Source organism: Nothobranchius furzeri, chromosome 10 (genome assembly GCF_043380555.1).
Source record: "Nothobranchius furzeri strain GRZ-AD chromosome 10, NfurGRZ-RIMD1, whole genome shotgun sequence".
Classification (NCBI taxonomy): domain Eukaryota; kingdom Metazoa; phylum Chordata; class Actinopteri; order Cyprinodontiformes; family Nothobranchiidae; genus Nothobranchius; species Nothobranchius furzeri.
The window spans coordinates 41,909,589-42,044,588 of NC_091750.1; the positions used below are offsets into that span (position 1 = coordinate 41,909,589).

The window sequence follows — 135,000 nt, forward strand, 5'->3', positions numbered from 1 at the left end:
GATATTTACGAGTTTTACTAGTTTCATGCTCGTATTCGTCAAAAATGCTTTATCCGTACCGGATACTCGTCTGAAACGAGTGACGGGGGCGATTTCCGATTATGCGAGCTAATACTGCAGCGCCCACTATTGGAATATGATGACTGCGAAAAGCTCCAGAGTTGTTTAAAGTGGTTGCAGTAATCACATTTTACCACAGGATGTAATGCTTACTTCATTTCTACATAATGCACCTTTAACGTTTTAGGTTTGTATTAAAATCACTCATCCTAATCAAAATGACATATCTGATATAGCCACATATGATCAGTAGAATGTAATTATTTCATTAACATGTTAAGTAGTGAGCTGCTGGACATGCCAATAACATTTCATTTCTACTGGTAGCAATGTATTTAATGTATATTTAATCATGTACAGATTGGCAACATAATCCAGTCTATTCTATTTGAAGTTGGAAGTGTTTGTAAATTAAATTCTACAAGGCTTGCCATAGCCCTGCTGCAGTGTAGAGCAGACTCGTAGCAACAACCAGACTCCAGGTAGCTGCTACGGGTCTGCTCCATAGCTGCATCTGCAGACCTCCACAAACAGGATGGTGGAGATGTTTCTTCCATTTGTGGAGTTTAGTTATTCACAACCTTTTCTGAACCTCACTTGATCGGGGAGTGTGCTAACCGCTAGCATTAGCATGATCCAATCTGCCCATAGGTTAACTCTTGATCCCAAACTTGGGACAGTTTTTGCCTTGTACAGTGGTTTGTGTGTTTAATGGTTTCCAGTGGTGGCTGGTGAATTATTTTTATTTTTTTGTAGGGCGCATTTGTGCCCTCTGTTAGATGTGCTTACCACATATCACCACTAGGCTACGCTAAATTACCATTCCTATTGTAGAATCCATGCTTTCTACCTCAACAATGACGCAAAATAAAAGGCTGAAATAAAGCTAAATACACATATTGAGATAAACACACAGCAGCCGTTTAAATTAAAGCCCAGACTCTCCTCTTTACAACATTATTAGTACCATCACTCTACCTGCTAAGCTCATGGAGCTCAGCAGCAAAACAAAGCCAGTGTCATGAAGCCAAAGTGTTAATTCAGTCTTACCTTTGCTGATTTTTGGTCGTAATAATCCGTGTTATGGTAAGAAAACACTTTGTGTAATCCTATGTCCCAACGTCACATTAAGCTGAATCCTGACTGTCTTGGGCTTTGTGAACCTGCTGGAGTGTCTCTGCTGCCACATTCCATCATTGTCCGATTCTTTATGATATAAAAACTCCACGAGGTGTACTCAGCTGCTCTAAAACTAAGAACGGTAGCTAAAACATAAAAAAAGAACAGTGAAACTTGAAATGCGTCGCAAGACGATTCGGTCGTAGTAAAAGTGTGAAATAACATATTTAAAGTACACCTAAAAGCAGATTTTACACAGCACTTATAGTCTGTCTGATGTAGAGACAGTCTAGTGTAGTTTTCATGTATTTTTTAAAAATATTTTGAGATTCCCATCTTCTTCTTCCTGGGAGACTGGTGGGGCGGTGCCCTAGTGCCCCCTACGGACGAGCCGCCGTTGTTGGTTTTTCTGTTTTCATCCACAGCAGCTAGATAACCTCGTTGTGCCCGTAAAACGGGTTCAGACGGTGGTGCGTAGATTTAACGAAGCCTCAAATCGGTAGAAAATATTTCGGTAATTTGATTAATCGAACCGTTTGATGGTTGGTTTCAGCCCTAGACCTCTAAAGGAGTGATACACATGTTGGTCATTTATCTGCCTCTGCCCTCTTGCCTAGGCTGCATTCTGGGAACAAGCCGAGTTACAGATATGTGATCTGAGGTCACGCATGACTTAAACAGTTCTACTAGCTGTCTGTCAGCAGGGTCAGTGGGTGGATTGGGCGTGTGTGTGTGTGTGTGTGTGTGTGGGGGGGGGGGGGGGGGGTCGGTCATGTTCCTCAGGCTTTAGTAGAATTAGAGGAAAACATGTGACTCTCATACCTGGATAGAGAAGTTAGGAAACCTTTGCATGAAGAAGGATGCAAAGGTTTCTGAAGCAACATAGTCTAAATACTACAGATTGCTGGGTGCAGCTCCAGAGCCAAGGGTTAATGTTCTACGAGGGCAGCTTGTACACATAACTCTGCAGCGTTGTGAACAGGAAGGCCTTTGTTGAACCATGCCTTCATTTGAGCTACTTGGTATCTAAGAGTCTTGGTTTCTTTAACAAAGGGACCGCTCTGAGTTGCTTGAGGAGGCTAAGAAGATGGAAGCTGGCAAATTCCGATACATCCTTCCTGTGTATGGGATCTGTGAGGACCCTCAGGGCCTGGTCATGGAGTACATGGAGACCGGTTCTCTGGAAAACCTGCTGGTCTCTGAGCCGCTGCCCTGGGAGCTTCGTTTCCGCATCATCCATGAGACGGCGGTGGGAATGAACTTCCTGCACTGCATGAACCCACCGCTGCTCCACCTGGATCTAAAGCCTGCCAACATCTTGCTGGATGCCCACTATCACGTAAAGGTAAAGACGCTCACTGAGCTTCACTTGTGATGGTTGAACATCCTTTTGTATATTTGGTGAATATGAATGAACCAGATGTAATGTCCAGAAAGGGTCAGTTTTGACCTATATATTGACCTACATAGTGACCGGTCATCTACAGAACTAAATCCACCATCTAGGTGGATTTTTTATTCTATCTTCTAACACCCAGAAGATTCTGCAGGGCTTGTTGACAGTCCATGAGGACAAGATTGTCAAACCTATCTCAGACTGCTGGATTCCACACTCTGAATATGTGAACCTTTACAACTCATACACTAAATAGTCATTTATAACCATTTGGCTGAATGAACCAGATGTTATATGAAATGTTTGAATAATCTGTGCCTAATTCAGTGAAGTTGAAATGAATATTGTCTTAGAATGACCCATTTATATCGTATGATCAGGACTGTTTGATTTAACAAGGTAATCATTATCTACACTCCTACACAATGTTCATTAGATGCAAAGTCAGGTTAAGGACATCTCACGTCAAGTTTAAAGATTCTTTATCCACAGAACTAGAACATCTTGTATCTGGAAGGCGTGATTTTCTGAGGGATGTTTGGTAACGCCTACAACATGTCAAATTCTGATTCGCAGAAATCCTAACAAGTGGATTATTAAAACTAGACTGACTTCCCGAGTTATTCAGTTTGGAGCGGAACTCCGAAGGCCAACTCGGAACCAGCCTCCTTGAGACACTTCTCTCTTTGACACTCAAGCAAACCTATTGGCACACTGCCAGCTGACACATCCATACGGCTCCTTAACTCACTAGAGGTCATTTTAAATCCAACCGTTCACTGCCAATGATGACTAAAGCGTTTGTAGACACAACAGATTACGTCTGATGTTGTTTTATTAATAATCAACTCTCTAGTTTAAAGCAGACAACAAATTCTTTTACACACAGAATTCACAATTTCTTTCAGATACAAAAGTTCTGATAAACATCTACTTTACACCACACCACCCACACATCACATTGCATCACCGCATATACACTCCCTCACATATCATTATTCATAGCTTGTCATGTATTATCATTAGTTTAGAAAATAATAAAATTCCTTTTAACTATATACTGACTCTGCCTGGGTTAATACGAAGTGTGTTTATGGTCCCTGAACAAGCAAAGAACCCTAAACTTCTGGTTAAACACTCGAAGATCAGTCAGGTTGATATTTCATATTTATATGGAATCATCACATCTGATTGGTCATAATTAAATATGCAGTCGTTAAGCTATGAAGTGTGACACCACACTGGGAATGTGGTAATTTCTCATCACTTTAGAATAAATCACTGGTTTTAATTTTCACAGATTTTATTCCAAGGAAAGTGCAAAGTAAACTCAAAACAGTCACAGTTGTGTGTAAACACACCTGTCTCACCCTCTCTGAGTAACCTCTAGCTCAACCGATCAGTGCGACGGGTAGAAGCCTCCGTTCTTGTAAACACCTGAGCAAGGCCTGTCCTGACAGGATCTATTTAGATCCATAGCTCCTATTAAACGTGTGTGTGTGTGTGTGTGTGTGTGTGCGTGCGTGCGATGGGTGTGCACTCCTCCACTGCCGTGTAGGGCCTCTCCTCTCCGGCAGGTTGAGACTTGGCTATGTTGCCCTCATTATTCCACTGACAGGCATCCTGGGTTAGGCATCAGCGCCGCTGATCTGATCCTTTATCTTTCAGATATCGGATTTTGGTCTGGCTCGGTGGAACGGACTGTCTCGGGCTGATGACATCAGCAGAGATGGCTTCTGTGGTACCATCGCCTACTTGCCCCCTGAGAGCATCATAGAGAAGGATCGGGTGTCAGACACCAAGCATGACGTCTACAGGTTGGTTTTATTAAGACTAAGTCGGTCGGTTGTTCCTTCTAATCTGAGTCATTACTGAAATTTTTTTTTCCCGTGTCCTGTCTGGCTGTGAAGCAAACAGAATTAATGTCTGAATGCTGGTGACAAGCCTTACAGATTTACTCTCAGGTGGAGCATCAAAGCGTCTGCTTGTAATGTCACGCCTGCTACTTAAAACTTTATTGTTATTTGAATGCTTTATAATTCTGACCAGACACGTAGACAGAGGTGAAAGAGAAAGGAAGAAACTAAAGGAGGGGGGGGGGGGGGGGGGGTGTATTAGGAGTGTTTACAAAAGTAAACAGTCAATGATGAACAAGAGTTTGCTTCTAGACCTGCAGAAAGAGAAAAACAAACAAAAAAAGGACACGACAATATCACTGGGTCAACCTAATGAGGAAATATAAAATCAACAAATAAAAAACAAATGTACGTCTGGTCAGGCTTAAATGTAAAGACTGGAGCCTTTTTATTGTCTGAATTGTTATAAATACCATCTTTCACTTTTGTCTTATTGTCTTTTGCAGTTTTGCTATAGTGATCTGGGGAGTGCTCACTCAGAAGAAACCCTACCAAGGTGAGCGGTGTTGCCACAGTTACCTTCAAATAGTAATTTGATTACTAACTACTAGGGGTGTAACAATATCCACATCTCACGATACGATATTTATTGTGATATTGTGGGGAGGCTCACAACATAAAATACTTTGACTGGTCATTAGTACATTTGTCATTAACTTTATTATCATTATGACATTTTGAACAGCCTGTAAAGTCATTAAGTGCAAAATTCAAGTAACGACTCCGTATAAATTTATAAAAGAAATGGCAACACGGGTACGGAATTAACAGCCAAAATAAAGGCATTATAAAACAGCCCATTCAATAAACAAAAATAGCAGACTGTGTGGGCTGCACGCACTCCCATTGGGGAAGTGGCCGATGATGCGGAAGCAAAGGATCATGGCCTATGTAGTTTACTTTGCTATGCTCCTGTGGAGCAGACTGAAAAATGTTATTCTTACCTTAAGACGTACTGCCCAATATCGTGACTAGACCACGACGATATTGTGGCCATTTTACTACGGCGATATTGTTACAGCCCTACAAACTACTGATAACTCCTTCCACAAGTAACTTGGTTACATTATGTTAATGGTGACTAAATTAGACTAGAAGTTACTTTGTTAATTATTTTCACCGATAACTAAACCCATTGCCTCTACATAAAAACCAGCAGTCAGTTTTGCTATGCTAATGCAACGCAGGGCAGCATGCTACAAGCAAGCATCCAGCATGACCAAACATACTGAAACCCAAGATTACTGATAACCACATGAACGGCACTGGAATCCCGCTTCTTGGAATAGAACCGCTACTCGCGGTGCAAAACCAGCTCCATCAGAAACCTGAACAGGAGACGAGCATCAGCCAGCACAAACCTGGCAACAAAGCTCCAACTAAACACCTGAAAACTCACAAAAATAAGACAAACCAGCTACCCCCAATACACCCCGCCCACTGTGTGCTCCGCAGTGGGCGGGGTCACTAGTGACTGCGGAACATGAAATTGGACATCTATTTGTACCACATACCCGTAAACACACACACGCTGCACTTGTTGAAGGTGTGTACAGGAGCTGGGGGCGTGTTTACTCTCTCGGAGAGGAGCACGGCAGCATCAGGCAGCTTCCTGTAGGCCGGTGCTGGTTCCGCCTCTCAGGATCCAGGCTAAATTAAAAAGTTAGAATATCCCCCCCCATGTTTTCCATTTGCATCGAGTATTAGAGCATCAGTAGCAGCTGTGAGCCTTTGCGAGCTTGTGGTGAATCACTGACTTAGCCGATCCACGGTCTGATGGAGCGAGGCCACGCCACGGCTGCTTCCCATGGCGATAAAAAAACATGGTGACGTCACGCCCGGACTCCGGAAGTTTAAGCTTCTCATTTAAGCCACCAGATATAGGACCTTATCAGTTCGACGTGCCTCAAAATGAACCGAACATGATGTGTGTGATGTTCCCCCCAGGAGAAAACAACATCCTGCAGCTCATGGTCAAAGTGGTGAAAGGGGTTCGTCCCGACCTGAGCACGCTGCCTCGGAGTCGACCCTCGGCTTGTGCCGGTTATCTGAGCCTTATGCAGCGCTGCTGGGCTACAAACCCAAACGACAGGCCGCCCTTCCACGGTGAGTAGCTCTAAGCAGCTGTTAACCTCTTGTATGCAGATGACGGATGGAGGTGTCACGTCTCTGGTTTACCAATCTTCTATGGATCTTCAATCCCAGTCCTGAATCGGATTCATTCTTTCATTGCAGAAATTACATCAGAAGCTGAGGAGCTCTGCTCTAAACCTCAAGAAGAGACCAGAACCTCAAGGTTATCATCAGAACCAGTACCCACATCTGCGAACCCACTCACCAATGACCAGGTAAGACGTGGTGACGGGACCTTTGATGGTGTATTTTTCACACATCTGACCTTCTGAGTCCCATTCTGTCCCGCTCTGGACTTGAGACGGTTCTCCACACCTTCATCTCCTCACGCTTAGACTACTGTAACTCTCTTTTCACGTGTCTGAGCAGAACCTCCCTGAACGTCTACAGGTGGTTCAGAATGCCTGTGCTCGGCTTCTGACCAAGTCCTCCAAACACACCCACATCACCCCGCTTCTCCTCCAGCTTCACTGGCTGCCAGTCAACTTCAGGGTTCATTTCTAGATCCTGGTTCTGGTCTATAGGGCCTTACATGGACAAGCACCATCTTACATCGGTGATCTTCTCAGTCCCTACACCCCCAACAGGTCCCTGAGGTCCAGTGACGGTGTTTGCTATAACTTTTGAGCTAGGACTGTCTCATGCAGGACATTTTTGAACCACGTAGGAGAATGTCCTAGCAGGCTGTTTGGCAGTGGGCATTGTAGTGACCTCTGACCTTTACATATTATAAATGTATTAAATTGGACAATAATCTGGTGATTTCTGCAAAATTCAGAAAATGAGGATGAGACGGTCCCTCTGCTTAGACAATAAACCTACAGAATTTATCAGGAAATTATGAGAGATCATCTTATAATTATCATAAATAATAATGCAACAGCAGAAACATCAGAATACTCATGAAAACATTTCTAAATGTTGTAATGGTTCATAATGTGAGTGATGTATTGTGATGTTACTGTTCCTTTAAGAGACGCAGTGATGAAGAGGGAAACTGAAAGTTGGAGATGCGGGTTTATCTCAGCTGTTTGTTAAACTACTCTAATAAACCACTGTTAGGGCACAATGTCATTCTGTCTCCGCACAAATATCACAATGATAAGTCACCTCGCCTTTGTAAGACAGCTGCTCAAAGCTTCTGGTGCAACGATCTATTAAAAGGGTGCGCAGAAGCGCTCCTCCAGGCAGCTGCTGCACACCAGAGACGATCTCTGATGGGTTATTGATAAGAGCGTCTGTGTCACGGAGTCGGAGCAAATCATCAACAGTCGATGTGTGGTTTTCAGGAGATTGGTTTTATTTAGGTGAGATCAGAGAAGAGGCACGTCGGTCATTTAGTTCAACAAAGGTGACAGATCATCTGCTGCTGTGGCTCCCAGACTCTGGACCTCTCTCCCGCTGAGCCAGTGGACTCAGTGGTCTCCTTTAAAAAGCAGCTGAAGACTCACCTGTTCAGGCTTTTGTGTGACCTCTTCTTGATTCTTCCTCACTAGTTTCTTCTGTTTCTGTCGATTCTGTCTTCTTCTGGATCCTGTTTTCTTTTATATGTTCTCAGCTCTTTTTTTTTTTCATTTTATTATTATTGTTGTTGTTGTTATTATTAATAAACAATATTAACAGATCTGGTTCCTCCAGTCTGAAGAACTTTCCCTCCTGGAGTCTCCATCTGAGTTCTGGCTTGTTGCAGGACTGTATGATCTACTATGTAGGCTGTGAGGGGCTGTGTAAGACATAATTCATTCTGTTACTCTCACATGAGCACATTCCACACTCTTACACACATATTTTCTCTACACACACACACACACACACACACACACACACACACACACACACACACACACACACATATATATATAGTCCACTTACAGTTTACATTCACATACATTCTTCTCGTACACACCCATACTCTTTACACACACACACACACACACACACACACACACACACACACACACACACACACACACACACACACACACACACACACACACACACACACACACACACACACACACACACACACACACACACTGTGTCCAAGCACATTGACAGGGAGAAGAAGGGACGAACAAGATGTGGTAGAGAAAACTACAAGCAACAGTGATGACCACATTCTGGAGAGGATTGTGAAACAAAACCCTTTCAAGAATTTGGGGGAGATTCGTAAAGAGTGGCCTGCAGCTAGAGTTGATGCTTCAAGAACCACCACACACAGCCGAATGCAAGACATGGGTTTCAACAAGGGATGTTCCAATCACGTTTTTTTGCTCCAGAGAATCTGCTTAGTCACAAGCGGATACTTTAGAAATGTATTAATGGTGTGGATTACTTGTTTAATCAATATATTTGCAGCGGTCTCTAGTAGGACGCCTTGCAGGCAGAACTCGGGGCACAAAAAAGCCCCCAAAACCCCAAAAATCTGCAACATCAGAGCTGTGCTTGTTTCTTTCTGTATTCATGTCTTTTTTTGTAGTTTATTTGCCATAAAACATCGTGTGTGTGTGTGTGTGTGTGTGTGTGTGTGTGTGTGTGTGTGTGTGTGTGTGTGTGTGTGTGTGTGTGTGTGTGTGTGTGTGTGTGTGTGTGTGTGTGTGTGTGTGTGTGTGTGTGTGTGTGTGTGTCAATGTTTACAAACTGTTATGGGAATTTGGGGTCATTTTAATTCTGTAAAGCACTTTGCTTGAAAAGCGCTTTATGAATAAATTCTGAGTGTGTGTGAATGTGTGTGTGTGTGGGTGAATTATACACCGTAGTATAAAGCGCTTTGGAGTCCTCTGATTCTGAAAGGCACTCTACAAATGTGGGTAATTTATGATGATGCATTAGTCTGAGCTGAGTCTGTCCTTGAACCTGTGCACCAGGTCCAGTTAGGACAACTGGTTAATGAGTAACTAACGAGCAGTTTATTGTCCCAGATCGGGTCACTGGGTGAGTTTATGTGCTGTGTAACTAGTCCAAAGCAGCCGCTGCATGACAGGAGAGGAATGTTGAGTGATGGGAGGCGTGTGGTGCTTTATCACTTCGGCTCGTGTTTGTGAATAATAAACAAGCCTGCTTATGGGAACTAAACTGTTATGCAGAAAAGCCCATCGGTAGGAACGAAAGTCCTCAGTTTGGCTCCACAGCTTTTCTTTTCTAACTCAAGCATCTTTTAATGTGAAGCTGTTTTTCTATCGTAGGAGTTGCTTCCATGTAATAACCGTGTGAACGTGAAGGAATGTGCAGAATGCTGGTGAACCGTTTGAAATGCTAACCACAGATGTTTCCACAGGGTAATGTCACCAAACCGGTGCGTCCAAAGTCGGCCATGTTGCCAGAAAAAGACTGCAGCCTGTCGGAGCTGCTGAGCCAGGTGGATTCTGGGATCTCTAGGAGCTTTGATCGAGTGAAGGAAGACGGCTGCCACAGCAAGGAGAATACCTGTAAGAGACTGTCGGGCATCTCTTCTGCAGACTCCGCCTTCTCCTCCCAGGACTCCATCACCCTGTCCTTCGAGAAGGAAAACACTGTTGGTAAGAACATATGAAAGACAGCACCTGGAAGTTTTTATTGTTTTATGAATGGATGGATGTTGAGGGTTCAGGTGAGCTGTTGCTTTCATCAGCTTTTTAAAAACCCGTTCTGTTCTTCCTGACCAGATTCAGCTGAAGTCCAGAAGAAGAAGCTTTGTGAGGCAATCAGAACCAAAGATACTACCAAGTTGATGAAGATCCTGCAGCCTCAGGATGTTGACCTTCTCTTGGACGAAGGAGGGAGCCTGCTCCACCTCGCCATCAGTTTGGGGAATGAAGAGGCAGTTAAGTTCCTCCTCCTGAACCACGCGGATCCTAACCTTGCCAATGACCGTGGCTCCACCCCCCTTCACCTGGCCACAGAGAAGCACCAGAAGTCTCTAGCCGAGCTTCTGCTAAACCGGCGCAGCGTCAGCATCAACGCGAAAGACGAGGACCAGTACACAGCTCTTCACTGGGCAGCTCAGAATGGGGATGAGGCCATGACACGGATGCTTCTGGACCGGGGGGCGGCCATCAATGAGACCGACGGACAGGGACGCACACCGGCCCATGTAGCATGTCAGCATGGTCAGGAGAACGTCATCAGGGTACTGCTGAGTCGTGGGGCTGATGTTCAGATTAAAGGCAAGAACAACTGGACTCCACTGCACTTCGCTGCCTGGCAGGGGCATCTGAGTATCGTCAAGCTGCTGGTGAAGCAGGCCGGGTCCGACATTGACGGCCAAACCACCGACGGTCGTACACCTTTGCACCTAGCTTCCCAGAGGGGTCAGTATCGAGTGTCTCGGATCCTGATTGAGCTAGGAGCAGATGTCCATGTGATGTCAGCTGGGCTAAACACGGCGCTGCACGTGGCAGCAGAAACGGGCCATACCAGCACCTCTCGTCTGTTGATCAAACACCAGGCAGACATAAACGCTCAGAATGCCCATGGACTCACACCTCTCCATCTGGCCTCGCAGCGAGGACACCTGGCCACAGTCAAGATGTTGGTCACAGAGGGTGCAGACCTCTACATATCCAACCAATCCCAGCGCACGGCCTGCCACCTGGCAGCTGAGAGCGGACACAGCGAGGTTCTGAAAGAGCTGCTTCTTCACTGTCCAGATGGTGGCACACTTTCAGATCAACAGGGGCTCAGCCCACTGCACCTGGCAGTGCAGGGCGGACATTCTGACGTCACCAAGCTGCTGCTGCCATACAACTGTCGGGGCTTAGTTAAAGAAAGCACAGTGCAGCCAGCAGCGCAGGGGGGGACCATGGCGCAGCGGGAGGACATGGTGCAGGAGGAAGCTACGGCTCAGCGAGAGGCCACGGCTCAGGGGGTGACCACGGTGCGGCGGGAAGCCACGGCTCAGGGGGTGACCACGGTGCGGCGGGAAGCCACGGCTCAGGGGGTGACCACGGTGCGGCGGGAAGCCACGACTCAGAGGGTGACCACGGCACAGCAGGAGGCCAGGTTGCTCCAGAGGAAAGTTGTTATTCTCAAACTGACAGAGCACAAGGACCGGGAACCCCCACTCCGAACAGTGCCTCAGCTCTGACCTAACAGAGTCAGTCTGCTGGGTTTGTATAGAACCGTTTCCAAACATTTGATTCCAGCTCATCTGTTCCCTCACACTTTGAGATGGGGGGGCTTTAAGTTCTTCTGTAAATATGTAAACAGGTGACACCCTCACCCCAGGTTACAGCAGGCCCTTGTTTTTGAGCTGACTGGGCCCTGATCTTACTGCATGTGTTCAGAATCAGGACCTTTAAGCCTTGATGTTGACTGCTTCTGCAGCCCCACCTGGAGACTTATTACCTGTTTGGCTCTACTTGGGACCATGCTTGGGTTGGCACAGACCATGGGAACTGCCCCTGAGGGGGATCACAAGCTGGAAGATGATGGATGGCTGAGAAGGGATGCTGACGTACTGCCGGCAATTCCAGCCTGTTGGCTAATTCCTGAGACCACTTTTAACTTTTCATCACTCTGTAAAACCAACACGCCTCCAGGGCACAGCTTTTTGCAACGTGAGAAAGTTTGTGCTGCTGGCTGGTGTTTGTGATGTTTTTTTTAATAGCTGGAGCTAGTTTAGACCCAGAAAAGCTGTGTAACTCGATGCGTATGTTGTGTACAAAGCTCTATTCTGCCTGTTGCCAGATGAAACTCTTCTTCTCCAGCTGAGGGAGGATAATGGAAGCTTGTTCTAGCTTGGCTTCCATCATCTGTCCAGCTTGCTGCTTAGTTGGAAATAAACGAAGGTTGGTTTTATGACACGCGTTTAGTTATTTCTTTAATTTAGTCTCACATTCCGCTTGGTTTGATAAAGGTTTCTACTCCAGAGTAGCAGTGAACCATACATTTACAATGAACAGGATGCTGTGTTTGTACAGACTTTAAGGTGCGTTTTGCAGGAGGAATGAGTGAAAAATTCACCACCTGGAGTCCTTGTTCTGATAAGAAATTAGTACAATACTACATTTATTTTAATAAAAACTGGGCTTTAAACGCAGAAACACAAGATAGGAAAAATAACACATTGGGTTGATTTTGTCTAGCATGCACTGATTCTTTGTGAAGGTCAGCACCAGGTACCGGTTCCTGTACAGCTCTGACCTGCCGGTGCCGATTTGGACTCATTCTGGTCTGTCAAAGACCCGTAGTTCACAGAGGAAACGTTTCAATGATTTTTTCTGATTATGGAGTGACTCTGGTGGTAAAATGTTCCACATCTGCGTACCTGTTATTGCTAACTAGAGCTCAGGGATGGTAACTTTTACTGCTGCTTTGCAACAGCGTGTTCACCGACCCAAGCAACGTTCTCATCCAGCCTCGGATGAGCCCGATCCTGCCCGAGAGCTGTCTGTACTGCTGCCCGCTGACCCTCTGGGTTGTGGATGAATGACCTTTATGGTGAATATCGTTGATGAGTGAATGACTGAAAAGCTTTTTTTGGCAGATGGTCTGCTTTCACTGTTGGACATTACCAGCAAGTTTTACATTTTGATGAGTCACACCTCGCCCTCCACCAGTCTGACAGAAGCCTCCATAATTAATGGATCATTCACTGGTCCACCTCGGAAGGTAAACATGGAATGTTGTAGTCTTCAGCAATGAAGCTCTTCAAACAGCTGCTTTGAGACTTTCAGAGAGCATGGGTTAAATCCTCTTTTTTTCCTCCCTATTTTAACCCCACAGAACTTGTTTAACAAGGTCTAAAATCCCGCCTCTGAGCAGCAACAAGCTGCAACATGTGGCTGTGACCTCAGGGGCGTGACCCTACTGCTCACTGAAATATGGGGTTAATGGCTAATCTAGCTAAGGATGAACGCACCACTAAAATGTGAGTTTAACTTCACTCCAGAGTCACGTAAGTGGAGTGTTCTGTTGTTTAGACCTTGTTTGTTTATTACCAGTAAAGTTGTTTCTTGGAACATTAGAGGTGGAGAGCTTGATTACCGATCACGATGAGCTTAAATTCCAATCCCTAGAGAGACCGTAAGTGTGAACCATAAAATGTGAGTATCCCCAGACTAGCATGCTGTCACTGAGTCGACGTGTGTCCTGTTTGCGAAGGGACGTGTCAGGATTTGTCTCCATGACATCAGTCTTGGCAAATGTGACTCAGCTTTGAGATGTGATCACAGAGTGAGTTATGGACAAAGTGAGCGGGCTTACAGCTTTAGAGATTAGATCGAGGGTCAGCGCAGTGACACGGGCGTAGCATTTTACAGGCTGCTAATGCATTTACAGTCCTGCTAAAAAAACAACAGCATAGACCAGCATGTGTTGTGTTTTGGTGCTGATCCAGCTTGGGCTGCTGATGATTGGGTGCTAGACCAGCCTCCCATCCAGCAAAACCAGCATCACAACACAACACATGCTGGTGACCACCAAAGCTGGCATATGCTGTTTTTTTCAGCAGGTACATCAGACTTGTGGAATTTTCTCATTAAGCTTGAGATAAACAATTCTTTAACCCCTTAGCATTCCAGCATCCCACCCATGGGATGCAACCCCATAACGATTATTAAACCTGGAAATTTACAGGGTTAAACAGTACCACCACAAATGGGCTACTTGGTGGAGCGGGTTGTAGCATGGGTACAAATCCACATTCTTGTGCATGTGTGGAGTAGGCATGTTCTCGTGCATGTGTGGAGTAGGCATGTTCTCGTGCATGCGTGGAGTAGGCATGTTCTCATGCATGTGTGGAGTAGGCACATTCTCCTCGTGTATGTGTGGAGTAGGCACGTTCTCGTGCATGTGTGGAGTAGGCACGTTCTCCTCGTGCATGTGTGGAGTAGGCATGTTCTCCTTGTGCATGTGTGGAGTAGGCATGTTCTCCTTGTGCATGTGTGGAGTAGGCATGTTCTCCTCGTGCATGTGTGGAGTAGGCACGTTCTTGTGCATGTGTGGAGTAGGCACGTTCTCCTCATGCATGTGTGGAGTAGGCATGTTCTCCTGCATGTGTGGAGTAGGCATGTTCTCCTCATGCATGTGTGGAGTAGGCATGTTCTCCTCGTGCATGTGTGGAGTGGGCATGTTCTCCTCATGCATGTGTGGAGTAGGCATGTTCTCCTCGTGCATGTGTGGAGTAGGCATGTTCTCCTCATGCATGTGTGGAGTAGGCACGTTCTCCTCGTGCATGTGTGGAGTAGGCATGTTCTCCTTGTGCATGTGTGGAGTAGGCATGTTCTCCTTGTGCATGTGTGGAGTAGGCATGTTCTCCTCGTGCATGTGTGGAGTAGGCACGTTCTTGTGCATGTGTGGAGTAGGCACGTTCTCCTCATGCATGTGTGGAGTAGGCATGTTCTCCTGCATGTGTGGAGTAGGCATGTTCTCCTCATGCATGTGTGGAGTAGGCATGTTCTCCTCGTGCATGTGTGGAGTGGGCATGTTCTCCTCATGCATGTGTGGAGTAGGCATGTTCTCCTCGTGCATGCGTGGAGTAGGCATGTTCTCCTCGTGCATGTGTGGAGTAGGCATGTTCTCCTCGTGCATGTGTGGAGTAGGCACGTTCTCATCCATGTGTGGAGTAGGCATGTTCTCGTGCATGCGTGGAGTAGGCATGTTCTCCTCGTGCATGCGTGGAGTAGGCATGTTCTCCTCGTGCATGCGTGGAGTAGGCATGTTCTCCTCGTGCATGCGTGGAGTAGGCATGTTCTCGTGCATGTGTGGAGTAGGCACATTTAGCATGGTTTTAAATTATGTTTTGTAACAGTGACAGCCCTGGTGAAAGTTGTGATTAATATTCAGAAGTGGAAATTAACTACACAACCAACTGGCCAGCCGGGCCAGTAAGTCAGAAAAGTTACCGGCCCCGCAGGTCATCTGCTAAAATGAGTAGAAATCACAACTGAAAAAAAAAAAAAGAATAAAAACGTAATAAAACAGGGAAGGTGAGTTTTTTTCAAACAGACATTTTAGGAAAATTGAAAATAAAAGAAAATAACAAAAGAAGCAAAAAAATGGAAGCTAAAAAAGTTTTTTTTTTTAAGATTTAAAAAATGCAAAGATGACTTATACAAATCTCTTTGCAAATGGCTGCTTCCTACAGGGCGTGGTAGTGGTGTGACGGATCAAAATTTTCACAGTTCGTATCATATCATGGTTTTCAGTCACGGATCGGATCGTTTTTCAGATCAGCAGAAAGAAAAAGAAAAGAAAAAAATAAATACCGGTAGCTTTGCTCTTTCAACATTTTCTCATGCTCATTTTGAAACTTGCTGTAAAAGCAGGAGCTACAGAGGGGTCCGATGCTCATTAAATGTTAAAGTGGCCTACATAAACACATGTTCAGCTTTCACTCATCTCTTAACCTTTCTAATACACTGTTTATTTTTCTAACATCCTCTTGTCCCCAACAATAGTTACAGGTCCCACCTTGTTTATGAGTTTTCCAAGGCATGTTTCACGGGACATACCACCCGCTCCCTCCTTTCACAGCCATACGAGGTATGAGTGTGTGGCCCTACATCGCGCCGTCAGACTGGAGGCGTCTGCGTGTGTACATTTGTGTTGTTTGTATCATTGTGTTTTACAGGGCAGCCAAAATGCTCTCATACATGCGACCTAAACAATGCAGAAGCAGAGGATCCTAGCTCAGTATAAGCAGCCATCTGCCACGACTAACTGGGGATCAAGAAGACAGAGCAGACACACACACACACACCAAGTAATGTTTCTATGGTTACATTGGGATTTCTTGGTAAATATTCTATTTGGTGAGAGATAAACTTTATTCTATTTATCCTAGTGAATCTATAATTAAACGGATAAACTAGTAGTAGCACATTCAATGTCAAAGAAAGTAAAGTGTTATCAGGAGAGGGAGAATGTTGCTAAGTGGTGTAACGTGATGGAGGTGCTATTCCACCGAAGGTTATTTACCCTCTCTGCACAGATGCCTCTGACACAGAACTAATCTGCATGAGACTGCCTCAAGGTCATGCATTTGCTTTTAAACTGCTTCCTTTCCAGCCCAAGAGAAGAATGAAGAAAAGGACTCTCTCCTTTTAATAAATCAAAGAACTCTATTTTTAATAAGCTAATCAAACAAACTGTTAGTCAATAATAAGATGTGACCAATCTGTGAAATAAAAATATTGATTACGTTATTATAATCCTATAGAATATTATAAGTAATATGACTTTAAATGTTTCCACTAGGTCTGATCTCACGTAGTGTTAAGACATGACACATTTGCTTTTACTGATCCAATCAGAATCTGCCAGATCTGACGGAGGCGTGGTTTAGGTGGTGCTTGGTAAACCTGTCATCTTTTCATTAGACCATAAGCCAAAACATCCGATGTATAAAACTATGCCCACGTCATCTTTAACGCTAGTTCAAAGCGTTCGAGAGATGTTGACGGAGTGGCCAATCCGTAACTTTCATGTTCAGCCGAAAGAACCAACGACAAGCTGGATAAAATCTGTTGCTGTTCCACCTGCTGCAACGGTTCCTTTCAGAATAACAGCTGAACCAACACGACCCCGTTTTGGGTCTTGTTAGATGCCGATAAACTGTCGTGACCCGGAAGTATCTCAAGACTGGTGGTCGGCTGCCGCGGCTGTTTCTACAGGCTTCAGCTCCACAAAGGTCCAAGCTGGACCCCTACACCTCCTGATCTAGACGGGGACTTCCACAAGGGTGCGTAGACCGATAGAATGGCGTCTTATGTGTTTATGAATCTCCTAACCAAAGCTTAGCGCGAAGACATCACCTTCATTTCCCACCAGAACTAATAGTTTCTTCAGATCTGCTGGTTCTGAGCAACATTCCACACTACACCATTCTCCGTCTCACTCACCTTAGTTACACCATACATTTAGTGTTAAAGTTAGTCTAGTTTTAATTTGTTTAGTAATAAATCTTTAAACTTTTAAAACCTGACTCTCTCTTCTGTTGTCTCTGAGTTAATACGAAGTGGTTACATAATCCCTGCAATAAAAAGGTCCAAACTTCAGGTTAAAAGGTACCCACAGATCCATAAGGTTGATTTCATATTTACTATGGAATCTTATGTCTTATGGCTCATTAAATAACATGTAAATTATCTCATTACAGTGGTTAGCAACAGTGTGCTAGCCGATGGCCCCCTCCATGAGGCTACCGCTGCTCAGCAAAACATCATTGTAGCTTCTTCTGGGGAGAAAAACACTTAGAGAAAAAATAAAGTTAACAGCTGAAATAGCAGGAAATAATACCGTTAAAGAGCAGATTGTAGTAGAATGTAATAGAGCGTGGAAAGTGGTCAGTGTTTCCTTCAGCAGTCTAAGCCTATAGCAGCATAACTACAGAGATAACTCTGGATATCCTAGCCTTTTAGATGGAGGCATGTTGGAGGCAGGGCAAGGAAGAGCCGTCTTTACCGACTGTACACTCCACCTCCCTCTACTCCCCCACTTGTCCAGATCTGGGCTAACATCAGATTTTAACCATAGACCCTATCAAATAAAAATGTTTTAAGCCTAGTCTTAAAAGTAGACAAGGTGTCTACCTCACGGACTAAAGCTGGGAGCTGGTTCCACAAGAGAGGAGCCTGATACCTAAATTATCTGCCTCCCATCCTATTTTTAGATATTCTGGGAACCACCAGTAAACCAGCAGTCTGAGAGTGAAGTGCTCGGTTAGGAACATATGGAACAATCAGGTCACTCAATTTAACAGGCAGCCAATGTAGGGAAGCCAAGACAGGAGAAATATGATCTCTCTTTTTAATTCTCATCAGAACTCTAGCTGCAGCATTTTGGACAAGCTGAAGACTTTTAACTACATTCTGTGGACTTCCTGAGAGTAATGAGTTACAGTAATCCAATCTTGATGTAATGAATGCATGAACTAGTTTTTCAGCATCACTCCTGGAAACGATGCATCTAATCTCAGCATAATTCCAAAGGTGGAAAAAGGAAATCCTACAAACCTGTTTAACGTGGAATTTGAATGACATGTCCTGGTCAATGATAACACCAAGGTTCCTTACTTTGTTCTCTGAGACTAATTTAATGCTATTCAGGTCAGGTGATTGACTAAGCAATATTTTGGGTCCAAAGATGAGAACTTCAGTCTTGTCTTGATTTAAAAGCAGAAAGTTTTGAGTCATCCAATTTTTTATGTCTTCAAGACAAGCCTGTAATCTACCTAACCGATCAGGTTCATCAGGGTTAATGGGTAAATATAACTGAGTATCGTCAGCATAACAGTGGAAGTTTATCCCATGCTTTCTAATGATTTTACCAATTGCAAGCATATATATAGTAAAAAGAATTGTCCAAGCACTGAACCCTGTGGTACTCCACAAGTAACCCTGGAGTATGAAGAAGACTTGTCATGCACATTTTCAAAATAAAATCTATTAGACAGGTATGATGTAAACCAGCCTAGCGCCGTTCCTTTGATCCCTACAACATGGTCAAGCCTTTCTAAAAGAACATTGTGATCAACTGTGTCAAGGCAGCCATGAGATCTAACAAGACTAGAACAGACACAAGACTCATCTGAGGCCATAAGAATATTATTTGTAACTTTCACTAGTGCAGTTTCAGTGCTGTGATGCTCTCTAAAACCAGACTGAAATTCCTCAAACAGATCATTAGTGTTTAAATGCCCACATAGTTGATTCATCGAGAGGAGCCAGTTGAGGTGGCTCGAGCATCTGGTCAGGATGCCTCCTGGACACCTCCTTGGTGAGGTTATCCGGGCACGTCCAATCGGGAGGAGGCCTAAAGGTAGACCCAGGGCACGTTGGAGGGACTATGTCTCTCACCTGGCCAGGGAACGCCTTGAGATTTCCCCGTTGGAGCTGGCCCAAATGGCTTGGGAGAGGGAAGTCTGGGCCTCTCGACTTAAGCTACTGGCCCCGCGACCCGACTCTGGATAAGCAGATGAAGATGGATGGATGGATGGATGGAAGGATGGTGTTACGTGCAGTGCCCCTTTTTGGCCACAAGGTGGCCTCAGTGGCTTCTGCCTCGCCTGTCTCTCCTGTGGGTGATTGAGCAATCACTTGTCAGTGATGAGTGATTGCTCACTCTTTCAGCAGAGTGAAGAGCCAAACGAGCCGGTTCATTTTAGTGAGCCGAGCCGCAAGAACCAGTTCTCTTAAAAGACCCGGAGTTCCCATCACAAGTCTCCATTCGACTCCATTGCATTTATTTCTACTGAGTAAGGTGCTTACCCAACTAAAAACACATTTTATCAAGCTTGTTCACAAAATCAGACACAAGGTATGGCATGATAATTAAAAATCAAATATAATTAAACTAAATAAAAATTAAATTAAATATAAAATCCTATCAGGTAGGCTAGAAACTTCACTAGTAATCCCACGTGATCTATTTTCAGTAGTACACCGGTTGTTGTAACCGTAGGCCGCAAAAAAACGGGCATAGTTGCTCACTCTGCATTGACTTTGGAGAGTGAGGACACCCATCCAATATGGCGGCGACGCTGTTGCGCTCTCTAGCGCCCGTCTACATGTTATGGTCGTTACGTCAAGGGAAAATACACTTGTTAGAATCGTAGGGGTGTACTCTTAACGGCTTGTTTACTTTTCCACCCTGTGAAAAACCATGTCTTTAAAAAGTTATTATCATCCTTATGTTTAGTTGTTATAATACAGAGATAATGTCTAAAATGTGCACCGTTAGGTTTTCTGTCATTCCGCTGGCGGAGAAGTGGTTCATTCGCTCAGAGGCTAAATAAAGACTTCCTGTAGGTCCTCAGTGAGCATTCTGGGGAGACCGCTATAATCGAGACCGAACTTTAAGTGTCTACACCCAGAAACAGAACCTTTCAGGACACACCGGCTGGAGCTAAGGTGAGTACCTAAGGACTATTCCTAATCACTGTAGGAAGCGTGTTTTCCGCAATTCGTTGCCGTTTCGCGACGCAGAATAACGGTCACGAAGCAGCCCGAACAGAGAGGGGCTCGGAGGATGCGAGTTCCTGCTAGCTTAACTTCTGATTAGCTGTGTTTCTATCGTCCCACCATAAACTCCCTGTGTAACGCATTACTGTAAAACACCGACTGTAGAGAGGTCATTTCGTTTGTTTATTTGAAGCTTCGACGAGAACAAACATAATCATCACCGAAGGTCACGCTTCCGCCTTTGACTGTGGAAAGTTTAATGCTAATCGAACCTCGATAATCAGACTCTCAGGGATTAGATCAGCAATTTAAACCTGAGTTATTGTCTGTAAACCGACAGACAAAGCCCACGGGCAGCAGGGTCAGCTCTGACTTGGCGTTATTAAAGGGCTAAATGCAGCCTTGACTTTTTTATTTCTAGCACAAGACTGGTGTAGTTTTGCATTTCATTTTGTGGTAGTTTGGGAGCCTACGTCTCCTCTTTTTCCGGTCGGCTCATGGGTCCTCGGTGTGATGGGTTCGCTACCTTATTTTAGGAGTAAAATTAAGAGTTTATTCGAACCAGCTCGAGCTCTTTATTGAAACACTTCCAACATACGCAGCCGCTAGTTGACTGTCGTAAAACCCCCGTCTCTGCCTACTGTCGTAAAACCTTGCAACACACATCCATAACATCTCCCCCTTTTACTTTTCTTTTAATCACCTTCCCCTTATCCAAACTCACCGTTTTTACCACCTGTACCAACCCGTTGTAACGTTTTGTAAGTGGTTACTTTTAATACATTGTAAATACAGTATAAAGATGTTCAATAAAATGTAATATTCCATAAAAATATGGATTATCAATATTATTGAGTCTGAGATCGGAAGATGGCTCACACAGAACTTGTCTAGTAGCTTCAAATGCACTTTATTCTAATGTTTATTTTATTTGTGCACACACACACACACACACACACACACACACACACCCACACCCACCCCTTAAAGGTTGTTTCATATTTCTTCTCCATCACTGTGGTGAAATGGGATCAGCCTGGTAGGTAGTTGTCATGGTAACCTGGGCTGAGCTGCTTGATCATCTCTATTGGGCCATTCCCATCTGTACCGGATTGGCCCGGGCCGGGTGGCCCCAGTCGGCCCCAGCCTGGCCCGGTTGATTCCACACATCCTTGTCTTAAGCCCATGTGGGCTGATTCTACCCACCAATCAGAGGCTTGCTCTAATGGAAGGTGTGGATTTGCTGTCAGCAGTGGGTGTGTTGGCCCTGGTCGGCCTGAAGCAGACCCCCTCGAGAAGAGGGCTGAGAATGAGCCTTGGTTGGCCCCGAAAAATACCAGGCCACCCAGATATGTAAACAACCTACGCTGCCCGGGCCGACCCGGTACAGATGGGAATGGCCCATATGAAACCTTGACACCGACCATGGACAGGAGTCTGGTGACCAACACTATTTGGTCGGACTACGCCGAGAGTCCATAAATATTGTAATATAGGCAGAAACTAGATCATTCCCTCAAAGATATCTAGCCGCCATAACTCAATCCCTGCTCCTGGATGAAAAACGGAACCCCCCCCCCGGACGCCCCGGACAGGGAGTGAAAAGTGGACATGTCCGGGGGAAAGAGGACATATGGTCGCCCTACAATAGCGCCAACCATAGAAATGTACCAACTAGTGAGAAAAGCAGTTTTTGATCTTTTTCTGCAGCGGTTTTAGCGCTTTTCGGCGCAATGCTGCTGATGCAGCGGCGCTGTAGTGGCGCAACGCTGCAACTGCAGTTAAAATAACATCCATATAGCTGGGGGGAGAGTGAAATCAGGCTTGGGCAGCACAAAAATAGCTTGAGGCGGCAGCCACGCAAATTTAAACACAGGAAAACCCCTGACGTGTGTCTGTGTGTTTTTATATTCAGCAGAAGTGCAATGGATGAAGAGGAGCAGTTTGTCAACATTGATCTGACTGATGATAATATCTGCAGTGTCTGCAAGCTGGAGACAGAAACAGGGACCATGTCTTTCTGCCACGTCTGCTTTGAACTCAACATTGAGGGTAAGGACTGGGACCAGGGGCTGGGTTAACCTACCAGTTTGAGTGATCTGAGCTTGGAAAGTCCAAAGAATTTAGAGAAAAAAGTAACTAAGGAGCTCTGTTATTTCAGGTTATCAGCGGGGTCTAGAACAGGGTATCCGCGGGTCCTTTGAAAGTCTTAATAAGTCTTAAATTTGCTTTTCCAAATTTAAGGCCTCAAAAATCCTTAAAAATGACAAATAATCCTTAAATAGAGTTTCCAAAGGTCTTAAATGACCAAAGACCCAATAAACAAGATTGTTTTATTTCTATAAAATGTTTGTGAATTTCTCTTTAGCGTTCAGCATATTTCGTGTACGATATTGGCGTAAGCGGAACTGTACACATTCAGCTGGTTGTGAAAGGGGGCTATTTTTTGATGAGCACATTAGCTGGTTAAGCTAGTGGGAGCTTGCTCCATGGGGAAGTGCAAGTTTAATGGTAACTGGATGGCTAATCCCACGTTCCAGGCAATAGCTGGAAATTATAGCTTAAATTCTATTTTTAAAAATTGCTTAAATTTGGTCCAAGTGGCCTTAAAAAATGTCTTAAAATGTCTTAAATATGGCTCCCTTAAACCTGCAGATGCCATGTAGAAAAGGCTTAAAAGTCTTGGGGCGACGGTGGCACAGGAGTTAAGTGCTCGCCCCGTAATCTGAAGGTTGCTGGTTCGAGTCCCGCTCAGTCTGTCGCTGTCGTTGTGCCCATGGGCAAGACACTTAACCCACGTTGCCTGCTGGTGGTGGTCGGAGGGACCGGTGGCGCCAGTGCTCGGCAGCCTCGCCTCTGTCAGTGCGCCCCAGGGCAGCTGTGGCTACATTGTAGCTCATCCCCACCAGTGTGTGAATGTGTGTGTGAATGGGTGAATGACTGATTGTGTTGTAAAGCGCCTTGGGGGGTTCTAGGACTCTAGAAGGCGCTATATCAAATACAGGCCATTTTACAATTTTTTAAAAAACGGATTAAAGGGAAATTTAAGACCCTTAAAAAGTCTTCTATTGTTTAGTATTGACGTGAATTTGAAATATGTTCGTTTCATACTTACAGTGTTGTTGCTTTTGGGCGAAAATTGCTGTTTATGAAGCCAAATATGACGTTTACGTGAATCAAAGAGATTTTGTTTTTAAGAAAGGTGACTCTTTGGTCAGGTTTCAGTTGCTTTTTATAAGAATCGCTTTCAGAAAAAAGAGGAGCGTTCATCTTGTTCACAAACCATCTTTGTTAGTGGGTCACGAGTCGACCAATCACAGTCACGGAGACAGCTTGTCAAAAACATGCTGCGGTAGCCGGTGTCGCAGCGCTACAACATGTGTGACTCTGTGTTGCCAACTCAGCGATATTCCTAATGAATTTTCAACCCCCCTTCAACAACTTTTTTTCTAAAAAGTGCCTAGTGACATTTTTGATGACCCCTTATTTCTGACTAACTTTCTTGTAGATGGAACTCGTCACCCGAGAGCTCCCAATTAAAGCACTAAAAGCACAAAATATTCAACAAAGTAAACTAACTACCAAGTTTGTTTCTGAGGACGAACAGAATCCTCCCCATCTGAGTCGAACAGTCTCAGACATGTTCACCTCCATCTGTCCAGCTAGTGGGTGGTCTGAGTTTGGCTGAACTTCTCCAGCAATCCAATGTCTGTTGTCGTATCCCAGAAAAACAAATCTGACCAACTAGCAGAGGTTTCAGAAGCTACATCTAGCTGATGACACGTTGTCTTTTGCCATAATGCTAACACAGAAACACCATAGCTCTGTCACTGTTTAAGCCTAATTTATACTTCATCAGCTCCCCGAGGGAGAGACGCACACACACACACCTGGGCACAAAGACACCCCCTCCCCTCACTTTGTCTGGGTCTGGCAAAGCGCTGCAGGCCCCCCACCCACCCCACACCCCACCCAGAGCGCTACAGCACCACCGCACCTTTGGCCCAGAGGCTAAATGGACCTAGATGGGCCAGGAAAGGTGGATCAGAGCAGGAGATATTGAAAAAGTAGGAAGCTCTGGCCACTGATGCATGTCCAGGCTGGCCCGTATGTGATCATGTTGGGAGAACCGGTTTAAGGTGGAGTTTTGGGCCAGTTTACTTATCGCACAGCGTGCAGTGCTGGGCACATGGGGTGGGGTAGGGAGGGAGAAACGGCAGCTGTCAGGTTCTGATGATCAGACTCATATCCTTAGGGATGGAGAGCAGAGCTTTGGGCTGGTACCGGTACTGCTGCCACTTCTAAATACAACCTTTCAGCATACCAGCACTTTTCTGGGGTACAGTGTGTACTGGTAAATTTTCCGGGTATTCATCAGTTGAAATGTCAGAGATTTCTGAAAAGATATCAGTGTGTCCTCAAACACCAGTCATCCACAGTCTGGCACGCGCTCCATGAAGGGCCGCATTTTGTGCAAAAGGCGCATCGCTCCCGCGCGTCACCATCAGCTCAGGCAGGGGAGAAAACAAAGCTGTTTTCCCACAGCGTACACATTCCTGCAATGAGTAGCAGCATCAGCTGGCCAGCCACTGGTTAGACACTCTGACCGGCAAATAGATCCATGGAGGAGAGATGGTTTCTAAACTTTTTGCTTTCCTTGATGTTGGATGGCCTGCATGGTGGCGCAGTTGTTAGCACTGATGCCTCGCAGCACAAAGGTCGCAGGTTCGAAACTCGGCTGCGGCCTTTCTGTGTGGAGTTGCGTGTTCTCCCCATGCATGCGTGGGTTTCCTCCGGGTACTCCGGTTTCTCCCACAGATCACAACATACCCGATAGGCTATAAATTGTAAGTCGCTTTGGATAAAAGCGTCTGCTAAATAAACAAACAAACATAAACATACTACTAGTTTACCCGTTTAATTATAGATTCACTAGGATAAATACAATAAAGTTTATCTCTCGCCAAACAGAATATTTACTAAGAAATCACAATGTAACCATAGAAACATTACTTGGTGTGTGTGTGTGTGTGTGTGTGTGTGTGTGTGTGTGTGTGTGTGTGCGTGTGCGTGTGCGTGTGTGTGTGTGTGTGTGTGTGTGTGTGTGCGTGTGCGTGTGCGTGTGCGCGTGCGCGTGTGCGTGTGCGTGCATGTGTGCTCTGTCTTCTCGATCCCCAGTGAGTCGTGGTGGATGGCTGCTTATACTGAGTCAGGATCCTCTGGAGCTTTCTTCCTGTTAAAAGGGAGTTTTCCTCTCCACTGTCGCTGCATGCTTGCTTAGTATGAGGATTGCTGTATAGTCACTGACACTAGTCAGTGACTTGATGCAATTTGCTGGGTTCCTTATATAGGAAACATTATTTCTGATTGGCTTAATGAACTGACCTGTACTGGAATGTTTATTATGTGAAGTGCCTCGAGACGACTCTTGTCGTGATTTGGCGCTATATAAATAAACTTGAATTGAGTTTAATTGAATTGAATTAAACGGAAATATTTACACGTCATACAGTCATAAAATAAGAATTTGTCTTTGAAAAATAGTTAAATGTTAAAAAAAATGTATTTACTTACAGATATAGTGTTAGAGGAACTGAATTAATTGATAGGTTATTTATTTACAAATGTAGATAAAGAAGAAGACAATCTTGTACGAAAAAAGCATTAAAAATGTCAATAATTGAAGAATCGTGGCACCAGTAATCGAATCGAATCGTGAAGTACCCTTTTTGGAACACCCCTAATATATACTGGTCTGTCTAGTGAAAGTGAGAGGTTCACACACACACACACACACACACACACACACACACACACACACACACACACACACACACACACACACACACACACACACACACACACACACACACACACACACACATTATATACATAAAAAATATAAAAACATAAAAAATATGTATATTTAATGTTATGTTTACAAACAGACCTGGTTGGCTTTGATGAAAACATTACACCATGTCTGACCATTGAATGTGTGTTTGTCCGAATCAGTCTGTTATTGTGTGTTACCTTTTGCTGGTTGAGCGTGCACTTATGGGTTTTGTGTGTTTAAATGCAGGTGTCTCCTCTGTTGCCCTCTTACACTCAAAGTCTCTGCGAGGCCACAGAGACTGCTTTGAGAAGTGCCATCTGATTGCCAACCAGAAGCTGTCCCATTCCAAGGTCTCCCGGAGTTCCTACGAGGGCATGAAGCTGGCCCTCAGCCAGAAACTCAGCCAGATCATCCATTTTGCCCAGAACAAAGATTCATCCAATGGCTGCAGCAGACGAGGACCAAAGCTTCTTTGTTACAGCCAGCAGAACGACCTGAAGCTGCTGCCACAGACTGATGCCCAGGTGCCCCGATATGCACCCTCCTGGGACGGGGGCAAAGCAGCAAGGCTGCCTGAGTACACCATGGGCATGCTGGGAAGTCAAACTGAGGAGGTAGAGCTGCTGAATGAGTCTCAGTCTGATACTTGGAGCAGTCTACACAGCCAGAGGCCGTCACCTGGAGGACCGGGTCAACTCGGACACGAAGGCCACAGCAGGGAGGAACGTAGGTGTAACCTTCCTCAGAAGCTGCTGTGTGGTTCTTTACTCTTATTTAATCCTGGGACGACATATTTAGGGCCTCATTGGGCTGCAACTAGTTACAGACCCCAAAGTGCAGGAAAATATTTGAACCATCTGCTGGAGATGCACTTTTCAGAAATGCAGATATGATGTCATAAAAAACAAACGGCAACCCTCAAACATCTTGTCTTATTTCTGTCCGCCGTTTTTAATTTTTATTTTTTTATATACAATTTACCCATTTTAGTCGCTAGGATGTCTCAAGAGTTTCTCACGTGTTCTGATTCAGAAAGCAGACACTCGCAGAGACTCTGATGGCTTTGTTAGGAGGAAAGATGTTCGCAAAACAGAACCTTAGAGGAGAAATGTTAGAAACTCTCCTCAGCTTTGCAATGACAGATTTTTGTTTAATGCTGCAGGCATGCATCAGACATGCATAGTGCATGCCCCTCTCTGCTTCTTCTCTTCTTAACTTAGTTTCCCAAAAGACGCTTTGTTCTCTGTCACTCCTTTAAAGAGCAAGTCACCCTCAAATCACATTTTTTTTGCTGATAAACTATATAAAGGAGTGTCTAATCATGCTACAGACACGTGTAGTCAATAATTTGGCACTTAAGTGCATCTTGGTTAAAATTCAAATATTCTGCCTAAAACTGTCAGTGTTGCGCCGTCGTCAGATAAAAACTCAGCACTGCATTTGAATTTAAATCTGCCACCGCTATTGGCTAAGAGGTATGCTATGATGTCATCTGGTACATTATGATGTCATAATGCCATTGTGAGCCTGTGTGTGTGTGTATTTGTTAGCAGCTCTGCCCTCTCCGTCTGCCAGGCAACAGCATTTGTTGCATTTTTCAAACATGAAGTGGGAGTGAAGTAAGTTTCTTGTAGGGGGTGACTTGCTCTTTAAATCATTCATGAGATTGATTGGCCTTGTTTTTGTTGTATTTCTCTCATTTTCATGAAATGAGAAGCTTTCTGAAAACCTTTTCTGTAAACCTAAATGTCGACTGAAAGAGTTTCACTTTAGTGGTCGTACTGGTGTGTGTTGATGCTGCACACGTCGGTGCACTGGTTCCACATAAGACCAGACACCAAACTCACTGTCGGCTTTTCTTCTAGTGAGTGGCATGAGTGTGGAGGAACTCCGTCAGCTAAACGGACAGCTGCTGAAGCAGATCCAAAGTAAGTGGCTTCTTGTGCACACACACACACACGCACACGCACACGCACACGCGCGCACACACACACACACACACACACAGCATCTTTAGGGGAAACGTGTTACAGCTTGTTGATAAACCTGCAGAGGTAGCAGCTACTTGTTGAACTTGTTTTTCTCTTTTATCTGATTATCAGAAAAACGATGTAAACAAAGTGAAATCAAGATGGCACTTCCTGTAAATGGCCTGTATGGCCTGTATTTGATATAGCGCCTTCTAGAGTCCTAGAACCCCCCAAGGCGCTTTACAACACAATCAGTCATTCACCCATTCACACACACATTCACACACTGGTGGGGATGAGCTACAATGTAGCCACAGCTGCCCTGGGGCGCACTGACAGAGGCGAGGCTGCCGAGCACTGGCGCCACCGGTCCCTCCGACCACCACCAGCAGGCAACGTGGGTTAAGTGTCTTGCCCAAGGACACAACGACAGCGACAGACTGAGCGGGACTCGAACCAGCAACCTTCCGATTCTGTGCTACGCTGCTGGACGTTTGTTGTGTTTTATAGTCTAATTTGTTGCTAACTTTTATTTCAGTCAACATTTTATTTTAAATGCATTCATTTCCATCCGGCAGCAAATGAGTGGGAAGAATAACGACATTTAAAATATAAAACCAGATGTTATAGAAGGGCGATTGTTAGAGAAGAAGGAAAGAGAAAGAATGTTGTTACAAAACATTTATCCATGTGCTGCGTAACCACTAGCGCTGGGGTAAACGATTATTTTAAAGCGATTATTCAGGTGAATATTTGATCGAATAGGCGACTCTTCTAATGACTAATTACACAATTAATCTAATGATTATTTTTTGTTGCACGATTATTAAAAACCAGAAAATCACAAATAAATACCCTAAAAATGTAATAAAGGAGTACTGTAAAAGAGTAAACACTACAGGCCTTCCATTTTGTACGCCACTGCTTTTACTTTGTTGCGGCGGGTTGTGCTCTGGTGTCATGTAGAGCTTGGGAGTGCAGGCTGCTGAGCCGGGGAGGTGGTTGGAGACAGTTTTGTTCTCCGTGCTGCTTTGTTTTGGTCACTCACGTGTGTGTGGCGTAACGACCCTCCACTCCTGGGGACTTTGGCTTGTGTGCAAAAAGGAAGGGACAATAACACAAGATTTAAAAGTTAAAATGATGATCAGGTTTATTTACAAAAACACCTAAATAAAGATGTCCCACAAAAACATGGCAAATATTACTAGGTTCAAAATAAACCTCTCAACAGGTACAAACTCAAAACTGGGTGGTTAAACCAGACTAAAGGTGATATTTTAAACAAAAACCACTTTTTTTCCGGAACTGCGCTGCTCTGGGTGGCTGCATGTTGGAGTAGCTCTGTTGACTATATGTAAGTTTTGCCTTTTCTTGGGCATTTTTTCTTCTGGTTTCTCAAGAAAAACTGTATTTTTTGGACACTTTACTTTTCTGTTTCTGGTGCTGTGAAGCTTGGAGGATTTTTACTGCTATTGTTTTAGCTTTTTTCACTTTTTGAGCATTTGTTATGATGCGTAACCATGGCAACAAGCTGGTTTACAATCGGGAGCAGCTGATTAACATTAGAAAGGCTGAAATAATACCTCAACTGAAGCCACAAATCCCAAATGAGCTAAAACGCAGGAAGCGTGGGTGCAGAGCGGGAGCAAAACGGAGACAGAGAAAGAGGAAATTCAAACCATCTCTTCCATCAATCATAATGGGCAATGTGAGATCACTGGCCAACAAGGTGGAGGAACTCCAAGCCCTTTCAAGGACTCAGCCAGAGTATCGGCAGTTTCGGAACCGCTGGAGGAGATCATGCAAAGAAGGATTCTCCAGAGAATCAAGAAAATGATGGACAACCCTGAGCATTCTCTTCACAAGACTGTCCGACAACGGAAGAGTGTCTCCAGTCAGAGGCTTCTTCAGTTTGGCTGCAACACTGACCGCTACTGGAGATCCTTCCTGCCAACAGCCGTTGTAATATACAACAACTCTTTGATGACTTGATTATCATTATTACTCTGAGCTACTACAGCAATCAATTTCCCTCTGGGATTAATAAAGTATTTTTGAATTGAATTGAAAAAAAAAACCCCACAGTGCTCTAAATGTAACCAAAAGTGAGATCTACTCCACACAAAAGATCAACTCTAAACCAAAGCTTATCCAAACTAGGGTTGCAACGATTATAGTCTGAGAAATAATCACGGTTTCACAATTACCTATGGTTGTTGCTTGGTCCTCACTTTTTTAAATTCTTAACCCAATTCACAATAGGAACAAAACAGAGTAACGCGTTGATGATGCAACATGTTTTAATTTAGACTGAAAACAATAAGTACAACAGGTACATATTGCCAGCTTAACTTAAACCTTCTAATTTTCAAATAACATGACTGAATTGTCTGAATGTAGAACATAATTCAAATTAACACACAGCAGAGGACAGCTTTCTGATGTTGTCTGCTGTTAGCATGTTTATCAAACGCTGGATGATTGAAGTTTTTAGTGCCTATGTAAAAGGCGCAGTTTGTGTCTGCGAGGGTGGGATTTTCACAGCATAATCTGCACCACATCTGTGCGTTCTTCTGCGCAAATACCCTTTTCTTCTGCGGTTCCGACTCAGTCTGTCGTGTTTTTGGAGGCGGCGGAACACCAAAATCATGACTTAATGGAGCTTGCTCCTTGGACATCTTTAAAATGCTCCAGAAATGTCTTTCTTCCTCCACAAAATCTTAGGTGCACAAATGCGTGCTGCAGCTTTTTTTCAGCTGCGCATTGTTTATTTTGACAGCGCACGCGCACCTGCGGACCGCTTATGTGCACACCTGTTTATAAGTAATAAGTGAATGCAGTAAATCCACAGGTGATAGAAAATACGATTAAATAAGCCTGAATATTTCCTCCCACCGCTCAGCTCTGTTAGAAATGCTTCAGCTGGATGATGTCACATAAAAATGTGTTCACAGGTCTTTAATGAAGAAACAATTTTAATCATTTTTTATTTTAATATTGATTTTATTTCGTTTATAAGGTTTGGATGTCTGAACATTACAGGATATTCCGCCCCTCGGCAGCCTGGGAATCGAAATAAAAAATGTGAACGATTCCAGGAAAAGCTGACGGTTTGTCCCGGTTCCAGTCGATGCTCGATGCCGAAGCTTAGTGGGGATGTTGTTCACGTGGGCGCACCTTGTGTTACTTCAGGGTATTTCAGCATCTCCTCCAGTGAAACTAAAACATTAAACTTTTACAATCTCCTGTCTAAAGTGTGCAGCAGACCTGAAATTAGGCTGTTTGTGCAATTTTAGTTCTTCCTTTTTAAAAATTCACTACAGATTTATACAAACTCTCCAAAATAAAAATCCACACAAATCTCTGAATTTGCACATTTAGTTGATTTGTTGACATTTAGAGAAACGCGTTCTTCAGATGGAGCCTGGTTGTTTTCTTTTGCTATTTAAGAACAAATCTGACTCATGGATACTACATCTGTAGCTGGAGTACTACATCTGTAGCTGGAGTACTATCTCAGTAGTTTCAGCTGATTCCTCTGAGCTCACCCTGTTTCTGCTGCCGTCCTTCCCACAGCGGTGTTTGAGGAGCTGACGGCTGCTGTGCAGGAGAAGGATGCCTTAGCGTCAGAGCTGCACGTCCGTCACGTAGCCATCGAGCAGCTCTTTAAGAACTGTGCCAAGCTGCCCTGGCTGCACATCAGCAGGGCGGGGGTGAAGGCCAGCAGCAGTGGAGGAGCTGTGGAGTAAATGAGGAGGCTTTCTGGATCTGCTGTGGGAGACGAGAGCTGGTGAAGACCTGGATCCTGGTCCACTTTAGGACACTATCAAGCCTCCTGGTTGTGAGTTCTGCTTCAACGCAGAATAAAGGGCTTTTGCTGCAGAGCTGACGCAAGGATTAAAGAGTTTCTGCTCTGGAGGATCTCCTGGGTCCTACCAAGTACCCAGGACGGGGGGTTAAAGTGTTGATGGCAGGTTTGTGTCATTTCCTTTTGTGTAAATGTGTTTTATTCTTACATTTCTACTTTGTTTCATGAGATTGGGTTATCCATGGGTTTTGAAGCTGCTGTATAGTAGACCAGCCTGAATCTGGGGTGATGCACTGCAGGAACAAAACTACGAGGAAACAGGCAAACTCTGGTGGTTGATACTGGGTTGTGTACATGTTTCTGTGTCAGTTTAGTCTTTGGTTATGCTTTTATGTGTTTGCAGTTTATCTTTATTTTATCTGCATTTGGGTCACCAGCCTGTCTCCAAGTTCTCCCACTTCTCCAGTCGAGGCAGTAACTCAGGCTCCCAGGTTCCTGTGACCGGTGTGGAGACCCCTCGGTAATGATTTGTTTTTATGTTTTCGTTTGTTTAGAAACAGACTCCGCCCACTTCCCACGGGTCATAGTTTGGATTTAAAACCCAGATTCTGCTTTTAAATGCCTATTTCTTTACGTGAAGCCCTTTTATGTTTGTTGTTTAGCTATGAAGCACAAGTACTTGTAGGTTTGCTCTGTTAGAGCAGGAGAACTGCACCAAAGTCTGCATTTGTTCAGTACTTTAGAATCGAACCACCGACGTTTGAAGGCTTCTCTAAACCGTAGATTACAGCAGGAACATATTCAGTGTTAATCCCCTCCTGCTCGGTGAGACATGGGTGGATTTGAGCAATAAGCCGTTCCTGTGTCTACAGGAGCCCCTGGCTTTTGAACAAAGGGAGACAGATGAACGAACTCTATGCAAGTTACTAATAGATCTGACGCCTTATTGTGTGACGACACAAGATCAGAGTTTATCAGCTTTAGACTGGACGGGAAAGGTCAGCATTGTTGGTGTGCTCGCTCTCTTTATAAGAGATTTCATATATTTGACCATTTTAGGGTCTAAATAAAAGTTTTAGCTGCATTTTAAAAGTTATCGTGGTTCCTTTGAGTGATTGTGAATACCAGTGTGGTTTTCCTCTTCCCTGTTTGGAACGCTGTGTCTGCTGTAGCAGCACGCCTGATGGAAGCATGTCTGTTACACTTCCACATCCAGCATCCAACTCTCCATTTGGCTGCAGTTGACGTTTTACTTTCTATTTATTGTGTGTTGATGGACCTTTTGGGTTGTGTGATTTGTGCTCAACTAAACTTTTTCAATAAAATCATGTGAAATGGAAATACTCTGGTGTTAAAATGAACAAATACAGTGTTGGACTCCTCTGTTGTTGTTTTTGGTTTATTTTTATTACCTCAACGTGTTTCCGACAAACCCAGGCAGCTTTAATTGAGTTAAAAATGCTATTGGTTCCTGAGGGGAATTAAATAAATGGGGATTAATTAAAATGATCCCTGAAATCCCTCCGAACCAACACCAGTCTGACCAAGGTAAGACCCACAGTCGTGTAGGACAGACAGATGCAGGCACGCCGGGGCAGCTGTACAGGGCACTCCTGAGTTCAACTAGCTGTCACACACCGGGAGAGTCTGGACGCGGCGCAGCTTTCTCGCTGTGCTCTTAGCTGGACTCGTTAGATTACGAGATCCCTCGATCTGCCATTAAACCGAACAAAATGAAATTACGTTTGATATCGCTGTTTGATGTCATAAATGCTGTTGTTCCTCTCCGCTGCCTGGATGAAAGCCTTGAAAACACACCGCTGCACTTCTGGAACGATGCTGGGAGTAAATAAGCTGTTGGGTCACACGTAAGCTTCATGTATGAAATTGTGTCGCCGCAGTGCTTTTATTTTGAAATTTAGCTGTGATTTTGCACTGAAACCGAGTGTGGTTTCCTGTCTAGCCTTATGTTAACTGTAAAATTTGACACACCCCAGAAGCGGAGTGTGGCAGAAATTGAACCTGATCCTATCTTTAGCGGTGCGACGTTCCACTTCTGAGACGCGCCTGGAAACAGCCGCGTCGCTGCTGGTGTGAAACGGTCCATAGACTAGAATGGATTCTATTTGAAGCAGCGCTGTTCCGCGCCGCTGATGCTTTCAGTGTGAAACCGGAGTTACGCAGCGCGGACTTTAATCAGCAATTTGTCGACTTTGAAGCCAGAAAAAGATTTTGATTGCTCAGTGTTACGAACGCCGACCAGACCTCTGCCTTCAACTCCAGTCCTGAAGCTTCCGGCCTCCAGATTGGTCCAGAGCGGCGCTCCTGTGGACAGCGGATGAGCGCAGTTGGGCGACATTACCGTTAACTAGTTACACAAGAAACAAAAAAAAAAGTGATCTCAACTCAGGTGGTGCCTCCAGAAAATGTTTATGGGGTGGCCAGATGGGGCCAAAGAAACTAAGTTGGTCCTAACTCTGGGAGAGTTTAGCCTGTGGCGATGTAATACATTGCTCCTGTATTTGTTTTTATTAAAAAACATTTATCCAAAACCTTTAACTTACATTTTCACACACAAACATTTCATAAAAATACATCTCAGGTATTTAAAATTTTATTCCAAATTTATTTGAAAATGCATGTTTTTAGGTAAATTCACCAGTTGCTGTGTTCACAAAAAACTATGGAAATAAAAAGGTTAAAAAATGGTGAGCGGCAGAAACTTATTTTTTTAAATTCTGATTATTTCTTTACTCAATGTATTTTTTAATTTAGTTTTACAATTATTTATTGAATAAACAATATCAATATATGGTTTAACTGAACATTAATATGATTTATCAGTAATATTGGAATGTAATCAATTACTTTAAAATGAGGGTAACAAGTATTGAATAATGCATTACACTATTGAAGTAACTGGTTGTAAAGCTCACTTTTGGGTTATTCTTCGTTTTTCCTCTTCGGACGAGTTTTGAGTCATTAGTAGATAACGAAACTATTTCCGTTTAGATTACATCCTTATCATTTCGTTTACATTTAAATTCCTTATTTAATAGTTGTTTGTGTGCCTTTTTTCCAATCACCTCTGTTTAATAATTATCCATTTCGTTAAAATAATAGGCGTTTCTTTTTGTTAAACGCCCTCCCTGTGTTTTTCCTTTTGTGCCCTTTAATTTCAGATAAAATAATTACTGATTTTACTCCTGTCAAGTTTTATGTCAGTTCTCCACTCCACACACGATCCACCAGTGCCGGGGTAACACTCAGTAATCTGCTGCTGACATAGAAGGCTCTCCATCCAACTCCAGAAGAGATGATTTAACTCCAGTTTAGAGAGACCCTCCAGTACATCTGACTCTGTGGCTGCTGCACTCTCCTCCCCGACACTGACCAACAGCGTGGTCCAGATGCTCTCCATGTCCAGCAGCACAAACCTGTGTGAGCACCTGTTGTCTGTGATGAAGATGAACAACACAGCTCTTCCTCAGCTCAGAGCCAACCCACAGGTGCAGGTCTGGCTGGAACAGGTGAGCATCCCAGTGAATCAGAGTGGAGCAAACTGGGATTGACTTATTGTGGTTTTATGCACTTTTTCTGCTCTAAATTATGAAAGGTAACAGGTGAGATATTGCATTTTCATGTAAGAGAATTGCTTTTTTATTTTTGTTAGTCTGAGAAAAAAATATTTAAGATTACAGATAGAAGAATAGAATAGAAATAGAATAGAAAATCCCCTTTATTGTCCCTCAGTGGGGAAAGCTTGGAGTCACAGCAGCAATAACGTTCAGATTTTTAAACATATCTATAACAGGAGCAGAAAAGGAGAGTAAAACAAAAGAGTAAACAAGGAAACAGAAATACTTAAAAGAGTCAAAATATTAAAACGATGTGTATATACAGGTCCTTTCTCAAAAAATTTGCATGTTGCAATAAAGTTCATTATTGTCTGTAATGTACTGATAAACATTAGACTTTCATATATATTAGATTCATTACACACAACTGAAGTAGTTCAAGCCTTTTATTGTTTCTAATATTGATGATTGTGGCATACAGCTCATGAAAACCCAAAATTCCTATCTAAAAAAAATAGCATATTTCAATAAAAGAAAAGTGTTTTTAATACAAAAAAGGTCAACCTTCAAATAATTATGCTCAGTTATGCACTCAATACTCGGTCGGGAATTCTTTTGCAGAAATAACTGCTTCAATGCGGCGTGGCATGGAGGCTCTCAGCCTGTGGCACTGCTGAGGTGCTTTGGAGGCCCAGGATGCTTCGATAGAGGCCTTAAACTCATCCAGAGTGCTGCAGCCATGATGTTTGTACAATGTTTTTGTTCATTGTACAGACTTCTATTCTATTGAGGCAGCAGAGGGCGCTAAAGCCCAACAGATATCAAATCTACCGCGTGTCACGTGACGTCGCGCGCTCCGTTGTGCACCTGCACACAACGCGGCGAAGCGGCGCAGGAGGCGGAGCGGAGTTTGGATGCTTGAGCGGAGCTGCTTGCTGCTTTGTTTTCGATACCGACACAAGTTCCTCGGTGAAGTTTCTGTGGACCACTGGTGGAATAACTGGAGCAGAAATGGAGCTTTCGGCAGCCCGACCCGGACTCAGTCTGGTGCTTTTCAGCCTGTTCGCAGGTGAGTTTCTGTGGCGGTGCGTAAACGGACTGGAACGGTAGCCGCCGGTTATGAATCCGTCCTTCCTCGTTGGGTTTAAAGGAAATAAGTTTGGGGTTTTCTCACTTTCAGCTCGTTATTTACCGCCAGCGACCGAGCAAGCCGCAGTAAGTTTAGATAGTGGTACGGAAACGAACTCTGACCTAAAGTCCGCTCGGCTCGGTTAGCTAGCGGCAGCGAGCTGCCCCGCGGGTTCGTGTCCGAATCACGTTTAAAAGAGACGTTCGTTTCATCCGAGTCTCGTCTGAGAGCAGACGACACACACACACGCACACACACCGGGGGAACCCGTTTCTAAACCTGCTGGACTTAAGAGTGCCGCCTGCGTTTTGTGTCCCACCTGTTACCAGTTCAGATGGTGCTCGTCTTTGAACAACCTCAGTTCGGAGAAACAGAGTTGAGTTCTAACAAGCCAACAGGAGGCCACAGTTAACATGTTCAAAAAGAGCCTAAAACCATCTCAGCCTGGAGAAGGTGTTACAGATACATCCAGAAACATGCAGCTGCTGATGATCCATTCAGAAACGGGGTCTGCAACATGAGGGGAAACATCAGAGCGAGTTCACAGAGAAAAGCTTTTTACGTGTTATTTTGTAAACATGTTGGTTGGGACCGTTTTGGTGCGGTGTTATAATTAGGGTTGTCACGGTATGAAAATTTAACCTCACGGTTATTGTGACCAAAATTATCACGGTTTTCGGTATTATCGCGGTATTTTTTAAACGGTGTTGCATATGTTCAGAAAGCATTGATAGTCCTGTTCTACACAAACTGAAATAGTTTTGAAAAGGTTTAACAGTGTTTATTAAACCTAAAATAACACAAAGCCTTAGCAAAAGTGCAATTTTTCACAAGTAAAGGAACAAATAGCTTATTTTTCTGGAACATGTTACAGTAGTCAGTGCAGGTTTAAATTATACAAATCCAAACATTCAAAACATAAACAATATGTAAACAAATCAAAGAAACACCACTTGTTTTCTTCATTATCAAAATGAAAATCTAAAACTCCAGTCCACACTTGACTTGAGCACTGTACAAGTCAACCTTAAAAAATATGTATTTAAAATAAATAGCCACTTTAAACAAATTACTAAAATAACTACTACACTGTGTAATCAAATCCAAATGTTCAAGTATAAATGACATTGAATAAGTAAACAAATCAATGACAAGGAACTAATTGTATATTTCTCTTCATCATCAACAAATAAGATGCTTCATCCAGCAACAGGGTGTCCGTGACACGGTTTAAATGCTGGCAGAGGGCACTGCGGCTGCAGTATGTAGTGACTCGTTGCATTCTCCCTCAACCAAAAGTCCTCGCGTCATGCATTTAAGCTAAAATGCTAATGTTAACTTACCTTGCACTGGCTGTAGAGACGTGGGTGATCGTCACGCAGATGTGCCATTAGATTCAAAGTGTTGCTGCCTTTTGCAGACACTTGTTTCCTGCACGTTCTGCAAACGGGATAGCCGTCTTCTATTAACTGTCCCTCAGCATTTTTCAGAAATCCAAAATATGCCCATACTTCCGATTTAGTCTTCTTTGAGGACTGATGGATGTCCTGGGCGCTGCCATCTCCTCCTTCGGCCATTATTTCAGCTTCAAAGTTTTGGTGCCGTTGCAAACTAAAAAGTGCGTGTGCGCGCCGCGGGAACTTCAGCTGAAGCGACGGTGGCTGGTAAGGGTCACCGCGCCGAAACCGCAGCCACGGTAAACCCACCGAGATAATTTAGTTTTTTAAAAACTGGACGGTTATTTTTATTGTCAACTTTTTTTACCGGGGTCTACCGCTATACCGGTTACCGTGACAACCCTAGTTATGATCACCACTTTCTACATGCTCCTGGTCCTGCTCCACTTCCCTGCAGAGGAGCAGCCCCTCCTCCGCTCCTGCTCCTCCTTCCCACCTTCCGGCTGCGCTCTATCCCTAATCACCTTCTGAGCTTTTAAAAGGGCACGGCCAGAAGAACCAGGGGGTAGAAAGAGTGGGGAAGATCTTGAGAGTGAATGAAATCCAGACACACCTAGTTTTGAACCTAGTGTAATTTCATTGAGTTTGGTTTTACTCTGAGTTCTGTGGAACTTTTGGAGATTGTGCTCAATAGAGGTAGGAAATTGGTTAGTTTGAACCTACTTCCTATGCTTGCTCAGTGGAGCATTTGTAGAGGTTAAGTTAACCTGTTGGTTGTGTGTGCTCAGTGGAGCATAAGTATTGCTTTTGGTGTGTTTGCTCAAAAGCTCTTTGATTTAGTAATTATTACTGTTTTGTTTCCATTACCTTAACAGCCCTGTGCTCGCCCTTAGTTGGTTTGGACTTAATCGGTTTACTTTCTATTTGAACCCAAAAAGGGGAATAGCTGAATTTGTGAGTTTACGTTGACTTATTGCTTTATTATATTAGTGGAGCTGAGCTCAAGCTTGCGTGTTCCCTCAAGTCCTTGTTTTTTCCCTCTTTAGGAGGTCACCTTTAGTTCTTGTATTTAACTGACCTAGTAACCTTGCTTGAGTTTGGTCATTTATTTGTTATAAAATTGTTTGCGTTTAAAATCCTGACACCGCGCCTTTTATGTTACGACGTCCTTCACCTATACCATCACCAGTCGTAACATTAATGGGGGCTCGTCCGGGATCTTTCTTTCTATGATCGTAGTTAACCCTGAAGGACCTTTTTTATAGGCGTGAGTTTTGCATTCTTGGCAACGTTTTCTGGGCTGTGTGTATAAAATGGCACAATTTGAATTAAGGGCCTTTGTGGAGGCCCCGTCTCGTGAGGCATTGGAGGGCTGTCGGAAAGCCGATATGCTGCAGATAGCCGCCCACTTCAGTTTGGAGCTTCCAACCCCGATACTGAAGAAAACTTTGATTATGGACTTCCTCACTGACCAGGGTCTACTGCAGTCCTCCTCACCAGTTGCTTCCAGTCCTGACCGTGCTGCTCCGGATCCAGATCCAGACCCTAACCTGACTGATGGAGGGGAGTCGTCAACGGACGGCAACATGGGCGAGGTAAAACCCCTTGTTTTCCCCTCAGGCGGATCTGCAGCTGAAGGTTTGATGTCGGGGGAGTTGCAACGGAAACTTGAACTGGCCTGTCTTGAAGCCGATGGAAGGAAACAACGGATGCAGAGGGAATTGGAAATGAAACGGCTTGATGCAGAAACTGCTGTACGCATCCGTGCGCTTGAGCTGGAGGCCCAATTAAAGCCGACACCACAGATGACGGCAGAGGCGCCATCAGAACCCACTGTGAAACCAGCACTTGATCTCAGTATCTCCCTTATGCCTGTGTTCAGATAAGCTGAAGTGGATGGTTATTTTGTCGTCTTTGAGCGGATCGCGACTGCTCTTCAGTGGCCGCGTGACGTGTGGTCTCTGCTTTTGTAGTGTAGGTTAAGTGGTAGAGCCATGCAGGCAATGTCTGCTTTGTCGGTTACCGACAGTTTGAGTTATGAGCGTGTAAAGACCGCTATTTTGCAAGCTTACGAATTGGTGCCTGAAGCATATCGACAGCATTTCAGACACCATAAAAAGGCAGCAGGGCAGACTCATGTCGAGTATGTGTTGACCGTGAGACTGTGTGTGCTTGGGACAAGGGGCCGTTATGAGTTAGAGTATAGAGTTCTATAAACTGTCTGACTTACTAGAGTGTCTGTCAGCTACAGTGGTGTGAAAAACTATTTGCCCCCTTCCAGATTTCTTATTCTTTTGCATGTTTGTCACAAAATGTTTCTGATCATCAAACACATTGAACCATTAGCAGGGTATCCGCGGGTCCTTAAAAAGTCTTAAATTTGCTTTTCCAAATTTAAGGCCTTAAAAATCCTTAAAAATGACAAATATTCCTTAAATGCAGTTTCCAAAGGTCTTAAATCACCAAAAACCCAATAAACAAAATTCTTTTATTACTATGAAATTTTCGTGAATTTCTAGTTGGTGTTCAGCATTTTTTGTGTACGATATTGGCGTAAGCGGAACCGTACACACTCAGCTGGTTGTGCAAGGGGGCTATTTTTAGATGAGCACATTAGCTGGTTAAGCTAGTGGGAGCTTGCACCATGGGGAAGTGCAAGTTTAATGGTAACTGGATGGCTAATCCCACGTTCGCGACATGGTTAGCACCGGTTCCAGGCAATAGCTGGAAATCATAGCTTAAATTTAATTTAAAAAAATGGCTTAAATTTGGTCAAAGTGGCCTTAAAAAGGGTCTTAAAAAGTCTTAAATTTGGCTCCCTTAAACCTGCAGATACCCTGCATTAGTCATAACACAAGTAAACACAAAATGCAGTTTTGAAATGATGGTTTTCATTATTTAGGGAGAGAACAAAATCCAAACCTACATTGCTCTGTGTGAAAAAGTAATTGCCCCCTGAACCTAATAACTGGTTGGGCCTCCCTTAGCAGCAATAACTGCAATCAAGCGTTGACGATAACTTGCTATGAGTCTTTTACAGCGCTCTGGAGGAATTTTGGCCCACTCATTTTTGCAGAATTGTTGTAATTCAGCATTATTTGAGGGTTTTCTAGCATGAACCGCCTTTTTAAGGTCATGCCATAGCATCTCAATAGGATTCAGGTCAGGACTTTGACTAGGCCACTCCAAAGTCTTCATTTTGTTGTTCTTCAGCCATTCAGAGGTGGATTTGCTGGTGTGTTTTGGGTCATTGTCCTGCTGCAGCACCCAAGATCGCTTCAGCTTTAGTTGACGAACAGATGGCCGGACATTCTCCTTCAGGATGTTTTGGTAGACAGTAGAATTCATGGTTCCATTTATCACAGCAAGCCTTCCAGTTCCTGAAGCAGCAAAACAACCCCAGACCATCAAACTACCACCACCATATTTTACTGTTGGTATGATGTTCTTTGTCTGAAATGCTGTTACTTCTACGCCAGATGTAACGGGACAGTTGCCTTCCAAAAAGTTCAACTTTTGTCTCATCAGTCCACAAGGTATTTTCCCAAAAGTCTAGGAAATCATTGAGATGATTCTTAGCAAAATTGAGACGAGCCCTAATGTTCTTTTTGCTTAACAGTGGTTTGCGTCTTGGAAATCTGCCATGCAGGCCATTTTTTCCTGTCTCTTATGGTGGAGTCGTGAACACTGACCTTAATTGAGGCAAGTGAGGCCTGCAGTTTTTTAGAAGTTGTCCTGGGGTCTTTTGTGACCTCTCGGATGAGTTGTCTCTGCGCTCTTGGGGTAATTTTGGTCGGCCGCCCACTCCTGGGAAGGTTCACCACTGTTCCATGTTGTTGCCATTTGTGGATAATGGCTCTCACTGTGATTCGCTGGAGTCCCAACGCTTTAGAAACTGCTTCATAACCTTTACCAGACCGATAGATCTCAATTACTTTTGCTCTCATTTGTTCTTGAATTTCTTTGGATCTTGGCATGATGTCTAGCTCTTGAGGTGCTTTTGGTCTACTTCTCTGTGTCAGGCAGCTCATATTTAAGTGATTTCTTGATTGAAACAGGTGTGGCAGTAATCAGGCTTGGGGGTGGCTACAGAAATTGAACTCAGATGTGAAACACTACAGTTGGGTTATTTTTTAACAAGGGGGGCAATTACTTTTTCACACAGGGCAATGTAGGTTTGGATTTTGTTCTCTCCCTAAGTAACAAAAACCATCATTTCAAAACTGCATTTTGTGTTTACTTGTGTTATATTTGACCAATGGTTCAATGTGTTTGATGATCAGAAACATTTTGTTTTTGTTTTCTTCCACAAGCTCTCAATTTTTCTGCATTGGTGCTTTAGGCTGAAGGCAGTCATTAAACCAGGGAGTAGGATTCACTGCAGGAACTGATCTGGTTCTGACAGGACAGATGATGTCCAGAATGGAGAGGCAGTTCTCGTTAGACTGAGAAGTTAAGGAATCTGGGTCGTTATCAGAAGAACAGGGTGGATCAAAAGCAGCAGAAAATGTGCTCGCTGTGTTCTCATTAAGAAAACGAGAACTAACCAGACGCGAGGGCTTCAATAGCTGGTTAAAGGTATTTTGGAGATTGTAAAGGTTTAAAAAAGAGCATTCACATAAGCTGATATGAGGGTTTTGAGAGGAGTTATTTATGGCAGCAGAAGCACTCTGGCCCCACTTAGACTAGCCGTTAGCACGTCTGTCAGAAATGGCTGTTGTTCTGTGACAGGTAAGATAATGATCACTCATAAAGTTTTTCACAGAACCTCAGCATGATGCCGTTAGCCAGTGCAGATGTGTAATGGAGCGTGACGTGGAGATGGTTGTTGTTGTTTGTGGATCAAATGAGTGGCTACATGTCCTGGGTGTGTCTTCTACAGTCAGGTCCATAAATATTGGGACATCGACACCATGCTAACATTTTTGGCTCTATACATCACCACGATGGATATCAATGAAACGAAGCAGGAACTGAAGACTGTTGCAGTAGAGGCCTGGCAGAGCATCACCAGGGATGAAACCCAACGTCTGGTGATGTCTGTGTTCCAGACTTCAGGCTGTAATTGACTGCAAAGGATTGAAATGTATAAGTTTGATTTCTGGTTCTTCTTCTGTCCCATTACTTTTGGTTCCTTAACAAGTGGGAGGCACATATGCAAACTGTTGTAATTCCTACACCGTTCACCTGATTTGGATGTAAATACCTCAAATAAAAGCCGACAGTCTGCAGTTAAAGCACATCTTGTTTGTTTCATTTGATATCCATTGTGGTGGTGTATAGAGCCAAACATGTTAGCATTGTGTCGATGTCCCAATATTTATGGACCTGACTGCATGTGCAGGAATCTACAGTGAAACTAGATCATTCCTCCTCACTGTGAGAAATGGTGAGACTTTAGCCTCACGGTTGTGTTGGCTGACACGTTCTGGGAGGATTTTGACACATTTTAGTAGGAAGCCACAGAGCCACGGTCAAAGCAGTGATGAGTGAGAGGCTGGATGTTTATGAGAGGAGGAATCTGTATCTCTGATTCACGGTAGTGAGTCCAACTAACAACACGCCGGCTGCAGCTCGGCTTCCTTTGTGCCGTCAGTCACGTCGGTTTGGGTTCATTAGCATCTTAATGGACCCGTGCTCTCGTTCTTCAAGAGCAACTGCTGGATTGGTGGCTTTCTGCTAAGTTTGCTCAGGCATTCACCATAATTAACCAACCCCCAGTGGAGGAAAAATACAGGGAATTTCTACTCCATGCTGTTTTTATCAGGCAGCGTGGCGTTGAGTTAAGCTGGTCAGTGTGGAAGAAAACACACAGCTGTTTTTGATCAGGTGTTCATCCTGTAGAGTCCTGCACTCAGCAGACACACCCAGGAAACGGAACCACACATTTTTTTCCACCAACAATTATCTCCACTTCAGATTTCGGATGAGCTGCACAGACTCCATTACCCATCTGTAGTGGCTAAAGGCATCATTGTGAGCTTCTCATGAGTGATTATTATCGTACTCGTCCCAGAACAACAGCCATTCCTGCCTTGAATAGGTGCGTACGTAATCATAACCTGTGTGTGTGTGTGTGTGTGTGTGTGTGTGTGTGTGTGTGTGTGTGTGTGTGTGTGTGTGTGTGTGTGTGTGTGTGTGTGTGTGTGTGTGTGTGTGTGTGTGTGTGTGTGTAGAGTCAGGGTTTCATCAATGTGACTTCTAGTTTAAAGTTTCGCTAAACTGGTTCATGCTCACTGGGGTGTATCGCCATGACAACTCCGTTCTGTAAACCTGCTCTGGAGGTCTGAAATAAGAGACAAACAGATAAAAGCAACACCACCCGACCTTCGTTGGTCCAGCTTTCTCACAGTCGGTCGATCTTGTCTGATGATCAACCGACACAATCTCCACAAATAAACACCAAGTTCAGTTCCAGGACACTGTTTGCTCTGATTTATGCCAAATGTTCTGTCTGCTTGAGACAAAGCCCACTGATCCCAACGCAGACTTGTACGTGTTTTTGCCTGATGAATATTAAAGTGAGCTCTCATTCTGGCGTGTGAACGAGTTTGTGAACGGCGCTCTACCATAGTGTGAGAGCTCCAGATCTCCACAGAGCTAAAGCCTTAGCTAAAACATCCTGTTAGCATACAGTTTATAAAAGTAGACCACAAAAACGCGAATATCATACACGGTAGCGATCGGCGTGGCATCTACTCTTCTATGTCTACGCCGTTGAGGACGGACCACTGTAAAGAACACATCTACACTAATTTGAATAAAAGAAAATGTTTTATTCTAAATGACACCGACATATAACGTCTGAAGATATTTCAGAATCAGCTTTATTGTAAAGAACGTGAGTTAGACTCACGCTACCAGGAATCTGCTCTGGTTGTTGTTATTGTGTCTTAATCATATGCACTACTGGTGTTTGTCAGTGTGTTCAAGTAATTATTAGAACTACTTTTGGTTTTTACAGTGTAACACATTTTTTATGCTGGTGCTACAAAACCTACGACCTTCGTAGCACCAGTGCTATGAGCTGAAACTGTTAACATACAACCCTGGTAATATACCAATATTGACGGTTCTGAGATGATTTCATTCACTGTTCACATGACTAAACAATCACACATCACCCCCTCACCCTCTGAAACAGGCAAACAAATGGAGACAAGAGGGAAAAATATTGGTTGTTAATACCTGCCCTGTTTTATTTATCAAACCGATACCGATTTGTTCAAAAATGACTAATAATGGCCGATTCCAATATTGATGCCGATATATTGTCCACCCCTAAAGGTAAGGGCTCTGCAGAGTCACAAATGAGTAGGGTTGTCACGGTATGAAAATTTAACCTCACGGTTATTGTGACCAAAATTATCACGGTTTTCGGTATTATCGCGGTATTTTTTAAACGGTGTTGCATATGTTCAGAAAGCATTGATAGTCCTGTTCTACACAAACTGAAATAGTTCTGAAAAGGTTTAACAGTGTTTATTAAACCTAAAATAACACAAAGCCTTAGCAAAAGTGCAACTTTTCACAAGTAAAGGAACAAATAGCTTATTTTTCTGGAACTTGTTACAGTAGTCAGTGCAGGTTTAAATTATACAAATCCAAACATTCAAAACATAAACAATATGTAAACAAATCAAAGAAACACCACTTGTCTTCTCATATACTTGTTTTCTTCATTATCAAAATGAAAATCTAAAACTCCAGTCCACACTTGACTTGAGCGCTGTACAAGTCAACCTTAAAAAATATGCATTTAAAATAAATATCCACTTTAAACAAATTACTAAAATAACTACTACACTATGTAATCAAATCCAAATGTTCAAGTATAAATGGCATTGAATAAGTAAACAAATCCATGACAAGGAACTAATTGTATATTTCTCTTCATCATCAACAAATAAGATGCTTCATCCAGCAACAGGGTGTCCGTGACACGGTTTAAATGCTGGCAGAGGGCGCTGCGGCTGCAGTATATAGTGACTCGTTGCATTCTCCCTCAGCCAAAAGTCCTCACGTCATGCATTTCAGCTAAAATGCTAATGTTATCTTACCTTGCACTGGCTGTGGAGACGTGGGTGATGGTCACGCAGATGTGCCATGAGATTTGAAGTGTTGCTGCCTTCTGCAGACACTTGTTTCCTGCACGTTCTGCAAACGGGATAGCCGTCTTCTATTAACTGTCCCTCAGCATTTTTCAGAAATCTCAAATATGCCCATACTTCCGATTTAGTCTTCTTTGAGGGCTGATGGATGTCCTGGGCGCTGCCGTCGCCTCCTTCGGCCATTATTTCAGCTTCAAAGTTTTGGTGCCGTTGCAAATTAAAAAGTGCGTGTGCGCGCCGCGGGAACTTCAGCTGAAGCGACGGTGGCTGGTAAGGGTCATCGCGCCGAAACCGCGGCCACGGTAAACCCACCGAGATAATATAGTTTTTTAAAAACTGGACGGTTATTTTTATTGTCAACTTTTTTACCGGGGTTTACCGCTATACCGGTTACCGTGACAACCCTACAAATGAGCATAAAATTATTTTATATTTTTTGTGTAGTGTCAGATATTCAGAAAATCTCACACCGAGTATGGTACCCACCCCTATTTGGGCTTATTTACAGTTTTATCCAAGAGCCACAATAAACAGAATATATTTTCTAATTTCTGATAAAATGAAAGAAGGGACTCATGTAGAGCAGTGGTTCTCAATCCTGGTCCTGGAGGACCGGTATCTAGCATGTTTTAGTTGTTTTTCTGCTCCAAGACACCTGATTGCCTGGTTGAAACACCTTTTCAGCAGCTCATCAGGCTCTGCAGGTGCCGGTTGATTACCTTCTGATCACACGTCCCTACAGGCTCAGTGCTCAGATGTGGGCCCTTTCTGTTAACTCCAAGAATAAAAGGCTCTTTCTCCACTTCTTCATCTTTGTAAATGGATGGTTCTCGTAAGTGACAAGCTCTCCTCTTCTTCTGTGGTTTTTTTAGGGGTAAATGGCCATGGGAATTTTACTTCCTGTTTCCCAGTGGGCATGTAGGTGTGGAGTCTCTGTTCTTGACCCAACTCATGAATGCTCCTGTCCATACTGACTCAACACGTTCAACTACTACCTTGTAACTCACCAGCAGTTGAATGACGTGAACAGCAGTTAACTCATTTGCTGCCAGCGTTTTTCAGCGTTTTTACTGTTTTTTAAGAGTGACAGAACGTTGCGTGCTAGCATGATGTTGACGCCAAAACAAAGAGGAGACTCACCTCCTACATCAGGAAGAATCCGTGCGTTTCAAGCGTTTTCCATTCTTTCATAATCCGTTGTTGAATTGTGATCGGCAGAAGCTTTTCCAGTTCGCGCCTCACTTTTTTTTTTACAGCAGCGGCCCTAAACGATCTCCTAACACGTGGATTTTCTGCTTCCTGATCACATGACGTGTGATGTACGTGGATGAAGATCGGCTTTAGAGCTGAGATGTTTGTTCTCACGGTGCGGGGGCTCGTCTGACGCCCACGCAGTTGTCATTGGTAGTGAACAGCTGGATTTAAAATGACGACTCTTGTTGTCAGCGGCAGTAAAGGACTTAACTGGGTAACATCATTGTAACCGGCTACAGTTAACCGGTTAACCCTAACACGGCGGGTTGTGTTCTGGTGACATGTTGAGCTTGGGAGTGCAGGTTTCTGAGCCTGGGAGGTGGGTGGAGACAGTTTCGTTCTCCATGCTGCTTCGTTTTGGTCATTCACGTACGTGTAGCGAGTGGTGCTACCTCCCCTCCTGGGAAGTTTGGCTTGTGTGCAAAAAGGAAGGCACAATAACACGAGATTAAAAATGATAATCAGGTTTATTTACAAAAACAAATCTTTCAGAAGTCAAAAGATGTCCCAGTAATACTGGGAAAAGATTACGAGGTTCTTGAAGACCAAAATAAGAATCTGAGAAAGTACAAACTCAATCGTGGTGTGAGATTTTGAATCGAATCATTGACACAATAACAGTAATCAAATGGTGAGACTAGTGCAGATTCACACCTCTGCCAATTACCACAAACGATTCACCCAGTGCTCCTGGCAGTGACCTGATACAGGTGACCTGGAGGGCATTGCTGCCCTGATGATCCACCAGCCTAGAGCTGCAGCTTTCCTCCTGCTGGCTGAAACCTGTTTCTGCCTCAGCTTCACCTCTCCACCCAGAACCCCGTGTCCTTGAGCGTGAAACGGGGACGTGCATGATCGGATTACCCTCCAGGGACAGAGCTCCGTCCTCTACAAGCTGCACATGACTATTCACCGCTTTGCACTTTAATATTTTAACACGTCAGACCTCTGTTAGCCCTGTGCTGAACCATCTTCATTTATATGGGAGTGTGGAGTGGCCGCATCACTTCTGAATTACTGGTTGGTGACCATGATTGATAACAGCAGCTGTTAAAGACGGTGGTTATGGGTTGTGCAGCTTGTTTGTATTCAGAGCTGGTTGCTTTTTCACAGGTAGGAGGAAACCTGCCGCTGGACCTCTGCCAAAGCCTTTCTCTGTTAGAGCTGCGCTGCTTTGCTGAAACAAAGGGTTTGACTCTTCTGGGCTCAAACAGGGATGGTAGTGGACTTGCACACATAATTATTTATGTTTCAAACCAGATTTTCAAACACATAGTTAAATACTGGAAGGATAGAAGGGACCCAATGTCCCTTAAAGGAGACATAACATCCTTTTTTAGTCCTTCCTTTTAGCATCTAAATCATTCAGTTGGGGTCTGATTTCCTCGTTATAGTTGCTCTACAGACCCCTCCAAGATCCCTGTTCTGAGGAGACTTGAGTATTTTATTTATTTTAACCTTTAATTTACCAGGTAAAATGTTTATAAACATATTCTCATTCACGAACATGACCTGGCCAAGAGGTCTTGGAAGGAAGTGCAAATAATAATAATAATAATAAATAACAACAATATATATATAAATGACAACAAAACAGATAAGCGCATAACAGGTTATCAGCAGGCATTAAATATGTTCATCTGGGTCTGAAAAATAAAAGAACGTCCACACGCATGCAGGAGAATCATTACATCATACAGGGAACGGAGTGTGTGTGAGTCAATGTAAATAAGTGTGATGTGGGTGATCAACAAGAGCAGCAGTCCGGTATAATCCGGAGAAGTTAAGATCTAAAGGTTGTAATAGGTGTCAACGTGTCAAGTTTAAGAGTGTTTTGTAAATAGTTCCAGTCATGCTGCGGCGGAGCGAAAGGATTTGCAGCCAAAGGCTGTAGAGGTGTTGCGATGATGAGCTGAATATATTCTCTAGACCTGGTGTTATATATATTATGGGCGAGGTGAAGCAGCGAGGACAGATAGAGGTGTTTTGCCTAGAATTGTCTTGTAGACAAAAAGAAGCCAGCTGGGAGCAAGAAAATGCGTTGTTTTGATACTGTCTCTTTAAATCTGGAGGGGGAGCTGCAAACCCCGCCCCCTCCACAGAGCAGTCTCTAAGGTGCGTTCCAGTTGTTCTAGAACTCGAAGGAAATGACGTAACGGGCTCGTTTTGCATTCCACCAGTGTTGTTGAGTACCGAACCAAAAGAATTATATAAGCAAGTATTCTCCACATCTAAATAAAAGTGACACACACACCCTCCTACAGTTGCCACATACAAAACCATGAACCCCGGTCAGTTTTGGCAGCAATGTTAAATTATTCAACAACCAGGGTTTCCCCCAGCGCTCTATAAGCCTGGTGGCTCGCCAGGCTTTGCTTGCCCGCCCACCAGGCTAAGCGTCATGCCCCGCCCCCCTCCCCCGACCCTTCCGTGTCCGCTGACACCAACAGCGCAGCAAAACTAGAGCCCTCCATCAGCTGATACTGGTGAGAAACAGCAGCGGAACGTGTGCAACCAACCCACCCCCGCTCTCACGGAGGAGCGCTGCGGGACGGAGCGTGCGAACCCCCTCCCCGACGGCCAAAGCCGCCAGGCTTAACTCATTTTCTGGGGCAAACCCCGATAACTATTGAAAACAATACTAAACAACTCACCGGTGCTGTTGCATATCAAAAAAATAATAAAAGAAAATGGAGCAAATAAATGCAAATAAAATAACTACTTCCTGGTTGCACTGGGTGCAGCCATCTTTAAATTTGGATATCGGGGGCCTCTGAAACTTACGAGCTCACAGCTTGGAATTCCAAGTTCATTGCGTCATTTCCGGCTAACTTGTCTCGGAAATGCGAATTCCAAGGACAACTGGAACGCATTTTAGTAGTTCCACAGAGAAATCATTATTTAGCATAGCAGAAACGTATTAGCATTTTAAAAACATGTGGGGAGAGTTGTCCATCCAGCTGTTTCAGGACTGCCAACTCTCATGCACGGAGCGTGAGACACGCATTTGTCTGTATTCACACGCTTTCACCCCTCCCACCTCCCGCCCCGTGCTGTCATGGCCGAGGGCAACAAGCAGTTAAAACAAACGAGGAGGAAAAAGGTTTGCCTTTTGGTCCTACTAAATTGACACTAGGGGGTGCTAAAAGCAAGCAAGACAGCCAAGTACGACACTGGATGGAAATGCGTCTTGCCTTTTATTTTTGCCGTGACATTGCAGAAGCTTATCAAAACAATGCCACAGCAAACGAGTGCCATAATCAAAGCTAAAGGCATCCAAATAAATATTAGTGTGTGACTTATTTTTTGCCGAGCAGTGTACATTTAAAGAGCGTCCCGTTTCCAGGTGGAGAATTTTCTGCCTGCAGCTGTGAAACTGTACATTTCCACCTCGTTCTGTTTGACTAAGAAATGAAGGAATTACGTTTTCATTTGGAACGGGAGTCAGATGTACAAAAACACATTTCTATTCATTGATGATGACAAATGACCCGAACTTGGGCATTGTTCACACTGCAGGCAAAGCGCATTAAATCCAAACTTTTTCGTACATACAACCCATATCTGATTTTTTTATGACCGTCTGAACGCACAGATCCCATTTTTCAAATGCGACCCTTATCACTTGAATATGTGGTACTGATTCTGATACATATCTGATGATTTTGAAGGTGACTGTAGTCTGAACGGTCAAGTTGCATTAAACCCGTCTCCTACGTCTCTTGAGTCAGCAGAGGTGAGTGTCGTGTGTGGATGTTCCTGTGGAGGAGCACTGACAGGAGGGTTCAGGAGTCTGTCTGGACTTCCTGTTAAGTTTAGGAATTAAAAACACAGGAGAGCCTGAGAACGGGAGCAGGAGGTGCTGCTGGAGCGAGCATCTCACCGGTCTCCGTCTCTGTGAAGGAAGGGGGTGGAGGGGGGTGTCTCCATGAGAGTGGGGGGTTCTCCGTAAGTGAACATAATACCAGAACGATTTCGGTCAATTATAATTTGGGAACACGGCAGGAATAAGGAGTAAAATAGAGTTTTTAAAACAGTTTCCAGCCCAAAACGGGAGAAGTAACAGGTGAGATCCTGGTCCTGTAGATGAACTCGATGAAAACTTTCACATCGCAACTCCGCCGCTCCTGGTTCCGACTCCACTGAGCCTGACTTCTTGTCTTCCTCTTGCGGGTCGCTTTGGGGCCGTGAAGCATTCACACTGGAGAGAGTCTGATGTCTCATTTTCCTAGTAAATGTCTGCTGTTCTGGCAGGTTTTACAAGCTAAGAACAGCTTTTTATATTGAAAGAGTTTCTGGAAACGGGGACACACAGAAGACAGGACCCTTCTAACATCTGAGGTTTGTGACAGAACAGGACAGGGACTGACCATCATTTAAAACAAGGTCAAAGCAGTGCTGATTTTCCTCACTCTCCTGAGTCCATCGGTCATAATCATGGCGTTGCACTGTGAGAGTGACCCCCCCCAAGCACATTCATCACTTAGCCACTTAGTGCCTGTCTCAGCAGCGCCCGCTACACCGCTGCTCCTGAGGAGAAATAATCGCCCTTTGACACGATAAACACTCTCACTTACTTCACATCTAAACATACATCATTTTTATATATGTGAAAAAAGTCAAACACGGTGAAGGTGTGGAGGATCTGGGAGAATGCAGGGATTTGTTAGAAGGGACCAGTTTTGTTTTGATGACAAACGGGACTATTTACAGTTTCCCCCAGAAAACCTGCCAAGCCCAGTGGTAGAGAAGCCCACGGGCGATCCACTGTGGTTTTTGTAGAAACAAATGGTCATAAAATTTAAAATTATGACTAGGGTTGTCACGGTAACCGGTGTAGCGGTAAACCGCGGTAAAAAAGTTGACAATAATAATAACCGTCTTGTTTAAAAAAAAAACCTATATTATCTTGGTGGATTACCGTGGCAGCGGTGTAGGCGCGGTGACCCTTACCAGCCACCGTATCGTCTGCTGAAGTTGCCGGTGGCACATGCGCACTTTGTTGTTTACAACCAAAACTTTCTTGAAGCTAAAGCTGAAATAATGGCCAAAGGAGGAGGTGGCAGCGCTCAGGACATTTCACATTTATTATCCCTCAAACAAGACAAATTGGGAAGTACGGCCATTTTTTGGATATGTGAAGAATGCTGAGGGACAGCTGATAGAAGACGGCTATCCTGTTTGCAGCACGTGCAGAAAAAGTGTCTGTGAAAGGCAGCAACGCTTCAAATCTCATGACACATCTGCGTGACCATCACTCACAACTCTACAGTCAAGTTAACGTTAGCGTTTTAGCTAAAATGTGTGATCCGAGGATTTGGGTTGAGGGAGAATGCAACGAGTCGCTATATAAAGCAGCCGCAGCGCCGCTACCTGCATATAAACCGTGTCGCGGACACCCCCGTGTTGAAATGACGCTATGCATTACGGGGCTCCCAGGGGCAGATAAGAGTTGGTCTCTCTCTGAGAATAATTATGAATTTAACAATGATTACTGCCTGATGACATTGTCCCATATCTGCAAAGCTCACTGGAACACAAACTGAGGACTATTTTCCTGATACAGGGTTTATTACTCAAGTAAGGGTAAAAAAAAAGTATTATTTGAAGGCTACTTGAGTACTGAGTATCATCTGATCTAATATTTTTTAAATGATGACATCAAACAGACAAAAAATAAGAAGTTATGGGCAAATATTGGTATTTTAAAGATTAAAGGGGAAAATATAAACAAATAAACAACAATTACAAAATATCAAATTGTAGGCAAAATTTAGACACAAACTGAGGACAATATTTTCCTGATTTACAGGGTTTATTTAGTTTCCTGAAAATTTAACATGTTTAAAAAAATAATACCGAAACCGTGATAATTTTGGTCACAATAACCGTGAGGTTAAATTTTCACACCATGACAACCCTAATTATGACTAGTATGTGGTGTTATAAGCCATTTATATACTTAATTTTGTAGACAACCTACAAGAGTCATATAACACTTACATATCATAAAATACACTAAAATAGTTTACCTGAAGCTTTGAGAAATGGTCACAGCCATGTAAATTGGCAAGATCAAGCAAGGCTGCGTAATTTGTTTGATGGGCCTTTCATGTTTTCGCAGCCAGGGTTTAGAGTCAGGCACTTTGCTCCTCTGCTACTCTTGCTTCAGCTCATCTCTAATAATTAGACAAATGAAAGTTTTTACCAAATAGTCATTTAAGATGACATACCACCCACCTTCATTAAATAAAATGCTAGGAGAGTCCAGTCTGCAGAGATGAATTCACCACAGGTCTTGGTTTGTTAAAATCAACCTACCAGTAATTGGATTGTCATTACACTAAACCATTACTGTCCCTCGCTGAGTTTAACGTTGTGTTTCTTTGGACCTGGTTGTGCAGTCACATGTAGAGTTACAGCTTGTCAAACAATATATACTGGTACTCCGTCAGGTCTGTGGTGGAGCTTCCTTTGTGCAGGATAACATTCCCAATGGCATGTGAACAAGCCTGGCTGTTTGGTGCCCACTTCATGTTAAGCCTGAGTGTGAGCTGGAGGCATGAATAACAGTCCGCATTATGCTGTAACAACAACTGACAGGTTGTGCCTACAGCTTCTTACAGCACTCTCCACTCAGGTGCATTTACTACATGTAGCTTCAAGAAGCTCTGGGCACAGAAGGGTCTCCAGCCTTAAAAGTATCTCCCTTGTTTAACAGTTGTGTGTAAAAAGAGGACAGAAGATAGGATTATTCATCTTATCTTCACAAGGCACCCTTATCTCGATGTCCTGCTGTAGGGTCTGCTTCACAGAGGGCAGGACGGCACCATTTGTATTCTCACACTTCCACAAAGACCTCATTCTGTCGGTTCTGGTTCTGGTGGACAGAGGAGGCTGGTTTCAAATGCGTCTGAAAGGGAATTGACATTTCAGCAGTTATTGCAAAGTGCTTTGTCAATGTGTCAGATCAACAGGAGCCCTCAGGCAGGTTTCACCAGCAGTCAGTTATATCGTTTGATAAAATGCACCATAATGGCCTTGCTGTTTATTGATGGCCCAGTGTGGGCAATACAACAGAGAGGATTCTGTCCTCAAGGAACGAGAGCTAAGTTTAGACTAGAACATAAAGAAAGTGGCAAAAGCCTCCTGGCCAGATCAGCCAGTAGTCATTCATACAGACAGACACACACTTACACACACATACACTCACCTTCTCAGTGGCCTTGGGGTAGAGTGTCCGCCCTGGGACTGGGAGAGCTGGGTTCAATTCCCGGTCGGGTTATACCAAAGACCTTAACAATGGGACCCAACACCTCCCGCTCGACAGCTTTAAAGGGTTGGACTGGGGGGTTAAACTAGTCCTGGACAATATAGAAAAAAGTATCTAACATTTTTTTATATTAATCAAAATCGATAATGATTTAAAATGTTTTAAAAATTGTAGAAAATATATTTCACGTGCAGCCTTGGCCACTTTATTTGTGGTATTTTTATTTTTTCTCTGCCTCTTCTCGCTGAGACATCTTGCTGCCTCATGCTCTGTTTTGGTTTGAGAGGGGAGGGCCTGGTGACGTAGCGTGCCGAGTATGTGGTTTTGATTGGTTAGGAGTAAGTAGTGAGTCTAGTATGCTGCTACCTGATAGGTTATAATGAAAAAAGGAAACTTTTTTTATCGACCCATTTTTTCCTATCGCACCATGTCTATTGATGGATATATTGAACTGTTGAGTTATCGTCCAGCCCTAGGTTAAACCACCAAATGGTACCTGAGTGCGACCACAGCTGCAGCTCACCGCTCCCCACAGGGGTGGGTCATATGTGTAGATGCATTAATGGGACTTTAACTTTACATGTCACAACAAAGAAAACAGGAAGGTAATATAGACCAAAACTAATCTCTCTGAATCTTTTAGCTGAAATCCGATATACCATAAATATCACAATAATTTCCTCCTGTAAAATATTTACACGCTGTCTTGAGAAATTGTAAACATAAATTCATCAGCAGATTAAAAGCATAAAATGTATTCATCCTTGTCCAATATTAAGCATCAGTCTGAGCTTTAGAATCACCGGTACAGCAGGCTGTTAACACACATGTAGGTTTATAACTGTCTGTCTATCACGGTTCTGAACTAGAGGTGTGTGCCACAGACACTTATTTTACATCATTATAAATATATAATAAATAACTACAATTCCATCCAGAGGTGGCTCATACTCTATCATCCACAATATAACCAGTAATTATTTCATGTTCATCTAGCAGGTTCATCTAAACTCTTGATGTATTTGCATCCTCTACCGTTGCTCTCTGTAGCTGTTTCCTGAGTACGTAGGGGCGGGGTTTAGCCCGTCTCGCTACACAAACAGGATAATCAAAACTCCGGTCAGCAGCCGCGGTGAAGCGGCTTGCTGAAACAGGAATGAATGTCCCCAAATAATGAAAAACCACAAAGCCAAATGCATAGTTTCGAGCAAATCACTAACCTGGAGGTTTCCCGGCCAAGCAGATGTGTGAGAATACAAGTAATAACAGGTTAGAGATGGAGCAAGCTAGAGACTTGTCTAGTTATAGCAATATAACGTCATCTTGTTTGAGATTATATCAATAGCCCAGCCCTAGTTGGTATGTAAACGTAGACAAATAATCTGTTTTCTTGAGGTTATTTCTTCATTCATACAACTGCTGGTCATAAAATTAGAATATCATGGCTAAGTTGATTAATTTCAGTAATTCCATTCAAAAACTGGTGGTCATTCATGTAAAAATGTAGGACAAAGCAGCAACCACAATCTTATGTCAATACTTAACACAAGTGCTTCATGTAGAAAATGATATGAAATAAAAGTAACTGCTGCTTTTTGACCTGTGTAGTGAGTACTCGCCATACTCTTGACTGTGTCTTCTCGCATGCTGGTCTAGATTTATAGTGCTGCCAGTATAAAGCCTGATTCATACCGCTACGCAAGGGAAAGACGCACATATTCACAGAGATGTTTTGCTCTCGCACTTCTTCGTCACCTGGGGAGTGTTTTGCAAATCTCCATAAAGTTAGTCAGCAACATGAAGCATGAATTGCTCTAAAAGTTCCTGGTAGACTGCTGTGTTAAACTTGGACCTCAGAAAACACAGTGGACCAACACCAGCAAATGGTAAATGGTAAATGGCCTGTATTTGATATAGCGCCTTCTAGAGTCCTGGAACCCCCCAAGGCGCTTTACAACACAAGTCAGTCATTCACCCATTCACACACACATTCACACCCTGGTGGGGATGAGCTACAATGTAGCCACAGCTGCCCTGAGGTGCACTGACAGAGGCGAGGCTGCTGAGCTCTGGCGCCACCGGTCCCTCCGACCACCACCAGCAGGCAACGTGGGTTAAGTGTCTTGCCCAAGGACACAACGACAGCGACAGACTGAGCGGTGCTCAAACCAGCAACCTTCCGATTACGGGGCGAGCACTTAACTCCTGTGCCACCGTCGCAGATGACATGGTGCCCCAAACATCACTGACTGTGGCAACTTTACTCTGGACCTCAAGCAATGTGGATTCTGTGCCCCTCCTCTCTTCCTCCAGACTCTGGGAGCTTGGTTTCTAATGGAAAGGCAAACTTTACTTTCACCAGAGAACATGACTTTGGACCACTCAGCAGAAGTCTTGCCCTTTTTGTCTTTAGTCCAGGTGAGATGCTTTTGACACCGTCAGCTAAAACCCATATTCTGTAAAAATGATGCATTCTAATATGGCAACCTGATGTCATAAAATGCTAATTAGATGAGTGAATTTGCTCCCAACACAAACTTTGGGTCCCTCTCAAGATTTTTCTCAGTTTACAGCTAACGTCTAGCAGTAATCTGAAATGAATTTCTCTAAATAGCATGCTGAACTTCAGCTCATCTGTCGAGCAGAAAACTGGTGACATAGGCGTCTGTGGGGAGCCCAGCCTTTGCTTTGCTCATGAAGTGAAGACTACCCAGCAACGAACACTTTCAACAACATCCTTGTCAAAAATGGTGCCTGGTGACAGAGCAATCATCTTTCTTTAGAAGAAAGGCTTTTAGGGCTTCTACTTGTTGTGGTTTTAAAGACACGTCCAAGTCATTTCGACCATAGGAAATGGCTGGCTGGTCAGGCTACCTGCTTTTAGCCTGATGAGACCCTAGCTTTAAGCTTTAGTTTTAGAGATAATTTAGATTTTAATAACTGTCTTTCTAGATTTTTAGTTATGCCCTTAATATTTTAAATTCCTTGAACTTTGTCTGAAATAACCAGTGAGGAACTCTGGGATCAGTTGGAGGTAATTCCTGTGAAATTCTGGATATTTTAAAGCCAACTCCTCAGTCCTTTTACTAATCCTGAGGTGATCCAGAGGAGTCTTTGGGTGATCATTGTGTTAACATCAGTGCCTTCTGATTCAAGGAAAGTGAGGTGCTCAGTTGGCAGTATCGACATGGGAGAGGTATCGTTGGTGTGAGATAGTAGCTCGGGCTGGAATGAGGAAGGATTTTTTTTTATCTATGAGAGAAGTGAGTCAGACTAAACTCTGTTCATTCTCACAACCTTCAGAGAACATAGAAACATCCAGTCCTTCCACTCAGAGGAGTTTACTGCTCTCTGGAAACTGCAGGAGTGTGTTATTTTCTTAGAGGAGGTCTGATTAATGAAACATTCCACTGAAAAAGTATGTTTGGAGCCTGAAAGCCTGTTTTCATCCCTTTTTTAATCTCTGTTTGAAGAGGAATGCTCTGAGTCCCAGCCTCTGTTGCTGTTAGCTAGCCTGTCGTCCCTAGTTTGCACTGGAGGTAGACCGATGATGTTTATTTTGCTGATATGAAGCCGTCACGGTCAGTCGATGGTGATAAGTGCTGCCGGTTAGTTGGGCCGGTTTAATGGCCAGGATCTAGATGTTTTGCACCTTATCTGAATGCTACACCTTCAACAACAGTGGGCACAACATTTCCGAATCTTACCCGATTTTAACCACTGAATTTAACCAACGGTTGAATCTTAATGTTGCACACTGCTCAGTGTTAAAATCAAACATTTACCAAAGGTAATAAAATACTAATAACCTGCCCAAGTATTAAGAACGGTCAAAAAAGAAGTGTCACTTAATGTTTCAGAGCATTTATTAAGCAGATATTATTCAGGAATGTAAATTTACATGTAAATAAAAATGAATACAACTTTAGAGTAAAAAGTATAATATAATGATTTTATAATCACTAATGCTAAAACACACTGGCAACTTCTAAAGTTCATTCAGTCTTTTTTAACTCACTGCTTCACAACATCTTCATGTAAAATGTGAAAGTGAAAGCCTTTAGAGCTCTTGACTCAGCAGCAGCAGCTTCTGTAGCCTGGAGGTGGGGTGGTGTTTCTCCTTTTACCCATTTCAGCTCCCAGCCACCTGCTTCGTATCACACCTTGCTTCTTTCGGTGTTGGCTCCATGAAATGCTGCCTTGCTGGATTTGACATCAGACAGAAACTAAACAGACTCTGGACCTCTCCCTCTGAACCTGAGATTAGTGGACTCGGTGGTCTCCTTCAAAAAGCAGCTGAATACTCATCTGTTCAGGCTTTTGTATGACTTTCTTCACCACCCTCTCCTTATTCTCTCCCTACCTACTTCACCTTCCTCAGGATCCACTGATTTCCCTCTTTCCTATTCACTCTCTCTCTTTCCTTACATTTTTTAATCACAATTGTCTGTTTTTGCTCATTTAAAATATAGTTTTAACCATTTTCTAAATTCATTTTTAAATTTTAAATGTTTTGTTTTTGTGAAGCGCCTCATGATTTTTACCTTGAGAGGTGCTATAGAAACGATCATTCTTCTTCTTCTAAACTATCAGTTAGAGCATCCATCTTCAGTTCAGTCTGTAGCAGGAAGAGCAGACTTCAGCAACGAAGAACTTCGCACATAACAGTCTATAATAAATTTAGTAGAATTAGAGAGACGATGTGAAAACAAACCCTATAATAGGGCTGTACGATGTGGCCTAAAATCAATATCACTATTTATTGACGATTCCACCTCGATAACAATAATATTAACTTGAGCTGTAGCGAAGCGTCTGACGTCGACGGCTCGATTCTAAAATTTCATCAACGTCAGATCCGGTAGTCGACACACCACGCCCACTTGTTGCATCCCCGGGAGTTTGTAAATAGAGGAGGAATCTGCCTGTTTTTCCTCTAGTTCGCCCTCTTCGCCTTCACTAACATCTCCGCCAAATACAGAAGACCCGGAACAACGTCCGTCCGCTACTAGATTACTTTCTTGCTTTGCCCGCCTTCGTCTCCCGGCAACGGACAACAACTTTCGGGGTCAGATGCGCTGCTTCGTCTCTATCACAGATGTAGAAAATCACCGGGAGTGTTTCTCCCTTCATAAAGGAGCTTCTTTCAGACATTAGGAGAGCTGTTTTGGTGGTAGCAGTCTCTCCTCCGTGCTGGTCTGTTTGCTGCTGGGTGTTTTTGGTTTATTTAAACTTGGTAACTTGAACTTATTGTTGGTAAAGCCACTGTGAGCATTTTCGCTAAAATCTTCATGTGTTTGGAAAAGCCGTTACGTTTTGGTTTAGAGTTCATCTTTTTTGTGGCGTAGATTTCCCTTTTATTACATTTAGAATGTTGTGGGTTTTCGGTTTAGTGTAAAATATCACCTTGAGTTTGGTTTAACCGCCCAGTTTAGAGTTTGGACCTTTGGAGATTCTTATTTTGGTCCAGAACCCAGTAATCTTTGCCCAGTGGGACATCCCTACTTGTTTGTACTTTTGTTTTAATTCCCCACAGGCAGAATTAGTTTTATTAATTCCCAACCTGTGGATGGAAAGATTTATGTTTTTTTGCTGTTGTAAATAAACCTGATCATCATTTTAACTTTTAAATCCCGCGTTATTGTCCCTTCCTTTTTGCACACGAGCCAAACTCCCCAGGAAGGGTCGTAACACCACTCGCCTCACTCACATAAGTGACCAAAACAAAGCAGCATGGAGACACTCCGTCTCCAACCACCTCTCAGGCAGCAGCCTGCACTCCCAAGTTCTACACGTCACCAGAACATAACCAACCGCAACACAATAAAAGCAGTGTTATACAAAATGGAAGGCCTGTAGTGTTTATTCTCTTACAGTAACAATTTACCCATTTTTTGAGGAATTTATTTGAGATTTTCCAGTTTTTATTAATTGTGCAATAGAAAAATAATCGTTAGATTAATCCTCCAAATAGTCATTAGAATAGTCGACTATTTGATAAAACAATCATCAGAATAATCATTTTAAAAATAATCGGTTACCCCCAGCTCTAATATGAACTCAAGTTTTGTTCAGGTGCTGCATCCCCTGCTCTTGTTTCTGTGGTTGATTAGAGCTTAGCCTCTGGTTCAGCCCCTAGGCCAAGACAAAAGCTCTGTTAGGAGATGGATGAGACATTTTATTTGTTTGTAAAGGTGTGTGTGTGTGTGGGGGGGGATCAGCTTCAGTATGGATTCCTACCCCCTCGATCTTTGTGAGGAAAGGAACACCCTGTTGCTGTACCTACTGAGACATCTGGTTTTCATTTTTCTTTGGCTTTTAGTCTGCTGCTGGCAATTTAGAAGACAAAGACCTACATTTAATGGACATTATGTCTAACAGCTACTATAAATGTTTAGTTTGTGTTTAATTTAGAAAAATATTAAATGTTTTTAGCAATAAGATCTTAAGACATGGTTGTCAACAATTCATATTATTAATTGTATTTATTCACATTTTACCAAAACAGCTAACATGTATGTTTGAAAGCTTTAATAATGGCTAATGGCTTTCTCTTTAGCATCATGTCTCATACTGTTAGAATGGATTAGGTTAGAATAGAAAATACTTTATTAAAGGTAAAGCGATCATCTGATCCACTGGTCACTCAGCATACACGTCTGTCAATCTGGTGAGCCATTCACACAAGGCCTTTGTGTACGTGCTCGTTGCTGGGTAGTTTTCACTTCATTCTGTGTATTTTGGCATTGTGAATGCATGTGAAATGAGCAGAGTAAATCAACTAAAACTGGCTAAATAATTACTGTTGACACTAAAGCTGAAATAAATAATTGAATGGTTTGATAGGAAAAAATCAGTTTAATCAAATTAAAATAAAATGGTTCTAGTATTTCATATTTCCTAGTTCCTACTGCATGAGTTCAGATGCATTAATTCCTGCACTTAAACATTAATGTTCTGATTTTACTGAAAAACTTGTTCTGTAATAGTTCCTTTACTATTGTGATCAAAATATTCTGAGGCTGCTCTGTAAATAGTTTTCAAATAAACAACAGTTTATAAATAAACAACACATAGCAACTTCTGATCAATCCATATCAATTTCAGATTTAAAATAATGAACTGATGTAAACCACACCCACTAATTTCCAAACAATAAATAAGAGGTGCATTCATCTGTGTATCTCCTTTGATCCGCATTAGTGATATTTTCAGCACCAGAAAAATGAAGCAAAGAAACAGATTCCTGAGTTTATGTTAGTAATTTTATTTATAAGATGCATCTGACCTGTTCTATTTTTCTCTGAAATGAGATCAAATCAGTGCTTCTATGGGTTGTCTCCTCTCTGCACTAGAAAAATTTACTTTATTATAATGTTCACTGTAATGCATCTTGATGTTCTTAACAAATAAATGAAATAAAAAATATTAGTCAATAATGCCAAATATGTAAATTTGTGTTTCAGTCATTTTTATACTGGCTTAAAAATACTTCATTAAGTCCACTAAGCAGGGGTGTAGAACGTGTTTAATAGGGCCTCTGCAACATAAATAAACACAGCCCAGCCCGCTCAGATGGTTCCTGTGGGAACACTGTGGCAGGCACACAGAACCTTCTCTTAGAACAGCAATCAAATTGAAGCCTTTGTTCTTCAGCATAGTCTTGGCTTGCTCATGCTTGGTTTCTGTGCTGTTCAATAGCTCATTCCAAAGGCTGCAGAGTTACTGTAATGAAAAACTAATATTATTGCAAATCCAGGAAGATCCATCCATCCATCTATCCATTTTCATCCGCTTATCCGGAGTCTGGTCGCTGGGGCAGTAGCCTAATGTGAGAGGCCCAGACTTCCCTCCACTCAGCCACTTGGGCCAGCTCCTCCGGGGGAATCCCAAGGCGTTCCCTGGCCAAGTGAGAGACATAGTCCCTCCACCATGTCCTGGGTCTACCGTTAGGTCTCCTCCCGGTTGGACGTGCCTGGAAAACCTCACCAGGGAGACGTCCAGGAGGCATCCTGACCAGGTGCCCGAGCCGCCTCAACTGGTTCCTCTCTATATGGAGGAGCAGCGGGTCTACTCCGAGCCCCTCCCGGATGACCAAGCTTCTCACCCTATCTCTAAGGGAGAGTCCAGCCACTCTTCGGAGAAAAGTCATTTCGGCCGCTTGTGTCCGCAATCTCGTTCTTTCGGTCACTACTAGAGCTGAAACAACTAATCGATTTAATCGATTATAATCGATTATTAAAATAGTTAACAACTTTTTTAGTCATCGATTAGTTGTTTAATAATCATATTTTACCGCATGAAGTCTATTTTTAGCACAATCTGACATTGGTTACAAGCTGTTAAATTTGCCGCCAGTGTGTGGCAGTAATGAGCCACTGATCTACCAGTGGAGCCGTAGAAGAAGAAATGAGCCAATGAGTGCCCTCGGTTTTCATGACGTATCACGTTACTGACGCTCATCTTGCTGTGAGAGATGGCGGAACAAGAGGAAATACGGAAGAAAAATAGAAGCGACAAAACTGAAGAGAAACCCCGGACAAAAACCTCACGAGTATGGGAGCACTTCACTCTAGATGCCTTGAAAAGACAGGTGACCTGCAAAATATACAAAAACCATCTAGCATGGCACGGAAGCACGACGTCCCTAAGTGAACATTTGAGACGAAAGCATGTGGGGGCAAATGCAGCAGAGGAAGAGCACCGCGGTCAAGTGAGCCGACATTTGGAAGAGCCAGCCCGGTAAGTAACAGAAAATAAACAAGCTGGACTTAGTGTTTTAGCTGAGTTTGTTATAGTGGATGTTAACCATGTTTTTTTGCTGCGTCAGTCTACGGTGTTCTACTTCTGATTGACTAGATGCAATCGTGAATCTCCTCCATGTTGTGAATCATGCGCTTGCCAAATTCAGCACGTCTGTTCATACGAATGTTCTCGTTAAGAGAAAAACGGCACAAACCCATAACTATGTTCCTCATTCAAAAAAGGACAACTCCGCGGTGAAAAATATACAGACGAGCTGTGTCCAGGTGAATATAACGCGACATAGTTGTACGCTTTCAATTTTTAAATATAGGAGAAATTCAGAAAGTCATTTTTTTACTATTAAAAGGCTGTTTTACTATCTAACGCTGTAAAACGCCTCACAACACATTTTTATCATGTTTCTTAAACAGTATTACACAAAATAAACATTTTTCACATTTTTCTAGCTAATTTAAACACTCCCGACTCAAAGTAAAAACCTCATGAGCTTCTTACTTAGAGCTTTTTAATAGTAAAAAAAATTAGACTTTTTTTCTGAATATCTCCTGTTGCGGGCTATTTTGTAGAACGTAACCCTCAAAATAAATGATCACTGTATATTGTTAATTAATTCAAATAATATATTGATTTAGTGTTGTAGTGTGTGTGCTGCTTTATTTTATATGTGTACTTATTTCAGTCTATTTGTGTTTCTTATGCAGAAAAAAAACAAGCAACGATGGACAACTACATGGGGAACAAGACACCCCCCAGCAATTCATACCACTTACAAACTCTATTCTAAACATGCTGGTAAAAGACATGAGGCCACTATCCATGGTGGAAGGAGCAGGCTTCCAGCTAATGCAAAAAAATTATTCTGGACTGATATTTTGCACTGTTTAGCTCATTTTATACTGTTGACTGTGTTCATGTGCAATAAAATAGATTGCAGTCAACTGCACAATTCTCTTATGTTTTTTTTTCTTAACTGAAATGCATCCATCACTTGTATAGGTTAAATAGCTAAACAATAACAAACCGATTAATCGATTAATCGAAAAAATAATCGACAGATTAATCAATTATGAAAATAATCGTTAGTTGCAGCCCTAGTCACTACCCAAAGCTCATGACCATAGGTGAGGGTAGGAACGTAGATCGACCGGTAAATCGAGAGCTTCGCCTTCTGACTCAGCTCTCTCTTCACCATGACAGACCGGTACAACGCCCGTATCACTGCAGATGCAGCACCAATCTGCCTATCGATCTCACGCTCCAGATTACCCTCACTTGTGGACAAGACCCCGAGATACTTAAACTCCTCCACTTGGGGCAGGACCTCATCTCTGATTTGACTCACTAATACATTTATATCTGAGATTTTCTGTTCCAGGTCTGATAAGTAAGATTAATATGAATTTAGTTTCCAGTTCTACTTTTAAAAGTATTGTTTGTTTAAAATGTCTTTTAAATCATTTTAACATAAAGAGTTACTAACGACGACAGGCCCAGCACTATCACAGGCTGTCATGCAGTTTAGTTTTTGACTGACATGAATTTAAATATAAAATTTTAAGCCCTAGAGTTGTCACTGAAGCATGCAGTGCAGCACAACAAACACGTAGTGGAACTGGATTAAGGATGTGTAAACCATGAAGAAGTAAGTCCCAACGCAGCGTCATTCATCTGTCACCTAACCGAGCTGCTTTAGTCAGTGCTGTTGCCTGATGAGCCTGAAATAGCTGCTGCCTCTATCTCCTTGTGGGAAGTGTTGGTGTTCCAGACTTGAGGAGAAGCTTACCATCCACTGTGGTCCCTGCAGTGTTTCATGAATTGATAGATGTTTTTGTTTTGACTATTTTCCAAAGAATCTCGCAACATCTTAATTTTATTAGTTAAAAACTGATTTCAGTAATTTGCTATTTACGTTTATCCCTATGCCTCCTATATTCCTTTAATTGTTCATCCAACCATGGAGCAGATACCCTTCTCCTCATAGTAACATGTCAGTCTAACACCTTTGTTAATAATTCATTGAAAACTGATGCTGCTTGACATGGATCATCTTCACTTAAAACTTATGTCCAACTTAATTTCCTCACATCTTCTATAAAGTCATCCTCGTTAAGGTATTTAAACATCCGTCTGCACACAAATAGTTGCCCTTTTTTAGGCATCTTTGTTTTCCTCGTTCCCGCAATTACGTTATGATCGCTACAACCTAATGGAATCAAGACGGCTTCAGAACATAAATTGTGTGGAATGTATGAAAGGCTTGATCAAGTGATTTTATTCAATCGGAGAACAAGAGCCGATAACACAAAGTTTGAAAAAAATTACAAAACTTTTTAACCATTGGTCGCAAAAATGTGAATCTTAACGGACTGCTTACATTGGAGATTTTTAATGCAGTCTGATATGATCAGATACAGTGTGTTGGGGCTGATATTGAAATACGCCTATGTAAGGGACACACTGGTAAAAATATGATTTGTAAATGTTTTACTGTGGTAGTTGACAACTATACCTACTGATGGCAGGCAGTTAACTGTTTCAACTGTTGGCGGCTACGCTGTTATGTCATTGTTATTCAATTCAATTCAAATTCAATTCAATTCAAAAATACTTTATTAATCCCAGAGGGAAATTGATTTTTTAGTTATTACTTATACTATTATTTATAGTTATTACTATTAACTATTTTATGTTTTATCAGAAAAGAAAATATGTATTGCTCTGAAATGCAAGTTGGTAAATTAATATATTGCTGTGGTTTTTAAATATCACTACACCATCACATGTAAGAAAATAAAAAGAAAAGCAGTAATGAAAGCTGGTGGAGACCGTTGTATGCAGTTGCAGCGCACACACACTGATAAACTATTATGTGCTTGTTTTTATATCAGATCCTGCCAGTAAAAAGCTTTGAAGAGAAGTCCTGTGTCTGTGGCCTGATTGTATATGTGCGGTGATTTGAGGCAACAAACAGAAAAACTCCAGTTACCCTGGACGGACAAGAAGAAACCGTTACACTGGAAAAAACTCTTGGCTGTAACAAAGAAAACCGCTCTGCAGACGCATCCTGTAGACTGTTTGTCTCTGTGCACATAGTTTGCATATTTCAAATGGATATCTGTCAGATGTGAAGCACGGCAGATGTGTTAGGTTTTGACACCCAGTAACAGTGCTGGTTTGACTGCTCCCAAATGTTGCTTTCTTTGCTGTTATGCATGTAGTAGAGCTGCACAATTCTGGTTAAAGTGAGAATCACGATTCTTTAAGTATTTATTGCACTTACTACTTGCACATCAACTTCGTGACAGCTGCCACTGAACATGAAAACAACAAATGTCTCTCGTTGTCTCTTAGTACACATCTATTGAATAATTTAAATGATAACAAATTTGAACAATATTCTCTCTGCTTGTAAGGTGATGAGAGAGGTTGGTAATACAGGTGCTGGCCAGTAAATTAGAATATCATCAAAAGGTTGAAAATATTTCAGTAATTCCATTCAAAACGTGAAACATGTACATTATATTCATGCAATGCACACAGACCAATGTATTTCCAATGTTCATTACATTTAAATTTGATATTCATAAGTGACAACTAATGAAAACTCCAAATTTGGTATCTCAAAAAATTAGAATATTCTGAAAAGGCTGAATATAGAAGACACCTGCTGCCACTCTAATCAGCTGATTTACTCAAAACACCTGCAAAGGCCTTTAAAAGGTCCCTCAGTCTTGTTTTGAAGGCACCACAATCATGGGGAAGACTTCTGACTTAACAGCTGTCCAAAAGACAATCATTGACACCTTGCACAAGGAGGGCAAGACACAAAAGGTGATTGCTAAAGAAGCTGGCTGTTCGCAGAGCTCTGTGTCCAAGCACATTAACAGACAGGCGAAGGGACGGAAAAAATGTGGTAGAAAAAAGTGTACAAGCTCTAGGGATAACCGCACCCTGCAGAGAATTGTGACGACAAACCCATTCAAAAATGTGGGGGAGATCCACAAAGAGTGGACTGCAGCTGGAGTCAGCGCTTCAAGAACCACCACGAGGAGACTCATGAAAGACATGGGATTCAGGTGTCGCATTCCGTGTGTCAAGCCACTCTTGAACAAGAAACAGCGCAAGAAGCGTCTCGCCTGGGCCAAGGACAAAAAGGACTGGACTGATGCTGAGTGGTCCAAAGTTATGTTTTCTGATGAAAGCAAGTTCTGCATTTCCTTTGGAAATCAAGGACCCAGAGTCTGGAGGAAGAGCGGAGAAGCACAGAATCCACATTGCATGAGGTCCAGTGTAAAGTTTCCACCGTCAGTGATGGTGTGGGGTGCCATGTCATCTGCCGGTGTTGGCCCACTCTGTTTCCTGAGGTCCAGGGTCAATGCAGCCGTCTACCAGGAAGTTTTAGAGCACTTCATGCTTCCTGCTGCTGACCAACTTTATGGGGATGCAGACTTCACCTTTCAACAGGACTTGGCACCTGCACACAGTGCCAAAACCACCAGCACCTGGTTCAAGGACCATGGTATCCCTGTCCTTGATTGGCCAGCAAACTCGCCTGACCTTAACCCCATAGAAAATCTATGGGGTATTGTGAAGCGGAGGATGCAATACGCTAGACCCAACAATGCAGAGGAGCTGAAGACGACTATCAGAGCAGCCTGGGCTCTCATAACACCTGAGCAGTGCCACAGACTGATCGAGTCCATGCCACGCCGCATTACTGCAGTTATTGAGGCAAAAGGAGCCCCGACTAAGTATTGAGTGCTATACATGCACATTCTTTTCATGTTCATTCTTTTCAGTTGGCCAACATTAGAGAAACAAACATTTTTTCATTGGCCTTTAGAATATTCTAATTTTCTGAGATACCAGATTTGATGTTTTCATTGGTTGTCACCTATAAATATCAAATTTAAATGTAATAAACATCGGAAATACATTGGTCTGTGTGCATTGCATGAATATAATGTACAAGTTTCACGTTTTGAATGGAATTACTGAAATATTTTCAACCTTTTGATGATATTCTAATTTACTGGCCAGCACCTGTATGTATTTTTAGTAAAATGTAAACCACAGTTATTAAGAAAATAGAACATTTAATATGACAACATGATTGCTGTTGACCATGGCAGGACCACAGCAGAGAACAGAGCCCTTTTCTATCTAGCCAGCTGCTTAAAATCGTTGTCATTTGGAAATGAGATTGCACACAAATAAATGTAGAGATCACGATTATTTTAGGATTAACTGTGCACTCTAGCATGTAGTGTCCCTGACTATTAAATGAACTAATAACTCTTTGCACCTCTCTGTCTAGACTTGGCCTTGGGGTTGGAGATCACGTCTACAGGAACAACGCCCATAGAGGTGGCCAGCGGTCAGACTGTGAAACTGGATTGTCAGTTTAACTTGGCTCAAGCAGATTCCGGACCACTGGATATTGAATGGAGCTTGCTGGCTGCTGATAACCAGAATGAGGACAAAGTGGTATGTGATGATGATCTCATCAACCAGTTTTTATCTTGGCACAACTCTTATTAGGCTTAGTAAGTAACTCCAAAAAGAATAGAATTCAACATACTAGATGACCAGCCTTTTTCAGTGGTCAGAGTCATCGGGCTCTGCCAACAGGTCTCTCTCTTATAGCCCCACACCACACAATGTTGAGATCTACATGACTTTCTGCACTAAGGTTGGATGATATATAAAATGTTTCCATTTCTTCACCTGTTGGATCGGGTCGGATGTCTATCAAAGGTCTAAAGCCAACATCAAGATGCTAAAAGAAGTTATGGTGAGAAAGAGACGAGTCTGAAAGAAATGTTTTACTTTCTAGATGACTATTATAGGTGCTGGTCATAAAAGTAGAATATTGTTACTTTAGTTGAGTTATTAGAGTAATTCCATTCAAAAAGTTAAACTTTTGTATTCGATTCATTCATTACACACAGTCTGATATATTTCAAATGCTTAGTTTGTTAATTTTGATGATTATAACTAACAACCAATGGAATTCCCATCCATCCATTTTCCGACGCTTATCCGGGGTCGGGTCACGCAGACTGCGTGTGTGGGTGAGCTTTTTGCTGATGTTAACGTTGTGGAACGAGTGGCCCATGTTAGCGGTGGGGTACAGGTATGGGCAGGCAACTTCTCATAGCTATTGAAGACGAGTGGACCACCATTCCACTGGCCACCTTCAACAACCTGTTCAACTCTGTGTGATGGAGATGTGTTGCCCTGCGTGCGACAAATGATGGCCACACCAGACATTGACTGTTAAATGCAAGTTTTGTGCATACAAATGCAAGGCATGTCTCGGGCGTTTTTCATGTAAAATTGCTGTTATGTTGAAAATGGAGTTCCACACTTTCTGTCTACCTCTGCTACTTGTCCAGCAGAAGACAGGATCTGTTTTAGCAAGCCCAAAAATTATATGCATTTATTTACAAAGAAGGTATCATGACCAAACACCGTAGTTTAAATGTGCCAAGCCTCAAAGAAACACACAGGGGAACATCAGAGGCTTTACAAATCCAGTGGGTGTCCTGTCTCACCTTGTCCACCTGACGGCAGCATCGAGCACACTCCCTGAAGCAGGTAGCTTTCTTTGCCTGCACCTAGCAACGATTTACGCATGATTTTGTGATTGGGTAAACTAATTGTGAGTGATTTTGTTATTGGGTAAACTGGTTTGTATCTCAGCCTATAGGATGAGCTTGGTCTTGTTTGTCTTCCTGGCTTCTGAGTCCGAAAATCAGCGAGAGAGCTGACTGAGAGATCCGTTGGAAGGATTTAGCTCTGCATCTGCCACAGATCGAATTCGCAAAAGCACCTTTATCTTGGCATGAATTATTTACCTTAAATGTCTTACTTTTACTTTAATAAACATGTAAAATCACAACTTTTATTCAGTTTTTAGCCCCGTTTGTCAAAACAAGCTGTAATCATGATGCTAAGTGGTTTCCTAATTGCATAATAACGGGAGTAATGCGACCAGGCGCCATCACACACCGGCGCCTGGATTGAGTCCAGGGGGTTAAAAGAAAGAAATGAGGAAGACATTTTCAAGTAGTTATAGATTCTAAACCCCAAAAGTCCACAGATTGCAATGATTTAGATATGGTAGTGGTAAAACGTGTCATAGATGATGGTATAGTGACCAGTAAAGTCAAGTCTGTAAGTTTTATCTTTAATGGTTCTCTTAGCACTGCAATATTCCCCAACGCAATGAAAATTGCAAAAGTGGTGTCATTACTCAAAGAGGGGGCTAAGTTCAACTTTACAAATTAGAAACCAATATCAATACTTTCACAGTTTGCTAAGATTTCCTCCCACATCAGAGCAAGTTCAGGCTGATTTCTAAAGCTTGGTTTACACTTCATCAATCAATCAGATTTTATTCATAAAGCGCTTTTCAAACAAAGTGCTACTCAAAGTGCTTTACAGAATTAAAATGACCCCAAATTCTCATAAGTTTGAAAACATTAACAGACATATGCACACACACACAAACACACACACACACACACACACCAGTAAAAATTTATATTCGGCTGTGTCCAGATGAGCCAAGTAAGGTAAGGCAAGGAAACGCCATCAGAGGAGCCGTCTGCCCTGGCAGCATCTGGTCTTCAACAGAAACTAAGTCAGGGTGCTCAGAGGAGGGGGAGCATAGACTCCCACCTCCACTTAAACACTACCTATAGAGCACCCAGGAAGCAACAGTCGACCACCGCCCCCAGGGCAGAGCGCCCCTACAGAGAAAACACTGGATTAAAATGAGTAAAGATGTGAAAATAAAAGAGCTAATATAAATGACAAAAGTAAGAAAATAAGTAATAAATAAATTCATATGCAGTAAAATTATAATATTATTAATAATGAAACTGTGCTGAAATATAATCATATAAAATATTAGGGCTGCACAATATATCGAAAAATTATCGTCATTGCGATAGGCCCATCGCAAAGCACGTCAAAACGGCGATAAATGTTTGGTTCAAACATTTCCATCCGTGTCATACATCAACTTTTTGTAAACCAGCTCTGTTTATTATGCGGAAGTATTATTTGACCAATCAAATGTAGACCTTCTGATATGCGGCCACTCAGATGGGTCCATTCACGTAATATGCCCGCCCCCTACGTAGACCCTTACCCCAAAATTCCACTATCTCTGCTGCCGCTTGCTTCCCTTGTTCGTCATGCTGGCTCAGATTAACGAACGCACTTTGTGCTGAGGTTTCTGGAATCAGCGCTGTTTTCAAACGTGAACGTGAGTCCGCTCGGTGTCGTTAAGCAGCTGATAATAACCGGGCTGTCTCCGACACGTGCCGGTGAACCAACCCACCTACCTCCATGTCGCTAGTGTTCCACCGGGTGGTGACGTTAGCCCCAGGCTCCGGTTAGCTTCCAGCTAAAAGGCTACAGCACTCTCCTCCCAGTCCCACCCTGCTAAAGAGGGCCTGGAAAAGTTCCCCCACACATCAAAGTGATTTTTCATTTATGAGCTTTTATAACCTTGTTAATCAGGATAGTTGATTTGCTGCTGCACATAAACTGTCAGTCAGAAGCTCTGCTAGCCGGTTGTCTTAAGAGGAGCTAGTTCAATTTGTTAGCTTGTTATCAGAATCATAGTTGCAGTTTCATCATCTGAGCTGCTTTTTAAGATCTAGGTTAACTTGTTCAATTTGGGGTTAAAAACAAACGTTTTCACATATTTTCCATGTAGTTTTTTGCCAGTTCCTCTTCTGAAAGGTAGACAAATGTTTTTCTCTTTTCCTCAAAAAATCTTAATATTCTCCTAGTTTGGCCCAGCACAGTTCACTTCCCAATTACAGCAACAGCCTTATATCATAACCACATAAGTGGAGAAAATGTTCAGTAGCAATGAGAGAATTTGCCGTTGCATTGAAGTGATGTTAACTATTATTTAACATTTAAACTTATTTTCTGATATTTTTTATTTATTCAAAAAACCCTGGTAAGGGATGTTTTTCTGTATTTGGAGCATCAGAAAAAGTTTTATGGTGGTGGTGATGTTTTAAAGTCACTGAGGAACTGCATGCACGCAGTTTGTTGTTTTGCTGCTAATACAGTAGCAGGTGCAGCTGCATATTTTTGCAATAAAAATGTTATGTTGTAATGGAATTCATGCATTAGTTTTTGTTTGCTTTGAACCCAGAGCAGACGTCACACGCCAGACGACATCAACACTGCATACTTTAGTATTTGTTCATTTATCGCAAGTAATATCGATATCGCAGTATTAAGCACTGTTATCAAATATCGCAGGTTTACCTAATATCGTGCAGCCCTATAAAATATGCAAAGCCAGTAATTAAATATAATCATGTAAAATGAGAAATAAAACTATAGTAAATATTTAGATAAAAGCTAGCCTTAATAGGTGGGTCTTGAGCCTGGTCTTAAAAACGTTCTCTGCGGCCCTGAGGTCCTCTGGCAGCTCGTTCCAGAGGCGAGGGTTGTAATACTGGAAGGACGCCTCGCCGTGAGTGTGGGTCCTGACTTTAGGGATGACCAGGAGACGCCTGCCAGAGGAGCGCAGGGCGCGAGTGTGAAGTTGCCTCCCTGGGGAGGTGTTTCGGGCATGTCCTGCCAGCAGGAGGCCCGCGGGTCGACCCAGGACACGTTGGAGAGGTTACATCCCCAATCTGGTCCGGGAACGCCTTGGGGTCCTACCGGAGGAGCTGGTGGAGGTGGCCGGGGAGAGGACGGTCTGGAGCTCCCTAGTTGGGATGCTGCCCCCGCGACCCGGACCCGGATAAGCGGAGGAAGACGACGATGACGATTTAAATTTGTTGTTGAGACTGGGGATGTGCATGTTACTAAAATAAGATGAATCAACTGAAAAAGTATACCGCAGTGTTATCCACCAGTGTGGGTCCTGAACTGAATTGGTGCTATTTAAACCATTCGCCATTAAACAGGATCTACAGGACCACCGCCTGCCCTCAGGGCTTTATCAGCTCTAGAGACTAGCTCTTTTTAAATTGCCACCTGTTTTTACTTCTCTATTAGTTTTTCCCATCCCATGTCTGCAGCTTTTGTATTTAGTAATTGTTCCATTTCTTTTTTGTCTTGCGTTGTTAGAAGTAGGTCAGTGCATTATCATTAGGCACCCGTCTTTGTCTGCTGACCCAACTAGTCCTGCTCATATTCACCACAGCTCTGTCCCATTGCTTCAGTTCCCTTTGTTTTGTTTTTTCCTCAGTTATCTTGGTGTAGCGTCTAAGTGTGTCCTCTCCTGTTTATAGCTACCTGAAGTATAAAAAGTATGCACAAATAGTGTTTGCTGTGTCTTTTTATTTTCTGTATTGCTTGTCTTTTACTGTGGGCTACACTTCAAGCTGTGTACACTCAAACATTTAGAACTTAAACCACCAAGACATTTTGAGTGAACACATTTGTTCTCCTTGACCGATTAGATTCTGCTCATTATATTCACATACTCACATTCCTGTAGCCCTGTAACCAACATTTAGTCATGCACACACTAAATTCTTTGCAATTAGTAGCATATCAGTTCCAATTGGCTGTTTTTAATGTATGTGATGGGGTGCAATAGAATTAGGTAATTCGGCTAGGACCAGTGCTAACATGGCATGGCAAGCCTACGCTCACAGGCTCAGGCTGTACAGTGCAACGAACCAAACTCTCTGTGCGGTAAACTAATTTTAGACGTACCACTCGTGCGACATCTTTTCAAGTAACTTTTTTTCTCCAGACGTTATTGAACAAATGTAAGTCGCCTGTTGTTGTGTAAAAAATGCCTTTTACAGACTCACAATGTGCTAATCTGTGGAGGAAAACAGAGAAACCAGCAAAGACACAAAGGCAGAGACGGTCCAAAGTTTGGGATGAAAAGTGAAAAATGTTAATGTACAGCCCTAAGGCTGGACTCACAGGAAGAGCCACGGTAGAGACAAACTAATGCCACTCTCCAGTGACATGCGGCGAGTGCTACGCTGTGGGCTCTTGCTGAAGGAAGCTAGGACAGCCACTGATGTTTCTTCATTCTTCATTTGCCCCCTCACATATACTAATGTGCCACAAACAGGACATTAATATCACCAACCATTCCCAATTTATTAAGGTGTATCCTTATAAATGGCCCACCCTGTGGAACTTCTGAATGTAAATGTTAATTAGCTTCTTATAAGATACATTTTTAATGTCCTTTTGAAATGGATCTAAATACACAAAGCTTGCTTCTAACATTTTACTATGTTTACTAGGGATGTAAGAAAATATCGATATGGCAATATATCATGATATTTTTTCTAGCAATATTATATCGATATTCAAAAGCCGTGTATTGGAAATATCGATATGGCAATATATCGTGATATTTTTTCCTGCGATTTTTACATCAATATTCAAAAGCCGTGTATCTAATTCTTGAAAGAATTTACATGCAAACTTTTGTGTATTTTCTTTTCATTTTGTGCAATTCAATCGCCACCCGCTAGTTGGCAGCAGTGTGCAACGGGTTTTGTTTCCACCATTGAAATGTAAATCCCTCCATCATGGTTCAGATACCTCATGTCAAACATGTTACGTATCAGTTTGGACTGTTTATTGAACATTCTTACAATAAATTCAGTTAAAAAATAGCTTGTAACGTCTGAATGAATGTATCGCAATGTATCGTGATATATCGTATCGTCTCCCCTGTATCGTGATATGTATCGTATCGCCAGAATTTCAAAAATACACATCCCTGATGTTTACTCTGTGTTGGTGCTCTTGTATTTATTACTGGGGTTGGTGTGGCACATTACTCCTATCAAGAGGAGAACCATGCCCCCTCATGAATCCCACATATCATCAGTATCTGTTGGTGCTTGACAAAGCGTAACTAATTTGTGATGCTTTATTGGTTTTGAATCGAGATGCCAGGCATTCCTACATGGAAACATTTGCATTTTGCTCTCACTGTTTCCCACAAAAACGAGAACCATGACATCAACCTCTAATCACCTAGATCTGACAAATATGAATAGGAGATGGGAACATATTTAACATATCCTATGTCACACAGACAACCTGTTTTGTCTTTTGCTGTGACAGCAGTGTTATTGTTTGCACATGTTGTGGCAGCAGGAATGATTTCCATGTAATGCCTCAAAAACGATTGGTAAAAATTGAATTATATGTTAGCACTTGCTTGTGGCCTTGTTTTCCAGGTGAATATTTAGTGTTAACCCTGAATTAAAATGTTTGTGTTGGCTTAACATCAGCTCGACTCAATCCAGTTAAGTACCTCAGCCTGAGAGCCCAATCTCTGTTCGTCTCACCAAAGTCTGCAGGCCGTTTGGAGCATGCAGGTATGCTGTGCTTTGCCTTTCAAATAAACATGACCTTCCCCTCTGAGTCAAAGCATCACATGACAGTGATGTCATCCAGGAAGTTTTCAGTTAAACCAAGGCTGGGCAGTAGATGAGTCTGTTCACCATGCTGAGTTCCCGTGTGACTGAGCGTACTAAACCCTGTGGTGCTCTTGTCCCAGCTTAGATGTATTTTCCTAATCATGCTCTTTTCTCAGGATATTTATAGCATTCCTTTCCCCTAGTGGATGATGATTTTAGAGGTAATTTTGCAGTGTTGTTAGTTTTAGGGCATGCCTGTGTGTAAATGTTCCCATCTGTGTGCTTGTGGCATGGCTGAGCTCCAGTGAGGCTTCTTGTTAAGCTCACCTTGGTCAAATTTCATTTCCTTTCTTTTGCGTTCTTTCATAACTATCATTCCTGCTGGTGTAATGATGCCCAGTGAAGTTACCAGGATTGACTACCCTCTCCTAAGGGCAATGGGAGACTTAACAGAACTACCTGTTTAAATGTTATAGTTTACATATCTAGACACTTCTCTCTCTTGCCCTGCAGCTTTAGAACTATACTCATTAGAGACAAATAAAGCAGAACAATTTATTCAATCTAGTTTATTTTTATATTGCTCCAAATCACAAGGCATCTCAAGGCACTTAACAAAATTCTAATTGAGCCTACTTATCAGTGTGTTTAGTTCAGTTCACTATGCCCATTAGTTAAAAGTTTCCTATGTAAGGAACCCAGCAGGTTGCATCGAGTCACTGACTAGTGTCAGAGTCTTTACAGCAATCCTCATACTAAGCAAGCATGCAGCGACAGTGGAGAGGAAAACTCCCTTTTAACAGAAGAAACCTCCAGAGGATCCTGGCTCAGTATAAGCAGCCATCCACCATGACTCACTGGGGATGGAGAAGATAGGGCATACACACACACACACACACACACACAGCAATTTCCTAATATGAATTTTATTTCTTAACAAAATAAACATCTTTATCTGAGTGAATGTATAATTAATTCAACTGAACTAGTAGTAGCACTTTCTGGCAGCAATGTGCCAGCTGATGGCCCCCTCCAGGAGACTATCACAGCCCAGCAGAACATCATTGTAGCTTCTTCTGGGGAGAAAAACACTTGGATCATAGATAAAATTAACAAGAAATAATACAATTAGAAAGAAGTGGTAGAAGAAGGTGTTTGCTGGCGGCTCTTCACACAAACCTACAATATGGTAGAACACCAATGCCCACCTGTGCTTTCCCTACCCCTCCAGCTCGTCTGAGTAGCCCCTCTCCAGCTGCCTCTTGGTGTAAGGCAGGCTCTTTCTCGTTCTTGTTTAAAGACATTTCTATGGATTGGCTTTTAGTTTATGGTTTGTTTTTATTGCTTTTGCTCTATTGTTTTATTTGATTTTATGATTATTACTTTTCTCTATTTGCATGTGAAGCACTTTGGCCGTCTCTCATGCCGGATTTTAACTGTGCTCTAAATAAAATGATGATGATTTAATCTGTTCGGATGATGAGAGCAGATGCGGTGTTTAATGACCAAAAACAGCTCAGTTCTTTTATGCCACTCTGTGAGACAACAAAGCCCTGTGAATTATATCATTGTGGGGAATTCCGCCATGTGCAGATTTTTAAAGAATTTTGTTGCCGATGGCCAATAACTAAAGCCAGTTATTAAGGCTGATATATATACGTTTTAGCAGCACATTGATACTGTCAAATAATCTGAACTTGATTTTTAATTCTATGTACAATAACATCACCTTAATTTAGACTAAAACTTTTTCAAAAGAGAAGCTAAAGAAAGACTTGGCACAATCAGTGTGTTTACTTCTGACCATAACTCACAGCCTTCTACTGACAACCAAAGTGAAGAATCCTCTAGGATGAGAAGGAAAATGTCTTCAAGATAACCAGAAATGTCCGACAGTTTTTTCTATTAAAGCTCAGGATGATCATGTATAGGATGACAGAGGACCTATTCCTAATAGTTGCTGCAGCAACCAGGTCAAACATAAATGTATGGAACTAGGATTGGGAAAATATTACATGTAACTTGTACCAAGCTTTGTAACCTGTAACATATTTTGTAACTGTAACTTTCATTTTGTAGCATGTAATTCTTGTTTTGTAACACGCAACATTTGATATGTAACATGACACTTTCGTTTTGTAACTTGCAGAAAACAAATAATGTACAAGTTTCAAATCACAACTCTCAAAACACACATCGCAGTCAACAGTTACAAAACTCAAGTGTACAAGTATAAAACATTTTGTCCCAATTCTACCTTCCTTCCCAAAGAACCAATAACAGGCCATGTCTGACCAGCCAATCATGAGTCTTGGATTCCTGTTGGAAGCAAGCTAGAATTGGGACAAAATGCTTTGTACTTGTAGACTTGAGTTTTGTAACTGTAGACTATTTGTGTTTTGAAAGTTGTGATTTGAGACTTGTACAGTGATATTTTTTTTCTACAAGTTACAAAATAGAAGTTTCATGTTACGTTCCAAAGTTAAATGTTACAATATGTGAATTACATGCTAAAAAAATAGTTACTTGTTACAACACAAAAGTTAAGCATTACAAAAGGAAAGTTACGTGTTACTAAATTTGAATAACATGCTACAAAACTAAAGTCACAATTACAAAACATGTTACAGGTTACAAAGGTCACAACTGCACCGAGTTTTGCTATGTGTCATCACACAACGGCACTCAACACAGTCCTGTGGTCATTGGTTGATATCGCTTTAGCTCCGGCCCCTGACAGATATTAGGCTCTGAATAACTCATGCATAATGCTATTCACAACAAACTACACGCAAATGTTTGTTGTCAACCTACAACCTGCTCCATGGGATATTTTCCTAAATTTGGGACAGTGCTCCCTAGATACAATAAAACCTTTGCAACTTCTACAAAAAAACTCCAAACTATATCAAACATGGGTGGAATCATCACTCAACTGCAATCAACAGATGTATGTGCTCACTTGTTCAAATCACTTTAGCTTCACCCACTTACAGCCTTTTGGCTGTAGAATACCCATGCAACGTTTGATTGATGCCAAATAAACAGAAAACCATCTTTGATGACCAAAGATGACCTCTATGGGATTTAGTTGTAAATGGTCACAGAAAATGTGATATTTTGTCACATTCTTGACATACCCGAGGCTGACTTAAAACAAATATTTCAGTCACTCAAAATTAGTTTTATGTAAAATATATCTTCTTTTTTCATGAAAACATGAGCATCACATAATCAAACTGGCATTTAAAGGGTTAAATTTTAGATAAATATTCAGTAGTTGATTGTTTTGATCAGAACTGAAGTTGATCACAATATTTAGACCCGAAAAGCAGAAAAAATATTAATCTGGACTAGGTCTGGATGATATAGAAAAAAAGTATATTGATCAATATCTGTAGTAATTGAAAGATATTTTAAAATTTATAGAAAATGTATTTCACGTGCAGCCCTGGCCATTTTATTTTTGATATTTTTATTTTTTCTCCACCTGTTCTCGCTGAGACATCTGGCTGCCTCATGCTCTGTTTTGGCTTGAACAGGGAGGGCCTGGTGAAGTAGCGTGACGAGTCTGTGGTTTTGATTGGGCAGGAGTAAGTAGTGAGTCTAATAAGCTGCTACCTGATAGGTTATAATGAAAAAAGGAAACTTTCTTATCGAAGTTTGATCAACCCATTTTTTTTCCTATTGCACCACATGTCTATCTATAGATATATTGAACTATTGAATTATCGTCCGGCCCTAATCTGGGCCATTTTTAAAGCAGTTTTAAAAGTGGACGTTTTTGTCCTCTGATGGCTCGAGTGTATAGTAAATTGTAAATTTGTTGCTATGTAAAAAGTATAAATGCAAAAAACTTCAAAATTTTAGATATTTCATAAAATAATCAAAACTGATTTGTAATAAATGCCCCATGCAAAAAATACATGTTTTTTAGACAGTAACTCAGTTCTTGTGTTTTTTTTTCTTTCATAAATTACAGCAATGACTTTGAGTATTCAAACTGGCATTTCAAGGGTTAAAAGCATCTTAATGAATAAAAATGTATATGTTTGAGCAGGGTTGATGTTGTTTAACAGATCTATGGGGAAAAAAAGCCCAAAAAAATATACGAATGTATACATTTTTATAGCCACTTCTTAGGGATGCATATTTTCCAAAATGTCTTCATATATTGCACCCAGCGCCCCAGAAGGACTTGAAGCAGTTGACCGGGAAGACTAGTTTACCCAGTTGAAATAATAATAATAATAATACTAATAATAATAATAATAATACATTTTATTTGACAGCGCCTTTCAAGACACCCAAGGACACTTTTCAACAATGGGGAAAAAAATAATAAAACAAGATAAACAGTACAGAAATATGTAAAAATACTAGGATGCTAAAATTTAAAACAATGTATTAAAACTATGTGGTAAAAGCTTGTTTGAAGAGGTGGGTTTTGAGTTTTGATTTAAAAAGTGCGAGAAAGTGAGTGGTGCGTAGATCAGGGGGCAGAGAATTCCAGAGGCGGGGAGCAGAGTGGCTGAGCCGAAAGTTGAGGAGCAGTAGAGGAACGAAGAGTGCGAACAGGAGTGGTGATGTGAATGAGATCATAAATGTAGGATGGAGCCAGGTTATGAGCAGAATTTTGAAACTAATTCTTTGTTCAATGGGCAGCCAATGAAGTTGTTGCAGGATGGGGGTGATGTGATGAGATGAAGACCTAGTGATGACACGTGCTGCAGCATTCTGGAGAAGCTGCAGTTTATGGAGGGATTTGCTTGGGAGGCCAAAGAGAAGTGAGTTGCAATAATCAATCCCAGATGTGACGAGGCCGTGGACAAGGATGGCAGTAGTGGAGGGAGTAAGTGATGGACGGAGACGGGAGAAGTTACACAACTGAAAATAAGCAGACCGGGTAATATTGTTGATGTGAGATTGAAAAGAAAGAGTGCTGTCGAGGATGACACCCAGACTCTAAACACGAGGGGAGGGGGTAACTGCTGAGTTATCAATAGAGGTGAGGAAACTGTTAGATTTGGAGAGAATATGAGGTGTGCCTACCAGGAGGACTTCAGTTTTTGAACTGTTCAGTTTGAGGAAGTTGGATGAAAACCAAGATTGGATTTCTTGGAGACAGAGGGTAAGGGAGGAGGGTGGAAGTGAAGTTGAGGGTTTGGTTGAGAGGTACAGCTGGGCGTCATCCTCGTAACAATGAAAATGAATGTTGTGTTTACAGAAAATGTGACCTAGTGGGAGAAGGTAAATGATGAAAAGAAGGGGCTCCAGGACAGAGCCCTGGGGCACACCAGCAGAAACAGGAAAGAGATTGGATTTATATGACTTCAGATGAACGAACTGTGTACGGCCAGAGAAGTAGGAGGTGAACCAGGCAAGGGGAGTGTGAGTGATACCTATGGGTGACAGTCTGCTGACGAGAGTGCTATGGGCGATGGTGTCAAATGCTGCTGTGAGATCGAGAAGAATGAGAATGGACAATAAACCAGAGTCAGAAGCAGTGAGAAGGTCGTTGGTGATTTTGAGAAGTGCTGTTTCAGTGCTGTAAAGAGGACGGAAGCCAGATTGAAATTGTTCATAGATGTTATTGGTGATGAGGTGGTCCTGAAGTTGAGAGGCAACAGATTTTTCAAGAATTTTGGAGATGAAGGGTAGATTGGAAATAGGGCATAGGTTATTGAAGTTTGTGGGGTCTAGGCCAGGTTTCTTCAGAAGAGGAGTAACTATTGCAGTTTTGAAGGTTGAAGGAACAATGCCAGAGCTTAAAGAACAATGAATAATGTTGGTTATGAGTGGAGCAAGAGAAGAGAGGCAGGTTTTAACAAGAACTGTAGGGAGTGGATCGAGCTGACAGGTGGAGGGTTTGGATTTGGGGATACGTTTTGTGATGTCATGGACTGAGTGAAGGAAGAAGGTGGAAAATGTAGTTGAGTGATGTGGGGAGGGGATAGTGATGTCCACTTTGGAGACAGAAGCACTGTGAGAAGCTAGATGTTGATGGATGTCGGTGACCTTTGAAACAAAGGACATGAGGGAGTTACAGAAGTCAGTGGATTGCATATGTTGGGGGAGGGAGTTGGGAGGTTTTGTGACATTGTTCAAGAGAGAAAAAAGAGCTTTTGAGTTATCTTGATTAGAGTAAATTAAACCAGAATAATAGGCAGATTTAGCTGATGAGAGATGGTCCTTGTAGAGCATTATATGATTGGAGTACATTTCTTTGTGTATGGTAAGTCCAGTTCTATTGTGAAGTCTTTCCAGTTCACATCCTTTAGCTGTGAGCTGACGGAGAGCAGGGGTGAACCATGGTGACGAGCGGGTGAATGAAACAGATCTGGTTTTCAGAGGGGCATGGTTATTCCAAAGGGTGGAGAGGTTGCTGTTGTAGTGGTAGACCAGGCCATCAGCTGAACAGTTAAACAGCAGTTATTGGTTAACTATATATCCTTACCACGTTTCCAAGCGGATGTTTTTATCCTCTAAAGACTCGTGTGTATAGTAAATAAAAGTGAAGCCTGAGGGTTAAAATTTCAGCAGTGCAAATCCAAAAACCTTTTTGATCTGAGGTTTTGCAATGAAATGTGCAAGACAGGGTTTGTACGGGTGCTTGAAATCCTTGGAAATACTCTTAACGTGTTTTCAAGGTATGGAAAGCTAGTGGGAGGAACAATCACCGGCTTCTTCTCTTTATCTGACCTGGGACGGAAACGTGTAAGGTGCTGTTGCATGTCGTTAGTGTTACTGTTGCATTTTATTTTAGTTTACACAACTTTCCTTTAATCCTCCTGACGAGTAAATCTCAAGCTTAGTGGCTGAAGCATAAATAAAAACCTCCGCCATTGCGGTTTTGTTTTTTCCGCTGGTCCACCCCACAAAAGTGTCTATGCAGCATGCGTAGCTTGTGTTCCAACCATATTTTGCAGCAGTTTTTCAGCATTTATTTATACTATATTATGAGCGTTTGTGAATTGATTTAGAGTCTGCATGTGTCACATTGCGATGCATTGATTAAATGGTGAATCGGCACTCCCCTAATAGTGACCTTACCTTTTTATGGATAATGCTTAATTTAGCTCATTTTTCATGACCAGGTGATCCTGTACTCTGGTGACAGAGTATACGAGAACTACTACCCCCCCATGAAGGATCGGGTTCACTTCAGCACACCCGACCCCAAGAACGGTGATGCCTCCATCAACCTCAGCATGCTGAAGTCGTCAGACTCGGGCACCTACCAGTGTAAGGTGAAGAAGGCTCCTGGCATCAGCAGCAGGAAAATGCAGCTGATTGTTATGGGTGAGTGGACCTGACACTAGAATAATCAACCACTGAACATTCGCACACAATGATCAAGTGACTACAGTGACACACTAGGGTGTGGCACCCCCTCCAGCCTGAATATGAGCGATGATTGTGTGAAACAATCATACAACTGCTGTGTTGTCAAAAGTTCTCAAGATCTCCAACTTTGACCCAAGTCTTAGGGTCTGAGATGTTTCCATTCATGTTTCCTATTTAGTTTAATTGAAAGACAAACAGGGTGGTTTCTTGGGAGGGATAAGATGTATTTTGATATATCAATTTACAATATTCAGGTAAGAAATATGGAACTTTTTTCACACTTTTTTTTACAGTGCACAACAGGGAAATGGGTGTTTCACTGTGAATCTGGGGAGGATTCCTCTAAGTACCACCTTCCCTTAAAGGCCTCACTGATGACTTTATGCTTGGATGTTCAGCTGTTATCCAACGTGGGGTCTCCAAATGGAAACATACCCAAGAGCTTTTTTTAATGAAACATAGTGTATAATCTTTACTTGATCTCAGCAAACAATATTTGCTTAGGCAAACGCTGGTCTGACCTATAAAACAGTGCTTACAGCCAGCAGCACACAGTTCCTGCTTTATTCACTCTTCGTAGAAATGTACTTGGGTGTTTGTGGTTCACATCCAACCTCCTGCCACGCCCACTTTCTTCCATAAATGGTCAACTGTCTCAATATTCTGCAAATAAATAAGCCAACTGATCTGTGGCATTTCACAGGTCATCGTGGCAACTAAGAGGTCTACAAAGCACATTTTTCTGAGACTGAAATAAATGTATTAGTGGGTGAGGTGCAGACACAGAAAAATGGGTACTGTATTGTTGCTGCTATAAGAGTGGCAGAGTGATTACAGCGAACATGAAAAGAGAAAAATTAAACATAAGAAGTGGTCGAAGGTGGAGGCACAGAGTAAGATGGTCATAAATGTTTATTGATGCTTCCAAAACGGCTGTATTATGGTGCTCAGGGATATTCCAGGTCTATGGGGAACATTAAATTCAACCCGACGGGGTTTAGGCAGGAAATGACTCTGGTGAGTGGTGTCCTCTGACTTTGCTATGAAATCTTCATGCCGGTTTTGGGTCTGCCATCCAGCAGGTCCATCTGTGATAATTAGTTATGAAATCAAGGCTGGAATAGAGGGGGTACAGAAAAAAACAAACTAAGCAATATCATTTCCTGTGCAAAATTTTGGTACTTGACCTGTAATAAACGGCAAAGCCCAGCTCCTCTCGCTGCTGCAGTTCAAGTCAGACATCGGCTGCTTTCTCAATCACAAACTTTGTTTACAAAACAGCTCAAAGTTTGTGAATTAATACCAAAAAATAAAAGTTTTGGCTGCATCTTGTGAAGGTAAACAGCCCCAGAGCTCAATGGAACACTTGTGTTCAGATTGTGCCAATAAACATAGAAACACCAGTAAGTTCATGAAGCACCTCGTCGTTCATGGCATCTGTCTGTGAGCTGAAGCATGGACCTGACCCCAATGGCAAGCCATTTTACCATTAAATCAACAACCAAACCTGCTATTAATTCCTATTTTACCATAGCAACAGTATAATTAATCTCAGTTCAGATCATATTCGTACTCGTCATAATTAAAAATAGATATAAACTGCAAATGTTTACTAGCAGAAATACAATGCCTGAAAATGTATTTGTTAATGAAGTATAAGTATTTATGTTTTATCATTTAATGGGTCTGCAGATGGAGGAAGTGTTTGAATCGATGATTTCAGTAATGAGTGGTAACTCTTCCCTGCACAGCACCTTTAGTGCTGGATGTGTAAAACAGTGATGGGGAAGCAGCTCATACCGCGGCTTCAGGAGACGCACCGTTTCACCCACAGAGTCATCCAGTGTGATTCATTTACTGCTATCTTGGCTGAGTTTTTGCTGTTCGTAGGCAGTTTGTCTTTGGTCTTTAGTGTCTCTGTGTCGACTGGTTGTGTGTTGTTGTCCGAGTTGTGGATGTGAAATGGGAGAGCGGGGTGTTTGGTTTTAGGTGACAGATTAGAAGTTAGACAGGATTAAACTATGTTTGAAAATGTCTGTTTAAGGATGAATTAAAAAGGTCATGCTAGTTGCTTTATAAGGTTATATCTGATCTTTTTCACCTGATTCCATTCATTTAAAGTCAGGTGATCACGCCAGGTTTTCGATTCTGTGATTGGATAGGATCATCAATATAAATGTGAGGTGAGGTGAAAATGTCCTCGAGTCCTTATCTATTGTTTTGTTTTTGCCGTATGGTGCTTGAAAAGTTTACCTTGAAAATGCTTGATGAGTGCTTGAATTTGTCTGTGGGAAACGTGTAAGAGCCCTGCCGTTAATGCCACCACAGACTGACCACTTAGGAACGGTCAAAGGCTCCCTGATGCTGCCTCGGCTTTGCAGCAAAGTGGTTATTAAAGAGGCTAGTGACTAGCTGTATTTTATTCAGTTTCCTGGTCCCAGTTGTTGTGAATGATGGTGTTCACAGCTGCAGCAAAACATCTGAGCCCTACATGCATTTCTAACTCATGTACAAACATGCGTGAGCATTGGCAGCGCTGCTAGCATTTTGTTTCATCTTTGTGGACAAACCAACAGGAAATGAAGGCCCCTAGCTTTTTCCCACAGGGGGACATGGGTGACACATCAGAGTTGTATAAGTCACATGATTCACTCCCTAGGCAAATGCACTCACACGCTTGCTGATCAGTCAACCACTTAAATCGTGTCTAAAGTGAATCACCTCCCGAAACCCGCCTGTCGTTTGCATATGAGGGAAGACAGCCGACATGTGAAGTACCAGTGTGTGTGCTGTCCTGGGATCCCTGTTTGGAACACCTCCTCCTGGGGAACGAGAACTCAGGCCTCTGAAAAGGGCTGCTTTCCTCTGTAGAAGTGGTACGTGCACTAAGAAGGGACTGGCATACCCCAAAACAGGTCTAAGTGAACATCAAGAAGTGATGTCATCGTTTATTTTTGCTGCAGCTGACTCAGCAACCAGTGAACCAACCTTTGGGTGACACACACACACACACATACATACACACACCACACACACACACACACACACACACACACACACACGTGTTTTTATGGGTTTGTGTGGACTACGTTTTCTGAGTTGTTTGTGTGGACCCTGACTTCCACTATAGTCAGAATGGTGCAAAAATTATGTTTAACTCTAGGTGGGACAAAGGAAGCTTCCTCTAGGATTTTGGTTGTGTGGACCGGGTAAATGTCCACACAATGGTGAATGTCCACACAATGTTGGTCTCCCATCAGGGGTTGGTCCACACAAACCCATAAAGACAAGTGCACACACACACACATCCACACACACACACACACACACACACACACACATACATACACAAAGCTGTGGAAGTCATGCCAGGTAAATACAAATTCGGTTGAAAGCTACATTTGGGTTTGGGAACATGGTGGATCTAGAGCAGCTAGCTCCAACGTTATCCAAGCCGGTGGATCAGTGTGGAGAGCTGCCCTGAGGTCAGCTATTGCTCTAGTTTCCACTTAGTAATCCTTACAAAATAAAACCAGGATGGCAGAAATCTAGTATCACCTTAAGGTTTTTTCTGACAGGTGTGTTGACCTGGAAAAGCAAACTACTGCAGCACAACCAACAGAGATGTTACCACCAGGTGCTGATGGGGAAAGGACTTTTTTGGTGCATTGATTATGTATTTGTATATTTTAGTAATTCAAGCTTAGAAAAACATCTCAGCCCAGTCTGAAATTCCTTTCTGAGAATTAGATGTTCCCCAGGGAGTCCTCATGGTCAGTACCAGCAGCAACAAATTATGATCACTGTTGTATTTTATTGTATTACATTTATTTTTATGACTATTTGAAAATATAGAATTTTATGATGATTTAGACTGTAACACTAAAAATGTCCTTTAGGGTTTAATGAGTTGAATTAAGTTGAAATGAGCTGAATAAATAAGTAGGAGCTCAGCAGACCTGCGGCCATGGGGTCTGATTTACATGTGTTGTTGTCTTTAGTCACAATGGTTATTTTTCTCTGTCATTAGTGTTAAGATAAAGAATGCTGTGGGTAGGACGTGTGTGAGTAATATCAACAGAATAATTTAACACTGGAATATTAATGCAGCTTGGAGTCCCTTGGTCTCCTCTTGTCTCCTCTGGCCCCTTCCCTTTTCCTCTCCCCTTCTCTCCTCTCCTCTCTCCTCCACGCTGAGTGAAATTCTCCGACTCCCACAGAGGAAAACAATTTAACTTATAAGCTAATGTGTTCATCACTAATATGTTAAGCAAACACACGGTTGAGTTTAAGACGGTCTGTAAAGTTTGCAAAGAGTTAGCATTCTGCTAGCATTAGCAGCATGCTGCCAGTTACCAGCGGTTCTTAAGGCTCATTTTTAATTTCACTCAGCTAAGTTTTATTTTAGATTTTACTTTTAATTCACACTGAATACAGCTGTCGGGTTTAGAAACACCAAAGAGAATCCTTCCAACCGTAGACATAGATGGACCCTGCGTGGCCGCTATTGCCTATGGGCGCTGACGAGCGGTGGCGCCACCATCTTGGATCGGTTGAGCGTCGTTGTCCTCCCCCCCCCCCCCCCCCCCCCGACAGGGGCATGGAAGTGTCAGTATGTTAAATGAACCATAACTCCTTGAATTCTGAACCGGTATTCTCTGCCAACTTGACGCATGTAGCTCTGATGCAGAACATGTTTTAGCATTTTTGATCACAGTGGGTTTGCTGTGGGTACACATGTTCCTCTTGTCCAGAGCTTAATGTCAAAACGTGTAGAAAAAAGGATCGATCACTAAAAATCAGTAAAACAATGAGAATCTAAATAATTTTAAAAAGTTTATACGGCAAGTGTGTGACATCTATAGCAGGTATTTAAAAAAAAACACTTAATATATGATAGAGAAGCAGAAAATACTGCTCAGCCAATTTAATAAACAATATATACAATATAAATCTTATAGATAACAACTGAAGTGTTTGTGTAATTCGTATATAGTGTCAATATAATTCAGCTAGAGGGTGAGAGAGAACAACTAGAACTAAGTCCGGATGACAAGAACAACAAACCATCCATCAGAACTGTTAGTGATGTTCTGGTTCTGTTGGATGTTTTTGTCTTTCTTTCTGCAGATATAAACGCAGGTTCTTGTTTGTCCTTTATTGTTTATTTTTGTGAACTCTCCCCCATCTCTCCCTTTCCTCTCCTCCATTCTCTTTCATCTCCGTCTCCGTGTTTGTTGGGATTAACAACAACCAAACGCATCTCTAATAAAGTTTAGATATCAGGTGGAGGTTAATGCTCTACCTGTGAGAGTTAAACTGAGGCTTGTCTTCGGTACTCAGACATCAGCTCTGGTTGCTTTACAGCCAGACAGGACACGGGGAGAGAGGAAAAAATAACTGACAGCTTAAAGGAGTTGATTTTATGAGTTTTGTCTTCATTTATCTGTTATTTGTGTTGAGAAAATTTAAAATAGTAATTGAAAGCTTTACATGACCTAAAACCCATGAAAGAGGACTGCTTTGTGGAACTTTTATCTGGAGCTCCTCTTCTGCAGTTAGAGAGGTGAGATCGGCCATGTGGGGCCGTCTTCTCTTCAGAACCACCGACTTAACCAACAACATCACGTCCGATGGCCGTGGCATCCAGCAGGAGTGCTGCTGCACATCTGTGTTTAGCCTGGTCCCCTTAGGCTAGGCACATCATCCAACAACCACAGCCTCTTGTAAAAGAATAGAAACACATTTAAAGATGCATTATGTAGAAAAGAAGTAAAAAATGGCATCATGTGGTAAAATGTGGTTACTGCAACCACTTTAAACAACTCTGGAGCTTTTTGCCGGCCATTGTCAAATTACAAAAGTGGGCGCTGCAGCATTAGCTCGCAGGAGACATGGCACCGCCCACCCACTCACTGGTGGAAACGATGCCTTTTCTGACTCAGAAACTAAAAAAGGGAACAAACTTCAGCTTCATCTATGTTTTGTTTACTGTTTGTTTTTATTATAATGTTTTTTTCTATATCTTGTTTTTCAGTAAAATACAGAAACAGGCTAAATATCTTTGACATCAAAAACAACCTCTGAGTTGATACACAACCATTGCTGGTGCACGTTTACACCCGATCTGGCTTCCTCGAGTACCAAGTGTTGGTTTGAAGTTTGATCTCATGGAGGCTGCAGCGCTGTGGGACGATGAGAGCGCGCGGTGTGCGAGCTTGTGATGAACGCGTGTGTTTTTGCTGCTCGTACGAAGTGGAGCATGTGTTGTGGAAACACACATCAACTACAGAACCGACGGCTAACCGAGGAGTCCATTGATGTAACACCGGTGTGCAAAGGTGCGGGTCTGAAAGGGAAAGGGACAAACGGCGCACGGGTGACAGAGGCCAGACTGATGGTGGCATTTAGGTGTGTGTGTTGGATCTCATCCTTAGAAATAGTGTGGGAAATAAAACGCTGTGGTGTCAGATTGTGTGTCTCATGCTCAGCGTATGAGCGTTGGCAGCCCTGCGTCCACCAGACTTAACAAAAGCGTGCAACGCCCCTGGCTGTCTGACATTTACTGTGTGATGCAGGACTCTGTGTGTGGGCGGAGCCTGTCTGGTGGAAACAGCAGGCCACAGAGTCAGGAGTCACACGGCCCCAGCCCCCATCACCATCTGTCTGATGCTGCTCACCTAACTTTTGCACCACTCTCTGTCCCTACCCGGTATTTGCTCTGATAAAAGCACTCAGCGCCGTCACCGTGCTGCGAATCCTTAGTCTGCTAATCCCCTGCTAATCCCCGTCTAGGCCCCTGGTTCAGACCTGGCTCACCCCGCTCCAGGCTGTTTTTGCTACAAAACTCATTACTCCACTAAGATGTCAGCCCGCTGCCGGTGGAGACGGCTCATGCTTCAGCCTCAAACGTTCGCCCTCGCAGGTCCTTCCTGCCCCTCCATGCCCAGCGTCTGCAGCTCTGTTGGTTCAGGAACATCCAGATCGTCTCATGGGGCCCAGCGCGTCTGACTGATGTGTGTTTGCTCAGGAAGCTTGAGCGCCGATGTGCTCAAACACACTGCTCCCTTGTTACTAGTGATTATGCTGAGTGACGGCTCCTGTGTTGACAGCAGCTGTATCAATTACTCTGATTAGTGCTTTGGTTTCACTGATGACTGCTGCTGGAGTGGCGGTAGGAAGACACACACATGCATGAGTGAACAGAACCACCGCTCCGTTCCTCCACTTGTTTAAGCTCTTCTCTCTCTCTCTCTCCACAGTGCGGCCGTCCAAACCCAGGTGCACCACAGAAGGTCAAGCAGAGGAAGGAAAGAACATCGTGCTTCGGTGCTCGACTCCTGAAGGAACCAAACCCATCCAGTACAAGTGGGACAAGATCACGGACAGCAAGCTGCTGCCCGCCTCCGCTGTGTTGGGTAAGCACGTCCTCACGTACCTGCAGGTGCATGTGGCTGTGCTTCAGCTAACCGGCTTTTGTTGTTGCTCCTCTAACAGATCCAGTAGAAGGGACCATCAATGTGAGAAATGTGTCTACTAGTGCGTCCGGCACCTACCGCTGCGTGGCCAGCAACCGTGTTGGCACGGACGAGTGTTTGCTGGTTCTCAAGGTGACGCCACGTGAGTTCCTGAACATCTTCCTCCCTCCACATGTGCTGTGTTGAGCTCTGTCATGTTTCTCCTGTTAGCAGGACTTAGGGCTGCAACAATGATGATGAAATGTGTTCTCAACGCATTTCATCATCGATTCGTTGTGTTGTGCAACTTTTTTCGTGTCGCGCAACCTTTATTAGACAGTCAATGTGTGCCGCTCGTGTAGGAGGAACAGAGCAGACCGAGGCAGATCAGAACGAGAGAAAGCTGGTGTTTTGATGAGGAACACCACACTTAGAACGGTAAGGTGCTTACTGACGCACCATGAGATGATCTAGGTGCTGTGGAGGAAAACAGAAACCAGCAAAGACACAAAGGCAGAAACTGTTTGGGATAAAAAGCACAACTACGGGCAGATTAACTAATGCTAGCGGGCAGCAGGCTCACGATCGAGTGGGGTTCCGAAACTAAAGAACAACTAAACTCTACAAGCGGTAGAAAAGTCCTCACCATCCTGTTTGTTTTTAGCTGGCCGCAGCGCTGTGCAGCAGAACTGTTATCAGGTTCAACACCGCTGCAGATGTATGGCAAGCCACTGTAGCATGCAATTCAAAAATGCGTCTATCTGTGAACATAATTTAAACTGGATTATTGCTAACTCGTACCTAATAAATATGTCACCATTACATTTTTAGCAGTGGAAATTAAATGTCATCTTCTCCAGTAGCTGCTACTGAACATGTTAATGAAATGCATGAAGTTTTACTGATCGTAGTTTAATTATGGACATATTTAGGTGATAGCATGTTGTTTTACATGCTGTTGAACAGATTTCTAATCATGTTTTTTTGTTCAAGTAAAGCAAAGAGAGAAGATGTTTCCCTGTGAAAACGCTTTATAAATAAAGTTAGATTTGATATAAATTTTCCCGTGTAACGATTAAATTTACATATTATTCAATGAACCATAAAATGTGAGATTCCGTAGGAAATATGAAATCAATCTTATGGATCTTTGGATAACTTAAACCAGAAGATTGGAACTTTTTATTGCAGGGATTATGTAACCACTTTGTGTTAACTCAGACAAAAGAGAGTCAAGTTTTAAAAGTTTAAAGATTTATTACTGAACAAATTAAAATTAGACTAGCTTTAAACACTATGTGTATGATGAACTAATGTGGAGTAAGACTGAGGATGGTGTAATGTGTGAATATGTTCAGAACCAGCAAATCCAGAGAAACCATTAGTTCTGATGGGAGTGAAGGTGATGTTTCACTCTAAGCTTTGGTTTGGAGGTTTATAACTTACATTAAGATGCCATTCTGTCGGTCTACGTACCGTTAGCGGACGTCCCCGTTAGATCAAGAATGTCGAGGTCCAGCTTGACCTTCTCTGGAACCGAAGCCGGTAGGAAAAGCAGCGGTTGCCGACCAGACCAGTCTTGAGATACTTCCAGGTCACGACAGTTTTATTGGCATATAGCAAGACCCAAAACGGGGTCGTGATGGTTCAGCTTTTATTCTGAAAGGAACCGTTGCAGCAGGTGGAACATGCAACAGATTTAATCCAGCTTGCCGTTGGTTCTTTTGGCTTTAAGAGGAAAGTTACGGATTGGCCGCTCTGACAACTTCTCTAGAATGCTTTAAACTGAAGTTAAGATGATGTGGGCATAGTTTTATAATTTGGATGTTTTGATTTACTGTCAAATCAAAAAGGGACAGATTTACCAAGCACCAACAAAGCCACGCCTCTGTCAGATCTGGAAGGTTCTGATTGGATCAGAAAAAGGAAATGTGTCATGTGACTTAGCATTACGTGGATGAGAATGTCTAGTGCAGCTAGTTTAAAGTTATATTACTTATTAAAAACAACTGATCATAAACATTGTCATTTCACAGATTGGTTCACATTATTATTGGACTAACACTTTGATTAGCATTATTAAAAACAGAGTTCTTCTGATTTATTAAAAGTAAGAGTCCTTTGTCTTCATTCTTCTCCTGAGCTGGAAAGGAAGACACAGTTTAGAAGCAAATGCATGACCTTGACTCAGTCTCATGCAGATTAGTTCTTCCTGAGGAGAGAGAGAGGGTAAATAACCTTCGGTGGAACAGCTCCTTCATGACGTTACACTCGTTTAATCCGATTCATCGATGATCCAAATAATCGTTTGTTGCAGCCCTAGCAGCAGTGTTTCAGGAGCCTATTTATCTGACCCCATTCCCGCTGAAATTGTGACCAATGCTGTCCAACAACCTGATAGACTCAAGTCTAGACCCATCCAGCCCAACTGCTTTAAAGTCCCTCCACTAATAACGGTCATATTCATAACGGTGTGGTTCTGACAAGGACCTGAAGTTTGTCTTTGTAGTGACTAAAAACCTCCAAGCTGCTGTAGTTTAGGTTCAGCTCGTCTTTCTAAAGGAAGTTCAGCTAAAGCTCTTCTCCTCTTTTGTTGTCCAGCTCAAAACACAGCAGGCATGATCGCTGGCATCATAATAACCCTGCTGTTGTTACTGCTTATTGTTGCCATCCTCGTCTTCTGCTGGCTTCGTGTTCGTCGAAGGAAGAAGTACGAGAAGGAAATCTGCAACGAGATCAGGTAGAGGTTCCTGCTGCTGTCTCATGTTTGGTGTTTCTGCTTCAATGTGTGGTCGTTGCTGCTAGTCTGCCTGTAGCCAGATCTCTCTCTCTCACACACACACACACACACACACACACACACACACACACACACACACACATACACACACACACACACTCTCTCTCTGGACGGTTCCTGCGTGAGGCTGTGCACCAAGCAGGCTGTGGCCCCCATGGCTGGGTCTGATGGAGCATTTAACTGGATTATTGCTGCTTGTTGGCTCTTAATTTGACGCAGAGGACACAGTGCTGACTTGGTAGTGCAGACGTGTCCCGATCAGCTAATGAGCCGCTCCCAGTGTTCCTCCTCTTTATGTAGTAATGTAAAAAGGTTAGTTAGAATTATGATCATCCTACTGATTACTGAACAGCCTCAGGTCAGAGAAATGGTGTTTACGTCCTTCAGGAGCGATGAGCTAACAGCTAGTCAGAACAAACCACTAGTGTACGTTGTTCTTCACGTGTCTGACTCATTCACCAATCTGTGGCACGGCACTCCAATGTTCTACCTCCCTCCTGCTGCCGTCACACATGCCTGAACTTCAGCAGGCGGGAGCCATTAGGGCGTACTCTGGTCTGATGAAGCTGGTCTGATGAAGCTGGTCTGATGAAGCTGGTCTGATGAAGCAGGGACCGGCTGAATGGATCTACAAACTCACTTCCTAAATCTTTGTAGCAAACAAAAGAGTCTAAGCCGTGTGTGACCTGCTTCCTGTGTAAATGAAAACTCCTGATCTGAGAAGAGCTGTGATCACATCATAAGATAGCTGTGGCTGCCACAGAGCCAGGGTAAGCTGCGCCTACGTTAGCACCAGCCTGAGCTGTTGGCTTCAGCTGCCGGAGAGGAAAGGTGCAACTTCTCTGGCCCCACTAACTATCCCACTGAGTTGTCCAAGAAGAGTTGCTAGAGTAGGTGGCTGCCTGTTCCTGTTTCATAGGGCAGCTGACCTGAGGTGGTGTAGAGGGCAGCAGACCACGTTCAAATGATTCATCGTACGCTGAAAGTAGTGGAGATAATTTATCTACAAACGTTTTAAAAATTCAACTGAAAACCCGTCCAGGCCTGGTGCCTTACCATTGTGCATGGTCTTAGCTGCATGCACAAGTTCATTCAACCTGAGTGACGTATCCAATTGTTCAGTTACGTCAGGATTAACAGTGGGCTACATACATACTGCAGGAGCGTTCAAAAAACTGTTGCCTCAGAAACATCAGCAGTGGACTCATACAGGGAGTAATATTCATTTTTAAACGCCTCTGTTACATTCTTCGGCTCAGAAACTTAATGGCCTGCTGCATCTTTAATCTGAGATATCAACCGAGAAGAAACCAGACGCTTCAACTGATGGGCTAAACGCTTGCTCGGCTAACCACCATGTTCATAATATGTTGCTCGTATGCAAAATAACAGGGGTCCGCATCCGCAGTAGAGAGAGAGTCAAATTCGATCTGCAAATCGTTTAGTCTTTTATGCAGATCAGGAGTTGGATTAGCTATAACCTGTTGATCTACAGGTCCTTCTCAAAAAATTAGCATGTTGCAATAAAGTTCATTATTGTCTGTAATGTACTGATAAACATTAGACTTTCATATATATCAGATTCATTACACACAACTGAAGTAGTTCAAGCCTTTTATTGTTTCTAATATTGATGATTTTGGCATACAATCTGTCATGTCTACATACCGACGCGAAGACCCTCGTGACAGATCCGTAATGTCGAAGTCCTCGGACTTCCAGGCGCCGAGGTCCGTAGAAGAACTGCGGCCCCACTAAACCCGTCTTAGAGTTGTCTCCAGGTCACAGCAGACGGATGGAACCGCGCGTCTGGCGGACTCGTAAGGAGTCTACACAATATCGGCTTGTTCTGCAGGAACTGTTTCAGCTTCGCAGGTGCAAAAAGGTTTTGATGACGTCTTTAAAGCTTTGATGGTTAAAGAGGTTCTGCTTCAGATGGCCGTTCTGAAGCTTCCTCTGGAACTGACAGATCACCCGAGAGTGATCCAGTTTTGATGTTCTCATGTTATAATTATTATAAGTAGCAATAAACAAACGTTTATTTAATGATTATCTAGATTATAAGTTGCAGAGGAGTTCATATTTGATTTAGGAAGTCATTTGATTTAGCAACTAATCCGAGCTGCGAGTGTTCCTTAAATGGAGGCAGGAAGAGCTGAAAGATTGGACCTTGAGGAGAGAATGTTATTGTTGACATGTCGTTATCATGTGTTCAGAGCTGCAGAGAGGCTCTGAGCTCCAGCTGATGGGATGAAGGCAGGCCGATTTAAAGGGAACACGTGCAGTCTTGTGTCTCCTTTTTGACCAGATGTTGAATGGTCAAACTGTACCTAAAAACTGACCATTGCTGGACGTTACATAGGTGACACATGGATTCTCTTTGCCTAAACCGGAGGAGTTCCACATAAATCTTACACACTGAACACGTCCCAGAGCGCTGCGTATTTCTGCTAATGAGTTTGTAAAAAAACAATCAAAATGCGCAAATAAGAAAAGCGTTTCATTCAGACAGACGCTGTCGTTCTGATCTGCAGCTCACAGGCTTCACACGCTAGAATAAACATCATCACGTTGTCAACTTGAACTGTCACATGATTATCACTCACCCAATCATCTGCTTTGACGTCATTTTCCTGTGAATTGTAGTTCTTTGTAGTCCCAGTCTTTCAGCTTTTTCTTGTGCTTTTTGGCAATAATACGTTTAGACAAACACGTCCTACACACACACACACCCACTACAAACTCCCAACACACACACACACACACCACTACAAACTTCCAACACACACACACACACACCACTACGAACGTTTTGATGACTCATAAACCCGCCAAGCGGCACATCCTCCCTCCTCGAAGCGGTTGCCGCCATTACAGCGCTGGGTGATGTTTAAGTTTCACTTTCAGTTTCCTCAGGTTTATATTCATGAAACAATCTTTATTATTGTTATTATTAATATTATTGTTGTTATTATTCTGGCCCAGGATGAATGGAAAACATATCCGATGTTCTCCACCCGATTCCAAATGCTTTGAAAATCATGTGATGGGTTTGGGACGTCCCTAAAATGAAAATCTATTATAATTCTGATCAGTCAGGTTTGTGCTGCACAAACTAGCTAATCAGGCGGTGCTAATCTGTTTAATCTGAGCAGAGGCTGTTTGGGAGGCTTAATGTTTATCACATAAGCTGGAAGATTCCTTCGAGTGTTTGCTGTTTCTGGGGTGTTGGCACTAACGAGGAGCCTGCTGCTGTTGTCTGAATCATCTGCTCTGCTCTGTTTGACCTCAGAGAGGACGTTCCTCCTCCCAAGAGTCGCATCTCCACAGCGCGCAGCTTCACCATCGGCAGCCAGCGCTCATCCCTGGGATCCATGTCTCCCTCCAACCTGCCCGAGTACACCCTGAAGTCTCAGTATGACAAGATTCCCTCGTCAGAAGAGTACGAGCGGCCCCCGAGCCAGGCCCCGCTGCCCCCGCCCTCTGCTATGAGGATGGGAGGCCCCAGCCTGAACCGCATGGGGGCCATCCCTGTGATGATCCCTGCTCAGAACAGGGACGGGTCCATCGTCTAGCACCGTCTCGTCTATCAGACGGGCCCTGGACACAAGCCAGTCGGGTGGGGGGGTGTCTTTGCTCTTTATTAATTACAAATGGGAGACTCCTCCGACGATGGGGGGAGGGGCTCTGATGGGAGCTGTACTGGAATCGCAGCACATGAAGTTTTTATCAAATACAAAAGAAGAAGAAACACTTTGATGCCATCGTACCTGCGATGGTTTTATTCTGTACATACGTACACGCATGTTCTTTTCCTGTATGGTCCCTGTGCAGCTGTGTGTGTAGATGTCACGTCATGCTTTCATTACCCAACGTTTGTTTGAACTACACATAACATAGCGAGTCGCTAGTTTGGGAGGAGGAGTGGCTTAAACTACCATGTTGTGATTGGCTGGATCATTGCTTCTGGACCAAGTTTATATAAAGACTGTGTACCCCCATCTCCCTCCCCCCAAATGTCTGGGTCCACTCATCCACCAACACACACGCACACACACAACTTAGCAGAACTACTAATGCGTGTGTGTTTGTGGTTGCACTAGGGGGAGGTGGGGGCACTTGTCTGAAGGCTAGAGGTCAAATGAAACATGTGACGGGTCTCCTTGGCTCTGGTGTGACCAGCCAGCAGGAAGAAGGCCTTCTAGTAGCTCTGATGCCTTATCTCTAAACCTCGTTGCCTGAGTTGTTGCCAGTAGCACCGTCCCCGCACTAACACCAACAACACTAACAGCTGCAGTCTTTTGGGTTTTCTGCCTCAGCTGGATCTGTCTGGAATTATTAGATGAACCTGAGTTTTTAACCTTTGATTCTTATTTTTGAAACCGTAACTATAGTAACTGATGTGCTTTCTATTAGCAACTTAACAGCTCTGGACTCGTATCTAACCCAACGTTGAACGGGTCATGGGATGTTGTGTGTGTGGGGGGCAGGTTGGAGCCCCCATGATGATGTAGTGACTCCTTCCTCCATCTTTGATGTTCCTACTAACTAACTGTAACCTGTGTGAAAACCAGATTTTCTTTGTGTATTTTTGAATAATAAAAGTGAAAATTCAGACTCTGCTCATTCCTCTGTTCCCATGGAAAGCTCCTCTGACCTCAGCTTTTTCACCGTGGTTTATTTTAATCAGCCAGTAATGTCCAGCTTTGCACAGGTAAGGTGACTTTCTAACCACTTAATGACTGTAATTAATTGATAAGGTGGCAGGAACCTGTTTCAGCTCAGAATAAACTCGGAGATTAGTGACTCGGCTCCTCACCCCCGCTGCAGCGGGTTACCTTTGGCATCTTTGTTTTGATGTAGCTTTTCTACAGCTGCAGTTGTTGCCTACTTTGGTTAATGCACTGGATAATTACTTTATGACAAATCGGCTCTAAACGAGCTCTTTACATTTCTTAAGTGATGTAAAAGGCAGCAGCTGGTTAACAGCTAAGATGGGTGATGACACGCTGGTGAACAGGTGGATGACCAGTTGTTAACCAGCAGCAGTGTGACAGGAAACCAATAAAGAGCTGAGCAGGCGTCAGTAATGGATAGGGCCCCTGAGAGTTAGGCAAGGCAACTTTATTTATAGAGCACGGTTCAAACACTGAGGCAATTCAGTGCTTTACAATCATCCGGACATGATATGAAAACAACATAAAAACAAATTAAAATACAGATAGAATTACAGTTTAGAGCTAAAGGAGAAGACACAGATTACAGTGGAGACGATGCAGCATGGAGATTAGTCTGATGAGTACATGAGGGTTGGGGCACATCCGAGGTCATGGGGAAGCTGATTCCATATGTGAGCAGCATAGTAACTAATTGCATCTCCACCATGTTTGGTTCTGACCAGAGGTTCTACCAGCTGATTGGTTATAGGGGTTATGGTTGTGTTAAACACATTCGCTAAAAGGATGTTGGTGATGTGTGCAGATGTGTTGTTTCCCCCCTACACACACACACACACACACACACAGCTATAGGGAGAGGGTGCTGCTGTGTGAAACATCAGGGATTTGTCCCTGTTTTCCTCGCTCCTCTTCTGCTGTTTGCACAGATCAAGGAGGCATAAAGGTTCTCCAGGAGGGTTTCCTTGGCAACCGTATCTTCCTGTACACAGTCTACGGCTGCTCGCAGGACCATTCATCTGCTCACAGAGGAGGTTCTCTTCCAGAGTGACGTCAGTTGTCACAGACACAAAGCTCACTGCTGCTTTTAGAACCTCCAGCAGGTTGGGAGTGTGTGTGTGTGTGTGTGTGTGGGGGGGGGGGGGGGCATGCATTTGAATGAGAAGCTCCACCAGTTCCTCCGGCACAGCGGTGCATTAACATTTAGACTCGCAGCACTTTGGATTTCAAACGACAAAGATGACGGAGCTGTTGGAAACAGTGGGGTGCAAAAGTCTGGGCAGCCTTTCCTTTGCCACATGTCCTCTTCCTAGACCAAGATTATTTTTGCTTCAGACATGTAAAGGTCGTGTTGTGACTGTTTTGACTGACGACTGCGGCCTTCATCAGAAGTGTCACCGATGTTTGTGTGACACGTCTTTATCGGATGTTCTTCCGGTGGGTGTGACCGACCCAAATCTGTCAGATTGGTTGGTCACGCCCACCGGAAGAACCCCCGAGCTTTAGGTGAAGGATACAGAAATCTGTCCCAGAGATTTCAGCTGTCTGCTTCCACAGTTCGGTACATACTGAGGGAATGGAAGACCACAGGCACAGTTCAAGTTAAGGCTCCTAGTGGCAGACCAAGAAACATCTCAGATCAGCAGAAGAGAACAGTCAGTCACCCACAGACCAGAGACCTTCCCAAAGACCTACAACATCATCTAGCTGCAGATGGAGTCACTGCGCCTCGGTCAACTAATCAGTGCACTTTACACAAGGAGGTGCTGCAGAGGAACAAGTAGAACGTTCAGGAGCAATCATCTCAGTCCCCATACCTGAATATTAATGAACATCTGTGGTGTGAGATAGAGAGAGCTGTCCTTGCTCAGAAACCATCAGACCTGACTGAACTAGAGATGTTTTGTAAAGAAGAACATTCCAGAATACCTTCAGCCAGAATCCAGACTCTCATTGGAAGCTATAGGAAGTGTTTAGAGGCTGCTGTTTCTGCAAAAGGTTTCTACTAAATATTCAGTTCATTTCTTTTTTGTGGTTCCCAAATGTATGCACCTGCCTTATTTAGTTTAAAGAGTTATTGCACACTTTCTGTAAATCCTATAAACTTCACTTACCTTCTCAAATATCACTGTGTGTGTCTCCTATGTGATATATTTAACTGAAATGTTTATTTGTTAACAATCAATGATTTGTGAAAGAAAATCATGAAGATGAACAAGGCTGCCCAAACGTTCACATCCCACTGAGGAGCTGGAGCCGTTCTCCAACACGCTCTCCTGGTCTCCTTGGGAACGCCAGCTTCACTCTGAAGCTGGAAGGTTGTTGCTGCTTAAATGTGTAACACCAACCTAAAAGCTGATGGTGAGAACACAAACTCGCTCTGTCACATCACATGAATGATGACAAGAAAACATCCATGTGTCACCATGCCAACATCCGCTTGTGGGTCCGACCAGCCTGGCTGCTGCACTCCAATTGGTTGGGCCTCCTTCCTGGGAGCCACCCAGCAGCTCTTGCCGCAGCTCCTAAGTCGATGACTAAAATGTGACTTTTGACTCCAGGGAGCTGCTGAATCCTGCTGGGATTATATTTAATCCAAAAGCATTGTGTTATTCACCCCCTTCACCCACTCCCTACAGGTGTGTGTGTGGGGTGGGGGGGTGGGGGGTGGGGGTGGGGGGTCCTCTCCAGATTTTACATTTTCTTCAATGTCACAAGGAACACGGACATGAGTGGCCATGGAAGGCAGACAAATGTTGGTAAGTTAAGGGTTCTCCATACGGCTCTGATTGCAACGTTATAATACTAGGGACTCAGATCCTACCAGGCAGCCACTGGGATCAATCAGGCAGACTCCAAAAATCTTAAACCCCCTGACCCTGGAGTCGTGAGAACTCATGCAGACCAAGGCACTATACTCCACACCAGGTGTGGCAGGGGGAGGGGAGAAGAAGATGTATAACATCAAAAGAAGTCCCAGGAGGGGGAGGAGTCAATGGCCCCACCTGACAAATACAGTCACACACAGACACAGTCACACACTCCCTCCCTCATGCTCACACGTACACATACAACCTAAGATGTACAAAAATGCATGACGGACACCCACTCATGCTCCCCATACACACCCTATTCACTCTGTTCCCAGTACTGCTGCACAAAGGGTACAACCATCACCGGTTCCCAGATTTCGACCCTTTCTGCTGGGGTGCTGATGAGCAGGCTCCCCCGCCCAACGCTGAGCAAAGCAACCCACCACCCCAGACCCCAGCCAGGTGGCCAGATTGCCCCCCCCCCCCCCCCCAGCCTCCAGCCCCGGGAAGCGAAGCGACAGCAGATGTGTGCTAAGACCCCTAGTCATCCTCCACCTGCTCCAATGCAGTGTTAGTGCGTGTTGATGAGGTGTATTCCATGGCTGTGGTGAACGGGCAGGAATTCACTGTTACCAATTTTGGGCTTTGTGGTGCTAACCGTATGGAGAATTGTCTCCTTCCAGAGCTCTTTTCCGTTGCTGGTGCGATTGGTTTTTTCTTTAACTTGGACTTCTCATCTGTCAGTTCCATCAAAATTGAAGCTGTAAAATGTCACATCACCAAGCTTGAGATGGAAGTCCCATCATTGCGAAAATTAGTGCTTCACCAACAGCTTGCTTTGAAACTACTAGATAAGGTTCTATGTGAGTATCTTCTGATCCCAGACTCAACTTTCAGTGACTTACTGTTTAAATTGGTGTCTGTCGATTGGATTGGCATAAGCACTGTTACGTCACTTCTCTGCACAATTGATCCCCATGGGGACCCCGCTCCGTAACTTGGGGAGCCAACCGGACCTCGCTTTGGCGCACAGCGCTAGAAACAAAACGGTAGCTTGCGGATCGATGGACCCACTGTTTCCATTACCCTCTCAAAGGATCCAGGCGGCAGTACTGTCGGAAGTATTCTGGGTTTTCAAAGCTTATCTCTTGGAGTAAATTGGCATAAACTCCTTGCCTGGCACTTTTCTCCAGCCACCATACCGCTACTCTCCTAACCTTGAAATGCCGGTGGCAGCGACGCTTCACCTCTGTTTCCGTGTCTTCTCACCAACCTATCTCTGAGTGTGTGTTTGCAGAAGAAGGAGCTACAGCTGCATCCGGTCAGCAGTCAGTGGGTCTACTATTTTAGATGGATGGAGAACACAGCTCGTCACCGGATGATTGCTACCGTTTGGTCTCGACACATCAGGATTTTCTCACCACAACTCTATAGGACTCCGGATTTGCTCTGCCACGTTCGTCCATCCATCCTGACTGACCCACTCTCTCGCTCCCACACTCCCTCTACAGCTCTGGAACTCTCCTTGGATACACCCCGGCTCACTACCTTACCCTCAGCCCTATTCCCGCACAACCCTGTAAGTCTTTACTCTGCACCTTCCAGTTTAGACTTACTCCTCAGGACTCACCTCATTCTGCTCCCCCCTCCAGACGCTGCATTCCCGTTCTGCTGGAAATTCGGGTATGCCTTTAGTTCTCGTTTTCAAAATAGAATCTTATTTTTTCTCACCCTTCTGTGTCTTGGGTTTGATTCTGCATGTCTTGGGTTAAACACCTCCCCCACATCATGACATTATCCTAGTGAATCTATAATTAAACAGGTAAACTAGTAGTAGCACATTCAATGTCAAAGAAAGTAAAATGTTATTATCAGGGGAGGGAGAATGATTAAGTGGTTGGCAACAGTGTTAAAGCCGATGGCCCCCTCCATGAGGCCACCACAGCTCAGCAAAACATCATTGTAGCTTCTTCTGGGGAGAAAAACACTTAGAGAAAGAATAAAGTTAACAGCTGAAATAGCAGGAAATAATACAGTTAAAGAGCAGACTGTAGAAGAAAGTAGTCGAGTGTGGAAAGTGGTCAGTCCAGCAGTCTAAGCCTATAGCAGCATAACTACAGAGATAACTCTGGATAACCTAGCGTTTTAGATGGAGGCATGTTGGAGGCATGGCTAGGGAGAGCCGTCTTTACCGACTGTACACTCCACCTCCCTCTACTCCCCCACTTGTCCAGATCTGGGCTAACATCAGATTTTAACCATAGGCCCTGTCAAATAAAAATCTTTTAAGCCTAATCTTAAAAGTAGATAAGGTGTCTGCTTCACGGACTAAAGGTGGGAGTTGGTTCCACAAGAGAGGAGCCTGATAGCTAAAGGATCTGCCTCCCATCCTATTTTTAGATATTCTGGAAACCACCAGTAAATCTGCAGTCTGAGAGCGAAGTGCTCGGTTAGGAACATATGGAACAATCAGGTCACTGATGTATGATGGAGCTTGATTGTTAAGAGCTTTATATGTGAGAAGGAGGATCTTAAAAGCTATTCTGAATTTAACAAACAGCCAATGTAGAGAAGCTAAGACAGGAGAGATATGATATCTCTTTTTAATTCTCATCAGAACTCTAGCTGCAGCATTTTGGACAAGCTGAAGACTTTTAACTACATTCTGTGGACTTCCTGAGAGTAATGAATTACAGTAATCCAGTCTTGATGTAATAAATGCCTGAACTAGTTTTTCAGCATCTCTCCTGGAAAGAATGCTTCTAATCTTAGCAATATTCCGAAGGTGGAAAAAGAAAATCCTACAAACCTGTTTAACTTGGAATTTGAATGACATGTCCTGGTCAAAGATAACCCCAAGGTTCCTTACTTTGTTCTCAGAGACTAATTTAATGCCATTCAGGTCAGGTGATTGACTAAGCAATTTCTTTTTCTGAATTTCAGGTCCAAAGATGAGAACTTCAGTCTTGTCTTGATTTAAAAGCAGAAAATTTTGAGTCATCCAATTTTTATATCTTCAAGACAAGCCTGTAATCTACCTAACCAATTAGGTTCTTCAGGGTTAATGGATAGATATAACTGACTATCGTCAGCATAAAAGTGGAAGTTCATCCCATGCTGTCTAATGATTTTCCCAATTGGAAGCATATATATATATATATATATATATATATATATATATATATATATATATAGTAAAAATAATTGTTCCAAGCACTGAACCCTGTGGTACTCCACAAGTAACCCTAGAGTATGAATATTTGTTATGTACATTTACAAAATGAAATCTGTCAGACAGGTAGGATCACATGTATAAATATTAAATGCTTATACATTATTGCTTTCACTGGTAAACATGTGTATTGGGGATAAATCTACCTACTTTTTTTCTTTTCAAGCACTTTGTTTTGTTTTCTTGATTTTATTTGAATAATTTCCTGCCCTTTCTCTCTCTCTCTCTCTCTAACCTTCCTGTATGTTGCATGCTTTTTCAGTCTTCCAGAAAAAGTTTCCTAGATTTCCTACTTTCTAACTAGTCAGCCAAAGGGATCTACCGAATGCAAAAATGAAAAAGCTCAATAGGCACTGCGCTGCAGCAGCAATGATTTGAAATCACAGAGGCACAGATTATGAATTCAGCTGAGGTAAAGCATGTCAGAAAAGTACAGAAAGTACCAGAGAATATGGGCTGATATGAATGATCGCAAGTGAATTATTTTGTTTTGGTGGAGTGATTTTGTGAATGTTACAGCGGCTGTGAGCAGGACGCAGCTGGAGTATTTGAGCCATTACCGCTGTGTCCGCTCTGCTCATACAATACCCACAAAGCTGAGTTCATAAATGATGCCATATATGTAGATACTGTGGAACTTGCCCCAAAGATACTTCCCGTGGCCTCAGTGGGGTCTGCTGAGGTTGCATCCATCAGTATCGGTCTTTGACCTTCCTCAGCACCTGTCGGCTATTCAAGTCACCCTTTCCTGCTGGATAAACCTGAGAAACTCACACTTTTGTGTAAAATCATCGGTAAAGGTTCCAAATGGAAACCTCACATCCTTGTGTCTCTAGAGGAGTCGCTAACCTGTGATGCCATCTTAGACACTGGGACAGACATTTATCTCAGATCTTGTTCAATTTGGGAAAGCCTCCGCTTGGCTGCGGCTGACCAGGGTCATACCTTGACACTCACACCATGCGCCGTAGGTATCAGTCCTATTGCTCAGTTTCCAATGACCTCGTCATCGGTGTCTTACCTCGACCTTTCGTCGGTCGCTTGTTGGTGCGTCATCCCGTGTTCGTGTCTAACCTTGACTATTTTCCATTCTTGTTTGGCAAAGACCTGATCTATCCATTTGAGCCCATTGTTGAACTCTTTGGGTTGCGGCTCTGGACTCAGTTGACTCAACCGCTGCCCATGAAGCTTCCCCAAGAGCTCATTACATCTTATGTTGTTGTAAGAAACAACAGCGATGACCATGTGGCCAGTCGTGATGGTATTTCACTGGTCAGCCACAGCCACAGGCCTAGTGACTGTGTCGTCTCAATGCTCCCTGAGACACTTCACCCTGTAGTGTGCTCTCCACCCACCAAATGGGGGGTCCAAGGCCACCTTGACCCTGCACTGTTACAGGCTGACAGTTCTTTCTGGCTGCACTCTGCTGAGAGCCCTCTGGAGTCCATCCCAGCACAGAGCCCTCCAAAATCTGCTCCCGCGCCAGTCTCCAGTCTTCATCGATCAGGATTCCAGGTTTTTCGATATCTAACGTGGCTATGCCTTCTCTACAGTGACTGTATGACCCCGGGTAAACTTTCTCGCCTGAGCAACATATGGAGAAATGACTGAATTTGGGTGCAGGAGTCACAGGCTTCATCGGCACCTACAGCTGCAGAAGAAAGACCAGTTGCAACAGTGGCTCTTGGCACTGACCCCACTGCTAGCAGCGTCACAAAGATAAGGGGACTGTGCTTGTTGTGCACAGGAAAAAAGAGAAAGAAAACAGTCACATGTTGTTTTAGATGTGGCAAATTCACATGCAAAGAGCACACAATCTTGTACTGCAAGTCTTGCTGGATGGACTGAACTTTGTCTCACCTCAAAATGCAAGCAAGCATTCACATTTCTGCACATGCATAAACAAACTGAACTACAGAGAGTTTGGATGTACCTAGGCTCCAGCCAGGTGCATAAACATATTGTTTTTGTTTTCTACCCTTTGATCTTATGTGTGAGAATGAAACTGTTTTGTTTACATGCTGAGCTTCTGAGTTCAATAAAAACAGCAGAAGATCTGAAGAAATGTGTAAACTTTCTCGCCTGAGCAACATATGGAGAATTGACTGAATTTGGGGGTGAACAGTAAAAATCATAAATTTGACTACTTTTGTCCAAAATGAAACCATAACATCACAGAAAGCATGATTATTTGATGCAGATGATACAGGATCAAAAACTGTGGTTTGCATTGAAGTCAATGGGATGTTTTTGTCCATAACAGACACAAGAGGGTGGTAAATTTTAAATCTGCTGCAACACAAAAACCAAAAAAAGCATAAAATGTGATATTTTGCCAGACTCTTGACATATCCAAGGCTGATTTAAAAAAAACGATTTCAGTCACTCAAAATACGTTTTATGTAAGATATCTCCTCTTTTGTCTGCTTTTTTCATGAAAAAATGAGCATCACATAATCAAACTGGCATATAAAGGGTTAAAATTTAGATAAATATTCATTATTAGATTTTTTTATCAGAACTGAAGTTGACCACAAGATTTAGACCCCAAAAACCAGAAAAAAATATTAATCTGGACCATTTTTAAAGCAGTTTTAAAAGTGGACGTTTTTGTCCTCTACTGGCTCGAGTGTATAGTAAATTTTAAATCTGTTGCTATGTAAAAACTAAATGCAAAAAATTCTAAATTTTGATATTTTATAACATAATCAAGACTGATTTGTATTAAACACCCCAGGCAAAAATGTCTTTTATAGAAAATAACTCAGTTTTTGTGTTTTTTTTTTTCATAAATCACAGCAATGACTTTGAGTTTTCAAACTGGTATTTCAAGGGTTAAAAGCCTCAAAATTATTGCATTTGTTTTTGTGTATGAACAGGGCTGAAGTTGTTCAACAGATCTATGAAAAATAAAGCAACAAAAAAATTAATGTATAAATTTTTTTATGGCCGCTTTTACAAGCGGACGTTTTTGTCCTCTAATGACTCTTTAGGATAAAATTTAAAGTGAAGCCTGAGGGATAGCCTCATCTACTTTTCTACCATCTGACGCCATTCGTGAGTCTTTTACCCTGTGTGTGTGTCCCTAATGATGACATCACTGCCATCTATTGCCATGGGCTTCCTCTCCTGGATTGTTCTGGATTATCCTGGATTATTATGGTTCCTGGTCTTTGACATGGTGTTGGTTCCTGCCTGTGGAAGTCACCATGTTTGGATTACAATTTGCTGACTGGGATGTGTGCTGATGTCTCTGCTGTGTGGGGTGTTTGGATAGCCCCTCTGTCATCTGCAGCTTTTGTAGGACATTTCTACTCTCTACTATGGGGGTTTTGGAAGTCGCTCTATTTCACCTGCGGCATGTGTGTTGAAAGGATTTAACACCATCTTCTCCTTCCTTGAGACCTTTCAACATTTGGTTCAAGGACATTAAGGTCTTCTACTCGTGATCTCAATTCCTTGAAGGGGGATATTACCATAGGACAGGCCTCGTAATGTCAGAGGTCACCAGACATTTGTCCACAGCCTGCTTCGTCAGTGTGCCAAGTTTTAACTGTGTGCTTTCCACTGCAAGACACAGGATGTCTTGCCTTTCACCAGGAGGAAGCCATAATAAAATTCCAACTTCTGACTCCCTTATCTGGCCTGCAACTCACGACTCTCTTCACACTTTTCTCTTTAAATTAAAGAATCTTATTTGGTTTTATAAAATGGTTTCCTAACTTTACAAGTTATTTACAAACATGGTCTGTTTTATCCACAATGAATGTTTTATCTTAAGTGATTTAATAATGTTTTGACTGTTACAGTAATGAATGAATCAACAGAAATGTTTATTATTTCTTGACTTATTTCGGATCTTAAATACACCAAATGCGTCTACTTGATGATTTAATATTGATTTATTATCAGTTGTATCACATATTAATATCAATATATTATTTACTTCATATATTAAATGAAATAAGCTTTACAAAGGGTCTGATAAAGGGGAGGTCTGAGGAACCTTTGATAATGTCTATAAAAGTTTCTCAAATCAGGTTGGTCCCAAACATATCAACAATGAACCTTAAAAGAGGAATTACTTCCTATGGTCCCCTGTTGTAGCCGAAGTTGCAGCTCATGCAGTACCTGCAAAAGCTTCCACCTCATGCTAAATGACCATCTGTCACGCTCCTCACCTTGGCTCAACATAATGAGCAGAGAGGAGTGTAGCATGTAACAAGACCCAAACGCGGAAGTGCTAGCGATGGGTAACGTCTAATTTAGGAATGCCGGCACGAGCCTTGAAGGGAAATGAGGACGTGGCGACATTCCAGAAAGTAAAAGGAACAGGCTTACTGGCTGGATGTTTCAGATGGTGTCGAGGAGTGTGGGAGCTCTGGAATCGTCTGGCATGAGTGACGAGCCATGGCGATGAAACGGGTTGAGCTGTAGTCATCCAAACTGAACTGGATAGGCGGTAACAACCAGGGAGCCACTGGACTGGGTGAGCATGGACACTTTGGGTGCAACAGCATCACAAATTTGGCTGCTGCACTGGAAACATAAACATAAGGCTAAAGTAAATCATGCTACAGAGCGAGGTGCCGTAGGATCGGATACAAGCGTAAAATGCATAAAACACGGACAGAGCTTAGAAGCTATGATGACTGAGCACAGACTGTTGTGAAGGACTTCCTGAAATCGGAAATTGGTGCAGGGAATGCTGGGAAGGGGAGTTCAGGTAATGTCTGTTCCAAAGTGAATGGCTAGAGAACTGGAATCGTGACAGAACCCCCCACCTTAAGGACGGCTCCTGATGGCCCAAAATGGAAAGACTAGGAGGACCCAAGGATGGCGAGCACAAAACCTGAGGGCCTAGAATGATCTGACCTGACTGGAAAGGACTTGACTAGAATTAACTGTAAGGGATTGGACTTGACTGAAAACGTATTTGACTGGAAAGGACTTTACTGGACTTGACTGCAAACGACCAGCGGTTGGTCACCAGCCGAATGAGAAGGACAGTAATGGCTGGGACCAAGCGGGAAAGGACTGGACTGGATTTGACTGGGACCAACTGGAAGGGACTGAGTTTGACCTGACTGGAACCGGACAGGGCTGGAAGGAACCAAACTGGACTGGATGGGACTTGAGTAGACAGGAGTGAACTGGGCTCAAACTTGACTTGAGAGGAGTGGACTGGACTGAAACTTGACATGTGTAACGGAAAGAAATTGTCAGTTTTCACCTACATATTGACCAACATGCCACCGGTCATCTACAGACATCAATCTGCCTCTGTGCGTCTCTTAATCTTCCAAGCTACAGGAAAAGATTCGACACTGAATAAAGGACTGAACCGTTATAATAGTAAATAATCATATGGTTGAATGAACAATAATGGTTGGTGAATAATAATAGTGTTTTGATTAATCTGTGCTTAAATTAATAAGGTTGATTAATCTGTGCTTGAATTACTGAAGTTGAAATGAATATTATTATGATGATCAGTAATGTTTGGTTTAACAAGTGAATCATCATCTACACTCAGACACAATGTTCATTAGAGATAAATTCAAATTAAAGTAACATCACTGCACATCGATATTTTCTTAGCCACAAAAATCAGAGCGTCCTGTAACTGAAAGAAGGCGTGATGTTCTGAGGGTTTGCTGTTAACACCTCTTAACATGGCACATTCCGATTGGCCAAGTAAATCATAATATTAGAATATTAAAACTGAATCACTGGGGAGTGATTCGTCATTCCAGCATTCTGTGAGATTCAGCATCCTGTTAGTTGAGCTAACTCTGACTGGCCATTGGAAGAAAACCCTCTATCCACAGCATCTCTCGACAAGCTGTCAAGAGCCTACACGCTACAGCTGACACAGCAAAACGGTTCCTTCAGCTATTCAGAAACAGCTTCTATAGATGCAAACTAGTTCCAACCTGTGTGCCTGGCGACATCTCTGGACTGGAGAGTCAGTGCTGCGGTTAATCTACTGCACCTCGGTGCCCAGAGGTCATCTGACCTCCCTGACCCCTGGATCCACGAAGAGGGTCTCCAATGAAAGGGTGAGGTAGACACACATGATTGCGTCTGATGCCGTTTTGATGAGAACCTAACATGGAGGTAACATGGTAACGACCAGGGAGCCACTGGACGAGGTGAACACGAATGCTCTGGGTGCAACAGCATGACGAAATGAGCCGCTGCGCTTGAAACGTAAAAAATAAGGCTAAAGTAAAACACATTACTGAGCGGGGAATGCTGGGAAGTGGAGTTTAAAGGGACTTTACAGAGTTTTAAATTTTTATGCTCGCGATTGCCCCCTCATGCCAAAAGGCAGCTTCAATAGTAGGCTTGTGCACGAGGCGCGCATGCTGTACGTGCACATTCCTTAACGAAAATAACAGCTGAGACAGTCCTTGTGTGTGTGTGTGTGTGTGTGTCTGTGTGTGTGGCCCGGAGGACAGAGGACAGGAGAATGCCCAGCTAATTAATTAAATAATTTGGTTCTGTACCTTTCTCTTCAGCACAGCTGACAAAGGTTTATGATGCGTCAGTCTTCCTGCGTGCTCAGATCATTCCCTTCCCTTGCTTGAAAAATTGTTCCAAAATGAAAGTTGAACCCACATCTTTTTTATCTGTGAATTCAATGCCGTTCGGCGAGTCTCAAAATTTGGGCGTCTTATTATTGTAAAAAAATATAATCATCATTAATGTAAAAAAGAAACTCTAAATAAACTATATTGACATCCAGAATCAAACCCAGGTCTTCTGCACGAAAGTCCAATGTCTTACTAGGTGAGCTAAAGCACCAGTGATAACCTTTGTATCTGTAACATTTATATCCTTGATGACAGCTGAAACAACGTTCAAAGAACGGTTCGGAGCAAAAATGGCTATTTTGTTGCTAATTTGCAGGAAATATCTAGAAGAAAGTTCTACAGAAAGTAGCTAAGGGTCCTCAGAAATGTAGCTAGGTTTGTCACTAGGCGTTAGGAACAGCGACAAAGACTAAAGCTACTGATAGCAAATGCTACGGGCTATGCCTGAGCGTGAACGCGCATGAAGCAGCCTGCTCGACCCGAGCATCTCTCTTTTTCTGTGATTTTACAGAAAAACAGGCAATCACAGTAAAAATGCCAGGGCTCATTCTACAGGACCAGGGCATTGCAGGAGAATGTATGAAGAAGACATTTATTATTTCTATACATGTTTTGGCTGTCAAACTTCCTTAATGCCCCTTTAAGTAATGTCTGGTGCAAACTGAATGACTGGAGGACTGGAAATGTGACACCATCCTATGGGGAATCGAGCCACATTTTTCAGTGTAATAATTTTAGTGTCATGTGAACCATCCTTTTTAAATCAACCAATTATTATTTGCTCAATCCACCACCAACTCATCAGGCATGAAACCATCTGCCAGAAGCCACCTGGGAAGTATCTTCTGACCAATCGTGTGTATTGTGAGGAGGCCTGCAACCTTCAGATACATTACAAGTCCACTCACTCGCTCTGTGAGATGGCTGCGTCTGCAGACCGGATCTGCGGGAGCTTCCATGATCCAGGGTGCGTAGACAAAACAATGGCAGAGTGGTTGAAATAAATTTGATAACTTGTTAAATTACATCCAGCAAACAGCCAAATGTATTTCATAAACCCAGACATCACACCTTCCTGTGTCACTTAGAAAACTCCTAAACACACAAGGTCTTGTGTCATCAGAGTCCATTCTTTGTCTCATTTAATATCTCTTTAAATAACCATCTGTAATCATTTTTTCTTTCATCATCATTAATAAAGTCATACATAGATATTTTTAAACTATATTTTTGTCTCTGTGTCAAATTATTATAAAGTATTTGCTTCCCTGGATTAACCAAAGTACCTAGTTTAATCATCAATCAAATATTAAAGGCTCAATAATAATGATAATCCATATTTTTATGAAATATAACATTTTATTGAATACACTTATATTCTATTGACAATTTATTAAAAGCAACCACTTACAAATCGTTACTTATGTGGCGAGCTGATCCTGGACCACTGAAAGCCATGTGTAACCAAGTGGACCAGAATGAAGCCATCCAACAGTCTGTCAGAAAGTCACGCCTTTCAGCACAGGTACATTTATGTAGCTTTTATTTACACTGGGCAACTTTATCTGTAGTCAGTAATTTTTGTGTAATAACGTTTAATAATCATTAAAAACCAAGCAACAAGTTTTACAGATACCACACTAGTCCAGATCAGGCCAGTGGAAGCCTCTGTACTGGCCATCTTCACCTGGAAAAGCTGCTCTGATGGCGTTCACCACACATGATGGTGGAGGCTTGCGGATGTGTTGCCCAATGATGTGATGTACCCATCGGATCATCTGTCTGTAGGGTACATAGCAATACACCTGCAATGTAAACATTGTAAAAAGAAAATGGATGACAGGGGCGGCGTTAGGCCCGGCTACTTGGGCTCAAGCCCTGAATGTTTTATAAAAAGCCCCAGATCTAAAACGTGGAAGTAACATGCAGTACCAAAGTCCAACAGAGAGGGAGCAGCTGGCAGTAGTTTTATACAGCCTGCCTGAGCCTCCACCACTGAAGAAGCCCTTCAGCAGCTGGCTTCTTCCACAGTGGCTGGCTTCTTCTACAGTCTCTGCCTGAAACCCAAATGTAAAGATGGACAAAAGGGCGTTTTTTTAGACCAAAAGTACCGCGACAGAACCCCAGCTTTGGTGAGGCTGGTGTTGACTCAGGTTTGTGAGTCTTATTTGAAAATATTTGTTGTGCTGCTGGTTTTCCTAAAGTTAGTTAGTTACTATCAAGTAAAGTTGTTGGAGAAAGAACGCGGGTATATTTACTATCATCTCACACTAAACACTAACAGGAACAATACTCTGCCCTGAATATGCTTAATATGTAGCTTCAGATTAAAAATTATGTGTACAAGACAAATATATATGATGTTGACTAGTGCGTGTCACGTCGCGCGCGTGTGTTAAGCCCCGGATCTTCTTCAGTCCTAAATCCGCCCCTGATGGATGATGCTGTCCATTGCTCCACTGCTGCCACAGACACCTGAACAAAGGCGATAGCATGAATTAGAAAGTAAAGTTATGAAAAGCTAGATGATGATTACTGAGCATTAGCATATAGCTAAATATAGATAATAGCTAAAATAGCCAAATAAAAGCAACTACTTGGTTGTATGATCATGAACTTAGTAAACTCTGTTCCTATGCTTCATATAGCTGTGTTTATACATATTTCATGTTAGGCAGCTCCTTACTTGTAAATAAAACTGTTTTGGAAATTCACTTACCAGTTCACGTTGCCCAGTCTGTGCACATTTTAACTTTCCCACAACTCCATGTCCCTTCTAACACCGTTTAAATAATCCCTCTCTTCACTGCCAGCATTAGGCGTTGCTGTTGGCTCCAGATTATAAGATTGTTGTCCTTCAGCACCAAAATTGTGGGCGAATGCTGGCGACATCACCCAGTAAAGGTCCTTAACTGCCACTAATGAAGCGAACGTCTTCTCCCTCCTACGTCGCTTCTGGTTTTTTCAAGCAGATCATGAGAAGCCCACTAGGAGGCACCAAAGCACGCTTTTATAATTTGAACTCAGTCGTAATTACATTCAAAACACTTCTTATGTAGGTCAAGCCATTCAACAATGCTTAGATGGGTTTAAAGTGGAAGATGGCCTTTAAACCAAATATGGACTTTACAAACAACTAAAGCGAGGTCAAAATTGCTACTTCAATCTAAAATGGCTGACTTCCTGTTTGATGTTGAGTAAGAGACCTTTCTGTGCAGATTGGAGAGTACAAGTGTGCAGCATTTTCTAACTGTACTTTAAAAAAAGGTCAACGGCGGGACTAATTTTTCACTTCCTAGAGGGCACTGTCGAGCCATTTTTATTGAGATTTTTTTGGGGGACCTTTAAAATCCACATTTTCACACCAGGATTGATGCGTGTGCAAAAAAGGCTGAGTTTTAGATATGTTAAGGCCTCCAAAAAGCCTATTTATTTGGCAGAAGACAGAATAATACAACAGGCCTCATAAATAACCAATAAAATGTATTTTATTGATGCTTCAACCTTTTTCTGCTGTAGAGTCAGAACCCAGGTATGGGTTCCTGTGTTTACATCCTTCAACAGAGCAGAGCTACTCATCGTTCATCAAACCCAGCATCAGGTGTGGAAGATTCTGCCAGATGGCACTCTGATTGGGATTAGTCAGAGAATAACGGAACCCATGATGAGTAGCAGCAATAAAACGTGTCTATATAAATGTTTACACACAGAGCCTTTGCTTCTGGAGGCAGAGAAGGATCCTCCCAGTCTAGATTTAGCTTGTAGCATTCATGGGGTCATCTATAAATGTAGCACACCTTTGGCCCCTGGGGGCCCCTGTCAGTTGGTGCTTCCGCATTTAGTCTGCTCCCAGTTGACTGGAATAATCTTGTCTTCTTGGTGTAAGGGTTAGTAACAATGAAAAACGAGACAGTGTTTAATTGTAGGATGATGGTCAAAGATGTGGAGGCTTTACTCAGGTGTCCTGGGGCCTTTTTACATGATACATTGTGCTAACAAATCAGCGTAATAGTACAGCAGCGGTGTGCCTTATAAACGCCGTGCCGGCATGGCGTTGTGGGAATGTTGTGGTATTCGTGCTGGCACACTAGGTAGTAAAATTTGGCAACGCAATAAAAAGTGTGAATGCATTTTACGTCTTGGGGCAACAGAGGGTGGTGTCATGATCACGTAGTGAGTTAGTGCCGAGGTCCAGCCGGCAACTATATTGAAAATAAAAGTAAACATGGCCGTGAGTTTCACGTTGTAAACAGAATCAGCTGAGATGATAAACTGAAGCGATGCAGAGCTCCAGGAGCTTCTCTTCAGTACATCAGCTCAGATCACCTGAGACTGCCCCGGGACTGTGGAGGACAGCCACCTTTAGGACCGGCTTGTCCAAAAAAAAAAAAAACTTATTGAACGCCGCTTTGATTGCAATAAAAAGCAAAAAGGCACCCCATACCCTCTTTTTACCGACATCTTTTGTAAAAGGTCGCATCGTCAACACCACAATCTGACCACTTATAAACGACCTAAACAAACGAGCATTGTTTCGATGAATGGCTCTGGAGAGGTCAAGTGCTAAATTGGAAGCTGTTGGCTGTCTAATGTTCTAGAAGGTTCCAATGAGGTACAGACAGAAAAAGCAAAAGCACTCCATAAACCACAGATTTCAGTGACACTCTCAGAAATTCATCATTAATTATAATCTACTGATTAGCTGGTCCAATTAAAGATGGCTACCGGCTTTAGTTTGGTGTGAGTCTGAGACTGGACCTGAACAGCTGACCTGTGAAACCATCAAACCCCTATCCTGATGTCTGTGTGTCCTGATGTCCTTCATCCCTGATGTCTCCTTTTCCTGATGTCCCTGTTCCACACACTAGAGGCTGCCTCTGAGAAGAGAACCATCAGGAGCAGTCTCTGCTGTTCTGGGTGGCTGAAGCTAGAGGATGATCATTTGTTTGGTTTCAGAGGTTCTGAACCTCAGCTGGGAGAGCTGAGCATCGTCTTAAGGCCATCCTGACAGCAGAACTGGAGGCGTTCTGTTCTGCAGAGCGTGGAAGCATCAGGGGATGTGGAATGCCTTCCCATTGTTAGGAGCGTGTTTGTTCCGGGATGATTAGGACTGCAGAGGAAAGTAAGGAGAGTATTCTACTGGAACTACTTGTTCAAACGGAGAAGCCAGTCTGTGATTTAGCCCTCAGAATGTTTGTCTTCCTGTGTTCAGAATTACCCAGAATCCTGCAGCCAGGTTGTGTTTACAGTAGCTCATCAGCTGATTTCTGCATGCGTCATTAATCTGACTGAGGCATTATTATCTTTGCTGCACACCAACACGCAGATATCTAAGGTGTGTCTGGTTTCTGTGTTGTTCCTCTGGTCTAGCAGCATGTGTGGTGTTCCAATACCAGGCAGGAAGTGAAGCTGCTAGACCGGTTCTCCTTTTTCAGGTTGGAGTAGGTGTCAGGGTCACCAGCTAGATCCAGAGGACGCAGCTCTCTACTGCCTTTATGAATGAGCAGCAGCGCCATCTTGAGTCCAAACAGCAGAACAGGATGTGTTTTCTGTGCAGTAAAACACTAAAACACTTCAGAGATTGTAATTGTTTCAGAAACAGCATTTGAATGTTTGAGTGGTGACAGCCTTCTGTTCTCCCCTTTTATCCTGTTGAGCTTCAGCTCATCTTCTTCGGCCCAGTCCCAATGCTCGCCCTGCACCCTCCAGTCCTCAGAGAGGAGGCTCCAGGTAAGGCTTCGGGTGTGTAGCACACAAGTGAGCAATTCATGGGACAGGGAGCCTTGCATTGTCACCCGAGATGCATGCCAGGATGCCGGTCGCTGTTTGAGCTACTTCTATAAGAGTTTATAACACCAACAGAACAAACAACAAACTAAATCTGTAAACAACCACACAGTAAACACTTAAGCACATCGTTTCACTTAACACTTGTGTTTATAAATAAAGTGTGAGGACAAAAGTCAAGCCACTTACAAATCACGCCTTCACGAATCTTATCATAGTTCTCCATGTCCCCTCTAATTCCTCAGCTTCACCTCTAACAGCATGTCAGTCCTTCAAGTGCAATACAAGATGCCATTTCAAATACCCACGCTTTCAACAGAGGAGTGATAGTTCTGACCTGGTGGAGGCCGATGACTACCAAGGTGGATCTCTTTTTGTAATAACAAAGTCCTCGGGTTATATTCCTAACATACATAACACAGTGAGGGATTTCCATCCCAACTTCTGTGGAGGTGGTGTGTACACCATTTTTCCAGCACTGTTTTATTTTCCAAAAATCCCATAAACAGTAAAATAAGTACCCGTATCACTAAGACACTTTGTACAAGTGTAAGGAATGCCAGAGCTCCATTGATTTAATCTCACTGGAGTCATGTAGGTTAGCCACTCATATTGTAATGACCTCGTCTTTACGCCCGTTTAAGCAACGGTGAAGGACTGGCATATCATAAAACAGGCACGTGCCAATGGGAAGAAAAAACAAGATTTAAATCTACAAAGTTTTTAACAAACCACCACAGGCTCTACAAACCAAACCAAAAGGACCACATACTACAAGTGATCCAGTTTTAGTAATGACTCTAGCTCTAACAACTAAGAGGGTTTCACACACCACCGTAAAATAGTTCCTCTGAGCATACAGATACTGTTCACTCAAAAACACAGACACGGTTAACACTTGGCTTCCACCCTATACTTAACTCACTCCTGTAAGTTACCAGGCCAAAGATTAGTCAAAGACTACAATTAAGAGAAGACACTCTCAAAAGTAAAGAAACCCATGGAGAGGCACAGACCTAGGCCCTCCACTCTCGCCAAAGGCTTCACAGCCTCTTCGTGCCATGCCCTGACCACCAATGAGCTGATGTACAGCAGCTGAGCACTTTGAGCCCCCCCCCCCCCCCCCCCAACCTACACCCCCGGTGAGCCTGCAGTCCTCCTACCTGAACCCCAAAGTTCATCCAACCACCACACTTTGGAAAAATCTACTTCACAGTTATTCCGTAGTTACTCCTTTTTTAACTCTTTAACAGCAACAGCCTGAAGAATAAATGTAAACTTGAAAGATAATCTCCTCCCCAGGGGCGGCATTAGCCCGACTACTTGGGTGCTGCCTCTCACGTCACTGAGGGCATCTCTAACTTTGGCATTCTGAAACCTTACAGCTGCCACGCTGTTAATTTGGCTCTTCCATCGTGTATCTGCCCAGGATTGTGTTCACGTTCTTTTGTAGAATGGACCGCCTTTTAGTGGAAGCAGAACACAAAGTGAAAAGTTTCTGCAGGTAGCCAAAGTGGCCAGTTGCATCTGAGATGACTAAATTAACAGTGTGTGTTTATTTGTTGTAGTCTGGCTTGAACACCTGCCTTCTTCCCCTTCATGCTTACATCGTTATCATATAACCGCCTGCTGCAGTCTTCAAATGGGGTGTGTAACTCTAGAAGCCTCCCTAAAATTAGGGCTGAAAGGCCTTCTCCAGTTGTGTCTTCTGCCTCGAATTCCTTCAGAAGAAACAATCCTCAGAATCACTGACAGCTGCTTTTGTGGCTCAAATATGGAGTGCAGTCTAAAAGTATTGAAAAATATTCTGACTACGATTTCAGACACGATGGCCTCCACAATCCTTTCACTGAAGCAGTCAATTATTTCATTTTGGATCGTTTTTTCAAGCTATGATGTGTGGTTCGCCCCTCCTTCCACCTTTGCAGCATGCTCCTTTAGGACAGGATCAAACTGAGCCACGAGCTCCACTTCTTTCAGGAAGTAGTCATTGTTGGGAGTGTTTAATTTGCCAGTGGTCCCCCTGAGAGGAATGTTGCGCTCGCCCAATGACCGGATGATGGTGACCAACCTGGTAAGCACCTCACGCCACCTCCTTCTTTTGGCATTTATCAGTGCCATTTCCACTTTGCCTATTGTTTGGCCCATTCTTATATGGCTCTGCTCTCTAGCTCCTTCATTGTTACCATGTTCTTGGTGTGTTCTGGACTATTCTCATAAATTTTCAGAGTCTCACTACAGTTTTTCCAGTAGTTAAAACCATCCCTACTTAAGTCAAATGTTTTCTGAGAGAAGAGCTTGCAACAGAACCAGTATAAACTATCTCTGTTGGGCGAAAACATGAGTCACGCGCTCTTGATTTTCTCCCCATTAATGAACTGCCTCTGGAGATAGTGGTGAAGGAAACTTCTATTCTAATTTTTGGGGAATGTGAAATTTGGTTTTACCTCATAAGGTCCTTGATTAACTAATTCACTTTTCACTGCATCAGTCAGCATGATCCACAGGGCCAGCTGTACATGTTCACAGGCATCTGTTGAAGCTGATGACGTGTCTTCAGGTTGTTGGATTGCTGGTACTGAGTCCTTCTGTGAGACAATTAAACAAACACACACACACAAAAAACAAATTGCAATGCTGCAGTATCTTAGATTAAGTGGCTCCCGTTAAGCAGATCACTTTATCTAACAGAAGGGTAAGTCCTTGGATTAACCAAAACATTTACAGTCTCAGGACATGCCGCAGAGCCGAGAGACGTTGGAAGTCAACAAGATTAGAAAGTCACAGGCTGCACTTTAAACAACTGATAACATCTCTGACTGAGACAGTGAAAACTTCCAGGGCCACAATTGACTGCTGTAAACAAAAATACCTCTAAAGTCCTGTTTGACACCATAAACCTGATTGCTTCACCTCACGCCCCTCTTACGCCAGTTTATTCAAGGTCTGACTGTAACAACTTTCTAGCATTCTTTGAGAATAAAATCAGAAATATCACCCCCATCTACTTCCTACCCCCATCCAACCCCCTTCCTCCCAATCATGGCCTGTCTTTACTCCTGTAGATTTCCAGGACATTCGCCTCATTCAGAAACACATGAAACCATCCTCATGCCCTGCTGATTTCATTCCTACTATCTTGTTCATCAGGATGTTTGACCAAACTGGCCCATGTGTTGTAGATTTTAATGATCTATCCCTACAATCTGGTTCTGTACCATCTGTTCTAAAACATGCAGTTGTTCAACCTATGCGTGAAATATTTGTAACACATCATTAAAAAAAATATTTATTCATAATTACTGCATTAAAGTTCCACCCCTAAATAAAACATTAAGATAGTATAACTGCTCAATGTTTTTAGATTGCAAACAGTGCGGAGAAGCCTTCAGTGGGCAATGGGAAGATTGCTTGACGTAACTGCAGCAGACCAGCTTTTTACTGACTTGGCTAATTTGATTCAAAAGGTCAGATTGTCTACTCAGCACGGCCAACAAGGTGTGCACATTTTCTATTAATGCAAATCCAAGTTTGTATAGTGCCCTAAACCACTTGATGAAAATAACGATAATGCTGTGTTTCAGGCAGACTTGGATACCAGGCTCCTAGTTTTAAGCGGGGGGTGGGGGTGGGGGGTGGGGGGGTGGGGGGGGGGTGGGGGGGGTGGGGGGATCCCATTACAGTATAACTCGGGAACAGCTGTCACTTCTAAAATCCTGTGGCTTCTCTGCACTTCAGATAGCTGACATCCTGAAGGTTTCAGTGCGTACAATCCAAAGACGTCTGAGGTGAGTGACTTTAGGTATATGTGTAACTATAACTTGTGAAGCATTTTTTGCAATAGGGATTTTAGATATTTACTGTATAAAAACTATCCATCCATTGTCTTCTGCTTATTCGGGGTCGGGTTGAGGGGGCAGCAACCTAAGTAGAGAGGACCAGAGATCCGTCTCCCCAGCCACTTGGGCGAGCTCCTCCCAAGGCGTACCTTTTTTATGTTTATGCTTATGCATTTAGCAGACGCTATTTTCCAAAGCGACTTACAATTTCAAACTATAGGGCATGTTGTGATCTGTGGGGGAAACCGGAGTACCCGGAGGAAACCCACGCATGCATGGGGAGAACATGCAACTCCACGCAGAAAGGCCGCAGCCGAGTTTCGAACCTGCAGCCTTCGTGCTGCGAGGCAACAGTGCTAACCACTGTGCCCCCCCCCCCCCCCCCCCCCCGTGTTCCACAAAAATAAACAATCAATGATGAACAAGAGTCTGCTTCTAGACCAGCAGAAAAACAGCACACAACAATACAACAGGAACAAGCTATCACTGCGTCAACCTGATGAGGAAATATAAAATCAACATTGTTTAACTGAACAATCATACAATAATAAATCATAGTGCATTAAGTGCCAACCACAGCCTTAAGGCGTGTGTTGAACGTGCCCAAGTCCATACTTATGAGAGCACCATGTGAGCACCTGTGTGTGTACACGTGCTTGTATATGTAAGGTTTCTTTTTACGTCCCTTGGCTTCGCTAGGAGCACAATGGTGTTTGAGGGAGTAAAGAAGATTTTGTACCGGAATGAAACAAACCGAGTTTACTTCATTTCGCTCCTGCCCACTCCCGCTGAATTTCTGACCATTTGTGCCCGCAACTGCAACATGTGTGTTACACTCCCGCCCGCACCCGTAGCGTGCATGTCTACTCCCGCCCGCAACCGCAAAACTCTGAGAAATTATTACCTCACAATAAAAGAGATGTATTGAGTTGCGTCCTCTCTGGTCCTGGAGAAAACATGTCACAACCCGCGGCTCTTCCATCCATCTGATGCGGCTCTCTGTGCTTGTAAAATAATGAATGGATATTTAAATAAAATGCGTTATATTTTACTGAATTAATTTTTTATCTGTAAGTCAATTCTATGTAAAGATTGTCTGCATAGACCTGAACAGGTCCAACACAGACCGGGTTGACCGGTCACGCTTGAGCGTAATCATAGGCGCTTCCATCCTGAGCTGAAGAGATTCTGGGCTTCTCCTCAGACAGGCTCATGGATGTGTCACCACATTGGAGACAGGAACAAGCACTATTCAGCCAAAGTTTCATAATCAGGGAACATTTTCTAAGTGACGAGTCTCTCTGAGCGACAGGGTTTGGAAAACACTCGCTTCAGTGGGAGGAACCTGCGCTCCAAGCCAATCTCCACAACTTCAGCTCCCTGTGCACATATGCGCTGACAGCGAGTGGGAGGAACCTGCGCTCCAAGCCAATCTCCACAACTTCAGCTCCCTGTGCACATATGCGCTGACAGCGAGCTGCGCTGAGCAGCTCAGATGTTCAGATGGGAATTTTTTCTTGGGTGATTTAGCTACATCTGCGATGTGTGTAATGAATAAAATGTCAGTTCGTCTGCATGCGTCGGAGTAATTCTTTCTATTCTTTCTCCGTCAAAATAAACCGTCAAATATGGGAACTATCTGGTCAACACAAGCCCTGCTTTTGACTGTTTTGTTTTCTTGTGAAAATTGTTGGAAAGAGATCAAATTTAACTTGATTAACACCAGAGCCAGTGCGCCGTTTTCTCCGTGATGGTAAACGAGGGAAAAACAAATTGATCGGATCCTGCACGTCTTTTAACACATTGGTCAGGATTGACGCACTTTGTTTTCATTTAGTTGGTTAAAAAAAGAGTCGGGCTCGGGCTCGGGCTCGGGTCGGGCCAGAGAATCCTGAAAACCTTTTCGGGCTGGGTCGGGCTGGGGCTCCACCCCCTTGGGCCGGGCCGGACACGGGCTCAAATTTTAGGCCCGTGCAGGGCTCTAATCCACGGTGTCAGGAGGTCGACATGGACACTGCCGATGGCGTGGACCTCTAGGTACCAGGAACCCGTAGATTAGCTCCGATACGACACGTCTAGTCTGAGATACCTCTAGGTGACGACAGAAAGCTGGAATGCTTGTTTGCGTCTGAGGCTGTTAAAAGAGCCGTTGTGTCTGAAATCACCTGCAAGTGTTGCAGAGCAATGTTTTGTCCTGAGGTCAAAAGAGAGGATGGTCTCAAATGCTTGCTCACTGACCGGCCAAACCAGGATGCAGTGGAAGAACTGACTAGATCAGGAAGTAATTCCTGGTTTTATCAACTCTGTGTATAAATTTGGCCAATCAGAATTTGACACGTTTATAAGGCATTACCAAAATTCCTCAGAAGTCACGCCTTCACTCAGATCATTAGAGGTTAATTCTCAGGAAATGTTTTTAACAATTATGTGAAGCCAAAAATGTTAAACATTAATGATAATTGTATTATAATGTGTTGAATGGATTAACATTAAATCAACATACACTGATCTGGTGTAATTTATGATCTGAAATGAATCATTGCAGGAAAAATATTCATTTTTGACACATCACTGATTAATGAACAAATCATTCAAACACTTTAAGATTTAAACATCTTGTTCATTCAACACATTTGATTATATCAACCTATAAAGTTGTAAAGTCATTTATGATTCAAGGAAGATGAACTTTATTCAGAGTGAGCATGCAGAAATTTCGTCCTCCACATAGCCTTGTCTTCCAGCACTTATTATTGCTAACTTGTTTGGTTGCATGTCGTATATCCTTGTTTTTCTTGTGTGGAGGCCAGGAAGATGTAATGTGTCCCTGGATGCAGTTTGTGTCTGCAAATTAAAAAGTTAATATCTGTTCATGTTGTTGAAAAACTTGACCTTTAGGTACGCTACATATCCCCCCTTTCCAAGGGCACGGGGTCACGGACAGAAGACCACGAGGCGTTGAACAACTACAGAGGCCCTGAGGAGTCAGCAGACGAATACAGTTAGTTCTTAGGTACCAATTGGGCATGGTTTAAATGCCACGGGCTACCTGAGCATTGTTTCTGACCATGTCCATCCCTTCATGACCACCATGTACCCATCCTCTGATGGCTACTTCCAGCAGGATAATGCACCATGTCATAAAGCTCCAATCATTTCAAATTGTTTTTTTGAACATGACAATGAGTTCACTGTACTACGATGGCCCCCACAGTCACCAGATCTCAACCCTACAGAGCATCTTTGGGATGTGGTGGAACGGGAGCTTTGTACCCTGGATGTGCAGCCCACAAATCTCCATCAACTTCAAGATGCTACCCTATCAATATGGGCCAACATTTCTAAAGAAAGCTTTCAGCACCTTGTTGAATCAATGCCACGTAGAATTAAGGCAGTTCTGAAGGTGAAAGGGGGTCAAACACCGTATTAGTACGGTTTTCCTAATAATCCTTTGGGTGAGTGTATGTACCCTATATGTGCAATGTGTATGGAGATTATGTGAATGGAGGTCAGCTAAAAAATGTTAATGTAGTAAACTACGTGCACTGAAAAAGGTGCATAAACCAACAAAATAAACAAAACCCTATAATATATGTAAGGGAAAAATAAAAGCTATTAAAAGCAGTTGTCAAGTTGCGAGTTAGGAGGAGGTTAGGACCCAAGATGCAGATAACACCAGATGACACGAGGCAGGAGCGGTTTAAAAGTTCATCCTTTTATTTAGGATGATGAACGAAAAAAATCCAAAAAGGGCAGGAAGCCAAAAAACAAAGTCCTGAACAACAGGAGACCGAAAGCTCACATAGAGCACAAAACCTGGAGACGAGACACAAAAGCTCACATAGAACACAAACAACGCTGACAACAAACAATGGACCGACAAGACAGTAAGACACAGACAGGGCTTAAATACACTGGGGCATAATGGGAGGCATATGGGCTGCAGGTGTGTGGAGAGAGAACCACGTGAAAGCAATTAACTAATCAGGGAGGAAACTAACATTACCTAAGAGTAAAGAGTAAAAAACCTAAAGACAAGATGAGCCAGCAAAATAAACTAATATTCTAAGAGGAAGGGAAACTACAAAACCCTGTGGGAAAAACATACTAAAGAGACTAATAAAATGAGAAGCTGGACCTATAAAAAACTGCTATGTTCCTTATGTAGGAAACGTTTTTCTGATTGACTTAATGAACTGACCTGTATTGGAATGTTTACTGTGTGAAGACCCTTGAGACGACTCGTAGTGACTTGGCGATTTATAAATAAACTTGAATTGAATTGAAAATTGGTTTTATGAGTTAAGTTTTGTTATGGTTTTACCTCCTGCTCATCTCTGTGTACTGTTTTTTTGTGCAGGTCAGCTGCAGCTCCTCCCAGGTGCCCCACCCCACTGTGGCGTTCTCCGCAATGTTGCAGCTGATTGCAATCTTCCATTAACACACTGATTTAAGTCATGGGTTCCAGTTCTCTATGTGGCATTGTCTTGCATAGTTTTAGAGCCAGTGTGCTTTGTGCTAGTTCTTTCGCACATTACTTTCTGATTAGTTTTTCCCACTGTTTGTGGAGATGTTTTGTTATTTAAAACCCTCAGCCTGAGTGTTGTGGTCCCTGCGTTTGGGTTACTGCCTGAACCCCACCGTGACACCATCAAGTTCAACATGCCCAAACCAGATCACATGATCAAATGTTCAACCAGCGTCAAAGATTAAACAGGTACAAAGACCAAGCTAAAGGTACAAAAACAGTCATCTATGTGAATTGTGTGGCTTATCCCGTTGCCATGCCAACTCAAAATGCTAAGAAAAGTAATAGCACACCTCTCCCGAACATGCCAGTTGTTTTGATGTAAGATTTGTGGGGGTGCATGCTTCTGGTCCAGCCACATTAGTGTATATGGAAAAGGAGTAACAAAATAGAGATAATTTCTCCGGTGAAGAGCGATTAGTGACCCTTAGGGCAGGCCCCTAATAAAGAGACAGTTTTGTCTGGTGAAGAGTGGCTCTGCCAGATGGCAGGCCTCTAAATTAAATGTTTTGTTCAAAAAGAATAATTTTCACCTTTGAAATGTAAAATCTTGGAAAGCCCTCATCCATTCAATGGGAACACCCTGTTCCCAATGTTTGGATTCATCCAACAAACTGTCATCAGCACGAGCGAGTGTCTTTAGCCGGTGTTTTGTTTTTTTGTACTTATGCTGACAAAAAAGTAACCAAGTAACTTTAATTTAAGTACATTTAATTTACTTGAGTACAATTTTAGCTAAATACTTTTACTTGCACTTGATTAAAATTTCATCAAAGTATTGGTACTTTTACTTAAGTGCAAAATGTTAGTACTCTTAGCACCTCTGATGATGACATCACGACCCTATCCATCTATCTGCAGCCAGCAGACAGGAAAATGTACGCGCAAAGACAAAAACCACTCCAAAAGGTGGCTTCAGCATGAAGTAAGACCTTTAACCACTTTATCATTATAAAACTTGTATTTTTGTCCTGCTGTGTGACGAATCAGCTTATCTGACTAATGTGGTGGCTCTTAACGGTCTGACTTAGCAGAGACCCCCGGCCAATAAAGGAAAGTCAGAAACAGCAAGTACACATTTTTAATGACATGGTACAATTTACAGAACACAAGTTGCAATGAGGAACATGCTGAAGATTCCATTTTCTAACTTCTGTACAGGATTTACAGACATTGTTACCTCCTGCACCCAGGAAACAGCAACAGCTTTTCTCTACAGGCTGACTCACCACCACAGGTCTGGGACGTTGGGTCGGGAGGCTAGAAAAGAGAGAAAACACGGCACGGCATGACACCAAAGACATCAAAGTGCACAACTAAACCCTCAGCTGAGACCAGATGCTTTGAAAGCTCTCCAAACCTTTGTTTAACCATCATGGGTCTTACCCCGTGTGAGGTCAAAGGAGCTTCAGTTGTAGACAGGCTGCATCTTTTACTTTAAATCTCTTTAAATTCAAATCCTGCATCTAGATTGTAACTAATGTTTACGAGTGCCCTTCTCTAATGGTTTAGCTCAGTCCTTGGGTTTGTGTGGCACTGGTTCGGGTCAGGGAGCGAACACGGCCATGGTACTGGTCAGCGGTGCTGAAAAGGCCAGCCGTCATAAAGGGAGCCCAGATATTTGCATAGTTGAACATGGGGTCTCTGGTTTATGCTAACGTGAAGTAAAAAGAAAAATGAGCCAACAGCACATTCAGCACCATGGCCGTAATACTCCTATTTACAATGTAAAGCTTTCAAAAGAATATTTTGCATATTTGTACCACAATGAATCCATAGAGTGACTGCAGGCGTTACCTAGAGCCCAGGGTGTGTGCTAAAGAACCTCAACATCCCAACCAGGGGAGAAAATGAACTCAAACTAAAAGGTTCTGGTCTTCACAGGGTTTTGTAAAAAAGACAAAGGCCCATGTCTGCCACACAAATTATTCACAGATATATTACAGTCTGGCTAAGAGCCCGGTGACGTCGACGTTGGAGAGGCACAGGTTCTGCTGAGGCACGGCCTGGCTCACCGGGCCTCAATGTCTTTGTGGGCTGCTCTGTCTCTGAGATCTGTGGCCAAGGGGTTAGTCCGTCTGGGGGATCCAGGCCGGGCCCCCAGTGTGGGGATAAGAGGGGGCGGAGCACTTAGAGATGCAGTGGGAGGAGTTTTGTTCAGGAGACTGTTGTGGTGAGCGACTGCTGCGGAGGGGCTCACCCTGGAGTATTGCAGCCCCGGGAGTCCCGGGGCCATGAGGGCTGGGGTTGGGTGGGGCAGGTGGCCGTCGAGAGTGGGGTCATGCATGTGAGGATGGAGGTGTCTGTGTTCATAGTCGTCTCTGAGCATGTTGAGGCGGTCACGCTCCTCCAGCTGAGCGCGTTCCTGTTCCCTCCTCTGCTCCAGAGCCAGAGAGTGGACGTGGTCACGGTTAAAGTCATGAGGTTCACGGTCCCTGTAGGAGCGCTCTGCCTCGTAGAGGCGTGGCACTGCCAGCCGGTGCAGAGGGTCATTCCTCAGCAGCAGGTCCCGGGCTGGATGGTCCCGCCTGTGGATGTCCAGGCCCCTGTAGGGGTCCCTCACGGGGTCCCAGGGAAACGCAGGGTAGGGAAAGCGCTCAGCTCCAGGGAGGGGGCTGGCTCCCATGAAGGGAGCCACAACTCGAGTCCTCTCCAGGTGACTGATGCTGTTGATGGGGTGAACCCCAGCCACGCCCATGGGCAGAGGCATTGGGGAGGGTGAGTGGAGGGTTGCGGTGGAGGCTGTCTGTGAAGGGGGCTCACTCCCTCTGCCTGTGGCTCCTTCCTGCTCCTCCTTCCTCTCCTCCTTCACTGTCACCTCACAGTTTTTTTTCTGCTGCTCATACATCAGCTCTGTCTTCTTCTCCAGGGCCTCCCGGTTCAGTCCCTCATTGGGACGCTCCAGACTGTTCTGCCGGACGTAGGGTGACGTGGTCCCCCTGTTGGGGACTTTGTCCTCTGTCGCTCGACCATTGTGAACTACAGGCGTGTCCTTGTCACTGTGCTGACTGTCTTTCAGTTTGTGGTCTTCTGCCCCGCTGTCCTTCCAGGAGTCCGAGGGCTCCCTCTCCCGTTCTTTCGCCTTGTTCTCCTTTTCTCTCTGCAGGTCTCCAGAGGCAGGTGGCAGGTGGTTTCTATGGTGCTCTGGAGGCCGGCTGTGACCCAGGAGATTGAGGGGATGAACAGGAATGGGAGGTGGGTGGCTTGGATGCCGTTTTTCCAGAGAATCCCTGCCAGCACAAAGATGGATTTATTAGAGCTCTCAGTCTGAAAGTGTAACTAGGGAAGCATGCTTTGTGAGCAAATAGCAGGTCTAGAGAACAGTGATATTAATCTATTGATGGATGCGTGATGCTATTGGACAAACAGCCCTAGTAAAAAGTTTCCTTTCTATTTTAATTATATACTGTCGGATAACTAGTCATCACTTACAACTAACCAATCAAAAACACAGACCCAGGCTCGCTGTCACCAAGCCCGCCCCTCTCAAACCTTTGCTGACAGCATGTGGCTTAAACAAGATGTCGCAACAAGGAGAGGCGATGGGAATTGTCCCAAGAAAGGTTGGTCGTGCACCAGCATGGCGATATTTACATCTTTACAACTCCGACCAAAAAAGGTTGTTTGCTAAATTGTGAGAGAATCGATAAAATACAAGTCTGGTGACACAACTTGTTTCATAGTTCTCGATAATGATTGATTTTGCTCTATATTAAGTTTTTTTTTGTCATGTTTTTCTCTATATCGTCCAGCCTCACCAGAACTATTATATATCTGATCTTTTCTGCTGGAGACACACGCATCGGGCGCTGGACACACCTGTCCCTGTCCTCGTTCCCGCCCAGGATGTCCCGTTTGTCCGAGTCCCGGTCCCTTCCTTGTGAGCCAATGCAGGTGCCCCTCTCCACGTCTCCAGGTTTCAGCCAGGGGGGAAGCGTGGGGAAGGAGGGCGGCGTGCGGTGTAGGCGGTTCCACGGCTCCTGGCTATTGGTGTTCCCACTGCTGCTGAAGTGCTGCTGAGCACCCGGGCCTTCCTTATGGTTGAACATGGAGTTGGCCGCTGGTAGGGATTCAATACGTGGAAAGAAAAAACGGCAGGACCCAAGTTAAATGCGTCTCTCTAAAAGTTCATCCAGTCTGTTAATATTAAACCTTTAACTCGTCTAAAAGACCAGGATTAAACATTTAGTTACAAACACACAAAACACCTTAATCAGAAGTTTCCTTCATGAAGCTGAAACTCACTTAGTGCTGGATTTCCTAGCCCTCCAAAGGCTGAGGAGCTGAGAGCACCAAGTGCTCCCAATGATGGAGTTCTGCTGAACGGCTCTGAAAGAGACACACAGGTTAGGACACTAGGGAGAATAGGATTTAACCTTGTATGATGGAGATTGGGATGGTGCCAGAGTGTTGGGCAGCCCATCTGTCACTCCCGTGGTTGTTAGGGTGTTTATTGGTACTTGTTTGCTTTTTTTTGCAGTTTAACAGCTCACTACGTGTGTATAATCGTGATGCCCTGCTGGAGCTCTAGCAAGCGGCCAATTCTTTGCCGCAGTCTTGTGAACATGGACAGGACACGTCTTCGCTACTTTCAGGAGTCCCCGGATTCCTCTGCCACCTGACAAACCTACTTAAATGGAATAAGCGTCGGAGACAAGGAAAACAGGCGGGACGTTGGGTGAAGCTACGATAGGTGCTGCTCCACGTTTTGGAGGCCTAGCGGGAGATTTCTGTGGCAGCTGGGTCTTGCACGCAACCATGGCGTCCGCCGGATCTGGCGGTTTCTGGGTTGGAGTTGGTCTAATGGTCCGATGGGCTGTGCTTTGCTCGTCCGAGGTGTGGCTCCTGGAAAGGAGTCATTCAGCAAAATCTGTGAGAGGTGATGTGCGAGTCATCAGTGTCCCCATTGTCGGATGGGAAGAATCAGGACACATTGGCACTGGATACCATCAGACCTGCTCTGGTGAATGCCAGGTCTGTTGTGAACGAATCTTTTATTTTGAAGGAGTGTTTTGAGACGCATGGAGAACATCTGATAATATTTCAAAATAATTTAATGATCTGGGGCTGCACAGTTGTCCAGGGGTTGCCTTGCAGCAAGAAGGTCCCGGGTTCAAATCCCACCCTGAATGCACAAAACAGGCGCACTGGAGCACTCAGGTGAGTAAAGGTTGTTTTAACAGGTGCAAAATCAACAAATACTACATACTACAGCCTCCAGCTGTCCTGACCGGTGTAGAGTAGTGGATGATGTGCAGAGCACTGTACTCAACTGTATTCCTGCATGGAGGCTGCATGTTCTCCCTGTGCATGCGTCGGTTCTCTCTGGGTTCTCCAGCTTCGTCCCACAGTCCAAAAATGACTGTCAGGTTGGTTGGTCTCTCTCCTTAGGTGTGTGTGCATGCTCGGTTGTCTGTCCTGTGTGTTGCTCTGCGATAGACTGGCAACCTGTCCAGGGTGTACCCCATCCGTTTGCCCAGAGACTGCTAGAGATAGGCACCAGCCCCCGTGACGCTGCGTGGCCGAGCGAGTACAAAAAATAGATGGATTGCTGTTGCGCTGTTACTGTTCCTTTAAGAGACACGTTGGTTGTGACAGAACTTTACAGAGTTTGTGAAAGCTGCAGCTTTCATCCCAGCTAATAATCCAGTGAAAAACGACCATGTGTCTGGTGCTGTCACTGCTGCACAAACGTAGCAATATTGGATGGATGGATGGATGGATGGATGGATGGATGGATGGATGGATGGATGGATGGATAGATAGATAGATAGATAGATAGATAGATAGATAGATAGATAGATAGATAGACAGATAGACAGATAGATAGATAGATAGATAGATAGATAGATAGATAGATAGATAGATAGATAGATAGATAGATAGATAGATAGATTTTTATTCAGTCAATAACAACAATTTATCAATTTTACATAAAAGTAATCAAGCAACCAGGGCTCAGTTTGCTGCTGACGGGATCAAACAGACCACAGGTGGACTGCTGACATGGAAAACCAGACTTAGAAAAGGAATGCAGAATTTAAGAAGGAAAGGAACAACAGTGCCCTCTAGTGGATGGTTCTGGTGAAGGATTAAAGCCCCGCCTCTTCTGTGTAAAGGAATAAAGAAAACAGCTTGGATCAATGATCCAGGTGTTGATCCTCCTGCTGCAACTCTCTTTTTATTTATTGTTACAAAGATAGCGTTACCGTGGAAACGTTTTCCACAGGAACCACTGAACTTACCCAAATGTGACGCCGGGGTGAGGAAGTTTCCAGGATGGTGGGGTGGATGGCCGAAGGAAGCACCTGGTGGGTGTGTGGGACCTGTGTGTGACATGACCACACTGAATAAAGTAAACATGTCCCCCTGGAGAGAGACTGCTGTTAGCTGTGGACACCACACACTCCCTCACCTGCAGCAGAGAAGAGTGTGGCGGGTCGGGCCAGGTCGCTGAGATGATGATTGGCTCCAATGAGGCTGGGGCCCAGAGGTCGACTCAGAAACTCGGGTTTGAGGCCAAAGTCTAGCTTGTGGGGGTCGACCTGCATCTGCTGCTGGAAGACATGAGACCAAGAGACACATGCAAGACCTGTCCAGGCTCTTCTAGTAGATCAGAGCAGGGCAGCTTCCTCACTGAACCTTGGCTACCTAAGACCTGGTTGTTGGGTAACTGGGTTTTGGTTTGTTCACACAGGTGCAGACCTCCATCTGAGCAACTTTCAATTCTCAGTTAGACCAAAGGTGACAGATCATCTGCTGCTGTGGCCCCCAGAATCTGGACCTCTCCCCCCCCCTGAGCCTGGACCTCTCCCTCCCTGAGCCTGAGATCAGTGGACTCAGTGGTCTCCTTTAAACTCACCTGTTCAGGCTTTTGATTGACCTTCACCACCCTCTCCTTGTTCTGCTCTCCCCACCTAGTCCACCTTCCTCAGGATCCACTGGTTTCCCTACTTCCTATTCTCTCTCTCTCTCTCTCTCTCTCTCTCTCTCTCTCTCTCTCTCTCTCTCTCTCTCTCTCTCTCTCTCTCTCTCTCTCTCTCTCTCTCTCTCTCTCTCTCTCTCTCTCTCTCTCTCTCTCTCTCTCTCTCTACATTTTTTAATCACAATTGTCTATTTTTGGCTCATTTTAAATATATTTTAATCATTTTCTAAATTCTTTTCTATATTTTTACATGTTTTTGTTTTTGTGAAGCGCCTCGTGATTTTTATCTTGAGAGGCGCTATAGTAAAGATATTTTCTTCTTCTTCAGCTTTCAGTTTGAGACTAAATGTATCCAGGTTCTTGTTCTGTCCTGGTTCCTCCTTCCAGTCAGATGTGACTGATGAGGAAACCTGAATCAGCTCAGCGGACTCCTCATGTTGAGGAGGAGCAGCACCGGACCATCTATCTGATCCAGCTCCCACCTCACTATGCAAAGGCCCAGAAATGCAACCCAAACCCAAAATGACCCGAAGGGCTTGAGACTGGAACATCATCACAAGCATGAATGTTTGGGGGAGTGGGAGCCCCCCCACCTCCCCTTCTAAGGTCAAAACTGCATCAATGACCACTGGCAACACACAGCGGAGCCTCCAGTGTTTATCTTTAATCTAACAGATTCTGGAGATTAAAATCTCATTTAGACGTGTCTCCTGGCCAACAGGCAGCAGCTCGGTCAGACACACAATTATTGTTATTATGAATATCCTGGCATCATACAGCTGGAAGTAGGGGTGAGTTACCTTTACTTTCTGCTGGTGGTGGTACGTCTGCCAGGCGATGTGGACGTGCATGGCGCACCACTTCCCAGGTTTCTGGAAGCAAAAAGACAAACTGGGATTAGAAAGGCAGCGACGTTTCAGCGTCACAGAAAACACGACGTAAGGTCTTTTATTTCTGCAGGTTCTTCTTTAATCCTTCACAATAAAAGTCTCATGTGTGTGATTAATGCTGAACCCTTCAGGTGGATGTTGTGAGCTAAAACAAATGTTGAACCCTCATCTAAACTGTAGTCCTTTAACACAAGGCATTATGGGTATTGTTGGTCTTTTTTACAGAGCTGCTTAGTTTTTGATTCCTTTTAATCTGAAAACATCTTCAGACTGTGTCTGCCCTAATGGTGTTTGGTCTTTTCATCACGAGAAGAGTCAGATTAAAAATGAGTGGAGTTGGTCTGAAGGGAGGAGGAAGAGGAGAAACGAGTGGAGGAAACGTCCGTGGAAACACCTGCTTTAATTCTTGCTGTGGTTAAAGAATGAAAAGACCGTCACAGAGGTGGAGAGTAATCAGCAGCACTCACCCTCAGGATGGGCCGGAACAGATCTGTGAGCTAAAGGAAGAAGAAGAGATGGATCCTGAGTGTGACAAAAGTATTCAAACAAACAGAGTAAATGAAGTTTAACACAGGTTTGGGTTTCTCCGGCCAGAGATGGGGTTTTGAGTCTAGTCCTAACCAGGTCAGAGATTTACACTCAACAAAAATATAAACGCAACACCTTTGTTTCTGCTCCGATTTTTCATGAGTTGGACTTAAAGATCTAAAATTCATTCCAGATACACAATATTACCATTTTTCTCAAACATTGTTCACAAATCAGTCTAAATGTGTGATAGTGAGCCCTTCTGCTTTGCTGAGATAATCCATCCCACCTCACAGGCGTGCCACATCAAGATGCTGATCTGACATCATGAGTAGTGCACAGGTGTACCTTATACTGCCCACAATAGAAGGCCACCCTGGAATGTGCAGTTTTTTTGCTTTATTGGGGGGTCTGGGGACTCAGAACCGGTCAGTATCTGGTGTGACCACCATTTGCCTCATGCAGTGCAACACATCTTCTTCGCATAGAGTTTATCAGATTGTCAATTGTGGCCTGTGGAATGTTGGTCCACTCCTCTTCAATGGCTGTGCAAAGTTGTTGGAAATTAGTGGGAACTGGTACACGCGGTCATATACGCCAGTCAAGCACATCCCAAACATGCTCAACGGGTGACATGTCCGGTGAGTATGCTGGCCATGCAAGAACTGGGACATTTTCAGCTTCCAAGAATTTTGTACAGATCCTTGCAACACAGGGCCGTGCATTATCTTGCTGAAACATGAGGTGATGTTCATGGATGTACAGCACAACAATGGGCCTCAGAATCTCATCACGGTATCTCTGTGCATTCAAAATGCCATCCATAAAATGCACCTGTGTTCTTCGTCCGTAACAGATGCCTGCCCATACCATAACCCCACCACCACCATGGGCCACTCGATCCACAACATTGACATCGGCAAAGCGCTCACCCACACGACGCCACACACTCTGTCTGCCATCTGCCCTGAACAATGTTAACCGAGATTTATCCATGAAGAGAGCACCTCTCCAACGTGCCAGACGCCATCGAATGTGAGCATTTGCCCACTCAAGTCTATTACGTCGACAAGCTGGAGTCAGGTCAAGACCCCGATGAGGATGACGCATGCAGTTGAGCTTCCCTGAGACGGTTTCTGACAGATTGTGCAGAAATTATTTAGTTATGCAAACCAATTGTTTCTGCAGCTGTCTGAGTGGCTGGTCTCAGACGATCTTGGAGGTGAACCTGCTGGATGTGGAGGTCCTGGGCTGGTGTGGTTAGACTTCGTCTGCGGTTGTGAGGCCAGTTGGATGTACTGCCATATCCTCTGAAACGCCTTTGGAGACGGCTTATGGTGGAGAAATGAACATTCAATGCATGAGCAACAGATCTGGCTGACATTCCTGCTGTCAGCATGCCAATTGCACACTCCCTCAATGCTTGTGGCATCTGTGGCATTTTGCTGTGAGACAAAACTGCACATTCCAGGGTGGCCTTTTATTGTGGGCAGTATAAGGTACACCTGTGCACTACTCATGATGTCAGATCAGCATCTTGATGTGGCACACCTGT

General features: G+C 43.3%; 4 protein-coding genes across 5 annotated transcripts in view; 3 read left to right on the top strand and 1 right to left on the bottom strand.

The window, feature by feature from the left end:
- The window catches only part of ripk4 (receptor-interacting serine-threonine kinase 4), a 14,731-nt gene extending 2,326 nt beyond the window's left edge, over nt 1-12,405 (top strand). The window contains exons 2-8 of the mRNA XM_015960150.3: nt 2,233-2,524; nt 4,244-4,392; nt 4,938-4,987; nt 6,439-6,597; nt 6,727-6,839; nt 9,902-10,142; nt 10,269-12,405. Coding sequence (XP_015815636.2) covers nt 2,233-2,524; nt 4,244-4,392; nt 4,938-4,987; nt 6,439-6,597; nt 6,727-6,839; nt 9,902-10,142; nt 10,269-11,689 — 2,425 coding nt within the window. The 3' untranslated portion in view covers nt 11,690-12,405. The remainder of the gene's footprint in view (nt 1-2,232; nt 2,525-4,243; nt 4,393-4,937; nt 4,988-6,438; nt 6,598-6,726; nt 6,840-9,901; nt 10,143-10,268) is intronic.
- A 7,914-nt stretch (nt 12,406-20,319) lies between these two features.
- c10h21orf91 (chromosome 10 C21orf91 homolog) lies at nt 20,320-32,278 on the top strand. 2 transcript variants are annotated; one of them, XM_015960148.3, is made up of 5 exons: nt 20,320-20,456; nt 22,426-22,559; nt 26,590-27,069; nt 28,209-28,271; nt 31,890-32,278. In XM_015960148.3, exons 2-5 carry the CDS (start codon nt 22,433-22,435, stop codon nt 32,060-32,062), a joined length of 843 nt encoding a protein of 280 aa, XP_015815634.1. In that variant the 5' UTR covers nt 20,320-20,456; nt 22,426-22,432; the 3' UTR covers nt 32,063-32,278. The 2 variants fall into 2 exon arrangements, with proteins under 2 accessions (XP_015815634.1, XP_015815635.1); XM_015960149.3 differs by having other exon boundaries at nt 20,343-20,456; nt 22,423-22,559.
- Nucleotides 32,279-36,437: 4,159 nt separating this feature from the next.
- On the top strand, nt 36,438-97,396 carry cxadr (CXADR Ig-like cell adhesion molecule). The gene is made up of 7 exons (XM_015960146.3): nt 36,438-36,768; nt 68,947-69,116; nt 83,122-83,326; nt 90,634-90,789; nt 90,869-90,991; nt 93,430-93,568; nt 96,921-97,396. The coding sequence occupies exons 1-7, from the start codon at nt 36,453-36,455 to the stop codon at nt 97,201-97,203; spliced, it is 1,392 nt and encodes a 463-aa protein (XP_015815632.2). The 5' UTR covers nt 36,438-36,452; the 3' UTR covers nt 97,204-97,396.
- Nucleotides 97,397-126,165: 28,769 nt separating this feature from the next.
- The window catches only part of auts2a (activator of transcription and developmental regulator AUTS2 a), a 34,498-nt gene continuing 25,663 nt past the window's right edge, over nt 126,166-135,000 (bottom strand). Inside the window, exons 7-13 of the mRNA XM_070555294.1 lie at nt 133,385-133,414; nt 132,828-132,899; nt 131,518-131,659; nt 131,348-131,428; nt 129,348-129,431; nt 128,922-129,162; nt 126,166-128,332 (exon numbers count right to left, since the gene is read on the bottom strand). Of these exons, the coding sequence (XP_070411395.1) occupies nt 127,114-128,332; nt 128,922-129,162; nt 129,348-129,431; nt 131,348-131,428; nt 131,518-131,659; nt 132,828-132,899; nt 133,385-133,414 (1,869 nt within the window). The 3' untranslated portion in view covers nt 126,166-127,113. The remainder of the gene's footprint in view (nt 128,333-128,921; nt 129,163-129,347; nt 129,432-131,347; nt 131,429-131,517; nt 131,660-132,827; nt 132,900-133,384; nt 133,415-135,000) is intronic.

Coding starts and splice junctions, on each gene's coding strand:
- c10h21orf91 (XM_015960148.3), top strand. CDS start 22,433: ATGGATGAAGAGGAGCAGTTTGTCAACATTGATCTGACTGATGATAAT. Junction 22,560..26,589: donor CTTTGAACTCAACATTGAGG/GTAAGGACTGGG, acceptor GTTTAAATGCAG/GTGTCTCCTCTGTTGCCCTC. Junction 27,070..28,208: donor AGGCCACAGCAGGGAGGAAC/GTAGGTGTAACC, acceptor CTTTTCTTCTAG/TGAGTGGCATGAGTGTGGAG.
- cxadr (XM_015960146.3), top strand. CDS start 36,453: ATGTTTTTGTTCATTGTACAGACTTCTATTCTATTGAGGCAGCAGAGG. Junction 90,790..90,868: donor GCCCGCCTCCGCTGTGTTGG/GTAAGCACGTCC, acceptor CTCCTCTAACAG/ATCCAGTAGAAGGGACCATC. Junction 90,992..93,429: donor GGTTCTCAAGGTGACGCCAC/GTGAGTTCCTGA, acceptor TTTGTTGTCCAG/CTCAAAACACAGCAGGCATG.